The 144,179-nt window shown below is 46.2% G+C and overlaps 1 protein-coding gene across 4 annotated transcripts; it reads right to left on the bottom strand.

Moving 5' to 3' along the window:
- Positions 1 to 27,160: 27,160 nt before the first annotated feature.
- LOC139263176 (bcl-2-modifying factor-like) lies at positions 27,161 to 141,051 on the bottom strand. Of its 4 annotated transcripts, none has more exons than XR_011593056.1 (5): positions 140,957 to 141,051; positions 76,898 to 77,284; positions 64,644 to 64,828; positions 57,846 to 58,081; positions 31,436 to 31,513 (listed from the first exon to the last, which is right to left on the bottom strand). XR_011593056.1 is itself a non-coding variant. In XM_070878849.1 (4 exons), the coding sequence occupies exons 1-4, from the start codon at positions 141,012 to 141,014 to the stop codon at positions 31,400 to 31,402; spliced, it is 744 nt and encodes a 247-aa protein (XP_070734950.1). In that variant the 5' UTR covers positions 141,015 to 141,051; the 3' UTR covers positions 27,161 to 31,399. The 4 variants fall into 4 exon arrangements, 2 of the variants coding, with proteins under 2 accessions (XP_070734950.1, XP_070734951.1); XR_011593057.1 differs by having other exon boundaries at positions 57,846 to 58,054; XM_070878849.1 differs by lacking the exon at positions 57,846 to 58,081 and having other exon boundaries at positions 27,161 to 31,513.
- Positions 141,052 to 144,179: the final 3,128 nt, after the last annotated feature.

The following is a 144,179-nucleotide window of genomic DNA, read 5'->3' as shown; positions in this document are numbered from 1 at the left end:
TGGTATAGGGAATAATTGTCCCGTGCAATGCCGGTATAGTGAATAATTGTCCCATGTAATGTCGGTATGGTGAATACTTGTCCTGTGTAATGTCAGTATAGTGAACACTTGTCCTGTGTAATGCCGGTATACAGAATAATTGTCCTGTGTAATGCCGGAATAGTGAATAGTTGTCCAGTGTAATGTCGGTATAGTGAATAATTGTCATGTGTAATGCCGGTTTAGTGAATAATTGTCCTGTGTAATGTCGGTATAGTGAATAATTCTCTTGTGTAATGTCGGTATAGTGAATAATTGTCCCCTGCAATGCTGGTATAGTGAACAATTATCCTGTGTAATGCCGGCATTGTGAATAATTGTCCTGTGTAATGCCGGTATGGTGAATAATTATCCTGTGTAATGTCGGTATAGTGAATAATTGTCCTGTGTAATGCCGGTATAGTGAATACTTGTCCTGTGTAATGTCGGTATCGTGAATATTTGTCCTGTGTAATGCCGGTATAGTGAATCAATTGTCCTGTGCAATGCAGGTATAGTGAATAATTGTCCTACTTAATGCCGGTATGGTGAATAATTCTCCTATGTAATGCCGGTATAGTGAATACTTGTCCTGTGTAATGCCGGAAAAGTCAATACTTGTCCTGTGTAATGTCGGTATAGTGAATAACTGTCCTGTGTAATGTCGGTAAAGTGAATAATTGTTCCGTGTAATGTCGGTGTAGTGAATACTTGTCCTGTGTAATGCCGGTATAGTGAATAATTGTCCCGTGTAATGCCGGTATATTGAATACTTCTGCTGTGTAATGACGGTGTAGTGAATACTTGTCCTGTGCAATGTCGGTATAGTGAATAATTGTCCTGTGTAATGCCGGTATAGTGAATACTTGTCCTGTGTAATGTCGGTATCGTGAACACTTGTCCTGTGTAATGCCGGTATAGTGAATAATTGTTCTGTGTAATGACGGTATAGTGAATAATTGTCCTGTGTAATGCCGGTATACTGAATAATTGTCCCGTGTAATGCCGGTATAGTGAATAAGTGTCCAGTGTAATGCCGGTGTAGTGAATACTTGTCCTGTGTAATGTCGGTATAGTGAATACTTGTCCTGTGCAATGTCGGTATAGTGAATAATTGTCCTGTGTAATGCCGGTATATTGAATAATTGTCCTGTGTAATGTCGGTATAGTGAATAGTTGTCCAGTGTAATGTCGGTATAGTGAATAATTCTCCTATGTAATGCCGGTATAGTGAATACTTGTGCTATGTAATGCCGGAAAAGTCAATACTTGTCCTGTGTAATGCCGGTATAGTGAATAACTGTCCTGTGTAATGTCGGAGAAGTGAATAATTGTTCCGTGTAATGTCGGTAAAGTGAATAATTGTCCCCTGCAATGCTGGTATAGTGAACAATTATCCTGTGTAATGCCGGCATTGTGAATAATTGTCCTACTTAATGCCGGTATGGTGAATAATTCTCCTATGTAATGTCGGTATATTGAATACTTGTCCTGTGTAATGCCGGAAAAGTCAATACTTGTCCTGTGTAATGCCGGTATAGTGAATAACTGTCCTGTGTAATGTCGGTAAAGTGAATAATTGTTCCGTGTAATGTCGGTGTAGTGAATACTTGTCCTGTGTAATGCCGGTATAGTGAATAATTGTCATGTGCAATGCCGGTATACTGAATACTTGTCCTGTGTAATGTCAGTATAGTGAATACTTGTCCTGTGTAATGTCAGTATAGTGAACACTTGTCCTGTGTAATGCCGGTATACAGAATAATTGTCCTGTGTAATGCCGGAATAGTGAATAGTTGTCCAGTGTAATGTCGGTATAGTGAATAATTGTCATGTGTAATGCCGGTTTAGTGAATAATTGTCCTGTGTAATGTCGGTATAGTGAATAATTCTCTTGTGTAATGTCGGTATAGTGAATAATTGTCCCCTGCAATGCTGGTATAGTGAACAATTATCCTGTGTAATGCCGGCATTGTGAATAATTGTCCTGTGTAATGCCGGTATGGTGAATAATTGTCCTGTGTAATGTCGGTATAGTGAATAATTGTCCTGTGTAATGCCGGTATAGTGAATACTTGTCCCGTGTAATGTCGGTATGGTGAATTATTGTCCTGTGTAATGCCGGCATAGTGAATAATTGTTTTGTGTAATGCTGGCATAGTGAATAGTTGTCCTGTGTAATGCGGTATAGTGAATCATTGTCCTGTGTAATGCCGGTATAGTGAATAATTGTCCCATGTAATGCCGGTATAGTGAATACTTCTCCTGTGTAATGTCAGTCGAGTGAATACTTGTTCCGTGCAATGTCGGTATAGTGAATAATTTTCCAGTGTAATGCCATTATATTGAATAATTATCCACTGTAATGCAGGTATAGTGAATAATTGTCCCGTGTAATGCCTGTATAGTGAATAATTGTCCTGTGTAATGCCGGTATAGTGAATATTTGTCCTGTGTAATGCCGGTATATTGAATAATTGTCCCGTGTAATGCCGGTATAGTGAATAACTGTCCAGTGTAATGCCAGTGTAGTGAATACTTGTCCTGTGTAATGTCGGTATAGTGAATAATTATCTTGTGTAATGTCGGTATAGTGAATAATTGTCCCCTGCAATGCTGGTATAGTGAACAATTATCCTGTGTAATGCCGGCATTGTGAATAATTGTCCTGTGTTATGTCGGTATAGTGAATACTTGTTCTGTGTAATGCCGGTATTGTGAATAATTGTCCAGAGTCATGTCGGTATCGTGCATAATTGTCCCGTGTCATGCCGGTATAGTGAATAATTGTCCTGTGTAATGCCGGTATACTGAATAATTGTCCCGTGTAATGCCGGTATGGTGAATAATTGTCCAGTGTAATGCCGGTGTAGTGAATACTTGTCCTGTGTAATGTCGGTATAGTGAATACTTGTCCTGTGCAATGTCGGTATAGTGAATAATTGTCCTGTGTAATGCCGGTATATTGAATAATTGTCCTGTGTAATGTCGGTATAGTGAATAGTTGTCCAGTGTAATGTCGGTATAGTGAATAATTCTCCTATGTAATGCCGGTATAGTGAATACTTGTGCTATGTAATGCCGGAAAAGTCAATACTTGTCCTGTGTAATGCCAGTATAGTGAATAACTGTCCTGTGTAATGTCGGAGAAGTGAATAATTGTTCCGTGTAATGTCGGTAAAGTGAATAATTGTCCCCTGCAATGCTGGTATAGTGAACAATTATCCTGTGTAATACCGGCATTGTGAATAATTGTCCTACTTAATGCCGGTATGGTGAATAATTCTCCTATGTAATGCCGGTATATTGAATACTTGTCCTGTGTAATGCCGGAAAAGTCAATACTTGTCCTGTGTAATGCCGGTATAGTGAATAATTGTTCCGTGTAATGTCGGTGTAGTGAATACTTGTCCTGTGTAATGCCGGTATAGTGAATAATTGTCATGTGCAATGCCGGTATACTGAATACTTGTCCTGTGTAATGTCAGTATAGTGAATACTTGTCCTGTGTAATGTCAGTATAGTGAACACTTGTCCTGTGTAATGCCGGTATACAGAATAATTGTCCTGTGTAATGCCGGAATAGTGAATAGTTGTCCAGTGTAATGTCGGTATAGCGAATAATTGTCATGTGTAATGCCGGTTTAGTGAATAATTGTCCTGTGTAATGTCGGTATAGTGAATAATTCTCTTGTGTAATGTCGGTATAGTGAATAATTGTCCCCTGCAATGCTGGTATAGTGAACAATTATCCTGTGTAATGCCGGCATTGTGAATAATTGTCCTGTGTAATGCCGGTATGGTGAATAATTGTCCTGTGTAATGTCGGTATAGTGAATAATTGTCCTGTGTAATGCCGGTATAGTGAATACTTGTCCTGTGTAATGTCGGTATCGTGAATATTTGTCCTGTGTAATGCCGGTATAGTGAATCAATTGTCCTGTGCAATGCAGGTATAGTGAATAATTGTCCTACTTAATGCCGGTATGGTGAATAATTCTCCTATGTAATGCCGGTATAGTGAATACTTGTCCTGTGTAATGCCGGAAAAGTCAATACTTGTCCTGTGTAATGTCGGTATAGTGAATAACTGTCCTGTGTAATGTCGGTAAAGTGAATAATTGTTCCGTGTAATGTCGGTGTAGTGAATACTTGTCCTGTGTAATGCCGGTATAGTGAATAATTGTCCCGTGTAATGCCGGTATATTGAATACTTCTGCTGTGTAATGTCGGTGTAGTGAATACTTCTCCTGTGCAATGTCGGTATCGTGAACACTTGTCCTGTGTAATGCCGGTATAGTGAATAATTGTTCTGTGTAATGACGGTATAGTGAATAATTGTCCAGTGTAATGTCGGTATAGTGAATAATTGTCCTGGGTAATGCTGGTATAGTGAATAATTGTCCTGTGTAATGTCGGTATAATGAATAATTGTCCTGTGTAATGTTGGTATAGGGAATAATTGTCCCGTGCAATGCCGGTATAGTGAATAATTGTCCCATGTAATGTCGGTATGGTGAATACTTGTCCTGTGTAATGTCAGTATAGTGAACACTTGTCCTGTGTAATGCCGGTATACAGAATAATTGTCCTGTGTAATGCCGGAATAGTGAATAGTTGTCCAGTGTAATGTCGGTATAGTGAATAATTGTCATGTGTAATGCCGGTTTAGTGTATAATTGTCCTGTGTAATGTCGGTACAGTGAATAATTCTCTTGCGTAATGTCGGTATAGTGAATAATTGTCTCCTGCAATGCTGGTATAGTGAACAATTATCCTGTGTAATGCCGACATTGTGAATAATTGTCCTGTGTAATGCCGGTATAGTGAATAATTGTCCTGTGTTATGTCGGTATAGTGAATATTTCTTCTGCGTAATGCCGGTATAGTGAATAATTGTCCAGTGTCATGTCTGTATCGTGCATAATTGTCCCGTGTACTGCCGGTATAGTCAATACTTGTCCTGTGTAATGTCGGTATAGTGAATAATTGTCCTGTGTAATGTCGGTATCGTGAATATCTGTCCAGTGTAATGCCGGTGTAGTGAATCAATTGTCCTGTGCAATGCAGGTATAGTGAATAATTGTCCTACTTAATGCCGGTATAGTGAATAAGTGTCCTATGTAATGTCGGTGAAGTGAATAATTGTTCCGTGTAATGTCGGTATAGTGAATACTTGTGCTGTGTAATGCCGGTATAGTGAATAATTGTCCCGTGTAATGCCGGTATATTGAATACTTCTGCTGTGTAATGTCGGTATAGTGAATACTTGTCCTGTGCAATGTCGGTATAGTGAATAACTGTCCTGTGTAATGCCGGTATAGTGAATACTTGTCCTGTGTAATGTCGGTATAGTGAACACTTGTCCTGTGCAATGACGGTACAGTGAATAATTTTCCTACGTAATGCCGGTATAGTGAATAATTGTCCTGTGTAATGCCAGTATAGTGAATAATTGTCCCGTGTAATGCCGGTATAGTGAATAATTGTCCTGTGTAATGTCGGTATAGTGAATAATTGTCCTGTGTAATGCCGGTATAGTGAATACTTGTCCTGTGTAATGTCGGTATAGTGAATACTTGTCCTGTGTAATGCCGGTATAGTGAATAATTGTCCTGTGTAATGCAGGTATACTGACTAATTGTCCCGTGTAATGCCGGAATAGTGAATAATGGTCCTGTGTAATGCCAGTATAGTGAATAATTGTCCTGTGTAATGCCGGTATACTGAATAATTGTCCTGTGTAATGCCGGTATAGTGAATAATTGTCCTGTGTAATGCTGGTATATTGAATAATTGTCATGTGTAATGCCGGTGTAGTGAATATTTGTCCTGTGCAATGTCGGTGTAGTGAATGATTGTCCTGTGTAATGTCGGTATAGTGAATACTTGTCCTGTGTAATGTCAGTATTGTGAACACTTGTCCTGTGTATTGCCAGTATAGTGAATAATTGCCCTGTGTAATGCCAGTATCATGAATAGTTGTCCTGTGTAATGTCGGTATAGTGAATACTTGTCCTGTGTAATGCCGGTATAGTGGATAATTGTCCTGTGTAATGCCAGTATACTGAATAATTGTCCCGTGTAATGTCGGTATAGTGAATAATTGTTCTGTGTAATGTCGGTATAGTGAACAATTGTCCTGTGTAATGTCGGCATAGTGAATAATTGTCCCGTGTAATGCCGGTGTAGTGAATAATTGTCCTGTGTAATGCCGGTATAGTGAATACTTGTCCTGTGTAATGTCGGCATAGTGAATACTTGTCCTGTGTAATGCCGGTATAGTGAATTATTGTCCTGTGTAATTCCGGTATCGTGAATAATTGCCCAGTGTAATGTCGGTGTAGTGAAGAATTGTCCTGTGTAATACTGGTAGAATGAATAATTGTCCTGTGTAATGCTGCTATCGTGAATAATTGTCCCGTGTCATGTCGGTATAGTGAATAATTGTTCCGTGCAATGTCGGTATAGTGAATAATTTTCCCGTGTAATGCCGGTATAGTGAATAATTTTCCCGTGTAATGCCAGTATAGTGAATAATTGTCCTGTATAATATCGGCATCGTGAATAATTGTCCTGTGTAATGCCAGTATAGTGAATAATTGTCCTGTGTAATGCCAGTATAGTGAATAATTGTCCCGTGTAATGTCGGTATAGTGAATAATTGTCCAGTGTAATGCCAGTATAGTGAATAATTGTCCAGTGTAATGCCAGTATAGTGAATAATTGTCCCGTGTAATGCTGGTATAGTGAATAATTGACCTGTGTAATGCCGGTATAGTGAATAATTGTCCTGTGTAATGCCGGTATCGTGAATAATTGTCCCATGTAATGCTGGTGAAATGAATAATTGTCCTGTGTAATCCCGGTATGGTGAATAATTGTTCCGTGCAATCATCATCATCTTAGATGAGATCAGCCATGATATTGAATGGCAGAGCCGGCTCGAGGTCCCTTATGGCCTACTCCTGCTCCTATTTCTTATGTTCTTCTGTTCTTATCGGCAGTCCGTCGGAATCGAGGAAGACTTGCTTCCATTCTAAAAATGAGTTCTCAGGTGGCTGTACCGTCCAATACGAGAACCACAATCCCAGTCACAGGTGGGACAGATAGTCGTTGAGGGAAGGGGTGGGTGGGACTGGTTTGCCGCACGCTCTTTTCGCTGCCTGCGCTTGATTTCTGCATGCTCTCGGCGATGAGCCTCGAGGTGCTCAGAGCTCTCCCGGATGCACTTCCTCCACTTAGGGTGGTCTTTGGCCAGGGACTCCCAGGTGTCGGTGGTGATGTTGCGCTTTGAGGGTATCCTTGTTACGTTTCCTCTGTCCACCTTTGGTTCGTTTGTCATGAAGGAGTTCCGAGTAGAGCGCTTGCTTTGGGAGTCTCATGTCTGGCATGCTAGCAAAATGCCAGTATAGTGAATAGTCCCCTAGTGTAATGCCAGCATTGTGAATAATTGCCCAGTGTAATGCCAGTGCAATCAATAATTGTCCAGTGAAATGCCGGTATAGTGAATAGTCCCCTAGTGTAATGCCGGTATTGTGAATAATTGCCCAGTGTAATGCCAGTGCAATCAATAATTGTCCAGTGAAATGCCGGTATAGTGAATAATTGTCCAGCTCAATGTCAGAGGATCTAGGCCGTTACCAATATCAAACCCTTAGCTCCTGGGCTTAGATTTGGGCTCAGTTGCCTACAGAAAAGGCAACCTTTTTAGAAGCGTTTAAATCACATTCTTTATTCCCAGCAGTATAATTCTCAGGTACAGGTCCTGACAGCTTAGTGGGTAAATGTGCAGTGCGGATTGACACTACGAAGCCCCACAAAGCTGGAAGGCCCGAGATTTCACCTAGGCTGGGCTGAGTTAACTGAACTCTGCAGGGGTGCTAGAATTGGCCTCATTGCCATCATGTTTATTTAGAGAAAATAAGAACTGGATGTCCCTGATCCAAGTGACTCGAATGGCCTTCAAAGGCTCAATATATAGGCCCATCTGTGAAGAATGTGAAAGTTGTCACATGCCTGTTGAACCTTGAGGTAGTGTCTTCAGGGGAAGAAGAATAAAGTTAACCCACTGACAGTATTATTTTAATAGGAAATACAGTAATAATGAGGTTAGTGGGTTCATGATGAGGTTTCAGTGGTTTTTAGTGCTTTTCTGCAGAACACTGTGAAGGAAAGAAGATTGCTTTGTACATTTACTTTTATTGGTTCATGTGATGTGGCAAGGTCGGTATTTATTGTCCATCCCTAATTGCTCTTGAGAAGGTGGTGGTGAGCTGCCTTCTTCAACTGCTGCAGTCCGTGTGGTGAAGGTTCTTCCACAGTGCTGTTCGGGAGGGAGTTCCAGGATTTTGACCCAGTGATGATGAAGGAACGGCGATATATTTCCAAGTCAGGATGGTGTGTAACTTGGGAGGGAAACTTGCAGGTGATGGTGCTTCCATGCTTCTGCTGCACTTGCCCATCTAGGTGGTAGAGGTCGCAGGTTTAGGAGGTGCTGCCGAAGAAGCCTTGGTGAGCTGCTGCAGTGCATCTTGTAGATGGTACACACTGCAGCCACGGTGCGCCAGTGGTGGAGGGAGTGAATGTTGAAGGTGGTGGATGGGGTGCCAATCAAGTGGGCTGCTTTGTCCTGGATGGTGTCGAGCTTCTTGAGTGTTGTTGGAGCCGCACTAATCCAGGCAAGTGGAAAGTATTCAATCACACTCCTGACTTGTGCCTTGTAGATGGTGAAAAGGCTTTGGGGAGTCAGGAGGGGAGACACTCGCCACAGAATACCCAGCCTCTGACCTGCTGTTGTAGCCACAGTATTTATGCGGCTGGTCCAGTTAAGTTTCTGGTCAATGGTGACCCCCAGGATGTTGATGGTGGGGGATTTGCTGATGGTAATGCCATTGAATGTCAAGGGATGGTGATTAGACTCTCGCTTGTTGGAGATAGTCATTGCCTGGCACTTGTGTGGCGCGAATGTTACTTGTCACTTATCAGCTCAAGCCTGAATGTCGTCCAGGTCTTGCTGCATGTGGGCATGGACTGCTTCATTATCTGAGGAGTTACAAATGGAAGTGAACACTGTGCAGTGATCAGCGAACATCCCCACTTCTGACCTTATGATGGAGGGAAGGTCATTGATGAAGCAGCTGAAGATGCCTACTGCCCTGAGGAAATCCTGCAGCGATGTCCTGGGGCTGTGGTGATTGACCTCCAACAACCACAACCATCTTCCTTTCTGCTAAGTATGACTCCAGCCAAATTAACATTTGTCAATTTTAATTCAGCTTTTCTACAGTAGAAACAAGCATACGATGCCCCTGCAGTGGAATATTCTGCCTGTCGACACTTGTGTGCAGTACAGGAGGGTGATTGCGACCTGGGCAATTGATGCAAACAGGATGGAATAGGCAAGGAGGAGTGAAATCTAGCAAAGGAAAAATTGGTTGGAAAAGGGAAATGTTGACAAAGGAGAGTGATAGGCTAACTAAGGAAATAAGGGAGGATGTCATATTGAAAACAAAGGCATACAATGTGGCCAAGTCTAGTGGGAGGCCAGAGGATTGGGAAACTTTTAAAAGCCAGCAAAGAACGACCAAAAAAAATGATAAAGAGAGGGAAGATAAATTATTTAAAGTAAACTAGCACAAAATATAAAAACAGATAGTAAGAGTTTCTACGGGTACTTAAAAAGGAAGAGTGCTAAATTAAATTTTGGTCCCCCAGAGGATGAAACTGGGGAATCAATAATGGAAAACAGGGAAATGGCAAAGATGTTGAATAAATATTTTGTATCGGCCTTCATGGTAGAACACACTAAAAATATCCCAATAATGGATAATCAAGGGGCTATATTGAGGGAGGAACTTAATACAATCACTATCACTAATGAAGTAGTACTTGGTAAAATAAAGGGACTAAAGGCAGGCAAGTCCCTGGACCTGATGACTTACATCCTAGGGTCTTAAACGAAGTGGCTTAGAGATAGTGGATGCATTGGTTGTAATCTACCAAAATTTCCTGGATTCTGAGGTGGAGTTCTTTGAAGATGTAATGAGCAGGGTGGATAAGGGGGAACCAGTGGATGTGAGGGAGGGAGCAATGTGCGGTGGCCCGGTGCGGAAATCGGTGCGGTCCCAGCCTGCAAGACCATCAGCAGGCCGGGGCCATTAGAGGGAGCAACGTGTGGCGGCATGCCACTGCAGGGAGCAGCGCGTGCAGGAGGGCGACGGCTGCAAAGAGGGCAACTGGATTTGACTTCACCCAAATCCAGGTCGCTGATTGCAGTGAGGGCGGGTACAGCAGAAGCAGCGAGGTCGGGGCGAAGGAGCAGCACGAGTTCATAGAGGGATGTGATCGGGGCCCAGGAGAGGCGAGAGTTCGGGGCACAGCCCACACTGCGATAGGTGTGCGCACTAGGTCCGTGCAGTAGAGCTGGTCTCCAGTCGTCTTGGTTACTTCTTGCCATTCGACCAAGACCGTCAAGCCCGTGTGGTGTGCAACGGCCACCACACGTTAAAAAAAATCCATGCACAGGCTTCTTCTCCACCCTTCAAGATGTAGTTTGGGATCTGGAATATTAGGTCCTTCATTCAAACACCTGTGAACTCATCCCTTTTTGGCATGGAAGCAGGTCATCCTCATTTCGAGGGACTGCCTATGATGATGATGAATGGATGTGATATGTTTGGTATACCAGAAGGCATTCGATAAGGTGCCACATAAAAGGTTACTGCACAAGATAAAAGTTCATGGGGTTGGGGGTAATAGAGGATTGGCTAACTCACAGAAAACAGAGAGTCAGGATAAATGGGTCATTTTCCGGTTGGCAAACAGTGACTAGTGGGGTGCCGCAGGGATCAGTGCTGGGTCCTCAACTATTTACAATTTATATTAATGACTTGGATGAAGGGACCGAGTGTAATGTAGCCAAGTTTGCTGCTGATACAAAGATGGCTGAGAAAGCAAATTGTGAGGAGGACACAAAAAATCTGCAAAGGCTAAGTGAGTGGGCAAAAATTTGGTAGATTGAGTATAATGTGGGAAATGTGAGATTATCCACACTGGCAGAAAAAGTAGAAAAGCAAAATATAATTTAAATGGAGAAAAATTGCAAAGTGCTGCAGTACAGAGGAACCTGGGGGTCCTTGTGCATGAAACACAAAAAGTTAGTATGCCGGTACAGCAAATAATCAGGAAGGCAAATGGAATGTTGGCCTTTATTGCAAAGGGGATAGAGTATAAAAGCAGAGAAGTCCTGCTACAAGTGTACAGGGTATTGGTGAGGCCATACATAGAGTACTGTGTACAGTTTTGATCTCCATATTTAAGGAAGGATATATTTGAATTGGAGGCTGTTCATAGAAGCTTCACTAGGTTGATTCCGGAGATGAGGGGGTTGACTTATGAAGATACGTTGAGTAGGTTGGGCCTATACACATTGGAGTTCAGAAGAATGAGAGGTGATATTGAAACACGCAAGATAATGAGGGGGCTCGACAAGGTGGATGCAGAGAGGATATTTCCACTCATAGGGGAAACTAAAACTAGGGGGACACAGTCTCAGAATAAGGGACCGCCCATTTAAAACTGAGAAGAGGAGGAATTTCTTCTCGCAGTGGGTTGTAAATCTATGGAATTTTCTGCCCCAGAGAGCTGTGGAGGCTGGGTCATTGAATATATTTAAGGTGGAAATAAACAGATTTTTGAGGGATAAGGGAATAAAGGGTTATGGGGAGCAGGTGGGGAAGTGGAGCTGAGTCCATGATCAGATCAGCCATGATATTAACTGGCAGAGCAGGCTCGAGTGGCCAGGTGGCCTACTCCTGCTCCTATTTCTTATGTTCTTATGCTATATTTATTGGCACTCAATACTGGTAGGTGGGCTGCCACACTGGAGAAGAGAGGGGTATGAGGGAGTCCTATGGTGCAAATACATATAATTTTATATCTCTTTTTGCACACAGGGTGTCAGCAATGGCTCAGTGGGAACACTCTCGCCCCTGAGTCCGAAGGTCGTAATATCAAGTCCCACTCCAGTACATAATTCAGGCTGAGGGAGGGCTGCGCTGTTGGAGCTGTCGACTTTCGGATGAGACGTTAAACCGAGGCACCATCTGCTCTTTCATGTGGGCGTGAAATATTCGACAGCACTATCTTGAAGAAGAACAGGGAAATTCTTGCCGGTGTCCTGCACAATATTTATCACTCAACCAACACCTAAAACAAATTATCAGGACACCCCAAAGCACTCCACAACCAATGAAGTGTTTTTGAAATATAGTCATTGCCAATTTTCACACAGCAAGGTCCCACGAACAGCAATTAGATAGATGACCAGATCTGGGGCTGAAATTTAGTCCCGCCAGAAAGCTGGCGCTCCTACCTTTTTTTAAAAAGAGTTTTTAACCGCCGTTTCGGAAGAGGTCCCCTCTTTCGCGAAATTCACCTCTTTGTTTTTTTTTTAATTGGCCAGGAAGTCGGTCATAACTGTTTAAACTAATATGGCAGGGGGATGGGAATCTATGCAATGAAACAGGGCGAAGTAATATGGAGTCAGAAACAGAAGGTAGAAAGGTAAAAAGCAATAGTGGAAGGCTGAGTAAACAAAGGCAAGAAACAAAAAGGGCCACACATCATAATTCTAAAAGGACAAAGGGTGTTAAAAAAACAAACCTGAAGGCTTTATGTCTTAATGCAAGGAGTATCCGTAATAAGGTGGATGAATTAACTGTGCAAATAAATGTTAACCGATATGATGTGATTGGGATTACAGAGACATGGCTCCAGGATGATCAGGGCTGGGCACTCAACATCCAAGGGTATTCAATATTCAGGAAGGATAGAATAAAAGGAAAAGGAGGTGGGGTAGCATTGCTGGTTAAAGAGGAGATTAATGCAATAGTTCGGAAGGACATTAGCTTGGATGATGTGGAATCTATATGGGTAGAGCTGCAGAACACAAAAGGGCAAAAAACGTTAGTGGGAGTTGTGTACAGACCTCCAAACAGTAGTAGTGATGTTGGGGAGGGCATCAAACAGGAAATTAGGGGTGTATGCAATAAAGGTGCAGCAGTTATCATGGGTGACTTTAATATGCATATAGATTGGGCTAACCAAACTGGAAGCAATACGGTGGAGGAGAATTTCCTGGAGTGCATAAGGGATGGTTTTCTAGACCAATATGTCGAGGAACCAACTAGGGGGGAGGCCATCTTAGACTGGGTGTTGTGTAATGAGAGAGGATTAATTAGCAATCTCGTTGTGCGAGGCCCCTTGGAGAAGAGTGACCATAATATGGTGGAATTCTACATTAGGATGGAGAATGAAACAGTTAATTCAGAGACCATGGTCCAGAACTTAAAGAAGGGTAACTTTGAAGGACTGAGGCGTGAATTGGCTAGGATAGATTGGCGAATGATACTTAAGGGGTTGACAGTGGATGGGCAATGGCAGACATTTAGAGATCGCATGGATGAACTACAACAATTGTACATCCCTGTCTGGTGTAAAAATAAAAAAGGGAAGGTGGCTCAACCGTGACTATCAAGGGAAATCAGGGATAGTATTAAAGCCAAGGAAGTGGCATACAAATTGGCCAGAAATAACAGCGAACCCGGGAACTGGGAGAAATTTAGAACTCCGCAGAGGAGGACAAAGGGTTTGATTAGGGCAGGGAAAATAGAGTACGAGAGGAAGCTTGCAGGGAACATTAAGACAGACTGCAAAAGCTTCTATAGATATGTAAAGACGAAAAGGTTAGTAAAGACAAACGTAGGTCCCCTGCAGTCAGAATCAGGGGAAGTCATAACGGGGAACAAAGAAATGGCAGACCAATTGAACAAGTACTTTGGTTCGGTATTCACTAAGGAGGACATAAACAACCTTCCGGATATAAAAGGGCTCAGAGGGTCTAGTAAGAAGGAGGAACTGAGGGAAATCCTTATTAGTCGGGAAATTGTGTTGGGGAAATTGATGAGATTGAAGGCCGATAAATCCTCAGGGCCTGATGGACTGCATCCCAGAGTACTTAAGGAGGTGGCCTTGGAAATAGCGGATGCATTGATAGTCATTTACCAACATTCCATAGACTCTGGGTCAGTTCCTATGGAGTGGAGGGTAGCCAATGTAATCCCACTTTTTAAAAAAAGGAGGGAGAAAAAACAGGGAATTATAGACCGGTCAGCCTGACATCGGTAGTGGGTAAAATGATGGAATCAATTATTAAGGATGTCATAGCAGCGCATTTGGAAAATGGTGACATGATAGGTCCAAGTCAGCATGGATTTGTGAAAGGGAAATCATGCTTGACAAATCTTCTGGAATTTTTTGAGGATGTTTCCAATAGAGTGGACAAGGGAGAACCAGTTGATGTGGTGTATTTGGACTTTCAGAAGGCTTTCGACAAGGTCCCACACAAGAGATTAATATGCAAAATTAAAGCACATGGGATTGGGGGTAGTGTGCTGATGTGGATTGAGAACTGGTTGGCAGACAGGAAGCAAAGAATAAGAGTAAATGGATACTTTTCAGAATGGCAGGCAGTGACTAGTGGGATACCGCAAGGTTCAGTGCTGGTGCCCAGCTGTTTACATTGTACATTAATGATTTAGAAGAGGGGATTAAATATAGTATCTCCAAATTTGCGGATGGCACTAAGTTGGGTGGCAGTGTGAGCTGCGAGGAGGATGCTATGAGGCTGCAGAATGGCTTGGCTAGGTTAGGTGAGTGGGCAAATGCATGGCAGATGAAGTATAATGTGGATAAATGTGAGGTTATCCACTTTGGTGGTAAAAAGAGACAGACTATTATCTGAATGGTGGCAGATTAGGAAAATGGGAGGTGCAACGAGACCTGGGTGTCATGGTACATCAGTCATTGAAGATTGGCATGCAGGTACAGCAGGCGGTTAAGAAAGTAAATGGCATGTTGGCCTTCATAGCGAGGGGATTTGATTACAGGGGCAGGGAAGTGTTACTACAGTTGTACAGGGCCTTGGTGAGGACACACCTGGAGTATTGTTTACAGTTTTGGTCTCCTAACTTGAGGAAGGACATTCTTGCTATTGAGGGAGTGCAGCGAAGATTCACCAGACTGATTCCCGGGATGGTGGGACTGACATATCAAGAAAGATTGGATCAACTGGGCTTGTATTTACTGGAGTTCAGAAGAATGAGAGGGGATCTCATAGAAACGTTTAAAATTCTGACGGGTTTAGACAGGTTAGATGCAGGAAGAATGTTCCCAATGTTGGGGAAGTCCAGAACCAGGGGTCACAGTCTAAGGATAAGGGGTAAGCCATTTAGGACCGAGATGAGGAGAAACTTCTTCACCCAGAGAGTGGTGAACCTGTGGAATTCTCTACCACAGAAAGTTGTTGAGGCCAATTCACTAAATATATTCAAAAAGGAGTTAGATGTAGTCCTTACCACTAGAGGGATCAAGGGGTATGGCGAGAAAGCAGGAGTGGGGTACTGAAGTTGCATGTTCAACCATGAACTCATTGAATGGTGGCGTAGTCTCGAAGGGCCGAATGGCCTACTCCTGCACCTATTTTCTATGTTTCTATGGTTCTATAATGGGGGCGAAAGTGCGGCAGTAAGTGCTGGTGAGGGGCGGAAGTGGAGGTGGGACGGATTCTCCGCCGCTGTCACTCAGCAGCGGAACAGTGGTGACATCATTGCGCATCACCACGTCTCTCCCCTCTGTTAAAGGGAAGAGAATCGGCCGTCAGTCGCGATCAGACCCTGGGCCACCGGGGAGGGTTTCGGCCGTGCCAGTGGCCTAGCACCCAAGCAGGGGTGCCAGGCTGCATGTTGGCGGTCCTGCCGAACCCGTGGGAACAATAGTCCAGCCGACATGGAAGTCAGCCCGCAAAAAAAAAATGGCGGCTGGGGCATTGGGCCCTCACCTTTAATGGCTGCCGCGCAGCCAGGGCAGAGAGAGAGCATACAAGGTGCACCAACAGAAAAAGCTGTCAGGGGCACCGTTTGGCAGCAATAAGATTTTGCTCGCTAAATTTTGTGGGAGGTGGGGAGTCCCGGCGGTGCGCACACTGATGATGCATTCACGGCCGGTCAGCAGCAGCGGGACATAAGTGGGGACCGCTGGGAAACTCCTCTCGAGCTGAAGTTAGCTTGCGGCGGCCATTCGACCAGAAATCGGTGGCCGCTCGACTTTGCCGCATGGCCGCCCAAATGTACAGTGACGGACCTTATCGGGGAGCTGAATTTTGGCCCCCATCTGTTTTAGTGATGTTGGTTGAGGGATAAATATTGTCCAGAACTCTGGGCAGCACTCCCTTCTTCTTCTTCGAATAGTGCAATGGGATCTTTTACATTTATCTGAGAGGGCAGACGGGGCCTCGGTTTAATGCTCTTCTGAAAGATGGCACCTTCAACAGTGCACCGCTCCCTCAGCACTGCACTGAAGTGACAGCCTAGATTATGTGCTCAAGTTTCTTTAGTAAGACTTGAACCTACAACCTTCTGAAACATTGAACCAACTGGACTAGCAGGGTGCCCAGCAAAATAAACTATGAAACAACAACAACTTATATATATATAGCGTCTTTAACATCGTAAAATATCCCAAGTGCTTCACAGAACTGTTAACAAACAAAAATTTGACACTAAGCCACATAGAGAGATATTAGGGCAGATGACCAAAAGCTTGGTCGGAGATAGGTTTTAAGGAGCAACCTAAAAGGAGAGAGATGTATAGAGGTTTAGGGAGGGAACTCTGGAGCTTTGGGTCTGGACAGCTAAAGGCAGGCCACCAATGGTGGAGCAAAGGAAATCGGGGATGCACAAGAGGCCAGAATTGGAGGAGCGCAGAGATCTTATAGGGTTGTAGGGCTGGAGATGGTTACAGAGATAGGGAAGGGCGAGGCCATGGAGAGATTTGAACGCGAGAATTAAGAATTTAAATTAGGTAGAGGAGCAAAGGGATCTAGAACAAATACACAAATCACTAAAAGTATCGACACAGGTTAACAAGGCCATTAAAAAGCAAACCAAGCACTAGGGTTTATTTCTAGAGGGATAGAATTGAAAAGTAGTGAAGTTATGTTAAACTTGTACCGGATCTTGATTGGACCACATTTGGAGTACTGTGTGCAATTCTGGTCGTCATATTATAAAAAGGATATAGAGGCACTGGAGAGGGTGCAGAGAAGATTTACAAGGACGATACCAGAAATGAGAGGGTACACCTATCAGGAGGATGAACTAGCTGGGTCTGTTTTTTCTTGAAAAGAGAAGGCTGACCGAATAAAGATTTTTAAAATTATGACATTTGATAAAGAGTAGATAGTGAGAGTGTTTCTACTTGTGGGGAAGAGCATAACTGGAGGCCAACAATATAAGATAGTCACCAAGAAATCAAATAGGGAATTCAGAAGAAACTTCTTTACCCAGAAAGTGGTGAGAATATGGAACTCGTTACCACAAGGATTGGTTGAAGTGAATAGATGCATTTAAGAGGAGCTTAGATAAGCCTATGAGGGAGAAGGGAATAGAGGGTTACGCTGATGGGGTTAGATGGGGATAGACGGCAGGAGGCTTGATTAGAGCATAAGCACCAGCATGGACTGGTTGGGCCGAATGGTCTGTTCCTGAGCTGTATATCCTATGTAATCGTATGTAAATCGTCAAGAATTTAAACACTGAAGAAAGCACAAGGAGATCTTAAAGAGCCAAAGCATCCTCATCATTTATGGTCATTGGGAAAATAACAATGGGACAAAAGGACAACATCAAACATTATACTTCAATCGGTTTTATTAGAAATAAAAGTTTACAAATACTTTACAAACATAAAACTGAACCCATAAGCGTATAAAGGAGAGGAGACAAGCTTCAATATACAGCCATATTGCACGAGTAGAAAATCAGCTCCCATTTTCAGCTATTTACAGTTACTGAGTGCACTTCCCCGAGTCTCAATAACACACACAATACCCAATGTCTTTGTTCTAAACCGTGCTACATAATCACTGGGTCTCTTGTCTGTCGTGACTGGGATTGTGCAGTTTTCAAGACTTCGGTTTTACTTTTTGGGGAAAAATAGATATGTACAAAAAAACAAAAGGACAAGTTTCAAGCAGTTCCAGCAATGAATGGATTGTTAGCTGGGAAACTAGAGAATCAAATTAAAATAAGCACACATACACGAAGCCCATTTGCCAGTTATAGCTGAGTAGGTCATGTGGTGTGTTGTGTCCTATTAACATACGTTTCCCACTGTGTGGAGGCAGGAGTCTGCCATGTGCCTTATTTGCTAGATTGTTATTCATTAACATCCATTTACTACCCTGAATAGCATGCAACAAGATCAGTCATAACTTCATGTATCTGCTTCTGTTCCACATCTCTAACTCTGAGAAACAACTCTTGAATTTTAACTTCAGGTAAAGGACTATAACCATTTCTGTCAAAGCTGTTGAGGCTGGGGAGAGGGGGGGGGGGCGTTGAATTGAAAATTTTAAAACTGAGACTGATAATTTTTTGCTAGGTAAGAGTATTAAGGGTTGGGGAACCAAGGCGGGTAGATAAGAGTTTTGATACAGATCAGTCATGATCTCATTGAATGCGGAACAGGCTCGAGGGGCCTACTCCAGTTACTATGTTCCTAACCCCGATGTGTTTATCAGTTGTCAGTCATTCTGAAACTGGAGAATGAGAAAACAATCAGTGGCTTGTCTACAATCCTGTGCAGTGGGAAGAGGGAAGGGGTGGACAGACACTGTTGTGAGCAACCAGATCATTTGTCTGTATTAGTTTTGTTTATCAGTTATAACATTATAGGAGATGGGAAAGGTGGCTGTTTGACTGACTGTTAAGAACCATCCAATCGGGTAATGATTTGGTGCAGAGAGGCAATGCGCCACAAATATGGAGGTGTCAAGTGACCAGTGGCAGAATTGTGGGGGTGGGGCTGTTGGAGGCAGGAGGTCACGTGTTGAAACCTCCTGGAATACATCCAATCCGAATTGCCAACCATCCTTCAGCACAACACAGACTGAAGCTGTGTAATTAAAAGAAAATCTACATTGGCCGAAAGTAGAGGCTCAGTGTTTAAGGCACTTGCTTCACACAGTTACTGAGGCCAGTCAAGCTCAACGACACACAAGTGGTTGATTGTGATTAATTCTCTGCCATTCCTAGTTTCTATAAGAACGCAGGATATGCACCCCATATTCACTCAGGTCACCCTGAGGTTCACGGCAGGGCCCTGAGATACACTACTATAGTCATATAGCGGAGGTCTTTCTGCCAGGATGCTGGAGTTGGAGCTGTGTGATACCACCGGACCACATGCATCTCGGTGGGTAGCAAGTACAGTGTCCCTGGCTGTAACACACAAGCAAGAGGCATAAATACAAAAGGATCTCATACACAAAGCCCTCAACAAATCTTGCAGGTTGGCGGGGGGGGGGCGGGTTGGGCATAAAATAGCTGACATTGTAAGGGGGACCCTGCTACCAAGATGGGGAGATCGGTTATTTTAACCCTGTGCTGCTTATTAACCATCTGTGCGGAAATCTGCTGTGGAGAAGCAGTCCACCTAGAGTTTCCCTCTTCCACTTTCCACTTTGTCTTCTACAACTCAAGCAAGCAGAGTGTGGAATGTTTTTAAGGGAGAATTGGACAGATAGTTGAGGCAGTGGGCAATTGAGGGGTGGTCTTTTCCTGGCTGTTAGCTTCCTGTGCTCCTATAGCACAGAGTTCCCAACCTCCCAGGCTGCCTATCAAGTGACCCAGCTCAAAACTGAGCGCAAGATACTTTTGGCCCCATGAAGCGTTAGGCGGATTTAAAATTCCCAAGCCCATATCTGAAAATCGTGAAGCAAATGCCCATGGAATGAGCCTCTCAGCCCTGGGCCTAACCACAAACCCTCTTATTGTTAGGGGGGGCTTCAATAGCCCCAGATCTTTACTGTGGTTGGATGAGTCCATACAGTATCGCAGGAGCCTGGTGACGGCGATCTGCTGGTACAGGAGTTGTGGGGACGTTTACCTCTGGAGAACATCTCCTCAGTAGTCATAGATTTCATTGGACACAGAAGCAGACAAGCGAGAAACCCACAAAGCACAAAATCACACTGTACAACTGCATTTCTTTTGAAAGGCCAAGGGGGTAAAAAGCCTTTCAGTGAACAGGAAAGATAAAATTAATTATACAAGAATACAAAAATGACATTCCAGTGCGTGTTTGTATATTCCTGACCCTCCTTCTGTCCCCAAACTAACATTACAGTCTGAAGCCTTCTCAAGTGTGATGAGGAGAGCTGTGCCCAATCATAAAACCAACCACTTCGAGAGAACCCATGTGGTGGAAAGAGTCAGCACCCTTGTCACTTAAAGATCACATACAAAGATCCCTATCGTACTGGGGGTCTTCCTGTGGGTTGTACATACTACCATGGTCATTAGCTGTGTACAACAGGTCTATCCTTCATGCAAGTCCTATTGTTCCATGACAACTGCCAAGCTGGAGCTCCCTGCCCCGCCCCGCCCCACCGTTACTTCGACAAGGGGTAGATGCACGGCCTAAAACAGAGCCGAGTCATGCTGATCACCAAAAGTGAGGTTTTGACCTCCTGACTGTGTCGCTGATCGAAGATAGAAAGGCAATATTACTGGTGGGAGAACAAAGCAGCCATGGCTCCAGTTGATCAGGATCAGTTTCCCCCTCATACTCCAATAGCCTACGCTCAAGGTTCATGCCTGAAAAATGTCCACTTTTATGATGAGCCAGAGGGGTGGTCATGCCCTAAGGAACCCTGTCCAAACATGGGCTAGCACCTTAAAAGGAGGGAAAGAAAATCCTAAAACAAGATTGCCAAGCTAAACAACAAAGGGCAAGATCCCACGTCAATGTGGTTGACTCTTAACAGCCCTCTAGAGTAATTTAGCAAGCCGCTGTTATGTCAAACCGCTACAAACGGTTCAAGAAAGTGGCCCACCACCACCTCTCGGGGCAACTAAGGACATCCTGAGAATGAATTTTTACAATGCTCTGTTAATCAAGCCCCTCACTGCAAAGGCACAGCATATGAGAGGGCTACTTGATCACAAGGTGATGCCACCCTTTCCATGTTTGAACAAAAGCAACCAAAACTCATGTGACATAATAGTCTTGATGGGAGTGGAAATAGGAGACTGAAGTCTCGTTGTATAACCCTCTGTTTATCTTAATCCAACCACTTCAAGATGGTGTCCCTATCCTCATGTAACTACTGTTCCACCATCGTCCTTAACCAATATCTTGCTCCCTCTCTGTCCATTTCATTGGATACTTGGAATACAGGCTATCCAGTTCGGCTGTTGTATTCACAACCCAGCTAGTTCTGATGTTCCGATTATGCAATTAGCGGGTCTGAGGAGACATGGGCCATATTCTTTGTATGTGACCTTTAAACTCACCCCATTTGTTTTATATGGAATGATTTTTTTTAGCCTATGTACATTATCAGTCAACTATCTAAACACTGTCAAGTAGGTGCAGAAACTGTGAACCTTCCCCAACCGTTCCCCCCTCCCCCCCCACCCGTCCCCCCTCCCCCCCCACCCCCCCAAGCAAGACTTATTACAATTCCCCTGAGAGAGGTCTGAATAAGGTGCACTTTCGTGCTGAGGACTTACAGACGATGTGAGAGGGCCTGTTTCAGCGACAGCCTGGCCTGCATTAGCCGTCCCTGGGCTAACTTTTGACCAACAGCCTTTAAGTAGTCGACATGTAAGTAGTTTGATTGAGAAACTCCCACATGGAAGAGAAGTGGATTTCCAAAGATATACAAAAAAAAAATGGCACCCAGGAACTCGCAATGCAGCGGATCTCCTATGCACAAACTGAGGTGTCCACCCGCCCATCTAAGTTCATCCTAAAACTATGCTCACTTGGAGACGTGATGGTGACGATTATAATGTCATAGCTCTGGAGATGGTCCTGGTGGGACTTCCACATCTAGCTCCGGTGACTGCTGGGCAAACTGCCAATTGTAAGATCACCGTGCAAGTTCGAATCTGCCGATCGGTACGAAAGTTTGGGGAGCAGAGAGGCTCCTTCGGGAGAGACTTGGTATCAGGAAAGTTGGGTTTGATTTCTGCTGATTGGAGAGTGGATAACATAAGTAGCTGCTCCAAGTGTGGAACCATGTACCCTTGGCCTCTCACTTCCGTTCTGTCTTAACCCGATCCAAGCAGAGTCCTGAGGAAAGTTAGTCACCGAGATCCTACTTCACTCTTCTGTGACCATATTAACTAAACTCCCAAAGGCCCGGGGAAGAGGGAATGCTACAAAGTATGAAACGTAGCTCTTCCCGCCCTCCTGTCCCCCTCTCGACTTTCTGAAACCAGCAGTAAAAGCTCACTTCCCACCACGAGGCCATGTGAGACCCAAAGCTTCTCCTCTGAAGTCAGTCCTGATTCGTACAAACATTCATAGGGAAAGGGCTCAGATGTCCTTTCCCAAACTGGACTCCACAGGTGAAGAGGTTTGTGAAGACTTGGATAGTGACATCTCAGCACTCGATGAAGGCAGTTCCATTTCTTTAAGATGTCACAGCGAGCAGTTACAATATTGGAGTTATGACAGTGACATCAGAGAGAAAGCATTCCTTGTCCAGCATATAATCACATCTGCATTACGAACGTGGCTGGTCACGATGGTACCGGTCCCATGGCACTCCTCCCCCTCTGCCAGCTCCCAAGGTGCCAGTTTCAGTATGTGATCAAATCGGCCTGTTCCATTTGAGCTGGCACAGCCGCCCCAATGAAACGCAAAGAAATTGCACACAAGAAAAACTAGACAAGACCAGTAATACACAAAATAAATTATACAGAATAAATTACAGAAACAAACGGGAGTTCCCTTGCACCTCTCACAAGGCTGACGTGGGCAGTCAGCGACGAGCATCTGTGCAGTTCCTTCTCAGTTGTCCATTCCCAAGGCAGTCGTTCTGTGTTAGCTGGCTCAGCGTTCAAAGATTGCAGGAAACATTTCTTCGTTTTTGTAAAAAGGCTGCACCCACAAAAACGCGCCCCAACAAGTGTTTGTTTCGCTTCCCATTCCTCCCGACCAAACGTTGCAACTCTTCGCGCAGAGTCGCAGAAGGGTCAAGTGTCAAGGGGTCACTTAAAAATTGCTTTCTTCCCTTGACAGGGTATTTTCTGAGATGAAACCATAAAACAATTCACTAAAAGGATGGCCCCATTAACCGGTACGAATGTATGTACATGTGTGTGTACACATGTGTATATATACACACATGTCTGTCTATCTGTCTGGAGCATTGAGACACAATAATTGGGCTAGTTATTACATTCTACATATTGCACAGTCTTAGTCATTCTATCACAGGACCATAAACTGTGGAACTCCTAGTCTCCCTAGCGTCTTCACTTCCTCCTTAACTTTCAAAACCAAGCATAGCAGCATCTAATCATGACTCAATTTACCTGCTCTTCTTAGGGTTGCAACCCTCCAGGGTTCTCCTGGAGTTCCGAGGGATTAAATACTAATCTCAGGGACAGACACCCCACTGAGAGAAAACCAGGAGAAAATTCATATGAGCATTAAAAATTGAAATGTGTATTTTTTTCATTTTCTTTGTACACTTTCATTTATGAGTTACAAAATAAACTGGGGTGGGGGGGGGGGAGGCTGTTTGAGTGACAGCCAAGTATTGTTCAATTGGGTAATGAAGAGCCTGTTTGCTTTCTAATTGGCTGTGGGATGGAGAGGATAGATGTGTCTGCTGGCCAATGGCAGGAGTCTGGGGGTGAGGCTGTTGGAAGCGGAAGGTCATGTGACGAAACCTCCTCAGAACACGTCCAACCAGAATTGGTAAATCCAAGGTCTTCCCTTTGATAATCTTTTCAGCCTAGCTCTATGTTGGCCTTAGGCTTGCCCCTGGGTGTCTCAATTTAAGAAAAACTCCCACCTACGTTGACACACTTTGCTAAATTCATAGGACGAGTTAAAATTTATATTTCAAGGATAGTCCAAACAAAATGTTTTGTATCTGGACACCAGTGTTGCTAACGCTCGATATTTTACTAGCGATTTGACTGGTTTTGCACTATTGTGATAACTTGCACGAAACGCAGATTAAAACAATAGTGTAAAACAAGAAATTGTTAACAAAATCGTGAATGTTTGCAACAGGGGCGCCTCCTTTCTACACGGGTGCTAAAACGCAGCGAATTCAAAGAAGGGTTGACTTGTCATCGGCTTGGTGACAGTGCAGACAATTGGCAGCTCATTGCATCATCACTGCGTCTGCTTCCCCTTGCAGCCCATTATCTCCAGGCTACTTCCTTTTAGCCAGAAGGAAGATAGCATCGCAAGGCATTGCACACAGCAAGACCAAGGGGAAATGCATCAAAATAATCTCAAGGGTTTTGGCCAAATCTGAATGAAAGGTAATATAAAAACATTAGGAACAGGAGTAGGCCATTCAGCCTCTTGGGCTGCTCCATTGTTCAATTAGATCAGTGCTGATCTGCAACTCAACCAGTGAGCAGTTTTTGCTATTCGAACTCCCCTAAACCTGCTGCACCACCAATGCAGCAACTGTGAGCCCTTGAGCATCAACTTGTTCAATAGGCAGCAGCTACCTTGCTGCTCCAAGAATCAATATCAATAACCAACACATTCAACTGCAGTCGTCAAGTGATGACTTTAAGGGTGGGGGGAATAGAGAAAAAGTAAGATAGAGAAAGAAGAATGAGAGAGATAGAGAAAGAGCAGAGAGAGTAAGAATGAAAGAAAGGCAGGAGAGAAAAAGGTGGTGAAAAGTGCACAGAATGAGAAAGAACAAATGGAAGAGAGAAAGGGAGAACTGGAGAGAGAAGGAATGGGAGAGGGGAAGGCAGAGAGAGAATGAACGGGAGACAGAAAGGTAGAGTGTGAGGAAGAACAGGAGAGACAGAACAAATGAGAGAAAGGTATAGTGTGAGGCAGAACATAGAGAAAAATAGGAGCGAACGGGTAGAGTGAGAGAGAGAAACAGAACAAAAGGGAGAGAGAAAGATAGAGTGAGAGAGAAACAGTACAAAAGGGAGAGAAAGGTAGAGCGAGAGAGAGAAACAGAACAAAAGGGAGAGAATGAATGAGACACACAGACACAAATACGCAGGACAGGGCGGCAAAAAAAGAGAATGAGAGAGCAAGAAAGAGATCTGATGAGAGATGAGAACTGGAAAAGGAAAGCGGGGGCGGGGGAAAGAGAAGGAGAAAACAGGCGACAAATGATGGAGAAAGTGCATGTGAGAGGTGGTGTGAGTTGAAACATTTAGTGTGTAGCATTAATTACAGCTGGCAGGCTTCAATGACAAGGAAGCAACTCAGAGTTACTGCTTCCTGCCACACCAGCCCACGGCCTACTCATTAAAATATCTAGAGTCTTTCATTAGATCTTTCCTACTCTTGCTTCACTAATAAAACCTTTTGATTTACTCGAACAACAATTGAAGACATTGTTGCAAATATAAAAGAGAGTGGAGCATTACCACAGTGGGATCTGCCTACACCTGAACTGAGGGCAGGATAAATTACACCCAAGTTTAGCTCTCATGATCCAATAACCAGCTATACGTCACCGAATAAGCAGCTAGCAGATAATTAATAGCTAATTCAAGGCTCTTTAATCTCTTGCTGGTGTGCCAATCCGCCAAATATGACATACTGGCACACTGCTCAGTTGGGTTACAGGTCAAGGGTTAGAGGTCACTTATCAGCAGACCAAACGTGTGGAAGTTCTAGGAACTGATAAAGCTGGCCGGGTGGGGGGAGACGGGGGACCCATCTCAGGTGAGTCTGCAGCTAATGCCCAATTAACACTGGCAACAGCTACCCACCCTGCTTCCCCCATCTATTCTCCCAATTAGCCAAGTGGGGTGGAGGATCTAAAGTGAGCCAACAAAAGAAAAGGTAAACAAAGCGACTTTGATGGGGCGGTAGATGGGATGTTATAATTGATCTCAGTGACCATTTGCCAGGGAGCAGAAGAATTTGGACATTAACAGAAAAGGGATGGGCAGAGCAGTGATGCCTTCCATGGTTGGATAGTCCATTCACATTCACTGGCCAGGCTTGCACATGGAGTGGGATAAAATTGACCACTTGTATAGAGCCACTTCAAAAACAGCAATTCAATGGTGGCAAACAAGACCACTCTCATCCTGCAGCAAAGCCTTTTCTCTTTAAGAGCAGGGAAGTCTTTCAAGAGAAGCTTGTGGATGAAAAGTGTTGACTTTGAGCACCAGATCTGGGAGCGTTGGCTTCCAAGCCCCTGCTCTGCATTCCTGATTGCCTAAGCCCCTTTTATGAGAAAAGAGTTGCATTTATATAGCACCTTTCACGACCTCAGGATATCCCAAAGCGTTTCACATCCATAGAAGTACTTTTGGAGTTTAGTCACTGTTGTAATGTAGACATTGACTAGACTTCAAAAAGTACTTAATTGCACTGTAAAGTGCTTTGGGATGTCCTGAGGCATAAAAGGCACTGTATAAAAGCAAATTCTTTCTTTACACTAACATAAAAAGAGATGCTGGAAGAAGGAAAGATCTGGAAGGAGAAAAGACGGATTAATGTGTCGGAGCGAGGCTCTTCATTAGAGCCAATAAAGGCTCAAAACCCGATTGTTAACTTGTCCTATTGTGGCTATGAGAGGCACTGCTTTATATTTACTGCCTTTCCTGAATTTATTTAGCAGCATAGGAACAGGAAAAGGCCATTCAGACCCTCAGGCCTGCTCTGCCATTCTCTACACAAGAAAAGGCTGAGGGGTGACCGGATAGAGGGATTTAAAATTATGAAGGGGTTTGATAGGGTAGATGTAGAGAAAATATTTCCCCTTGTGGGGAGTTCAAAGCTGGGGGCCATAAATATAAGATACAGGTTGAACCTCTCCCATCCGGCACCCTCAGTTCCTGACCGGTGCCGGACCATAGAATTTTCCGGACCACGGGAGGTCATGCCGGCCCCCAGACTTATCGGGTACTGCTGACCTGGGGCTGGCTGCTCCTCCTCTCCCCGCCGCCTCCGGGGTCGGGCCAGCACACCGTGTCCTGAGGCCGGCCACTCCCCCCCCCCCCCCGCTGTCCCCAGCGCGGCCCCCCCGCCCCCCCCTCCAGTGGGGTCGGTGCGGGGAGGGAGTGAGGCACGGTGACCGACCGAGGTGCCAAAGTTGGGCCAGAAATGCTGCGGAACAACCCCTGCGCAGAAGCCTACTGCGCGAATGATGCCAGACCTGGGAGATTGCCGGACCAAAGAGTCCCGGACTAGAGAGGTTCAACCTGTAGTCACAAATAAATCCAATGAGGAATTCTGGAGAAAATCTTTTACTCAGAGAGTGGAACTGGCTATCACATGGAGTAGTTGAGGCAAATAGCACAGATACATTTAAGGGGAAGCTACAGAAGTACGTGAGGGAGAAAGGAATAGAAGATATGTAGATAGGGTGAGATGAAGTAAATAAGAGTGGGAGGGGGTTTGTGTGGAGCATAAACACAGGCCAAATGGCTGTACATTCAGTGTAATTCTATGTAATTCAATTAGATCATGGCTGATCTGCACCTCAACCCCAATTTGCTCCAAATCCTTTGATACCATTACTTAACAAAACTCTTATCGGTCTCACAGTTTTGAAAGCTTCATATGTCCCCCTCCACCCACAGCCTTTTGGGAGGGAGAGTTCCACGTTTGTACTGTCCTTTGTGTGAACAAGTGCTTCCTGATTTCATTCCTGAATGGCCTGGCTCGAAGGGGGAAGTTGGGGGCCAATAGGAGAGGGCACAGGACTGACAAAGTCTCTCACATTTTAGCCAATCAGCATGATGCACCGGGGACTGTGTACAATGTAGAATCCAATGTACATTGGACTATGTACAATCCAATCAAGCCTTGTGTATGTTCAAACTAACGTTACGGTGTGTGTGTGCAAGGCTGAAATCAAACTCTTTCACAGAAAACTAGACTGGCAGATTAGTGAAAGGACTGCCCCAGCTTTATACCAAGAGAGGAGAATATATCCATTGTGTAGTGTGTGTTGCTAAGTGTGGTTGCCATGGCCAGTCTCCTGCGGCAATGGCAATGTTACAGTCAAATAACTGTTTGGGCAATATGTTCCCGCGTCCCACACTCCTACGAGAGGAGATACTGAGAAAATACGGAACCTCATGGGGCCACCTTTAGTAATATATTTTCACTACCAATTTTTCCCCTCCCCCCTCACAAAAAAATGCCAACCTTGTCACTTGACCGTTACCCTCCTGGGAGTCAACTGGTCCCACAGGGAAGCTGTAATCAAATCCTCACATTTCTATAGGTTACCTCTGGTAACATGTAACACAAAGTGTAGACACATACTATAGGAGTCACCACATGAAGACTGTTGTTTCTATAGTTAAGCATTCTGTTCTACAATGGGATGCAGAGAGAGTCAGAGTGGGGAGCATCTATAGTAGTGACTGGGCACTACCAAACACACCAGACCAATTGGCACATTGTACATGTCTATTACCACCAGCCAGCTCCAGGAGTATGGTATTGGTATGATACTGGCAACACCACATTGTGAGTGATGGATTGCTGGAATTTACAGGGCTGGAATTCGAACTGCAACAGGGTGTGCAACACCATCTGAATTACAGCCTTTTACACCCTGCAAATCTGGTCCCAGATTTTGAGAACTATATATACTGTTCTACTATTTTGATGCAGTTGGGCTCAGCAGGGCGGGTCATGGTGACACAGAATTGAGAAGCTGAAGAACGTTGTCATGTGACCAGTTGCATCAAAGGGTCTCGTTTAGGAATTGGCCCATCGCTGCCAGTATAATTCCAGTACCACTCCCTCACTGGATCTAGTGCTTGCATCAGCCAACTGCTCACTGAGTTCAGTTGTAAACTGTCAGGACTCCTTCAGCAAGAATATGTTCATGGTCCCAGAAATGTCCCTGTGGAAAGGGACTTCACAGCACCACTTCGGGTAGACTTCAGTGGCTTGCTGTCGGAGAGATGGGATGCTCAAGGTCGGCGGTCCGTTAGTAACACGGGCCCGTTTACAGGAGTGGTCACACGTGGGGTTGGGGGCGTCAGGACACCTATGATGTATCTCCTCAAACCAACAGGGACCAAGAGCACAGGCCAAGCCTGGAGATTCTGACCATTCCACCAGCGATGGGCAGACTCCGGGCCTGTACACTGGGGCTCTCTCCCAGCACCATATATAAGACAGCCAGTGGCACAATGGGCACAGCTTGGCATCAGTAACCAGCCTCATTGGAGATGGAGAGGGCTTTGCAGTGACCTGAGGATTAGGTTTAGGCTCCAAGAATCTAAGATGACCGTCAGTGCACAGATATCGTAGAAAGAGCAGCCCTTTACCATGTTGGAGTGGGGGGGGGAATGAGAAATGGGTGTCTTAGTGGTTCTGTAGGTATAAGTGCTCTAGAGTTCTCTCAATAGCTCAGTGAATTAATCCAGTCAATAGTAAAGCCCCATACAGTCCCAGGTTCAATTCATGTCTATGCTGTGTTAGCTGATCTCAGCTTTAGGGCCCCTTAGCTAGGGACGGGGAATTTATCCAGGGTTGCAGCTTCTGGCTGCTATAAAGCAATGCCTGCTGAAAGGGATTGTTGGGTGAGGGCAGAATCCGGCTTGCCTATGGCGCCATGGATGACTAACCCGAGAACACTCACGTGAACCATGAACGTTGAGGTGAAGTACAGGCCAATGCCTGTGGAACGGTACCCCTTCCAATCGGTCAAGGTTTTCAGCAACGGAGGGAAAACTGGCACGGAGAAATATATTTTTAAAAAAAGCTCTTGAAGAATCTGAATGGGGAGCGATTATGTCCAAAGCTAGATTGAATCGTGATATCAGAATCTCCCTGGAAGCTATGGTTGCCTCCAGAGATTGGCGACACCAGTTAGCTAGGGCTTGACTGAGCCTGCAGCAGACATAGCTGGTTCTGGTGAAACTCAAGTGCCGACCTATGGCATCTCGCTCCAATTCTCTAAAGGTTTCAAAGCTGACAGATTCATCCTCTTAACTGGCACTCAATCCCAGAGTATGTTCACCATGACCATCAAACCCACTGCTGCAAATGCATCGGAAGTTCCCTCTATATTAACCCAAAAATGCACTTTGGCTTCCGTCCTTACGAGGTGCACCCCAATAATGTGCCGTTTCGTTTTCCCACACTCATTATTCCTGTGGTACCTTTGTGAGGTTGCCGATTTGGTGCCAATTGGTGTCAAGAACTGAGAGAAGTGTCTGTACTGTGGCCTACTGCCCAATACAACCTGCAACTATGAATTAAAGCCCAGAAGGTCAGCAATCTTTGAAATGGTGAATAAGGGGTTATTTAAAAGAGGTGTTCAAAACTGTGAAAAGTTTTGAGAGAGTAAATAGAGGTAACGAACTTTTAAAGTGAAGGGAAATGGAAACTCCCAGGAATGGAGCCTGCACCTCCGTTTGGGCCCATGTGGCCTAGCTCGGACTGTTGGCCTGCTGGAGAGAGGATACTTTGGGTTTGAGTGCCTACACTTACTCAACAAAGCTCTAATCCCAAATGCGATCACAACATAGGATCCTAATTAAAACCATTGATAAACAAAGCTTTCAGCAGGACTGTAGGAGCTCGACAGTGGTCTCTGTGCATGAGTGGGCAGAACAATTCAAGGCATCTGAATCTTAGCTTTTCCGGGAGGAATCATCCAGTTCCCAGAGAGGTCACTTGGTTACGTTCTACAGCTTGGAGAGAGGTGCGGAGGGGAGGGGGGGGGGTAGGGGATGGGGGAAGAGGAAATAAAACACAGGTTAAACCTCCAAGGGATTGAATTGCACGTAACCAGCGTTGAGAATCCAGTGAAACTTGCTTCGCTCAGGTACTAAAGACTCTTTGGTATGATTTTGATGGATCGGTGAGTGGCAAGATGTCTCCATTTTGTTTTTTTTCCTCTTCTTTTTCTTCTTACCGCTGTATTTGTCCGTTTTTTTGTTGTTGACATAATAAGACGTGGAAGGAACAGAGGGAAAGAAGTAGAACACATTCTTTGCAGAGGTGAGAGGCATTTCAGGAGTCCAGCCTTTGGAGGAAGAGGCACTGCTGGCAGATGGAGAGCACATGATAGTGAACAGGAACAGTTTCTACTGGAGGTCTGTGGAAAGCACTGCTACATTTCCACTGTATATATATATATATATATATTTATATATATATATATATATAAAAAAGGTAACACCATCCGACCAGCGGTGTGTATGTCTTCAAACCCGTGGTTTTGTTCTCTTGTTTAGTGCCATTTGCAGTACACTCTAACGTATAGTTGCACAGTGGACGGGGGGGGGGGGGTGAAGGGGGAGGTTGGGCCTCACCTTTGACCTGCCGCCTCCACATTCTCTTCCGGGTCAAAGATTAAAGTAAAGAGGAGGATAAGAAGCCGCCACCAGAAGGGCTGGTCTGCGCGGTTTTCATCCCTGTTATGCTGTGGAAGAAGAATAAAGTCCTTTTTGAGAAATCGTAACGTTTTGAACCCATCACCTTGACATATCACAGAACAGAGAACTGGTCGCATAGCACATAAGCAGCTTTTGAACTACATTTGCTTCAATAGCAACACGACATGGTGAAATAGTGAAATAATTTTTGGGGGGGAAACCTCCAACTTTCACAGTTTGGGTGTGGTATCTTGGTGGGGGCTGGGGCGGGTGGGAGTGGAGTATCGACAGTCATTATACATACTGAGTGTTGCAATTCAGTCGCAAGGGTATCATGGCTGAGTCTGATTCTGTCCTTACCTCTGGGTGCACAAAAAGACCATATACCCACTCCCTCACATATCCCCCCCCCCCACGGACACACACACCCCCCACATCCCTCACACTCCCATATCACCTTCAAACACACCCCCACATACACACCAACCCCCCAAACACCCCCCCCATGTCCTCTATCCCACCCCACATCCACACCCCCTCATCCCCTACACACACGCACCTCCACCCGCTCTAACACACCCACCCATACCCCACACCCGCACACAAACCCCCACCCACTACACACACAAACCCCCACCCACTACACACACAAACCCCCACCCACTACACACACGCACCCCCACCCACTACACACACGCACCCCCACCCGCACTAACACACCCACCCATACCCCACACCCGCACACAAACCCCCACCCACTACACACACAAACCCCTACCCACTACACACACAAACCCCCACCCACTACACACACACCCCCACCCACTACACACACGCACCCCCACCCGCACCACACACGCACCCCCACCCGCACTAACACACCCACCCATACCCCACACCCGCACACAAACCCCCACCCACTACACACACAAACCCCCACCCACTACACACACACCCCCACCCACTACACACACAAACCCCCACCCACTACACACACACCCCCACCCACTACACACACACACCCCCACCCACTACACATACACACCCCCACCCACTACACATACACACCCCCACCCACTACACACACACCCCCACCCACTACACACACAAACCCCCACCCACTACACACACACACACCCCCACCCACTACACACACACACACCCCCACCCACTACACACACACACACCCCCACCCACTACACACACACACACCCCCACCCACTACACACATACACACCCCCACCCACTACACACACACACCCCCACCCACTACACACACAAACCCCCACCCACTACACACACACACACCCCCACCCACTACACACACACACACCCCCACCCACTACACACACACACACACCCCCACCCACTACACACACAAACCCCCACCCACTACACACACACACCCCCACCCACTACACACACACACCCCCACCCACTACACACACACACCCCCACCCACTACACACACACACCCCCACCCACTACACACACAAACCCCCACCCACTACACACACACACCCCCACCCACTACACACACACACCCCCACTACACACACAAACCCCCACCCACTACACACACACACCCCCACCCACTACACACACACACCCCCACCCACTACACACACAAACCCCCACCCACTACACACACAAACCCCCACCCACTACACACACAAACCCCCACCCACTACACACACACACCCCCACCCACTACACACACACACCCCACCGATGTTCCTGCTAAGGTTCACTTGCGGCCGTGCAGTAATGGGAAAGGTCCCGCCAAGGCCGCTCACCAGCTTTTACACTGTGACTATCACGAGCGCACAGAAATTTAAGGGGACTGCACATTAAAAGAATGAGGCCGCGCAGAGGGGGATATGGGGGTGTGAGGGATATGGGTGGGTGGGGCAGGCTGTGTTTATGGGGAGGGGGATGTGTGAGGGGGTGGGTATGTGGTCTTTTTGTGCACCCAGAGGTAAGGACAGAATCAGGCTCAGCTGTGATACCCTTGCGACTGAAAGGCCATCAACACTCAGTATGTGTAATGACTGTCCCCACCCCAAACAAACACCCCCCCCCACCACACATAAACATACTCCCCTCCCACACACACCCTACCCACCCACACAACCCCCACCCCCCCCCCCACACACACACACCTGCCCACTCCCCACACACAATCACCACTCCACCCACATAATCCCCACCCACACACACATTACCCACACACACCCCACCTACACACACACATTACCCACACACACCCCATGCACCTCCCACCCACACAACCCCCGCCTCACACACACACCTATACACACCCACCCCCACACACTCAACCCCCAACCCTCACACACACCCACCCCCCCACACACAACCCCACACATACACACATCCTGCAGCACATATAAGCACCCCCACTGTGTATGTACTGTGAAAAATAGTTACAACAGTGTAATGTATGCAACTGTGATGCTCACAGGTTTGTAGAGTTGTTGCATTGTGAGTGGCTTAGCCAGTCATGTGATGTTCACAAGATTCAATAAATCCCCAGTCAGTTGGGTCTAGATTATCCACAATGAGGTATGCAGTTGTGAGCCAGTGGATGAATTGGTAATGTTTAGTGTGACTGTTAAACCTTTGTTAATAAACCAAATAGTTCTTAATAGCAATGTGTTGCTATGAATTCTTAAGCAAAGAACCCATGAAGCAAATACATTATAAACATAATTGTGCATCCCTTTAGCAAAGTATTTTGCAACAGTTGAGTTACATGGAGAGACTAGAGAAGCTGGGATTCTCCTTAGAGCAGTGAAGTTTAAGGGGATATTTAATACAGGTGTTCAAAATGAGGTAGAGTTTTGATAAGAGTAGATAGGAAGAAACTGTTCCCACTGGCAAGAGGGTCAGTAATCAGAGGACAGAGATTTAAAATAATTGACAAAAGAACCAGGGGGGAGATGAGGAGACTGTTTTCACACAGCGAGTTGTTATGATCTGGAATGCACGGCCTGAAAGGGTGGTGGAAGCAGATTCAATAGAAACTTTAAAAAGGGAATTGGATATATACTTGAAAAGGAAAATTTTACAGGGCTTTGGGGAAAGAGCTGGGGAGTGGACTATTCAGGTAGCTCTTTCAAAGAGCCGTCACAGGCACGATGGGTCGAGTGACCTCCTTCTGTGCTGTATGATTCTATGATAATTCTGAAGGAAATGATCAGCTCAGCCAGAAACCTGACTCTTCCCACACTTGGCCTGTGGCCAAGCATTCCCCTGAGCTAATCTGTGATAGTGTTACAAAACATTTAGCAGTCAAAACAAACCTCAATGTTATTCATCTCAACACCTCAATAGGAATCATTTCTGGGCAGCTCTCTCCTCTGAATCATAAGTCCCTGCTAACGTCAAACCGTAGCTTGACTGATGTTGGGTTTGGGGTTCAAAGGCCGTTAGAGGCTTGGGGCGTGAAATTGCCCTGCGCCTGATTGGGGTGGTAACCAGCCGGGACTGGGACTTCCTGCAATTTCTCCCCCAGCCGCTGAATTGGGCTTACCGCCCCTCAAAGGAAGTTGAGCACAATCTTGCGCGTTCCACTTCCTTTAGGGACGGTTTCCGAGGCGCCACTGGGGCGGTGAGTCGAGCGCTACCAGGGTACTCCGCATAGTGCTGACTCACTTCAATGTCTCCCCCCTTCAATTAAAGCGGAGGGTCACAGCGCACTCTGCAAGGCCTCTGATGGCCTCCACAGAGCCACCAGGGCAACGTGGGACCGGGGCCTGCAGCCCCGCACCCGAAATGGAATGCAAGGCTGCACACCGGCGGCCCGGACCACGATAGGGCCGCCATTCTGGAGCCGACCCAAGAGTCGGCAATCCAGAAATGATGGCGGCCTGGGCGACTGACGCCCTCCACTTTAAGTAGAGCCCCGAGATCGGGGTCGGCGCGGGACGATGAGGGGTCGGCGCGGGGTGGTGAGGGGTCGCTGCGCACGGCGATGACGTCATCGCTCCGCGCGGTGGCCCGGGGCACTAACTGTGGCCGTAATGCTGCCATGGCAGTTCATCCGCAAACTCCCAGCCAATTTCCCGGGAGCCGGTGGCGCCCCATTATGGGGCGGAGGTAAAAAGTCACCTCCGCCCCATTAGCAACTGCAGGGGGCGCTAAAGGGCCTCTAAAAAAGGGGCAATTTCGTCCCCTTAGTATTTTAACTCTGAGTCTATTCCTGGAGGTTTCATCACATAACCTCCTGCCTCAAAGGGTAGCTGTCAAACAGGATGGTGATAGCTCAGCCAGTTGCCCAGATCTGTATAGACCAGAAGGCCCTGAGTTCAATCCCAAGTCTGTGCTTAGTCAGCCGGTCTCAGCACAAGGTGGACCCTGCTGATTCTGGGAGTAAATATTTCACCCGGGTATGCAGCCACACGAAGCGGGAAGAACCAATCCCTACTCTGTCCCGAGGTAGCTGGGGCAATGGCAGGAAGTGCTATGATTTGCCTCAGGCCTGTCAAGTAGGAAATGGAAAGCTCCTCTAGTGACTCATATCTATCCAGACCTGAGAGCACCAGGGTAAATCACAAGCCTGTGCTCGTGAGCTGATCTCAGCCCAGCAGCCTCTGGTCTGGGCACAGGACAAGTCAGTTACTCCAACGTCCCTGTGTCAGCTATAGCTCAGTGGGTAGCACTCTTGCCTCAGAGTCAGAAGGTTGTGGGTTCAAGTCCCACTCCAGGAACTAGAGCACAAGGCTGACACTCCAGTTCAGTGCTGAGGGAGTGCTGCACTGTCGGAGGTGCTGTCATCTTGGATGAGACGTTAAACCAAGGCCTCATTTATTCTCTCAGGTGGACATAAGATATCGCATGGCATTATTTCAAATAAGAGCAGTGGAGTTATCCATGGTGTCCTGGTCAATATTTATCCCTCAATTAACATAACCAAAAAAACAGATTATCTGGTCATTTTCACATGTTTGCTTGTGTGCAAGTTGGCTGCCGCGATTCCTAAATTACAAAAGTATTTCAATGGCTGTAAAGTGCTTTGAGACATCCGGTGGTCGTGAAAGACGCTATAGAAATCCAAGTCTTTCTTTCTTTCACAGCTATGCAGAGCAGAAGGCCCCAGATTCGGGTTACCAACTCTGGTTGGACATATTCCTGGAGGTTTCATCACATGATCTCCTGCTTCCTGCATAGTCAAGCAGCCTGTTTATTTCCCATTTCCAATATTTTTATAACTAATAAGAACATAAGAAATAGGAGCAGGAGGTTAGGCCATTTAATACGATCGTGGCTGATCCGATCATGGACTCAGCTCCACTTCCCTGCCCGCTCCCCATAACCCCTTATTCCCTTATCAGTTAAGAAACTGTCTATCTCTGTCTTAAATTTATTCAATGTCCCAGCTTCCACAGCTCTCTGAGGCAGTGAATTCCATAGATTTACAACACTCAGAGAAGAAATTTCTCCTCATCTCTGTTTTAAATGGGTGGCCCCTTATTCTAAGATTATGCCCTCTAGTTCTAGTCTCCCCCATCAGTGGAAATATCCTCTCTGCATCCACCTTGTCAAGCCCCCTCATAATCTTATACGTTTCAATCATCCTTCTGAATTCCAATGTGTATAGGCCCAACCTACTCAACCGATCCTCATAAGTCAGCCCTCTCATCTCCGGAATCAATTTAAAGTATTCAAAGAAAATGAAAAAAAAACAATTTAATGCCCCAATGATTTTCCTCAAGGGTTGCTCACAGCAGCGTCTGAGATTAATTCCTGGAGACTTCAGGGCATTTCTGGAAGGTTGGCAACCCTACCCCAGTTTCAATCCAAAGCCTGTGCTCATTTAGCTGATCTCAGCCAAGGTGCCCCTGGGCTAGGCACAGGACAAGCCAGTCAGATTATCACAAACACAAAAGCAAAATACTGCGGATGCTGGAATCTGAAATAAAAACAGAAAATGCTGGAAATCTCAGCAAGTCAGACAGCATCTATGGAGAGAAACAGAGTTAACGTTTCAGGTCGATGACCCTTTGTCAGACCTGGTGATTCATCAGTTCTGACGAAAGGTCATAGACCTGAAACGTTAACTCTGTTTCTCTCTCCACAGATGCTGCCTGACCTGCTGAGATTTCCAGCATTTTAAGTCAGATTATCACATCTGATTACTCTCCAGTGCCCTCTGCTGGAACGCACTTGCTTGTGGGCATCGGGGGGATGGGGAGACGGGTGAACAAAGTGTGGGTTCATCTGGGACATTGCCAACCGTTGTACTGTCTCCTGCCACTCACTACCTGGGTGAGCATGCAAGGAATAGCTTTTTGTCGGTATAAGGGAATGGTACACTGCCCTGGTACATCGAGGGGTGGGCAAAACTGGAATTAGGTTTGAGAGCTCAGACCGAGTCACCAACGAAATGAAGCTGGGATCTGATCTCCAGGAACTGGGAATGCTGGGATAGGAGGAAATGGAGCTCAGAGAGTGGGGATCTGATCTCCAGGAACTGGGAATGCTGGGATAGGAGGAAATGGAGCCCAGAGAGTGAGGATCTGATTTGGTTGGTTGTTTTTGTGATGCTTACTGGTTCAAAAAGTGCCACACATCATAATTCTAAAAGGACAAAGGGTGTTAAAAAAACAAGCCTGAAGGCTTTGTGTCTTAATGCAAGGAGTATCCATAATAAGGTGGATGAATTAACTGTGCAAATAGATGTTAACAGATATGATGTGATTGGGATTACAGAGATGTGGCTCCAGGATGATCAGGGCTGGGAACTCAACATCCAAGGGTATTCAACATTCAGGAAGGATAGAATAAAAGGAAAAGGAGGTGGGGTAGCATTGCTGGTTAAAGAGGAGATTAATGCAATACTTAGGAAGGACATTAGCTTGGATGATGTGGAATCGATATGGGTAGAGCTGCAGAACACCAAAGGGCAAAAAACGTTAGTGGGAGTTATGTACAGTAGTAGTGATGTTGGGGAGGGCATCAAACAGGAAATTATGGGTGCATGCAATAAAGGTGCAGCAGTTATCATGGGTGACTTTAATTATGCATATAGATTGGGTTAACCAAACTGGAAGCAATATGATGGAGCAAGATTTCCTGGAGTGCAGAAGGGATGGTTTTCTAGACCAATATGTCGAGGAACCAACTAGGGGGGTGGCCATCTTAGATTGGGTGTTGTATAATGAGAGAGGATTAATTAGCAATCTCGTTGTGCGAGGCCATTTGGGGAAGAGTGACCATAATATGGTGGAATTCTACATTAGGATGGAGAAGGAAACAGTTAATTCAGAGACCATGTTTTTTGCCCTTTGGTGTTCTGCAGCTCTACCCATATCGATTCCACATCATCCAAGCTAATGTCCTTCCTAAGTATTGCATTAAAGAAGGGTAACTTTGAAGGACTGAGGCGTGAATTGGCTAGGATAGATTGGCGAATGATACTTAAGGGGTTGACAGTGGATGGGCAATGGCAGACATTTAGAGATCGCATGGATGAACTACAACAATTGTACATCCCTGTCTGGCGTAAAAATAAAAAAGGGAAGGTGGCTCAACCGTGGCTATCAAGGGAAATCAGGGATAGTATTAAAGCCAATGAAGTAGCATACAAATTGGCCAGAAATAGCAGCGAACCCGGGGACTGGGAGAAATTTAGAACTCAGCAGAGGAGGACAAAGGTTTTGATTAGGGCAGTGAAAATAGAGTACGAGAGGAAGCTTGCAGGGAACATTAAGACGGACTGCAAAAGCTTCTATAGATATGTAAAGAGAAAAAGGTTAGTAAAGACAAATGTAGGTCTCTTGCAGTCAGAATCAGGGGAAGTCATAACGGGGAACAAAGAAATGGCAGACCAATTGAACAAGTACTTTGGTTCAGTATTCACTAAGGAGGACATAAACAACCTTCCGGATATAAAAGGGCTCAGAGGGTCTAGTAAGAAGGAGGAACTGAGGGAAATCCTTATTAGTCGGGAAATTGTGTTGGGGAAATTGATGGGATTGGAGACTGATAAATCCTCAGGGCCTGATGGAGTGCATCCGAGAGTGCTTAAGGAGGTGGCCTTGGAAATAGCAGATGCATTGACAGTCATTTACCAACATTCCATAGACTCTGGATCAGTTCCTATGGAGTGGAGGATAGCCAATGTAACCCCACTTTTTAAAAAAGGAGGGAGAAAAAACAGCGAATTATAGACCGGTCAGTCTGACCTCAGTAGTGGGTAAAATGATGAAATCAATTATTAAGGATGTCATAGCAGCGCATTTGGAAAGAGGTGACATGATAGGTTCAAGTCAGCATGGATTTGTGAAAGGGAAATCATGCTTGACAAATCTTCTGGAATTTTTTGAGGATGTTTCCAGTAGAGTGGACAAGGGAGAACCAGTTGATGTGGTGTATTTGGACTTTCAGAATGCTTTCGACAAGGTTCCACACAAGAGATTAATGTGCAAAGTTAAAGCACATGGGATTGGGGGTAGTGTGCTGACGTGGATTGAGAACTGGTTGGTAGACAGGAAGCAAAGAGTAGGAGTAAATGGATACTTTTCAGAATGGCAGACAGTGACTAGTGGGGTACCGCAAGGTTCTGTGCTGGGGCCCCAGCTGTTTACATTGTACATTAATGATTTAGACAAATGTAGTATCTCCAAATTTGCGGATGACACTAAGTTGGGTGGCAGTGTGAGCTGCGAGGAGGATGCTATGAACTTGGCTAGGTTAGGTGAGTGGGCAAATGCATGGCAGATGAAGTATAATGTGGATAAATGTGAGGTTATCAACTTTGGTGGTAAAAACAGAGAGACAGACTATTATCTGAATGGTGGCAGATTTGGAAAAGGGGAGGTGCAACGAGACCTGGGTGTCATGGTACATCAGCCATTGAAGGTTGGCATGCAGGTACAGCAGACGGTTAAGAAAGCAAATTGCATGTTGGCCTTCATAGCGAGGGGATTTGAGTACAGGGGCAGGGAGGTGTTACTACAGTTGTACAGGGCCTTAGTGAGGCCACACCTGGAGTATTGTGTACAGTTTTGGTCTCCTAACTTGAGGAAGGACATTCTTGCTATTGAGGGAGTGCAGCGAAGGTTCACCAGACTGATTCCCGGGATGGCAGGACTGACATATCAAGAAAGACTGGATCAACTTGGTTTGTATTCATTGGAGTTCAGAAGAATGAGAGGGAATCTCATAGAAACATTTAAAATTCTGACGGGTTTAGACAGGTTAAATGCAGGAAGAATGTTCCCAATGTTGGGGAAGTCCAGAACCAGGAGTCACAGTCTAAGGATAAGGGGTAAGCCATTTAGGACCGAGATGAGGAGAAACTTCTTCACCCAGAGAGTGGTGAACCTGTGGAATTCTCTACCACAGAAAGTTGTTGAGGCCAATTCACTAAATATATTCAAAAGGGAGTTACTAGGGGGATCAAGGGGTATGGCGAGAAAGCAGGAATGGGGTACTGAAGTTGCAAATTCAGCCATGAACTCACTGAATGGTGGTGCAGGCTCGAAGGGCCGAATGGCCTACTCCTGCTCCTATTTTCTATGTTTCTATGTTTTCTACTTTTTAAATGTGGCGAGTTTTTCTGCTTCTACCACCCTTTCAGGTAGCGAGTTCAGACCCCCCACCATCCTCTTGGTGATAAAATTCCCCTCAAATCCCCTCTAAACCTCCTACCAATTACTTTAAATCTATGGCCCCTGATTGTTGACCCCTCTGCTAAGGGAAACAGGTCCTTCCTATCCACTCTATCTGGGCCCCTCATCATTTTATACACCTCAATAAGGTCTCCCCTCAGCCTTTCTTTTGGGCACAAGGACACTGATAGGCATGTTTTAAAAGCGTTTGAATGTAAAATTACTAAGAAACTGACTACTGGACAGCAATATAACCAGGAAATGGTTCTGAATAGTTATTTTTTAAAGTCTTATTCAATGACAAAATCAGGTTACTCACAGGTGGTGGATTAACACTAATTTAAAATGCTTATTTTTTTGAGAAAACCAGTTTCAAACTGCACCAAGTTACCACACTTAAATATATCAAGGAATATATTTAAAGCAAATTTTTAAAAAACAATCACATTATAAAACACAGCCCAAATGCGCTGGTTCATGGCAGATTTTGCGCTCAGCGATATGCAAATGAGTTTGAGCGGAACCTCAAGGAGAAAGACACTTTTCAAAAAAGGTGCAATTATGGCCATAATTTGCACCGGAATCGCCCAAAGCGGAAACTCTAGCCCGCCGACTTTAGCATCAGCTCACTAGTGGATACAGCCAATCGGGTTTCACAACAACTGGCGCTTCACAGGACTGCTGGAGGCTACAGAGATAGGGAAGGGCGAGGACAGGGAGGGATTTGAGCATAAGTTAAAATTGAGGTGTTGCCGGACCGGGAGCCAATGCAAGGCAGAGAGCGAGGAGTGATCGGGACGGTGCGGGTGAGGATACGGGCAGCCAAGTTTTGGATGAGCTAAAACTTGCTGCTCCATAATGAATGATCTTCAGGAAAGAAAGGGTTAACAGGCCTGCAGATGCTGAGCCAGCATGTGCCAGCTACGTGAGAGGGCAATGAGTCACCGGTTGCCCTCCAGCAGAGCCCGGCGGCCAAAAAAAACAACAGGCTTTGCACTGCGGAGATAAAGCTCAGAGTGAAGCTTTTTACGTGCACTCAACTTTCAGGCTGGCAACACTATTACAGGTGTTACGCACCACTGACAACTAACCCTTCCCCTTGCCACCCCCCCACCCCCCTCCCCTCCCTTCCCACAGCCCAGACACAATAGAGCAATGAGATCATTTCCAGCAGCAAGCAGACTTTGATTAAAAAACAACAAACACTTCCTTTCAAGTGGGACCTAGAGTGCTTGCAGAATTCGCGTGCACAGATTTAATATCGACAAATGTCTCATTGCCTTTGCTGTATATTTCATTAAAGGATGGGTTCATTGTACTTCTACTGCTGTCACACTAGCCCCAGTCACAGCACTAGTCACTATGTGTGTCACACTAGCCCCAGTCACAGCACTAGTCACTATGTGTGTCACACTAGCCCCAGTCACAGCACTAGTCACTATGTGTGTTACACTAGCCCCAGTCACAGCACTAGTCACTATGTGTGTCACACTAGCCCCAGTCACAGCACTAGTCACTATGTGTGTCACACTAGCCCCAGTCACAGCACTAGTCACTATGTGTGTCACACTAGCCCCAGTCACAGCACTAGTCACTATCTGTGTCACACTAGCCCCAGTCACAGCACTAGTCACTATGTGTGTCACACTAGCCCCAGTCACAGCACTAGTCACTATGTGTGTCACACTAGCCCCAGTCACAGCACTAGTCACTATCTGTGTCACACTAGCCCCAGTCACAGCACTAGTCACTATGGGCCCAAGTTTCCACATGATTCGCGCCTGATTTTTAGGAGCAACTGGTGGAGAACGGACTATTTTAGAAATTGCAATTCTCCACATTTTTTTTTTCTGCAGTTCTAGTCAGGTAGAACAGTTCTAGTTTAGAACAGAATTTTTTCTTCAAAAGGGGGCGTGTCCGGCCACTGACGCCTGATTTGAAAGTTTCCACAGTGAAAATGTACTCCAAACTAAAGTAGAATGGAGCCAGTGAAGATTTTTGTAGAACTGAAAAAACCTGTTCTACACATTAAAAAATCAGGCGCAGGTTACAAATTAGGCGTCCAGAACGAGGTGGGGGTGAGGGAAGGGAAGTCATTAAATTCGACAATAAATCCTTATTTATACTTCTACAAATATTATACAAATAAATCCAACCTGAATAAACATTTATAAGCCACGAAAAGATTAAATAAACCATCTTCCTACCTGTGTGAAAGTGCTTCAGCCAGGGAGAATTCTGCAGCCGTTCGTGCCGCTGAGCGGGAGGGGGAGAGGGAGAGAGAGGGAGGGAGGGAGAGAGGGAGAGAGAGAGGGGGGGTAGGGAGAGAGAGAGAGAGAGAGAGAGAAAGAGAGAGAGAGAGGGAGGGAGGGAGAGAGGGAGAGAGAGAGAGAGAGGGGGAGGGAGATGGAGGGAGGGGAGGGGAGCGTCGGGTCGGGGAACAGGAGCGCGGGTCGGGTCAGTCGGGGGGGGGGGGGGGAGCGGGTGTCGGGTCTGGTCAGGTGGGGAGCAGGAGCTGGCCGTGGGAGGAGCCCCAGTGAGGCCATTGGGCCAGGGCTAGGGGCTGCGTGCTTCGGGCCCCTCCCACACAGTTCGGCGCCTGGAGCTACTGCACTTGCGTGCCGACTGTAGCGCGCATGTGCAGAGGTCACGGCACTTTTTTCAGCGCCGGGACCTGGCTCTGCCCCCCCACAGCTCGTGCTGTCTGCGCCAAGGGCCAGAGGACCTGTAAGTAGGTGCAGACTACCGAGGATTTTTTTAGGCGCCGTTTTAGGAGCGAAAAACGGGCGCCCAGCTCGGAGGGGCGCCCGTTTTTTTTCTTGTGGAAACTTGGGCCCTATGTGTGTCACACTAGCCCCAGTCACAGCACTAGTCACTATGTGTGTTACACTAGCCCCAGTCACAGCACTAGTCACTATGTGTGTCACACTAGCCCCAGTCACAGCACTAGTCACTATGTGTGTCACACTAGCCCCAGTCACAGCACTAGTCACTATGTGTGTCACACTAGCCCCAGTCACAGCACTAGTCACTATGTGTGTTACACTAGCCCCAGTCACAGCACTAGTCACTATGTGTGTCACACTAGCCCCAGTCACAGCACTAGTCACTATGTGTGTTACACTAGCCCCAGTCACAGCACTAGTCACTATGTGTGTCACACTAGCCCCAGTCACAGCACTAGTCACTATGTGTGTCACACTAGCCCCAGTCACAGCACTAGTCACTATGTGTGTCACACTAGCCCCAGTCACAGCACTAGTCACTATGTGTGTCACACTAGCCCCAGTCACAGCACTAGTCACTATGTGTGTCACACTAGCCCCAGTCACAGCACTAGTCACTATGTGTGTTACACTAGCCCCAGTCACAGCACTAGTCACTATGTGTGTCACACTAGCCCCAGTCACAGCACTAGTCACTATGTGTGTCACACTAGCCCCAGTCACAGCACTAGTCACTATGTGTGTCACACTAGCCCCAGTCACAGCACTAATCACCACATGTGTCACACTGTCCATGTAAAATACTTTTTGATTAGTAGTCACTGTTGTAATGTAGGGAACACAGCAGAAAATTTGCACACAGCAAACCCCCAAAAAGAACAATGAAGCCCTGACTAGATAAGCTGTGAAGTTGACTGAGGGATATGTATTTTGACTCCCCATTCCATCTCCTTCTATCTCCTGATCCCACCTCCTCCCCCCACCTCCTCCCTCCCCCATCCCACCGCCTCCCTCCCCGTCCCACCTCATCCCCCCCCCCCGCCCCATCCCACCTTCTTCCCCCCCCCGCCCCATCTCACCTCCTTCCCCCCCGCCCCATCCCACCTCCTTCCCCCCCGCCCCATCTCACCTCCTTCCCCCCCGCCCCATCTCACCTCCTTCCCCCCCCTGCCCCATCTCACCTCCTTCCACCTTCTTCCCCCCCCCGCCCCATCTCACCTCCTTCCCCCCCGCCCCATCCCACCTCCTTCCCCCCTGCCCCATCTCACCTCCTTCCCCCCCGACCCATCTCACCTCCTTCCCCCCCCTGCCCCATCTCACCTCCTTCCCCCCCGCCCCATCCCACCTCCTTCCCCCCCGCCCCATCTCACCTCCTTCCCCCCCGCCCCATCCCACCTCCTTCCCCCCCGCCCCATCTCACCTCCTTCCCCCCTGCCCCATCTCACCTCCTTCCCCCCTGCCCCATCTCACCTCCTTCCCCCCCGCCCCATCCCACCTCCTTCCCCCCCGCCCCATCCCACCTCCTTCCCCCCCGCCCCATCCCACCTCCTTCCCCCCCGCCCCATCTCACCTCCTTTCCCCCCGTCCCATCCCACCTCCTTCCCCCCCACCCCATCTCACCTCCTTCCCCCCCGCCCCATCCCACCTCCTTCCCCCCCCGCCCCATCTCACCTCCTTTCCCCCCCGCCCCATCCCACCTCCTTCCCCCCCGCCCCATCTCACCTCCTTTCCCCCCGCCCCATCCCACCTCCTTCCCCCCCCGCCCCATCTCACCTCCTTTCCCCCCGCCCCATCCCACCTCCTTCCCCCCCGCCCCATCTCACCTCCTTCCCCCCTGCCCCATCCCGCCTCCTTCCCCCCCTCCCCCGTCCCACCTCCTTCCCCCATCCCGCCTCCTTCCTCCCCCCCCGCCCCATCTCACCTCCTTCCCCCCCCGCCCCATCCCACCTCCTTCCCCCCCCGCCCCATCCCACCTCCTTCCCCCCCTCCCCCGTCCCACCTCCTTCCCCCATCCCACCTCCTTCCCCCCCGCCCCATCTCACCTCCTTCCCCCCCGCCCCATCCCACCTCCTTCCCCCCCCGCCCCATCCCACCTCCTTCCCCCCCCGCCCCATCCCACCTCCTTCCCCCCCTCCCCCGTCCCACCTCCTTCCCCCATCCCACCTCCTTCCCCCCCGCCCCATCTCACCTCCTTCCCCCCCGCCCCATCCCACCTCCTTCCCCCCCCGCCCCATCTCACCTCCTTTCCCCCCGTCCCATCCCACCTCCTTCCCCCCCACCCCATCTCACCTCCTTCCCCCCCGCCCCATCTCACCTCCTTTCCCCCCCGCCCCATCCCACCTCCTTCCCCCCCGCCCCATCTCACCTCCTTCCCCCCCACCCCATCTCACCTCCTTCCCCCCCGCCCCATCTCACCTCCTTTCCCCCCCGCCCCATCCCACCTCCTTCCCCCCCGCCCCATCTCACCTCCTTCCCCCCCACCCCATCCCACCTCCTTCCCCCCCGCCCCATCCCACCTCCTTCCCCCCCACCCCATCTCACCTCCTTCCCCCCCACCCCATCTCACCTCCTTCCCCCCCGCCCCATCTCACCTCCTTTCCCCCCCTGCCCCATCTCACCTCCTTCCCCCCCGCCCCATCTCACCTCCTTTCCCCCCCGCCCCATCTCACCTCCTTCCCCCCCCTGCCCCATCTCACCTCCTTTCCCCCCGCCCCATCCCACCTCCTTCCCCCCCCGCCCCATCTCACCTCCTTTCCCCCTGCCCCATCCCACTTCCTTCCCCCCCCACCCCATCTCACCTCCTTCCCCCCCGCCCCATCTCACCTCCTTCCCCCCTGCCCCATCCCGCCTCCTTCCCCCCTCCCCCGTCCCACCTCCTTCCCCCATCCCGCCTCCTTCCTCCCCCCCGCCCCATCTCACCTCCTTCCCCCCCCGCCCCATCCCACCTCCTTCCCCCCTCTGCCCCATCTCACCTCCTTCTCCCCCCGCCCCATCCCACCTCCTTCCTCCCCCATCCCGCCTCCTTCCCTCCCCCATCCCACCTCCTTCCCCCTCCCCAGACCTAGCACCTCAGCCCATCTCCTTTCCTTCCCCATCCGCCTCACCCCGCCCCTCTCTCCCTGCGCACTTTTCCCCCTCCCCATCACATTCCTGTCTGCCACCGCTCTCCCTTCTCCACCTCTCCCTAGCGTTTATCTCTACCCCAATCAATGTCCACGTGCGCACACCAATGGGGAAGCAGGTTGACGTGGGTAGACTGGGTGAGTCACGCCAGCAGCTGGAGCGATGACTCAGTCTCTAAATTTAGAGCAGTACATAAACACAGACAAGACATGCAGACAGGAGCAGTCACCACAGGGCTAATCTGTCGCACGCAACATTTACAAAGGCATCATTGTGTAAGAGCAGTCATCGAGACCCATTGCTGATAAGAATAGCCGTCGATTAAACAAAGCAGGTTGAAGTACAGCAGAAAGCTTCTCTGCCCCCACGGAACATGGGTGTTCGCCTCATGGTACTGGGCTATCCTCTCGAGAAAAATCTACCAGGAGTCACATCACCTCACCCTAAAAGAGCCGATGCCACAGTCAGCTCACTGCCACTGTACCTGTGCCTTGTCCTGCCCTCAGTCAGGGTCAGATATTGTGGCTGGTACATTTTTTGTCTCATAATACTCTGGAGAAGCATTCTGGGCCGTTGCACTAAGTTAAAGGCATTATATAAATAGAAGTTGTTGTTGTTGTTGCTGCAGATTTACAGGAAATCTAGCCCCAATAACTCTTGGCTCGCTTCATGCTCCAGATAGTCCCAATACACTGCTGATTAAGGCTTCGGGAGGGTGGGGAAGGGGTATACTTTTCCTCTCAGTACTCTTCGACTGTCCATTAGACAATGATGTCTCTTGTTATTGGGTGGGAGAATGACAGTCATGATCCCCAAGCCGAATTTGGATGTGCTTTGAGTACCCTGCGGCCTTTCACGGCCCCTGTCTATGCTATCTGGGATCACACACGAAGAATAGGCACCTGGAAAATATTACTGAATGGGTACAGGTGCCTGTGGAACTGTAGCCCCAAATTGATCCGCACATTCAGGTAGGGAAGGGAAAAAAATGGAGAGAAGTGTGGGTGAACAGGATTATATCAGACCATATTGGCCCAGAAATTGCGGTTGGAGGCTTCCTTCGTACGGACACCTCCGACCCGAAAAACACCTACAAAAGTACCTGGTGGTCCCGGGGGAATATAGGATTGCGGTCGGAGGCCGAGATTCACCGCACAGCACATGGGGAGATGTCTTCCCCGTACGTACATGCTGGAGTCATGTGGGCCTGGACCACCAATCACGATGCAGTATTCTCATTGATTAAAATGGGAGCTCTGTTTGTACGGGCTCCCATTACTATCAATGAGAATAACCTCCTAAAACACCCAAACGCAGCATAATAAATAAAACACCGCACATATTTAAAATTAATTGAAATTAAATGTTTTATAAAAAAATATATATTTTTGGATTTTTTAAAAATGTATTTTAATAGGGTATTTTAAAATTAAAAACCCTGTCCATTAAAGTATGTGTTAAAATTTAATTTTTATATGTTTTTAAAGTGTTAAGCTGGTAAAAGTGAGCTATGTTCCAGGCCTAAATGTATGAAGGACATTCTGGCCATGAGTTGGGCAAATAGCCCAATCTCTCCCACGCGGATGTCCTTCTCCTGGGGATGCGTAGGATCTGTACGAAGAAATCTTGACAGATCGGAAAACCGGCTTTTGCAAGGCCTCGCCGGGTCCGTGCGCACTTCGCACGGACCTGGCGAGGCCGCAATTTTCAAACCATTGTGTGTGTAATTCCATTCATTGGGAAAATAAAAAGCTCTCCAGCACCAGGGTTTGCCTCGCCTCATGTCTGGGTCTGTAGTAGACTCTTTGATAGAGACTGATTGTCGATTAGTCAACAACTCCATTATTGTCATATCATGTGACTACCAGGATGGTAGAAAGCGAACTAGATAGACCTCAGTCTTTTTTCATCCAGCAATTCCTATGCTCCTATGACAGGCCCTTGTAGTCTGTGTATACAGACTATGATTGGATTACATGGAGAATAACAAGCGGTTGGCAGTCTGTTTCAGGCAGCAACCCTCAAGGTTTATGTAAGGATGCACAAGGGGGCTCGATGGTTTACCAAAATTAAACCACCAACTTATGCTCCTGATTCTCTCGTGGTTTTATTTTTCCATCAGTCACCGGGTCCCTTAACGTAGCAGATAATTCTGCAACTTTATTCAAGTGCACTCCTCGAGGAGGCGAGAGTCCTGGGTCAGAGGCCTATAAAAAGGCCGCGAGTTCAGCAGTCGGGAGTTCGTGGTCGAGGAGGCGAGAGTCCGGGGTCGGAGGCCTATTAAAATGCCGCGAGTTCATGATCAAGGAGGTGGGAGTCCGGGGTCGGAGGCCTGTAAAAAGGCCACTAGTTCGTGAGCAAGGAGGCAGGAGTCCGGCGTCGGAGGCCTATAAAAAGGCCACGAGTTCAGCAGTCGGGAGTTCGTGGTCGAGGAGGCGAGAGTCCGGGGTCGGAGGCCTATAAAAAGGCCACGAGTTCGTGATCAAGGAGGCGGGAGTCCGGGGTGGGAGGCCTATAAAAAGGCCACGAGTTCGTGATCAAGGAGGCGAGAGTCCGGGGTCGGAGGCCTATAAAAAGGCCAAGAGTTCAGCAGTCGGGAGTTCGTGGTCGAGGAGGCGAGAGTCCGGGGTCGGCTGCAGGGAGAAGGCAAAAAAGAAGTAGAAAGAAAGCGAAAGGTGACATCACAGCCAAGGGGGTAAGTGATTGACTGGTGATTGGCAAGTAACTTTTCGTTTTCTTTTCTTTATCAGTCGGTAACCTTTAGCATTGTTCTTGCCAAATTAAGTTAATCTAAGGGTTAAGTCATAGCAGGAGAGCTAGACACGTGTTATGCTCCTCTTGTATTATGTGGGAAGCCAGGGACGCTTCCGGTGTCCCCAACAACCAAGTGTGCAGGAAGTGCATCCGCCTCCAGCTCCTGATAGACCACACTGCGGCACTGGAGCTGTGGGTGGATTCACTCTGGAGCATGCACGATGCTGAGAATGACGTGAATAGCATATTTAGTGAGTTGGTCTCATCATAGATAAAGGGTACACAGCCAGATAGTAAATGGGTGACCAACAGGAAGAGCAGTGCAAGGAAGGTAGTGCAGGGGTCCCCTGCGGTCATCCCCCTGCAAAACAGATACACCGCTTTGGGTACTGTTGAGGGAAATGACTCATCAGGGGAGGGCAGCAGCAGCCAAGTTCATGGCACCGTGGCTGGCTCTGTTGCACAGGAGGGCAGGAAAAAGTGTGGGAGAGCGATAGTGATTGGGGATTCAATTGTAAGGGGAATAGATAGGCATTTCTGCGGCCGCAACCGAGACTCCAGGATGGTATGTTGCTTCCCTGGTGCAAGGGTCAAGGATGTCTCGGAGCGGGTGCAGGACATTCTGAAAGGGAGGGTGAACAGCCAGTTGTCGTAGTGCACATAGGTACCAACGATAGAGGTAAAAAACGGGATGAGGTCCTACGAGATGAATTTAGGGAGCTAGGAGCTAAATTAAAAAGTAGGACCTCAAAAGTAGTAATCTCTGGATTGCTACCAGTGCCACGGGAGGTGGGACCAGTACAAACCGGACGGTCTGCACCTGGGCAGGACCGGAACCAATGTCCTGGGAGGAGTGTTTGCTAGTGCTGTTGGGAGGAGTTAAACTAATATGGCAGGGGGATGGGAACCTATGCAGGGAGACAGAGGGAAATAAAATGGAGGCAGAAGCAAAAGATAGAAAGGAGAATAGTAAAAGTGGAGGGCAGAGAAACCCAAGGCAAAAAACAAAAAGGGCCACATTACAGCAAAATTCTAAAGGGGCAAAGTGTGTTAAAAAGACAAGCCTGAAGGCTCTGTGCCTCAATGCAGTGGAGTATTCAGAATAAGGTGGACAAATTAACTGCACAGACAGCAGTTAACAGGTATGATGTAATTGGCATCACGGAGACATGGCTCCAAGGCTGGGAACTCAACATTTAGGAAGGATAGGCAGAGAGGAAAAGGAGGCGGGGTGGCATTGCTGGTTAAAGAGGAAATTAATACAATAGTAAGGAGGGACTTTAGCCTGGATGATGTGGAATCGGTATGGGTGGAGCTGCGGAATACCAAAGGACAGAAAACACTAGTGGGAGTTGTGTACAGACCACCAAACAGTAGTAGTGAGGTTGGGGACAGCATCAAACATGAAATAAGGGATGTGTGCAATAAAGGTACAGCAGTTATCATGGATGACTTTTATCTACATATTGATTGGGCTAACATAACTGGTAGCAATACAGTGCAGGAGAATTTCCTGGAGTGTATTAGGGATGATTTTCTCGACCAATATGTTGAGGAACCAACTAGACAGCTGGCCATCCTAGACTGGGTGATGTGTAATGAGAAGGGATTAATTAGCAATCTTGTTGTGCGAGGCCCCTTGGGGAAGAGTGACCATAATATGGTAGAATTCTTTATTAAGATGGAGAGTGACACAGTTAATTCAGAAACTAGGGTCCTGAACTTAAGGATCGGTAACTTCGACGGTATGAGGCGTGAATTGGCGAGAATAGACTGGCAAATGATACTTAAAGGGTTGACGGTGGATAAGCAATGGCAAACATTTAAAGATCACATGGATGAACTTCAGCAATTGTACATCCCTGTCTAGAGTAAAAACAAAAACAGGGAAGGTGGCTCAACCGTGGCTAACAAGGGAAATTAAGGATAGTGTTAAAACCAAGGAAGAGGCATATAAATTGGCTAGAAAAAGTAGCAAACCTGAGGATTGGGAGAAATTTAGAATTCAACAGAGGAGGACTAAGGGTTTAATTAAGAGGGGGAAAATAGAGTACGAGAGGAAGCTTGGAGGGAACATAAAAACTGACTGCAAAAGCTTCTATAAATATGTGAAGAGAAAAAGGTTAGTGAAGACAAATGTAGGTCCCTTGCAGTCGGATTCTGGTGAATTTATAATGGGGAACAAAGAAATGGCAGACCAACTGAATAAATATTTCGATTCTGTCTTCACGAAGGAAGACACAAATAACCTTCTGAATATACTAGAGGACAGTGGGTCTAGTGAGAAGGAGGAACTGAAGGATATCCTTATTAGGCAGGAAATTGTGTTCGGGAAATTGATGGGATTGAAGGCTGATAAATCCCCAGGGCCCGATAGTCTGCATTCCAGAGTACTTAAGGAAGTGGCCCTAGAAATAGTGGATGCATTGGTGATCATTTTCCAACAGTCTATCGACTCTGGAACAGTTCCTATGGACTGGAGGGTAGCTAATGTAACACTACTTTTTTTAAAAAGGAGGGAGAGAAAACAGGTAATTATAGACCAGTTAGCCTGACATCAGTATTGGGGGAAATGTTGGAATTAATCATTAAGGATGAAATAGTAGCGCATTTGGAAAGCAGTGACAGGATCAGTCCAAGTCAGCATGGATTTATGAAAGGGAAATCATGTTTGACGAATCTTCTTGAATTTTTTTGAGGATGTAACTGGCAGAGTGGACAAGGGAGAACCAGTGGATGTGGTGTATTTGGATTTCAAAAGGCTTTTGACAAGGTCCCGCACAAGAGATTAGTGTGCAAAATCAAAGCGCATGGTATTGGGGGTAATGTACTGACGTGGATAGAGAACTGATTGGCAGACAGGAAGCAGAGAGTCGGCATAAACAGGTCCTTTTCAGAATGGCAGGCAGTGACTAGTGGGAGTTCCGCAGGGCTCAGTGCTGGGACCCCAGCTCTTTACAATATACATGAACGATTTGGATGAAGGAATTGAGTGTAATATCTCCACGTTTGTAGATTACACTAAACTGGGTGGCGGTGTGAGCTGTGAGGGGGACGCTAAGAGGCTGCAGAGTGACTTGGACAGGTTAGGTGAGTGGGTAAATGCATGGCAGATGCAGTATAATGTGGATAAATGTGAGGTTATCCATTTTGGGGGCAAAAACACGAAGGCAGAATATCATCTGAATGGCGGCAGATTAGGAAAAGGGGAGGTGCAACAAGACTTGGGTGTCATGGTTCATCAGTCATTGAAGGTTGGCATGCAGAAACAGCAGGCGGTGAAGAAGGCAAATGGTTTGTTGGCCTTCATAGCTAGGGGATTTGAGTATAGGAGCAGGGAGGTCTTACTGCAGTTGTACAGGGCCTTAGTGAGGCATCACCTGGAATATTGTGTTCCGTTTTGGTCTCCTAATCTGAGGAAGGACGTTCTTGCTATTGAGGGAGTACAGCGAAGGTTCACCAGACTAGTTCCAGGGATGGCTGGACTGTCATATGAGGAGAGACTGGATCAACTGGGCCTTTATTAACTGGAGTTTAGAAGGATGAGAGGGGATCTCATAGAAACGTATAAGATTCTAATGGGATTGGACAGGTTAGATGCGTGAAGAATGTTCCCGATGTTGGGGAAGTCCAGAAGCAGCGGACATAGTCTTAGGATAAGGGGTAGGCCATTTAGGACTGAGATGAGGAGAAACTTATTCACTCAGAGAGTTGTTAACCTGTGGAATTCCCTGCCGCAGAGAGTTGTTGATGCCAGTTCATTGGATATATTCAAGAGGGAGTTAGATATGGCTCTTACGGCTAAGGGGATCAAGGGGTATGGAGAAAGCAGGAAAGAGGTACAGAGGGAATGATCAACCATGATCTTACTGAATGGCGGTGCAGGCTCGAAGGGCCAAATGGCCTACTCCTGCACCTATTTTCTATGTTTCTATGTTTCCAATTCTGGCTTTTCGTGTGTCCCAGATTTCCTTTGTTACACCATCGGCGGCCATGCCTTCAGCTGCCTAGGCCCTGAGCTCTGGAGTTCCCTCCCTAAACCTCTCCGCCTCTCTACCCCTCTCCTTAAAACCTACCTCTTTGACTAAGCTTTTGCTCACCTGCCCTAATTTCTCTTTATGCAGCAAGATGTCACATTTTGGTCAATTACGCTCCTGTGAAGCGCCTTCGGATGTTTTACTATGTTAAAGGTGCTATATAAATACAAGATGTTGTTGTTCCTTCATAATCGCACTGTTTTCTCAATCCTGACACACAGCGGCTTTATGGGGATTCAGCCAATGGAAGGCTTCGCTGTGATACAATGATAATGGGAAGGTGCCCCTTGCTTGCGGGGAGCCTGAGTTGCCCGTTGCTTGTGGGGAGGCCCATGGGTGCGATCAGCTCTCCGGCAATTGCGGTCTTCTTTCATGTGTTTGTCTGTGCAGAGTGTCGGGCATGCTATTCAGTCACAGGAGGCATCACAGCTGAGCCCAATCTCAGCTAGTTTCTACAGGGGTCACTGGCTGTTTTCCCCACCCCACTTCAGAGGTCCTGAGGCCAACTGCAGCACCCTTAATGCGGAGATCAGCTGAGCAGGAATTGATGCATTGAAGCAGAGACCCACAGTGTTTATTTGTTCCTGGGATGTGGGCAAGGCCAGTCCTTCTGGTGGAGTTTCAGGACTTGGATCCAGTGAAGGACCTCTTTTGAAGTGGAGTCACTGCCAATTTGGTCCGCGAAATAGACACGCACGCGCACGCACCTCTTGATTATCCCGGTCCCAGGTAAAAGAAAATGAAAGACAAGACTTGCATTTCCATAACGTCTTTCATGACCACTGGACATCCCAAAGCGCTTTACAGCCGATGAAGTAATTTTTTTAGGTGTAGTCACTGTTATAATGTAGGAAACGCGGCGGCCAATTTGCGCACAGCAAGCTCCCACAATGGCAATGTGATAATGACCAGGTAATCTGCTTTAGGAATGTTATCTGAGCGATAAATATTGACCAGGACACCGGGGTGAACTCCCCTGCTCTTATTTGAAATAGTGCCATAGGATATTTTATGTCCACCTGAGAGGGAAGACTGGGCCTCGGTTTAACCTCTCATCTGAAAGGCAGCACCTCAGACAGTGGAGCGCTCCCTCAGCACTGAGCCCAGATTTATGTGCTCAAGTCCCTGGAATGGGACAACCTTCTGACTCACGAAGATAGGGTGCTACCAACTGAGCCACTGGCTAACATTACCCATTATTACATATATAAATATGACAGACAGACAAGCCATTAAGATAGACAGATAGATAAGCCATTAAAGCACATAGTTGAGGCAGTGTGGAGATAGCTTTAATCTGTAACTGATCAGGGAATGCTTGATGCTAAAACTGCAATACATATTGACTTATGAGGAAAGGTTGAGTAGGTTGGGCCTCTACTCATTGGAATTCAGAAGAATGAGAGGTGATCTTATCGAAACGTATAAGATTATGAGGGAGCTTGACAAGGTGGATGCAGAGAGGATGTTTCCACTGATGGGGGAGACTAGAACTAGAGGGCATGATCTCAGAATAAGGGACTGCCCTTTTAAAACAGAGATGAGGAGAAATTTCTTCTCTCAGAGGGTTGCAAATCTGTGGAATTCGCTGCCTCAGAGAGCTGTGGAAGCTGGGACTTTGAATATATTTAAGACAGAAATAGACAGTTTCTTAAATGATAAGAGGATAAGGGGTTATGGGGAGCAGGCAGGGAAGTGGAGCTGAGTCCATGATCAGATCAGCCATGATCTTACTGAATGGCAGAGCAGGATCGAGGGGCCATATGGCCTACTCCTGCTCCTATTTCTTATGTTCTTATGTTCTTATATGTTAGAATATGTTTTCTATTTCCAGCATTAGTTTCCTGACTGATAGTAATAAACATTAGCAGAGAATCGGACGTTGGCAATATTACATAGAATCCCACAGCACAGAAGTAAGCCTTGGCCTTTGTGCCTGCTCCAGCTCTCTGAAAAGCCTAATCTAATCAGCCCCACTTCACCTGCTCTTTCCCATCGCCCCATCTCACAGGGCAGTGTAAAACTCAGGATGCTTAATGCCGTAGCGATTGAAATCTTGCATTTAAATAAGCTATATAGATTTTTTAAATTAGAAACAAGAATCTACTATTACTAAAAATCTTTTGGGGATTTTATATTATAAAAAGCACAAAGAAATCACAAACTATAGGCTTCATTGTGCCTATTGTAGGTAATAAAGATCGGAGAATAAAAATGGTCTCTGTGGGTTCTTTGTTTACACGCACAGAACAGGCTCTACTCTGACCATCCAGTTTTAATCAAGTGTTTCTCTTTGTGCGCCAAGTGTCTCTGACTGGCACACTGCCACGTGCCCTGGCATGGAGCTGGGGCTATTAATACTAGTTGCTAACCGTTGACACAGACTGCGCGAGTGCTCTCTGCGCTATCATGCAAGAGGAGTTACCCGCACCTCCCACCAGTACACACATACTTCAGGCCAAACTGGAGCATCCAATTACACTCGATGGGTCAATGAGATATTAAGCACGGTAATTAGTAACTGTTTCTAAGCCTTAACGTGAAAGCAGACTCATTTAGGCAAAAGGTATCAGAGAGCTAGTCACACTTTCTCTTGTGTAAATGTTTGGAGCCTCCTTTTAATTCAGCACAGTAAAGGCTATTTACCGTGTAGCTTTTTGGAGAAAGGATCAACCCACTTTCCCTTTACTCCCACTGAATAGTATTCGAATAGAATGACATAGAATTTACAGCACAGACAAGCCATTCAGACCAACTGGTCCATGTCAGTATTTATACTCAACACAAGCATCCTCCCAGCTTATTTCATCTCACCCCATCAACATGTCCTTCTATTCCTTTCTCCCTCATGTACTTATCTAGCTTGCCCTTAAATACATCTATGCTATTTGCTTCAACTACTCCATGTGGTAGAGAGTTCCATATTTTAACCACAATCTGGATAAAGAAGTTTCTCCTGAATTCCTTATTGGATTTATTCATGACTATCTTATATTTATGGCCCCTAGTTTTGTACTCCCCACATGTGGAAACATTTTCTCTATGTCTACCCTGTTAAACCCCTTCATAACTTTAAAGACCTCTATTAATTCACCCCTCAGACTTCGCTTTTGTGGAGAACAGAGCCTCAGCCTGTTTAGGTGTAATCTCTCATTTTTGGTATCATTCTTTTAAATCTTTATTTGCGCCTCTATATCCTTTTTATAATATGGGGACCAGAACTGTACAAAGTACTCCAAGCGTGGTCTAACCAACGTTCGATACAAGTTTAACATAACTTCTCTGCTTTTCAATTCTATTCCTTTAGAAATTAACCCCAGTGACTTGTTTATATTTGTTGTGGCCTTGTTAATTTGCATTGCTACTTTTAATGATTTGTGAAAGTGTACCCCTAGATCCCTTTTCTTCTCTGCCCCAATCAGACTCTGATTTTCCAAGCAGTATATGGCCTCAAGTCCAAGGACTTGAGCACAAAAAAAATCTAGGCTGACACTCCAGTGCAGTGCTGAGGGAGAGCTGCACCATTGGAGGTGCCGTCTTTCGGATGAGATGTTAAATCAAAGGCCCGTCTGCCCTCTCAAGTGGATGTAAAAGATGCCATGGCACCATTTTGAAGAAGAGCAGGAGAGTTATCCCCGGTGTCCTGGCCAATATTTATCCCTCAATCAGCATAACAAAAACAGATTATCTGATCATTATCACATTGCTGTTTGTGGGAGCTTGCTATGCGCAAATTGGCTGCCGCGTTTCCTACATTCCAAAAGAACTTCATTGGCTGTAAAGCGCTTTGAGACGTCCGGTGGTCATGAAAGGCACCATATAAATCCAAGACTTTATTTTTTTCTCTTTAATCCTTTTACCAAAATGCACCACCCTCACACTTGTCTGCATTGAAATTCATTTGCCAATTACATGCCCATTCTGTAAGTTTATTAATGTCTTCTTGTAATTTATCACAGTCTTCATTAGTGATAACTATATCCTCAATTTGGTGCTGTCTGCAAATTTTGAAATTGTACTTCCAATTCCCGAGTTCAATTCGTTTATGTAAATATTGAACACCAGTAGTCCCAGCATTGATCCCTGTGGAACACCACTTCTCACCTTCCGTCAGAGCAAACCCCTTCCCATTTCAGAATGAAATGCTCCCTGTTTTTGGATTTTGCACATTATGCAGAACAGCAGCAGGTACAGATGGAAAGAACTGTGGTAAGGATAGATTGCTCATGAGGTTAGACTTGGTAGATGTTGCGAATGCATCAGTGCCAGAAAACGTATGCTGGGGTGTCAGGGCCAAGTCTCGGGCCGGATTCCTGGTGCACAGAAGAGGAGAGAGCTTGCTTCAGAAAAGAAAAGAAAAAGAAGAAAACAGAAAGAATGACAGAAAAAAATGAAAGAAATATTTGCATTTATATAGCACCTTTCAAGATCGCAGAACACCCCAAAACATTTCACAGCCAGTGTAGTCACTGTTTTAATATACACAACGCAACAGCCACACTGCACACAGCAAGCTCCTATAAACAGTAATGTGATAATGACCAAATAATCTGTTTATTAGTGATATGAACATAAGAACATAAGAAATAGGAACAGGGGTAGGCCATACGGCCCCTCGAGCCTGCACTGCCATTCAATAAGATCATGGCTGATCCGATCATGGACTCAGCTCCACTTCCCCGCCCACTCCCCATAACCTCTTATCATTTAAGAAACTGTCTATTTCTGTCTTAAATTTATTCAATGTCCCAGCTTCCACAGCTCTCTGAGGCAGCGAATTCCACAGATTTACAACCCACTGAGAGAAGAAATTTCTCCTCATCTGTGTTTTAAATGGGCGGCCCCTCTAGTTTTAATCTCCCTCATCAGTGGAAACATCCTCTCTGCATCCACCTTGTCAAGCCCCCTCATAATCTTATACGTTGCGATAAGATCACCTCTCATTCTTCTGAATTCCAATGAGTCGAGGCCCAACCTACCCAACCTTTCCTCTTAAGTCAACCCCCTCATCCCCGGAATCAACCTAGTGGTGTTGGTAGAAGGATAAAAGTTGGCCAGGACACCAGGAGAACTCTCCTGCATTTCTTCGAAATAGTGCCATGGGATCTTTTACAGCCACCAGAGAGGAAAGGTGGGGCCTCGCTTTAGCGTCTCATCTGAAAGACAGCACCTCCAACACTGCAACACTCCCTCAGTACTGCCTTCTCCTTATTCTTTGACTTTTAAAATTTTCGCTTACCTGAATCCTCCGCCCTCACTAATTAGTTTAAAGCCCTCTCTACAGCCATAGTTATTTGATTCGCCTGGAAACTAGTCCTAGCATGGTCTAAGTGGAGCCCGTCCCAACGGAACAGTTCCCTCTTACCCCAGTACTGGTGCCAGTGTCCCACGAACCAAAACCCATTTCTCCCACACCAGTCTTTGAGCCACGTGATTAACTCTCTGATCTTGTTTGCCCGATGCAAATTTGCTTGTGGCTCAGATAATAATCCAGAGATTATTACCTTTGTGGTTCTGCTTTTTAATTTGGCCCCTAGCTGTTCATAATCCCTCAGCAGAACCTCTTTCTTTGTCCTATCTATATTGTTGGTACCCACATGGACCACGACAACTGGATCTTCCCACTCCCACTCCAAGTTCCTCTCCAGCCCCGAGGAGATGTTTTTAACCCTGGCACTGGGCAGGCAACACAGCCTTTGGGACTTATGCTCACAGCTGCAGAGAACTGTATCTATTCCCCTAATGATACTGTCCCCTACATCTACAATGTTTTTTTTTTTTACTCCCCCCACTTGAATCAACGGCTTGCCAAATATCACCAAGAAGGAACACCATGGCCCCAGGCATTACCAATAGTGCTATGTAGTATTAGGGCAACCCCGAACAGAACTACAGGTCTAAGCCCATTTGAAATTATAACAGGAAGACCCATGTCGCTGCCAGGAACTATTGATTTACAGAAAGCTGATGTTCACTTAATGAGTGACACTTTGTTATCATACTGTCAGAACCTAACCAATGTTATGAGTTCCGTTTCCCGACAGGTATGGGCAGCTTGGGGTAATCCACCCGACATCATCCCGGGAGTCTGGGTGTATGTGAAAAAGTTGCATAAAGAACCTTTAGGTGCCAAGTGGGAGGGACCTTATCAAGTGTTATTGACCACCCAGGCAGCTGTTAAAGTCCAAGGAAAGAAAGTCTAGATCCACGCTTCATATGTTAAACGAGCACCCGTAACTGAAGCTGAAATCTAATAAGGACAATTACTTTTTGCCAAAATGTATAAATTTACTGTATTACTGATTGTAGGTATTCTAGGCATAGGCCTACTTCTTACTAGCCGACCCTCTGCACCAAAGGGAAATAGTAGGGTAGCAAGGGAATTATAGTAACTGCTCCCGGAATTCTGAAAAGGGAGGTACTTGCGCCCTACTCGGAACTGAGTGTTGCACATATAAGCAACCCCCATCTTTCACTTTGTGGAGCGGAGCCACTGAATGGCTAGGTTCAATAGGAACTTCATTGGTGGAAGGTTTAATTCTATTTGGTGTAATTGTTTTACTTTTATATTGTTTGTTTATGTTGATTAAATGTTGTTGCGACCAGGCAGCTGTAGCTGCTGTTCCGTAGGTGAGACACCTTGCAGGTCCCAGCAGACCGTCTGTAAGTGGCACAGGGGTATGTTATGCTTAAGGGAAGGTTGTTTACTGGTTGAATTAAGATACTGATTTGGATTAAATTGGAATAAGGTTAATCAACTTACTAAAACCAGACTTCCATTGTGGCCACGATGGAACTCGGGTTGATGTAAATTTGTGTGGAAGTTACTAGTCCGGACATGTGGCGAAACACATCAACAAATTTTAGAAGGAAACTCTATTAACATGAATGAAATTATTTTGTAGATTGTTTAACCAGTGATAGCTGATGTTTTATGATTCAGTTTGTGAAAGAATCAAAGGGGGGATTGATAGAGAATTCAAACAGCCTGCATTAAGACAGGCTGTGAAAATTCACAGACCCAAAGTCAAAGCTGCTACGTGCAACTCAGTATGTTGCATTAAGTCATCAATCAACTTGACATTTTAGGACCTTTGGGTAGCGAGTCAATTAAAGGTTAACAGACTATTAATTGAGCCAATAAGGTCAAAGGCGGAGAGTTCTTTTCTGTAAACTGATCAGGTATATAAACAGCCATTTTGGCCATGTGGTCTCAGAAGGACAAAGGCCTGGCTTAACGCCAAGAGCTTGTTGCTGCTGCAAGAATAAAGTTACATTAAAACTACAATTGGAGTTCGCATTTCATTGGAAATTAAGAGATCTAACAGGACTAATTAGCAATCTTGTTGTGCGAGGCCCCTTGGGGAAGAGTGACCATAATATGGTAGAATTCTTTATTAAGATGGAGAGTGACACAGTTAATTCGGAAACTAGGGTCCTGAACTTAAGGATCGGTAACTTCGACGGTATGAGACGTGAATTGGCTAATTAGATTGGTAAAGGATACTTAAAGGGTTGGCGGTGGATAAGCAATGGCAAACATTTAAAGATCACATGGATGAACTTCAGCAATTGTACATCCCTGTCTAGAGTAAAAACAAAACGGGGAAGGTGGCTCAACCGTGGCTAACAAGGGAAATTAAGGATAGTGTTAAAACCAAGGAAGAGGCATATAAATTGGCTAGAAAAAGTAACAAACCTGAGGATTGGGAGAAATTTAGAATTCAACAGAGGAGGACTAAGGGTTTAATTAAGAGGGAGAAAATAAGAGTACGAGAGGAAGCTTGCAGGGAACATAAAAACTGACTGCGAAAGCTTCTATAAATATGTGAAGAGAAAAACGTTAGTGAAGACAAATGTAGGTCCCTTGCAGTCGGATTCTGGTGAATTTATAATGGGGAACAAAGAAATGGCAGACCAACTGAATAAATACTTCGATTCTGTCTTCACGAAGGAAGACACAAATAACCTTCTGAATGTACTAGAGGACAGTGGGTCTAGTGAGAAGGAGGAACTGAAGGATATCCTTATTAGGTGGGAAATTGTGTTCGGGAAATTGATGGGATTGAAGGCTGATAAATCTCCGGGGCCTAATAGTCTGCATTCCAGAGTACTTAAGGAAGTGGCCCTAGAAATAGTGGATGCATTGGTGATCATTTTCCAACAGTCTATCGACTCTGGAACAGTTCCTATGGACTGGAGGGTAGCTAATGTAACACCACTTTTTTTAAAAAGGAGGGAGAGAAAACAGGTAATTATAGACCGGTTAGCCTGACATCAGTATTGGGGAAAATAATCATTAAGGATGAAATAGTAGCGCATTTGGAATGCAGTGACAGGATCAGTCCAAGTCAGCATGGATTTATGAAAGGGAAATCATGCCTGACGAATCTTCTGGAATTTTTTGAGGATGTAACTAGCAGAGTGGACAAGAGAGAACCATTGGATGTGGTGTATTTGGACTTTCAAAAGGCTTTTGACAAGGTCCCGCGCAAGAGATTAGTGTGCAAAATCAAAGCGCATGGTATTGGGGGTAATGTACTGACGTGGATAGAGAACTGGTTGGCAGACAGGAAGCAGAGAGTCGGCATAAACGGGTCCTTTTCAGAATGGCAGGCAGTGACCAGTGGAGTGCCACAGGGCTCAGTGCTGGGACCCCAGCTCTTTACAATATACATGAACGAGTTGGATGAAGGAATTGAGTGTAATATCTCCACGTTTGCAGATTACACTAAACTGGGTGGCGGTGTGAGCTGTGAGGGGGATGCTAAGAGGCTGCAGAGTGACTTGGACAGGTTAGGTGAGTGGGCAAATGCATGGCAGATGCAGTATAATGTGGATAAATGTGAGGTTATCCATTTTGGGGGCAAAAACACGAAGGCAGAATATCATCTGAATGGCGGCAGATTAAAAAAAGGGGAGGTGCAACGAGACCTAGGTGTCATGGTTCATCAGTCATTGAAGGTTGGCATGCAGGTACAGCAGGCGGTGAAGAAGGCAAATGGTATGTTGGCCTTCATGGCCAGGGGATTTGAGTATAGGAGCAGGGAGGTCTTACTGTAGTTGTACAAGGCCTTAGTGAGGCATCACCTGGAATATTGTGTTCCGTTTTGGTCTCCTAATCTGAGGAAGGATGTCCCTGCCACAGAGAGTTGTTGATGCCAGTTCATTGGATATATTCAAGAGGGAGTTAGATTTGACTCTTACGGCTAAAGGGATCAAGGGGTATGGAGAGAAAGCAGGAAAGAGGTACTGAGGGAATGATCAGCCATGATCTTATTGAATGGCGGTGCAGGCTCGAAGGGCCAAATGGCCTACTCCTGCACCTATTTTCTATGTTTTTATGTTTCCAATTCTGGCTTCTCGTGTGTCCCAGATTTCCTTTGTTACACCATCGGCGGCCATGCCTTCAGCTGCCTAGGCCCTGAGCTCTGGAGTTCCCTCCCTAAACCTCTCCGCCTCTCCTTAAAACCTACCTCTTTGACTAAGCTTTTGCTCACCTGCCCTAATTTCTCTTTATGCAGCAAGATGTCACATTTTGGCCAATTACGCTCCTGTGAAGCGCCTTCGGATGTTTTACTATGTTAAAGGTGCTATATAAATACAAGATGTTGTTGTTCCTTCATAATCGCACTGTTTTCTCAATCCTGACACACAGCGGCTTTATGGGGATTCAGCCAATGGAAGGCTTCGCTGTGATGTGATACAATGATAATGGGGAGGTGCCCCTTGCTTGCGGGGAGCCTGAGTTGCCCGTTGTTTGTGGGGAGGCCCATGGGTGCGATCAACTCTCCGGCACTTGCGGTCTTCTTTCATGTGTTTGTCTGTGCAGAGTGTCGGGCATGCTATTCAGTCACAGGAGGCATCACAGCTGAGCCCAATCTCAGCTAGTTTCTACAGGGGTCACTGGCTGTTTTCCCCACCCCACTTCAGAGGTCCTGAGGCCAACTGCAGCACCCTTAATGCGGAGATCAGCTGAGCAGGAATTGATGCATTGAAGCAGAGACCCACAGTGTTTATTTGTTCTTGGGATATGGGCAAGGCCAGTCCTTCTGGTGGAGTTTCAGGATTTGGATCTAGTGAAGGACCTCTTTTGAAGTGGAGTCACTGCCAATTTGGTCCGCGAAATAGACACGCCTTCCGACTCTGAGGCGATGTTCACGATATTAATCCAGCTCCCTCACACTGTCACCCAGTAACTCCTCCCCCAGCACCCTGTGTTACTGACTATATCCCTACTGATGTTAATCCAGCTCCCTCACACTGTCACTCAGTAGCCCCTCCCCCAGGACCATGTGTTACTGACTATATGCCTACTGATGTTAATCCAGCTCCCTCACACTGTCACTCAGTAACCCCTCCCCCAGCACCTTGTGTTGCTGACTGTATCTCTACTGATGTTAATCCAGCTCCCTCACACTGTCACTCAGTAACCCCTCCCCCAGCACCCTGTGTTACTGACTGTATCTCTACTGATGTTAAACCAGTTGTGTTACTTGATCAGGTTTAATGATGCAGTACTTTGCTGGTCCGGGGGTTCTGAGGAAAACTACCTCCTCCGATGGGTCGCAGCTGCTTCAGGGAGCTGCAGCAATGCAAGGGCAATGCAGCATGAGGTTGCATTCCAACTTCTACACGTACAAAAGAGATGTCTCAGTGATGAGGGGGTGCCTGGAGGAGGCAGAATAAGCAACTGAGTATCAACGTTCCTGCTAAGCCGCGCAGCTGTCTGGAAGTCCCGCACAGGCCGTTCACCGGCTTTTCAATGCGATATTTCGCACATGCGCAAATTTCAAAAAATGAGAACATTGCTGAGCAACCGCTGCAACTGCAGTGTCTCAAACCTAGATAGGTATTATTCCGATGTGTCACCCCCTCCCCATTTTGCAGTTTGCAACCTACCCTCTCCATGTAGGAGCTGTGGAACTGGTCCCCAATCTGCTGCAGTTTCTGCCCAATCCGAATCTCCACTCTCTCCTCCAACTGCAAATCCATCGGGTGCCCATCCGCTCGATCGCGATGGGATGCTCTGCTGGCCCGCGGCACTTCAAACACCTCCGGAAAATGCAGCCGATACCCTGCATTCCCTGGGAGAAGATAAAACAAATGGTGAACCAACACAGTTAAGTCTCTTTCCTCCACAACCCGCTGCTTTCTCGACCTCGCGTTCTGAGGGACCGTCTCATGGGAAAACACTTTAAATCTGCTTTGCCGACGGGTCGTTAAAGGGATAGTTACACCACAAAATTTCCATGTGACCCCCAAGTGATATAAATGGAGACTTCTGTTCATTCACCAACATCGTTCAAGTATCTCTTATCCTGAGTCGGACTCGGCTGAGAGAGCGGATATTATGGTGCGAGGGCTCAACACTTGCCACTGCCTTCGTCATGACATCACCGGGCTAGACCAAACTGGAGTCTCTCTTCCATAATAAAACAAATTGTTTAATCACTCCCCCTTTACAATGGTCTCCTCCACACCACACACATATACATGCACATACGCATATACATGCATACATTTATACACATATGTACACACAAAACCACATGTGTATATACATACATACAGGCATATTCACAAACACACACACAGATCACAATAAAAGAGTGCTTTGAAGTTGTGAGCTTGCTGTAAAATGAGATTTTAAAGTCTGCTTTTTAGTCTTTTTCTTTTCCGTCTAGTTTCAGTGCAATGGGGCAGGGAGAGAGATCAGTTAATGGGAGTCATTTTGACTTTGGGCATAGGTGTAAAAGGGGTGATATCAGATCCGCCGCCTGTTATACATCTCTCCCGTTGACTTCGATGGAAATGAAAATGGGGAGAGAAAGGACACCCACTGATCTGATTGAGTTGGGCTTCAGGCAGCCTACAGACAGGGCGATCATTTCTCTGCAGATTGAGGGATCGCAGTCAGCACACAGTTCAATGAGAACTAGGAAAAGGAATGAGCGATCCCAACCCCTCACCGCCACTGCCCCCACCCGCCCCCCCCCCCCCCTCCCCCAACCTCCTCCCCTTCTTCCCTGCTTATGAAAATAGCCTTGATAGTTTGATGGGGAGGTTATTTTCTCCCCATCTCTCTCTCGAAAGTACAGACTCATGTTTGGGTACGGATCCATTGGTGCTATTCACCACCCTCCCCCCTTCAGTACCTAGCTCGTGCGGCCACTCTTCCTGCGTGAAGTGGAACAATAAGTACCATGGAGGGCATCGTACCCAGGTATTACCCGGTATCCACAACTGCCCGCTTTCCAGCAAGCTAGCTGGTTTGCCTTCTCCTTAGAATAAGGGGAACTTAACATAGCCTGACCCGCTCCTGCACTGCCATGCTGGAACAGACCAATAAACTCAACACATCCCTTCCCCCGGGATCGAACTTGGGCAGGTCTGGTCTTATAGCTCAGCACTACACTTATTTGGTCACTGGGGGAGCTCAGGAGCCATGCAAAGAGCCAAATTGTAGGCAAATACACAGACAGCATTCAAAGCACATGCAGAACACACTCACCACAGATTAAGTAGACTGAATACCGATACATTTTGTTATCACCGAGGCAACATTCCACAAGAGGTTTTCCCCTCATACTATGAGTTTTAAAATTTGCATTCTATTTTTCAAATTCCTCTCTGGCCTCGTCCCTCCTCCAGCCCTACAACCCACCGAGATCTCTGTGCTCCTCCAATTCTGGCCTCTTTTCTGATTTTCATCCTTCATCAACGGTGGCCGTGCCTTCAGCCATCTAGGTGCCAAGCTCTGGAAATCCCTCCCCAAACCTCGCTATCTCTCCCTCCTCCTTTAAGTTGGTCCTTAAAACCTACCTCTTTGACCACTTTTTTGGTCATCTGTCCTAATGTCTCCTCATGTGGCTTAAATTCTGTTTGATAACACTCCTGTGAAGCTGTTTGACTACGTTGTTGTTCATGGTTTATTTAATTACCATGCAACATATCAAAATCAGATGCAATGTAGAAAATATACCAGAATATTATACACTTTTAGATTAATGAGTGGATTTGGAGTCCAACTGCTTGTGTAAATATATCGCTCTGCCAACAGGCTGTTTTGGGATGGTGTTATCATAAATCTCATCGCAAGGTCAGCGTGCCTCTGGCAATTAGCAGGATCATTTACCACAAGTTTACACGATGTAAGAGTAGGAATAGACTGGATGCTAGGCGATTTTTCCCCCGAGAGGGTAGTGGAATTCTTTTACATCCACCTAAGAGCGCAGCTGGAACCTCAATTTAACATCTCAACCGAAAGATGTCACCTCTGACAGTGCAGCACTCCCGGGATCTGCACTCTGCAGTGTCAGCCTAGATTTTATGCTCTGGTCCCTGGTGTGGGACTAGAACCCACAGCCTTCTGACTCAGAGGCGAGAGTGCGAGCCACTCAGCCGTGGCTGAAGGAGAGTCAGCTAGGTTTTGGGAAAGGGAGTTCAGGTCTCTGGTAGAAATTTCGCATCTCATTTTTTGCAAATTTGCTTCCTTATCGAACCCGTTTTTCAGGTAAAACAAGTTTGGCTGGAAGGCAGCAGCTGCCAGCAGCAAAGGAGAGGATGGAAACCGGGTGAGATGTAGTGATCTCCCATCCTAATTGGCCTTCGTCTAGCTATTTTGTTGCCTCTCCCAGGAGATTACATGTTAGGTGGGGAGTGTGTGTATTGTGCTACACAAGATTTCACGACAGTATGGGACAGGCTGATGGATAAATAGACCTACACCTCTCCCCCCTCTCTACCTCTCTTTTCTCCTTTAAGACGCTCCAATAAACCTACTTCTTTGACCAAGCTTTTGGTCATCTGCTCTAATTTCTTCTTATGTGGCTCAGTGTAAAATGTATTTATTTTTTGTCATAACACTCCTGTGAAGCGCACTGGGGCGTTTTACTGAGTTAAAGGCGATATATAAATGCAAGTTGTTGTTGTCTATGCTCGTATGTTTTACAGAGCTGATTGCTCTACCCCAGTGAAAAATGGGCCTTTCACATTTTAAAGCAATCATTGCACTTATAAATGCTCAATAGAAATAAGTTGGCAAATACAATAGGAACAGAAGGCCATTCAGCCCCTCAAGCCCGTTGGGCGGGGGGAGAGAGAGGGCGAGGGGAGAGAGAGAGAGAGAGGACGAGGGGAGAGAGAGAGGGCGGGGGAGAGAGAGAGAGAGAGAGGGCGGTGGAGAGAGAGAGAGAGAGAGAGAGAGGGCGGGGGGGAGAGAGAGAGAGAGAGAGGGCGGGGGGGAGAGAGAGAGAGAGAGAGAGAGGGCGGGGGGGGAGAGAGAGAAAGAGAGGGCGGGGGGAGAGAGAGAGAGAGAGAGAGGGCGAGGGGGAGAGAGAGCGAGAGGGCGAGGGGGAGAGAGAGAGAGGGCGGGGGCAGAGAGAGAGAGAGGGCGGGGGGGAGAGAGAGAGAGGGCGGGGGGGAGAGAGAGAGAGGGCGGGGGGGAGAGAGAGAGAGGGCGGGGGGGAGAGAGAGAGAGGGCGGGGGGGAGAGAGAGAGAGGGCGGGGGGGAGAGAGAGAGAGGGCGGGGGGAGAGAGAGAGAGGGCGGGGGGGGAGAGAGAGAGAGGGAGAGAGAAAGAGGGCGGGGGGAGAGAGAGAGAGAGGGCGGGGGGAAGAGAGAGAGAGGGCGGGGGGGAAGAGAGAGAGAGGGCGGGCAGAGAGGGCGGGAGGAGAAGGAGGAGAGGGGGAGAGAGAGAGAGGGCGGGGGGAGAGAGAGAGGGCGGGCGGAGAGAGAGGGGGAGAGAGGGGGGGCGGGGGGAGGGGGGGGGGAGAGAGAGACGGTGGGGGGGGGAAAGAGAGAGGGTGAGGGGAGGGGGGGAAAGAGAGACGGTGGGGGGGGAAGAGGGGGGAGAGAGAGAGGGCGGGAGGCAGGTTGAGAGAGACAGCGGGGGGGGGGGAGGGCGAGAAGTGGGGGGAGTTTCTGGAAATCATGGGGAAGGAGGCAGATCACAGAATGTTTGATAGGCGAGGGGATGCACTGCTGCTCCTCCGAGCCCACAAGCAATGCTGGAAGAACGCACTCTGCCAACCCCAAAGTCCCTCCTGGCTAAACCGGATATAGCAGGTTAGGGTCGGGTTTCCCATTTTTCACTATATTAGCCTCCCCCCCACCCACCCCGACCCTCTCCCACCTGTCCTGGGAGGGGGGGGGCGGAGGGGGAAGAGGAGGAGCTTACTGTTAAGCCAGTAACTCAGTTTCTCTCTATAGATGCTGCCTGACTAGCTGAGTGCTTCCAGCATTTCCTTTTATTTACATTTTAACTGTCTGTTCTTCCATTAAATCTGTATTGTCAGCTGTGGCTCAGTGGGTAGCTCCCTCACCTCTGAAGTCAGAAAATTGAGAGTTCAAATCCCACTCCAGGGACTTGAGCACAGAATCTAGGCTGACACTCCAGTGCAGTGCTGAGGGAGCGCTGCATGTTGGCAGTGCTGTCGTTCAGATGAGACCCAGTCTGCCCTCACAGGTGAACATATGCCATGGTGCTATTTCTTGGAGGAATAGGGGAGTTATCCCCGGTGTCCTGGCCAATATTTGTTCCTCGACCAACATCACTAAAACTAATTATCTGGTCATTATCACATTGCGGTTTGTGGGAGCTTGCTGTGCATAAATTGACTGCCACGTTTCCTAGTGACCACGTCAAAAATTACTTCCTTTAAATTGCTTTGGGATGTCCTGCGGTCATGAAAGGGGTGGTACAAAAGCAAGTGCTTTCTTTTTGTTACAAATCGCACTGGTTGCAACCCGCAGTAGTGCAAGGGAAGTACATCAGATGGTCTAATGATGGAATATGGGAGGGACTAGAAACTGCAGCTGTAAAAACTCCAAAGAGTTGACGTAACCGTGGGTATGTGAGTTAGAAAGGAGATGGAAGCTGAACACTCCCCTCTCCATCGATCTCACAGTACATGACACAACAGAGCACTCCGATTGCATCAGTCTGGTCATCTGGATGTTAAGATCCTTCGCAGAGTTTCCAAGGAAGTTCTTGCCCAGCAGCCACCAAAAACCTTGGGCTGAGCAACTGAATCCAAACTAAACTCTTCTCTGGTCAGTGAGGCCATTCGCTCTCCACTCCCATCCACCTGAAAATGAAACGTTCCTTTCCTAACTGTCTAACCTTCGCTACTGGACGTGGGGAGTCGAGCTGGTGGTTGATTCCAGGAGTGCTGCTAGCCCTTCAGTACCTTGTGCCGGAGTGGGTAGCACTCCCACCTCGGAGTCAGAAAGTTGTGGGTTCAAAAATTCCACTCAGGGCACTGGGCTGACACTCCAGTGCAGTGCTAAGGGAGTGCTGCATTGTCAGAGGTGCCATCTTTCCTACATTACAACAGTGACTGCACTCTAAAAGTACTTCATTGGCTGTAAAGCGCTTTGAGACGTCCGGTGATCGTGAAAGGCGCTATATAAATCCAAGTCTTTCTCTTCTTTTTCTTTCGGGTTAGACATTAAACCGAGGCCCTGTCTGCTCTCTGAAGTGGATGTAAAAGATCCCATGGCGCTATTTCGAAGAAGGGCAGGGGAGTTATCTACAGTTTACTGGCCAATATTTATCCCTCAATCAATTTTTGTGGGAATTTGCTTGTGCGCAAATTGGCTGCCACGTTTCCCACATTATAACAGTGACTACTTTCCATAGACTTAATTGTCTGTAAAGCTCTTTGAGACGTTCAGTGATCATGAAAGGCGCTATATAAATCCAAGTCTTTCTTTCTTTCTTTCACTCAGCTGGCCTTTCTTCAGCAGCAAGTTTAGAGAGGTGGCTGTTAGACCAAGGGAGAGATCACAGCTGGGATTGGCTGTCCTCACCCAGTGCCCTCTCACATACGCTCGTACAAGCAGGAGTTCCGGATAGTTTCATTTCCTTCCTCCTTCATTCGTACAGCAACACTGTTCTCTGATCACTTAACTCAGAGCAAATAAATAAAACCCAGTGCCTTCCTGGCTGTACGGGTGAGTGCCAAACTGAGCGTGGCAGCAGCTGATTTTAAACATCATTGGGAATGTTCATATCAACCCACTGCCGCAGGACTCAAACCACGAGCTCTTAAAAGGAGATAAAAAGGTAGGAACAGGAAGTAGGCCATTCAGCCCCTCGGGCTTGCACCACCATTCAATTAGATTATGGCAGATATGCACCTCAACTTCATTCACTCACCTTAGCTCCAGATACCTAGAGGCCCTTACCCAATAAAGATCTATTGATCTCAGTATGGAGAGCTCCAACTGTCCCCCAGCATCCATAGCCTTGTGGGAGAGAGAGTTAGTTCCATATTGCTACAAAATGCAACAAAAATATTAATTTTCTTGAGAGGAAAATGATGACCATCCCTTTCATGGCCTTCTCCCTGCTCCCCCACCCCATACGCCCCCCTCAAACTTTGCTAAGTGCTTTTCTTTTTAACATGCCTATGTTGTCCCCATTTGCAATTTGGACAGTGAGCAATGGCGGGCTATTCAACATGGGGGTCATCACTGCCAAGCCAATCCAATGTCCACAAATGCTAATGTATCACCAGGAATCAGCACACAAAGTGAGGGCAGGTGAACCTTGAAACTGCCAGGGAGGATACTGAGTCCCATTTTAGCAGCAATGCTGCTACCTCCGTTACGATCAGCTAGCTCTGCATAGACTGGGGTTTCTATATGGCTTTACCAATTGACCAATCTGCTTTTTGTGTCGTCAGTGCTCTGTTAAAGGTGCCTAACATCGCCAGTCTCGGCCCCTGCCTCAGTAGATCTGCTGTTGAAACTCTCATCCGTGCTTTTGTTACCTCCAGACTCAACTATTCCAATGCTCCCTTGGCCTGCCTCCCACCTTGTGCTCTCCATAAACTTGAGCTCACCCAAAGCTCTGCTGGCCTCATCCTATCTCGCACCAAGTCCCGTTCACCCATCACCCCTACATTGGCTCCCGGTCCAGCAACGCCTTGATTTTAAAATTCTCATTTGTGTTCAAATCTCTCCAAGGCTTCACCCCTCCCCATCTCTGCAACCTTCTCCAGCCCCACAGACCCCCCCCCTCCAACTCTGGCCTCTTGTCTATCCCGCACTTCCTTCACCCCACCATTGGTGGCTGTGCCTTCAGTCGACTAGGCCCTAAGTTCTGGAATTCTCTCCTTAATACCTTCCACCTCTCTACCTCTCCTTCCTCCTTTAAGACCCTCCTTAAAACCTACCTCTTTGACCAAGCTTTTGGTCACCTGTCCTAATGTCTCCTTCTTTCGCTTAGTGTCAAATTTCACACCTGTGGAGCAACTTGGGATGTTTTACTACATTAAAGGCGCTATATAAATGCAAGTTATTGTTGCAATATATCCCCAATATATCTTTGAGCGGTTTCCAATGGGGGGTGGGGGGGATTCACACATGGAATCAATCCTAATGGGCCATGATTATTGGGAAGGCCAAATCCACTCCTGTAAACTCTTGACCCCCTTCACGGTTTCCTAGGACACCTGCATAAGGTTCCATTGGATCCCAGATGGGTCAGCTGACTGGCATTCTACTCTGTATCGCAATATCCCAGTCATGTGCTGCCAAAGCTAATCGCCATCACCACGCTTCCAAATTCCAGACACCCTGGGGAATTTTTCCAACAGTTTTTTTCTTCCTTTCTAAGGTTGTTGGCTGGACATGATAGGATGAAACAGTTTCAGTGACTGTGCAGGGAGGGGAGATTTTAACCCCCGCTCAGTGGAAATCAGGCAGGAGATAGTTAAAATAAGGGCAGTGAATTACCCCCCTGGAAGCCTACTGCCTTCCTACAAGACTAGATTTTAGCCTGCTGTTTTCAGCAGGCACACGCAGGACACCCCCAGAAGACAGTGGGGTCCAGCTTTTAATATGTAGATTGGGCCCTAATTATGTCATTTGGGCCCAACTGCAACTTTAAACTGCTAGCCTGGAGGCCCAAGCCGCCCCAACAGGCTACTCCTGCTGGGAACTGTATTGAGGCCCAGAAGAGAGATGCTTTCGATTTTTTCAGCTTACCTTGTGGGCCAAGAGTTGGAGTCAGAGTGCTCCCCCAAGCCCCACAAGGAAACCTTGGGCTTCCCCTGGGCTTCCCCCACACCTCCCCACATTGACTGCCAACCCTCATAACCTCGCCCCCCTCCCCAATCAACCTACCTTAATGCTGAGGGCCGTTCCCATTCCCACCCACTAGTCAGGTAATGAGATTGGCTGGGAAGCTGACACGCTACATGTAAAGGAGGCCCAATGGTTAGAATCAGCCAGGCCTCTCACCAATAGAGTCGGTCGCCTGCTTTAAACCCTACCATACCAATCCCCCCTTCCTGAGTTATGGAGCGCTATGCATTAGTGGTGTGGGGGTGACACAATGGGCTTCACTGAATGCTGGGGAGCACTGCTCAAGTGTCCTTTCTTCACGGGCTTTTGGTGCAGAGGGATCTTGCGCATGCATAATGATTCTGCACCATTTAAATCAGACTCCACATCTCATGAACTCCCTGCCTAAATCTCTCCCCCTCACTACCTCCCTTTCCTCCTTCAAGACGCTCCTTAAAACCTACGTCTTTGACCAAGCTTTTGGGCATCTGCACTAACTTCTCTTTATGTGGCTCGGTGTCAATTTTCTTTTGTCTCATAACACTCCTGTGACGTGCCTTGTGACCTTTCACTACATGAAAGGTGCTATAATAATACAAGTTGTTGTTGTTGGTATGCAGGTACAGCAAGTGATCAGGAAGGCCAATGGAATCTTGGCCTTTATTGCAAAGGGAATGGAGTATAAAAGCAGGGAAGTCTTGCTACAGCTTTATAAGGTATTGGTGAGGCCACACCTGGAGTACTGCGTGCAGTTTTGTTTTCCATATTTATAAAAGGATATACTTGCTTTGGAGGCAGTTCAGAGAAGGTTCACTATGTTGATTCCGGGGATGAGGGGGTTGACTTATGAGGAAAGGTTGAGTAGGTTGGGCCTCTACTCATTGGAATTCAGAAGAATGAGAGGTGATCTTATCGAAACGTGTAACATTATGAGGGGGCTTGACAAGGGGGATGCAGAGAGGATGTTTCCACTGATGGGGGAGACTAGAGCTAGAGGGCATGATCTTAGAATAAGGGGCCACCCATTTAAAACTGAGATGAGGAGACATTTCCTCTCTGAGTTGTAAATCTGTGGACTTCGCTGCCTCAGAGAGCTGTGGAAGTTGGGACATTGAATAAATTTAAGACAAAAATAGACAGTTTCTTAAAAGATAAGGGGATAAGGGGTTATGGAGAGCGGGCGGGGAAGTGGAGCTGAGTCCATGACCAGATCAGCTATGATCTTATTGAATGGTGGAGCAGGCACGAGGGGCTGTATGGCCTACTCCTGCTTCTATTTCTTATGTTCTTATGTATTGTCAATACTGGAGGTTGTGTAATCGCAGTTGCTATCACTATTGCGGCATTATTTCTCCCGCCATTTATTCTACTTTCCATGGTCTCCACTTTACTGCAATGAAAATCCTTAAATACATTTTTTTTTGTCAAGTTACTAATGACTGGTGGGCCCCATAATACAGTATGGTTACTCTCACTTGTGTACACCTTGATTGTACATATAGGCTTAAAAATTGGGCTGTATAGCACCCGTATTTCAGGCGCTATGTGGACACCTAATGCCCCAAAATGGCACACATTTCTATCTGGAAGTATGCCGCTTGCCATATTGGATAAGCTCAAACGGGAGGCATCCTTACTCACGGCTGGAATAGGAACTAGGCACTTTGCATATGCAAATAAGGAGCCCAATGCTCAATTGAGACCGTGCCACAACATCCGTTTGCCCTGAGGCAGCAGCTCCTCCCACAAATCTGGCCTCAAGGCAATGAGGTCTGAGGCCCAATATCCGGGGTTCCTCAGACCTCTTCATTCTGGCACAGGGTATTCACCCTGTGCTTAGTGGCGGTGGTGCGGTGAGTGTTTTGTGGCGGAGGAGTGCCGAGAGATCGTGGCAGAGGTGCAGCGAATGTTTGTGGCAGAGGAACAGTGAGAGATCATGGTGGAGGTGTGGCAAATGAGAGTACGGGGCCCAGAAGAGCTGAGGGCCCAGGGGCAGCACAGGCCAGCCCACATTGTATATGTGTGCGCACTAGGTCCATGCAGCAGAGCAGGTCTCCAGTCGTCCTGGTTAACCCTTGCCACTGGATAAAGGCCTAGCTCTGTCAAGCCCGTGTGGTGGCTGATGTGCAACGGTCACCACACGTTAAAAAAAATCCATGCATAGGCATCTTCCACCCCCTCAATTGGAGTTCAGGACTGGAACACCAGGTCCTTCACTGAAACATCTGTGAACTCGTGGAAGCAAGTCATCCTCGTTCGAGGGACCGCCTATGATGATGAGTGAGCTTCCAAAAGGTAGCCACTCCTGAATTTCCAGGCAATACTAGTTCTTCCCCTTCCAATTGCTTGGCCTGCCATTGGTTGGATATATCAGCAGAGAAGTAGAAGAGGCATGGGAGGCAAATGTTTATGCTCGTTCATCCTCTGCCAATGCACAACCATTTAAAAAAAAATATTCAATCCCTCCCCCACTCCAGTTTTCTTCCCTCCTCTCATTGCTAGGGAACAGTGCCTTCCCCGGTGGACATTCTCCTCTTTTGATTCTAGTGTCAGCAAGCTATTTCGACCATGGGGGGGCGTCAAACCCAAGCCTATTCCAAGCCCTCATCTAACATGTGCACATCTCAGCTTGGGGGTCACTGGTTACTTCCGAAACATCGGAAAGCCGAGCTGTTTTTAGTTTTGGGTGGAAGTTCGCTGAGCTTCACTTTGTTTTCACTTGCCCTTGGCATTGTTTCCACGTCAGGTTTGTAAGAATGAAGGAACATCAACGATTGACGTTTCCTCTCAATCCTTTGCTCCGAATCCCTCGGGGGCACTGCTCCAACAAACAGTCTCAGGCCAATGTAGGGGAAAGTTCGTGGGCCTGCTGCTGGGACTGGGACAGGTCCAGGTTGGGGGTGGCCCGTGGGGAGGGTCGCTCTGCCTGCCTGCCTGCCTCTCTTGCACGTAATGCACAAAACAGATTTGGGATCTTTTGCATGATACTTTCCCTTTCCAATCGTGGTTTGGTATATCTATTTAATTTTGTGGTTTGGTGCATCTATTTAATGTTGTTCCAACAAAGAGCTTCATAGCTTCAATTAAAGGAGTTATGGGCCGGGGGCTGAGTCATGCCCGCACCCGGGTGCACCTGGGGAGTGAGCGCACGGTGTCTGCCGGTATGCTGGAGGTCGTCCGCGACTGGTGAGCAACGCAAGGACTGCAGCGTGTAATGGATGGTGTAAATAATATTATTATTTAATTTCAGAAGTTTGATGATTTTGTTTTCCATTAGTTGTGCCCTTTAAAAGGAGGCCCTTTTGTTTGATGACACAGGGGCAACCCAGAGTCTCTTCATCATTCAAATTAGAAGAGTAGACGGGAATCATGCTAGACCAGCAGACCATTCCCAGGCCCCATCCCCTTTTGCTGCTAATAACTCACTGTTAGATTCTCTGTAACTTTGTGGGCACCGCCCCAAACTCATTTTATATAGGACCCTGACAGCTAAGGGAAAGGTGCGGGACAGGGGGAGAAACACAAAGGGAGAGCAAGGGAAAAACAATAGGGAGAAAGAAGAATTAAGTGAGAAAAAGGGGAGAAAGAGAAGAGGGTGAGAAAGGCAGAGAGGAAGGGGAAGGGAGAGAGAAAAGGGAAGGGAAGTAGAGAGACAGAGACAAGGGGAATGAGGGAGAGAGAAAGGGGAGAGAAGACGGGGAAGGAGAGAGGAGGAAGAGGGGGAGCAGAGGAAGAGGGAGGAGAGGGAAAGAGGAAAGGGAAAGAGGAGAGGGGGAGGGAGAAAGAAGAGGGGTCGACAAAGAGAGAGAGAGAGAGAAAAGGGATGCAGGATAGACAGAGAGAGGGGGGAGTCAGAGAAAAAAAAGCGGACTTTATTCCACTGGCCTGCGTTTGATTTAAAACCAGGTCCCAGACGTGAAAGGACAATGTTTGAACCTACCGTGCTATTCAGTCATACAGAACATCGATCTTAAAGGCTAAACATGCAAGTATTCCATTATGTAACACTATGTTATCAATCCAACCCAAACAAAGGAAAGAAATGAACTGAGAATGCATCAGATGGCAGAAGAGGATTACCATAGAACAGTCTTTGAGGCTCACTCCCAACTTCGCTTGGTAACATGGGATTGGCTGACTGTTGGTGGGTAGGCGGGGGAGTGGAGCTGGAGGTTTGAGTCCCTCTGTCACACTGCTCCTCCTGGCCACATCCTGCTCTGCAGAAGTGTACGGACGATGCTGGTGAGAACAGCCGGGAGCGGGCGGAGGTCCAGGTCGGAGAGGCGCACGGTGCGCACGTCCCACTGGTGTCGCTGTAACCGCTGTCGGGGGCTGTCAAGTCTTGGGGAAACACTTCATCATCGCTGTCGAGCTCCTCGCTCTCGCACAGATCCATGTCATCCAACCCCGGCTTCGGACTTGGCTTTTTGGGGGCGCTTTCTCGGGAGGGGAAGTGGAGGAAGCTTCCTAAGAGGAGAAAGAAGAAAAAAGACCTGATAAAAATAACAGGTAAATGCATCCTGTTTCGATTTGCAGTTTGTTGACTTTTATGTTTCCCATGGTCTTCAACACCCGTCCCCCCGACCATTCGCTACATTCAGGGGCCCAGCTCCACAAGACAAAGCTGTAGCTCCCTATGGCTTAAAGAGACACAATTCAAATCACTGGGGGGAAATCTTCAGATTTTTTCCCACAGGAGGGAATAGGAAGAGGAAGAAGAGGGATGGAGAGAGGCTGGAGAGGAGAGGGCGGACAGAGAGGAAAAAAGAAGAGAGGAAATAGGAAGAGGAGATGAGAAAAAAAAGACTTGGATTTATATAGCGCCTTTCACAACCACCAGAGGTCTCAAAGTGCTTTACAGCCAATGAAGTACTTTTGGAGTGTTGTCATTGTTGTAATGCAAGAACTGCAGCAGCCAATTTGCGCACAGCAAGCTCCCACAAACAGCAATGTGATAATGACCAGATAATCTGGCTTTTTTTGTGATGTTGATTGAGGGATAAATATTGGCCAGGATATTGGGGATAACTCCCCTGCTCTTCTTCAAAATAATGTCATTGGATCTTTTACATCCACTTGAGAGAGCAGACGGGACCTCGGTTTTAATGTCTCATCTGAAAGACAGCGCCTCCGACAGTGCAGCACTTCCTCAGCTCTGCATTGGAGTGTCAGCTTAGATTTTTTGTACTCAAGTCCCTGGAGTGGGACCTGAATCCACAACCTTCGGACTCAAGAGGCGAGTGTGTTACCCACTGAGCCACAGCTTACACTGCAAGGAGAGGAGAAAGAAAGAAGACAGGAGCAGGAGAGGAAAGGAGGAGAGAAGAAGGCAGGAAGTGGAGGAGAGAAGTTGCAAAGAGCTTGCAGATGATACTTAAGAAGTTTGTAGATAATACTAAAATCGTCTGGTGTGGTTGATAATGAAGAAGAAAGCTGTAGATTGCAGGAAGATATCAATCAACTGGTCAGGTGGGCAGAACAGTGGCAAATGGAATTCAATCTGGAGAAGTGCGAGGTAATGCATTTGGGGAGGGCTAATGAGGAAAGGGAATACACATTAAATGGTAGGACACTGAGACGTGTAGAGGAACAAAGGGACCTTGGAGTGTATGTCCACAGATCCCTGAAGGTTGCAGGCCAGGTAGATAAGGTGGTTAAGAAGGCATACTGAATACTTATATTCTATGCCTCGGATAATAAAGACAAGAGCAGGAGGGTTATGCTTGTATAAAACACTAGATAGTCCACTGCTGGAGTACTGCGTGCAGTTCTGGACACAGCATTATAGGAAGGATGTGATTACACTGGAGAGGATACAGAGGAGATTTACGAGGATGTTGCCGGGAATGGAGAAGCTTAGCTATGAGGAAAGATTGGATAGGCTGGGTTTGTTTTCATTGGAACAGAGGAGGCTGAGGGGAGACCTCACTGAGGTGTATAAAATTATGAGGGGTCTAGATATAAATGGATAGAAAGGGCCTATTTCCCTTAGCAGAGGGGTCAACAACCAGGGGGGATAGATTTAAAGTAATGGGGGGAGGTTTAGAGGGGGTGTGAGGGGAAATTTCTTCACCCAGAGGGTTGTGGGGGTCTGGAACTCGCTGCCTGAAAGGGTAGTAGAGGCAGAAACCCTCACCACATTTAAAAGTACTTGGATGTGCACTTAAAGTGCTATAACCTGCAGGGCTACAGACCTAGAGCTGGAAAGTCAGATTAGGCTGGATAGCCTCTTGTTGGTTGGCATGGACACGATGGACCGAAACGGCCTCCTTCCCTGCTGTAAACTTCTATGATTCTATGAACCATTTCCCCATAGCCTGCCTCCACTTCTCCAGCTGCTCTCCCACACTCCTGAGTGGTGCCAGGAAGCAGCACTGGTATAAGGCCGAGAATATATTGCTTGGCCAGAGAATGCAAACGTCACTGTTACACAATGGAAAGCATTCACTTTATGAGCAATGTGTGGCTCGGAAAGGTGACTGTGAGAAGTTTTTGTGAACCGAAGCTCTTCTGCTGCTCACTATTGGACCATAGCGATGGGTCTCGTGCTAATCAGGCACAGTGACAGTCCTGCTCAGGGAGAGCGCCGGTGCAGGGCAAGAAAAAGATAACTTGTATTTATATAGAGCCTTTCACACATCTGAACGTCCCAAAGTGCTTCAAGGTCAATGAAGTAATTTTGAATTGTAGTCACTGTTGCAATGTGGGAAACACGGCAGCCAATTTGCGCACAAGGTCCCACAAACAGCAATGAGATAAATGGTCACATCTGTTTTTGTTATGTTGATTGAGGTAGATATTGGCCAGGACACCAGGAATAACTCACATGCTTTTCTTCAAATAATATAGCCACCCGAGAGGGCAGACGGGGCCTCAGTTTAACGTGTCATCTGAAAGACTCCGACAGTGCAACACTCCCTCAGTACTGCACTGGAGTGTCAGCCTAGATTTATGGGCTCAAGTATATGGTACTTGAATCCACAACCTTCTGACTCGGGGCGAGAGTGTTACCGACTGAAACAAGGCTGACAGCGAGGTTAACACTGGTCAGCAACATTCAGATAGATATCTGGGGTTCCTACAAATGGTTTGTAGAATGACGGGCACCATTCAGAGATGAAGGCCGCTTTCCTGCTGCAAATCTGCACAATACAGATTTCTTCAAAACATCAGCTAAAAACAACTACAAGGGAGGCAGGACATCTGTGAGACGCCAACACTTTACTATAAGTGGTGTCAGTCACTTCACAGCGACGTCACTGTGCGCTGTTGAGCAAGCGTGGCCTTATTTACGGAGTCACAGGTGGATGTAGCTAGCGAAAGAGAGAGAGAGAGAGAGAGAGACATACAAACAGAGAGAGAGAGACAACCCCTCAGAGACAGAACAAGAGGAACACAAACATATAGAGTCACGAACAGAAACAGGCCCACATGCAGAGACAAACCCACACAAGGAGACACAAAGAAAGATGAAACAAAAATAGAGACACACACACACAGAAAGCAGACACAACAACTTCAATCAATACCGTGCATTTAAGATAGAAAAAAATATCCCAAGCAGCTTCACCGGGACCTAATGAGAAAAAATGGACATATACAAGGCGAGGAACAGATAGAGAAAGAGAGAGAGACACAGAGACACAGATAGAGGGAGAGAGAAACAGGAACACAGATACAAAGAGAGAGAGAGAGAAACAGTCACAGAAACAGATACAGAGAGACACAGATACAGAGGGAGAGAAACAGGGACACAGATACAGAGAGACACAGGAACAGATACAGAGAGAGAGAAAGAAACAGAGACACAGATAGAAAGAGAAACAGGGATACAGATACAGAGAGAGATAGAAACAGGGAAACAGATACAGTGAGAGAGAGAGAAACAGGGACACAGATACAGTGAGAAACAGGGACACAGATAGGGAGAGAGAGAGAAACAGGGACACAGATAGGGAGAGAGAGAAACAGGGACACAGATAGAGAGAGAGAGAAACAGGGACACAGATGGAGAGAGAGAGAGAAATAGGGATACAGATATAGAGAGAAACAGGGATACAGGTATAGAGAGAAACAGAGACAGAGAGAGAGGGAGAGAGGGAGAGAGAGAGAGAGAAGCAGGGACACAAATACAGAGAGAAACAGGGATAGAGAGAGAGAGAAAGAAACAGGGACACAGATACAGAGAGAAACAGGGACACAGATAGATAGAGAGAGAAACAGGGACACAGATAGAGAAAGAGAGAGAGAGAGAAACAGGGACACAGATAGAGAAAGAGAGAGAGAAACAGGGACACAAATACAGAGAGAAACAGGGACACAGATAGAGAAAGAGAGTGAGAGAGAGAGAGAGATACAGAGAGAGAGAAGCAGGGACACAAATACAGAGAGAGAGAAACAGGGACACAGATAGAGAGAGAAAGAGAGAAACAGGGACACAGATAGAGAGAAACAGGGACACAGATAGAGAGAGAGAAACAGGGACACAGATAGAGAGAGAGAGAAACAGGGACACAGATAGAGAGAGAGAGAGAGAGAGAGAGAGATACAGAGAGAGAGAAGCAGGAACACAAATACAGAGAGAGAGAAACAGGGACACAGATAGAGAGAGAAACAGGGACACAGACAGAGAGAGAAACAGGGACACAGATAGAGAAAGAGAAACAGGGACACAGATAGATAGAGAGAGAAACAGGGACACAGATAGAGAAAGAGAGAGAGAGAGAAACAGGGACACAGATAGAGAAAGAGAGAGAGAGAGAAACAGGGACACAGATAGAAAGAGAGAGAGAGAGAGAGAGAGAGAGAGAGAGAGAAAGAAACAGGGACACAAATACAGAGAGAAACAGGGACACAGATAGAGAAAGAGAGTGAGAGAGAGAGAGAGAGATACAGAGAGAGAGAAGCAGGGACACAAATACAGAGAGAGAGAAACAGGGACACAGATAGAGAGAGAAAGAGAGAAACAGGGACACAGATAGAGAGAAACAGGGACACAGATAGAGAGAGAGAAACAGGGACACAGATAGAGAGAGAGAAACAGGGACACAGATAGAGAGAGAGAGAGAGAGAGAGAGAGATACAGAGAGAGAGAAGCAGGAACACAAATACAGAGAGAGAGAAACAGGGACACAGATAGAGAGAGAAACAGGGACACAGACAGAGAGAGAAACAGGGACACAGATAGAGAGAGAGAGAGAGAGAGAGAGAGATACAGAGAGAGAGAAGCAGGAACACAAATACAGAGAGAGAGAAACAGGGACACAGATAGAGAGAGAAACAGGGACACAGACAGAGAGAGAAACAGGGACACAGATAGAGAAAGAGAAACAGGGACACAGATAGATAGAGAGAGAAACAGGGACACAGATAGAGAAAGAGAGAGAGAGAGAAACAGGGACACAGATAGAGAAAGAGAGAGAGAGAGAAACAGGGACACAGATAGAAAGAGAGAGAGAGAGAGAGAGAGAGAGAGAGAGAGAGAAAGAAACAGGGACACAAATACAGAGAGAAACAGGGACACAGATAGAGAAAGAGAGTGAGAGAGAGAGAGAGAGATACAGAGAGAGAGAAGCAGGGACACAAATACAGAGAGAGAGAAACAGGGACACAGATAGAGAGAGAAAGAGAGAAACAGGGACACAGAGAGAGAGAGAGAGAGAAAGAAACAGGGACACAAATACAGAGAGAAACAGGGACACAGATAGAGAAAGAGAGTGAGAGAGAGATACAGAGAGAGAGAAGCAGGGACACAAATACAGAGAGAGAGAAACAGGGACACAGATAGAGAGAGAGAGAGAGAAACAGGGACACAGATACAAACAGGGACACAGATACAGAGAGAAACAGAGACAAAGATACAGAGAGAGAGAAACAGGGACACAGATAGAGAGAGAGAGAGAGAGAGACAAAGATAGAGAGAGAGAAACAAGGACACAGATACAGAGAGAGAGAGAGAGACAAAGATAGAGAGAAACAGGGACACAGATACAGAGAGAGAGAGAGACAAAGATGGAGAGAGCGAAACAGGGACACAGATAGAGAGAAACAGGGACACAGATACAGAGAGAAACAGAGACACAGATAGAGAGAGAGAGAAACAGGGACACAGATACAGAGAGAAACAGAGACAAAGATACAGAGAGAGAGAAACAGGGACACAGATACAAAGAGAGAGAAACAGAGACACAGATAGAGAGAGAAACAGAGACACAGATAGAGAGAGAAACAGAGACACAGATAGAGAGAGAAACAGGGACACAGATACAAAGAGAGAAAAACAGGGACACAGATAGAGAGAAACAGAGACACAGATAGAGAGAGAAACAGGGACACAGATACAAAGAGAGAGAAACAGGGACACAGATAGAGAGAAACAGAGACACAGATAGAGAGAGAAACAGGGGCACAGATACAGAGAGAAACAGAGACACAGATAGAGAGAGAAACAGGGACACAGATACAAAGAGAGAGAAACAGGGACACAGATAGAGAGAGAAACAGAGACACAGATAGAGAGAGAAACAGAGACACAGATAGAGAGAAACAGGGACACAGATACAGAGAGAAACAGAGACACAGATAGAGAGAGAAACAGAGACACAGATACAGAGAGAGAGAAACAGGGACACAGATAGAGAGAGAGAGAAACAGGGACACAGATACAGAGAGAGAGAGAAACAGGGACATAGATACAGAGAGAGAGAGAGAAACAGATAGAGAAAGAGAAACAGGGACACAGATACAGAGAGAAACAGAGACAAAGATACAGATAGAGAGAAACAGGGACACAGATAGAGAGAGAGAGCGAGAGAGAGAGAAACAGATAGAGAAAGAGAAACAGGGACACAGATACAGAGAGAAACAGGGACACAGATAAAAAGAGAGAGAAACAGGGACACAGATAGAGAGAGCAACAGAGACACAGATAGAGAGAGAAACAGGGACACAAATACAGAGAAATACAGGGACACAGATAGAGAAACAGGGACACAGATACAGAGAGAGAAACAGGGACACATAAACAGAGAGAGAGAAACAGGGACACAGATACAGAGAGAGAAACAGGGACACAGATAGAGAGAGAGACAGGGATACAGATAGAGAGAGAGAGAGAGACAAAGATAGAGAGAGAGAGAAACAGGGACACAGATAGAGAGAGAATCTGGGATACAGATAGAGAGAGAGAGAGGCAAAGATAGAGAGAGAGAAACAGGGACACAGATACAGAGAGAAACAGGGATACAGATAGAGAGAGAAACAGGGACACAGATAGAGAGAAACAGGGACACAGATAGAGCGAGAGAGAGAGACAAAGATAGAGAGAGAGAAAAAGGGACACAGATACAGAGAGAAACAGGGATACAGATACAGAGGGAAACAGGGACAAAGATACAGAGAGAAACAGGGACACAGATAGAGAGAGAGTGAGAGACAAAGATAGAGAGAGAGAGAAACAGGGACACAGCTACAGAGAGAAACAGGGACACAGCTACAGAGAGAGAGAGAGAGACAAAGATAGAGAGAGAAACAGAGACACAGATAGAGAGAAACAGGGATACAGATAGAGAGAGAGAGACAAAGATAGAGAGAGAGAAACAGGGACACAGATAGAGAGAAACAGGGACACAGATAGAGAGAGAAACAGGGACACAGATAGAGAGAGAAACAGGGACACAGATAGAGAGAGAGTGAGAGACAAAGATAGAGAGAGAGAGAAACAGGGACACAGATACAGAGAGAAATAGGGATACAGATAGAGAGAGAAACAGGGACACAGATAGAGAGAAACAGGGACACAGATAGAGAGAGAAACAGAGACACAGAGAGAGAGAGAAACAGAGACACAGATACAGAGAGAGAGAGAAACAGAGACACAGATACAGAGAGAGAGAGAAACAGAGACACATACAGAGAGAGAAACAGGGACACAGATAGAGAGAGAAACAGGGACACAGATACAAAGAGAGAAAAACAGGGACACAGATAGAGAGAAACAGAGACACAGATAGAGAGAGAAACAGGGACACAGATAGAGAGAGAAACAGAGACACATATACAGAGAGAGAAACAGGGACACAGATAGAGAGAGAGAAACAGAGACAAAGATACAGAGAGAGAGAAACAGGGACACAGATACAAAAAGAGAGAAACAGGGACACAGATAGAGAAAAACAGAGACACAGATAGAGAGAGAAACAGGGACACAGATAGAGAGAGAAACAGAGAGACAGATACAGAGAGAGAAACAGGGACACAGATAGAGAGAAACAGGGACACAGATACAGAGAGAAACAGAGACACAGATAAAGAGAGAAACAGGGACACAGATACAAAGAGAGAGAAACAGGGACACAGATAGAGAGAGAAACAGAGACACAGATAGAGAGAGAAACAGAGACACAGATACATAGAGAGAAACAGGGACACAGATAGAGAGAAACAGGGACACAGATACAGAGAGAAACAGAGACACAGATAGAGAGAGAAACAGAGACACAGATACAGAGAGAGAGAAACAGGGACACAGATACAGAGAGAGAGAGAAACAGGGACACAGATACAGAGAGAGAGAGAAACAGGGACACAGATAGAGAGAGAAACAGGGAGACAGATACAGAGAGAGAGAAACAGGGACACAGATACAGAGAGAGAGAGAGAAACAGATAGAGAAAGAGAAACAGGGACACAAATACAGAGAGAAACAGAGACAAAGATACAGATAGAGAAAAACAGGGACACAGATAGAGAGAGAGAGAGAGAGAGAGAAACAGATAGAGAAAGAGAAACAGGGACACAGATACAGAGAGAAACAGGGACACAGATAAAAAGAGAGAGAAACAGGGACACAGATAGAGAGAGAGAGAAACAGGGACACAGATACAAAGAGAAACAGGGATACAGATAGAGAGAGAAACAGGGACACAGATAGAGAGAAACAGGGACACAGATACAGAGAGAAACAGGGATACAGATACAGAGTGAAACAGGGACAAAGATACAGAGAGAAACAGGGATACAGATAGAGAGAGAAACAGGGATACAGATAGAGAGAGAAACAGGGACACAGCTACAGATTGAAACAGGGACACAGATACAGAGAGAGAGAGAGAGAGACAAAGATAGAGAGAGAAACAGAGACACAGATAGAGAGAAACAGGGATACAGATAGAGAGAGAGAGACAAAGATAGAGAGAGAGAAACAGGGACACAGCTACAGATTGAAACAGGGACACAGATACAGAGAGAGAGAGAGAGAGACAAAGATAGAGAGAGAAACAGAGACACAGATAGAGAGAAACAGGGATACAGATAGAGAGAGAGAGACAAAGATAGAGAGAGAGAAACAGGGACACAGATAGAGAGAAACAGGGACACAGATAGAGAGAGAAACAGGGACACAGATAGAGAGAGAGTGAGAGACAAAGATAGAGAGAGAGAGAAACAGGGACACAGATACAGAGAGAAATAGGGATACAGATAGAGAGAGAAACAGGGACACAGATAGAGAGAAACAGGGATACAGATAGAGAGAGAAACAGGGACACAGATACAGAGAGAAACAGGGATACAGATAGAGAGAAACAGGGACACAGATACAGAGAGAAACAGGGACGCAGATAGAGAGAGAAACAGGGACACAGATAGAGAGAGAAACAGGGACGCAGATAGAGAGAGAAACAGGGACACAGATAGAGAGAGAAACAGGGACACAGATACAGAGAGGTGACTGTGAGAAGTTTTTGTGAACCGAAGCTCTTCTGCTGCTCACTATTGGACCATAGCGATGGGTCTCGTGCTAATCAGGCACAGTGACAGTCCTGCTCAGGGAGAGCGCCGGTGCAGGGCAAGAAAAAGATAACTTGTATTTATATAGAGCCTTTCACACATCTGAACGTCCCAAAGTGCTTCAAGGTCAATGAAGTAATTTTGAATGGTAGGACACTGAGACGTGTAGAGGAACAAAGGGACCTTGGAGTGTATGTCCACAGATCCCTGAAGGTTGCAGGCCAGGTAGATAAGGTGGTTAAGAAGGCATACTGAATACTTATATTCTATGCCTCGGATAATAAAGACAAGAGCAGGAGGGTTATGCTTGTATAAAACACTAGATAGTCCACTGCTGGAGTACTGCGTGCAGTTCTGGACACAGCATTATAGGAAGGATGTGATTACACTGGAGAGGATACAGAGGAGATTTACGAGGATGTTGCCGGGAATGGAGAAGCTTAGCTATGAGGAAAGATTGGATAGGCTGGGTTTGTTTTCATTGGAACAGAGGAGGCTGAGGGGAGACCTCACTGAGGTGTATAAAATTATGAGGGGTCTAGATATAAATGGATAGAAAGGGCCTATTTCCCTTAGCAGAGGGGTCAACAACCAGGGGGGATAGATTTAAAGTAATGGGGGGAGGTTTAGAGGGGGTGTGAGGGGAAATTTCTTCACCCAGAGGGTTGTGGGGGTCTGGAACTCGCTGCCTGAAAGGGTAGTAGAGGCAGAAACCCTCACCACATTTAAAAGTACTTGGATGTGCACTTAAAGTGCTATAACCTGCAGGGCTACAGACCTAGAGCTGGAAAGTCAGATTAGGCTGGATAGCCTCTTGTTGGTTGGCATGGACACGATGGACCGAAACGGCCTCCTTCCCTGCTGTAAACTTCTATGATTCTATGAACCATTTCCCCATAGCCTGCCTCCACTTCTCCAGCTGCTCTCCCACACTCCTGAGTGGTGCCAGGAAGCAGCACTGGTATAAGGCCGAGAATATATTGCTTGGCCAGAGAATGCAAACGTCACTGTTACACAATGGAAAGCATTCACTTTATGAGCAATGTGTGGCTCGGAAAGGTGACTGTGAGAAGTTTTTGTGAACCGAAGCTCTTCTGCTGCTCACTATTGGACCATAGCGATGGGTCTCGTGCTAATCAGGCACAGTGACAGTCCTGCTCAGGGAGAGCGCCGGTGCAGGGCAAGAAAAAGATAACTTGTATTTATATAGAGCCTTTCACACATCTGAACGTCCCAAAGTGCTTCAAGGTCAATGAAGTAATTTTGAATTGTAGTCACTGTTGCAATGTGGGAAACACGGCAGCCAATTTGCGCACAAGGTCCCACAAACAGCAATGAGATAAATGGTCACATCTGTTTTTGTTATGTTGATTGAGGTAGATATTGGCCAGGACACCAGGAATAACTCACATGCTTTTCTTCAAATAATATAGCCACCCGAGAGGGCAGACGGGGCCTCAGTTTAACGTGTCATCTGAAAGACTCCGACAGTGCAACACTCCCTCAGTACTGCACTGGAGTGTCAGCCTAGATTTATGGGCTCAAGTATATGGTACTTGAATCCACAACCTTCTGACTCGGGGCGAGAGTGTTACCGACTGAAACAAGGCTGACAGCGAGGTTAACACTGGTCAGCAACATTCAGATAGATATCTGGGGTTCCTACAAATGGTTTGTAGAATGACGGGCACCATTCAGAGATGAAGGCCGCTTTCCTGCTGCAAATCTGCACAATACAGATTTCTTCAAAACATCAGCTAAAAACAACTACAAGGGAGGCAGGACATCTGTGAGACGCCAACACTTTACTATAAGTGGTGTCAGTCACTTCACAGCGACGTCACTGTGCGCTGTTGAGCAAGCGTGGCCTTATTTACGGAGTCACAGGTGGATGTAGCTAGCGAAAGAGAGAGAGAGAGAGAGAGAGACATACAAACAGAGAGAGAGAGACAACCCCTCAGAGACAGAACAAGAGGAACACAAACATATAGAGTCACGAACAGAAACAGGCCCACATGCAGAGACAAACCCACACAAGGAGACACAAAGAAAGATGAAACAAAAATAGAGACACACACACACAGAAAGCAGACACAACAACTTCAATCAATACCGTGCATTTAAGATAGAAAAAAATATCCCAAGCAGCTTCACCGGGACCTAATGAGAAAAAATGGACATATACAAGGCGAGGAACAGATAGAGAAAGAGAGAGAGACACAGAGACACAGATAGAGGGAGAGAGAAACAGGAACACAGATACAAAGAGAGAGAGAGAGAAACAGTCACAGAAACAGATACAGAGAGACACAGATACAGAGGGAGAGAAACAGGGACACAGATACAGAGAGACACAGGAACAGATACAGAGAGAGAGAAAGAAACAGAGACACAGATAGAAAGAGAAACAGGGATACAGATACAGAGAGAGATAGAAACAGGGAAACAGATACAGTGAGAGAGAGAGAAACAGGGACACAGATACAGTGAGAAACAGGGACACAGATAGGGAGAGAGAGAGAAACAGGGACACAGATAGGGAGAGAGAGAAACAGGGACACAGATAGAGAGAGAGAGAAACAGGGACACAGATGGAGAGAGAGAGAGAAATAGGGATACAGATATAGAGAGAAACAGGGATACAGGTATAGAGAGAAACAGAGACAGAGAGAGAGGGAGAGAGGGAGAGAGAGAGAGAGAAGCAGGGACACAAATACAGAGAGAAACAGGGATAGAGAGAGAGAGAAAGAAACAGGGACACAGATACAGAGAGAAACAGGGACACAGATAGATAGAGAGAGAAACAGGGACACAGATAGAGAAAGAGAGAGAGAGAGAAACAGGGACACAGATAGAGAAAGAGAGAGAGAAACAGGGACACAAATACAGAGAGAAACAGGGACACAGATAGAGAAAGAGAGTGAGAGAGAGAGAGAGATACAGAGAGAGAGAAGCAGGGACACAAATACAGAGAGAGAGAAACAGGGACACAGATAGAGAGAGAAAGAGAGAAACAGGGACACAGATAGAGAGAAACAGGGACACAGATAGAGAGAGAGAAACAGGGACACAGATAGAGAGAGAGAGAAACAGGGACACAGATAGAGAGAGAGAGAGAGAGAGAGAGAGATACAGAGAGAGAGAAGCAGGAACACAAATACAGAGAGAGAGAAACAGGGACACAGATAGAGAGAGAAACAGGGACACAGACAGAGAGAGAAACAGGGACACAGATAGAGAAAGAGAAACAGGGACACAGATAGATAGAGAGAGAAACAGGGACACAGATAGAGAAAGAGAGAGAGAGAGAAACAGGGACACAGATAGAGAAAGAGAGAGAGAGAGAAACAGGGACACAGATAGAAAGAGAGAGAGAGAGAGAGAGAGAGAGAGAGAGAGAGAAAGAAACAGGGACACAAATACAGAGAGAAACAGGGACACAGATAGAGAAAGAGAGTGAGAGAGAGAGAGAGAGATACAGAGAGAGAGAAGCAGGGACACAAATACAGAGAGAGAGAAACAGGGACACAGATAGAGAGAGAAAGAGAGAAACAGGGACACAGATAGAGAGAAACAGGGACACAGATAGAGAGAGAGAAACAGGGACACAGATAGAGAGAGAGAAACAGGGACACAGATAGAGAGAGAGAGAGAGAGAGAGAGAGATACAGAGAGAGAGAAGCAGGAACACAAATACAGAGAGAGAGAAACAGGGACACAGATAGAGAGAGAAACAGGGACACAGACAGAGAGAGAAACAGGGACACAGATAGAGAGAGAGAGAGAGAGAGAGAGAGATACAGAGAGAGAGAAGCAGGAACACAAATACAGAGAGAGAGAAACAGGGACACAGATAGAGAGAGAAACAGGGACACAGACAGAGAGAGAAACAGGGACACAGATAGAGAAAGAGAAACAGGGACACAGATAGATAGAGAGAGAAACAGGGACACAGATAGAGAAAGAGAGAGAGAGAGAAACAGGGACACAGATAGAGAAAGAGAGAGAGAGAGAAACAGGGACACAGATAGAAAGAGAGAGAGAGAGAGAGAGAGAGAGAGAGAGAGAGAGAGAAAGAAACAGGGACACAAATACAGAGAGAAACAGGGACACAGATAGAGAAAGAGAGTGAGAGAGAGAGAGAGAGATACAGAGAGAGAGAAGCAGGGACACAAATACAGAGAGAGAGAAACAGGGACACAGATAGAGAGAGAAAGAGAGAAACAGGGACACAGAGAGAGAGAGAGAGAGAAAGAAACAGGGACACAAATACAGAGAGAAACAGGGACACAGATAGAGAAAGAGAGTGAGAGAGAGATACAGAGAGAGAGAAGCAGGGACACAAATACAGAGAGAGAGAAACAGGGACACAGATAGAGAGAGAGAGAGAGAAACAGGGACACAGATACAAACAGGGACACAGATACAGAGAGAAACAGAGACAAAGATACAGAGAGAGAGAAACAGGGACACAGATAGAGAGAGAGAGAGAGAGAGACAAAGATAGAGAGAGAGAAACAAGGACACAGATACAGAGAGAGAGAGAGAGACAAAGATAGAGAGAAACAGGGACACAGATACAGAGAGAGAGAGAGACAAAGATGGAGAGAGCGAAACAGGGACACAGATAGAGAGAAACAGGGACACAGATACAGAGAGAAACAGAGACACAGATAGAGAGAGAGAGAAACAGGGACACAGATACAGAGAGAAACAGAGACAAAGATACAGAGAGAGAGAAACAGGGACACAGATACAAAGAGAGAGAAACAGAGACACAGATAGAGAGAGAAACAGAGACACAGATAGAGAGAGAAACAGAGACACAGATAGAGAGAGAAACAGGGACACAGATACAAAGAGAGAAAAACAGGGACACAGATAGAGAGAAACAGAGACACAGATAGAGAGAGAAACAGGGACACAGATACAAAGAGAGAGAAACAGGGACACAGATAGAGAGAAACAGAGACACAGATAGAGAGAGAAACAGGGGCACAGATACAGAGAGAAACAGAGACACAGATAGAGAGAGAAACAGGGACACAGATACAAAGAGAGAGAAACAGGGACACAGATAGAGAGAGAAACAGAGACACAGATAGAGAGAGAAACAGAGACACAGATAGAGAGAAACAGGGACACAGATACAGAGAGAAACAGAGACACAGATAGAGAGAGAAACAGAGACACAGATACAGAGAGAGAGAAACAGGGACACAGATAGAGAGAGAGAGAAACAGGGACACAGATACAGAGAGAGAGAGAAACAGGGACATAGATACAGAGAGAGAGAGAGAAACAGATAGAGAAAGAGAAACAGGGACACAGATACAGAGAGAAACAGAGACAAAGATACAGATAGAGAGAAACAGGGACACAGATAGAGAGAGAGAGCGAGAGAGAGAGAAACAGATAGAGAAAGAGAAACAGGGACACAGATACAGAGAGAAACAGGGACACAGATAAAAAGAGAGAGAAACAGGGACACAGATAGAGAGAGCAACAGAGACACAGATAGAGAGAGAAACAGGGACACAAATACAGAGAAATACAGGGACACAGATAGAGAAACAGGGACACAGATACAGAGAGAGAAACAGGGACACATAAACAGAGAGAGAGAAACAGGGACACAGATACAGAGAGAGAAACAGGGACACAGATAGAGAGAGAGACAGGGATACAGATAGAGAGAGAGAGAGAGACAAAGATAGAGAGAGAGAGAAACAGGGACACAGATAGAGAGAGAATCTGGGATACAGATAGAGAGAGAGAGAGGCAAAGATAGAGAGAGAGAAACAGGGACACAGATACAGAGAGAAACAGGGATACAGATAGAGAGAGAAACAGGGACACAGATAGAGAGAAACAGGGACACAGATAGAGCGAGAGAAAAAGGGACACAGATACAGAGAGAAACAGGGATACAGATACAGAGGGAAACAGGGACAAAGATACAGAGAGAAACAGGGACACAGATAGAGAGAGAGTGAGAGACAAAGATAGAGAGAGAGAGAAACAGGGACACAGCTACAGAGAGAAACAGGGACACAGCTACAGAGAGAGAGAGAGAGACAAAGATAGAGAGAGAAACAGAGACACAGATAGAGAGAAACAGGGATACAGATAGAGAGAGAGAGACAAAGATAGAGAGAGAGAAACAGGGACACAGATAGAGAGAAACAGGGACACAGATAGAGAGAGAAACAGGGACACAGATAGAGAGAGAAACAGGGACACAGATAGAGAGAGAGTGAGAGACAAAGATAGAGAGAGAGAGAAACAGGGACACAGATACAGAGAGAAATAGGGATACAGATAGAGAGAGAAACAGGGACACAGATAGAGAGAAACAGGGACACAGATAGAGAGAGAAACAGAGACACAGAGAGAGAGAGAAACAGAGACACAGATACAGAGAGAGAGAGAAACAGAGACACAGATACAGAGAGAGAGAGAAACAGAGACACATACAGAGAGAGAAACAGGGACACAGATAGAGAGAGAAACAGGGACACAGATACAAAGAGAGAAAAACAGGGACACAGATAGAGAGAAACAGAGACACAGATAGAGAGAGAAACAGGGACACAGATAGAGAGAGAAACAGAGACACATATACAGAGAGAGAAACAGGGACACAGATAGAGAGAGAGAAACAGAGACAAAGATACAGAGAGAGAGAAACAGGGACACAGATACAAAAAGAGAGAAACAGGGACACAGATAGAGAAAAACAGAGACACAGATAGAGAGAGAAACAGGGACACAGATAGAGAGAGAAACAGAGAGACAGATACAGAGAGAGAAACAGGGACACAGATAGAGAGAAACAGGGACACAGATACAGAGAGAAACAGAGACACAGATAAAGAGAGAAACAGGGACACAGATACAAAGAGAGAGAAACAGGGACACAGATAGAGAGAGAAACAGAGACACAGATAGAGAGAGAAACAGAGACACAGATACATAGAGAGAAACAGGGACACAGATAGAGAGAAACAGGGACACAGATACAGAGAGAAACAGAGACACAGATAGAGAGAGAAACAGAGACACAGATACAGAGAGAGAGAAACAGGGACACAGATACAGAGAGAGAGAGAAACAGGGACACAGATACAGAGAGAGAGAGAAACAGGGACACAGATAGAGAGAGAAACAGGGAGACAGATACAGAGAGAGAGAAACAGGGACACAGATACAGAGAGAGAGAGAGAAACAGATAGAGAAAGAGAAACAGGGACACAAATACAGAGAGAAACAGAGACAAAGATACAGATAGAGAAAAACAGGGACACAGATAGAGAGAGAGAGAGAGAGAGAGAAACAGATAGAGAAAGAGAAACAGGGACACAGATACAGAGAGAAACAGGGACACAGATAAAAAGAGAGAGAAACAGGGACACAGATAGAGAGAGAGAGAAACAGGGACACAGATACAAAGAGAAACAGGGATACAGATAGAGAGAGAAACAGGGACACAGATAGAGAGAAACAGGGACACAGATACAGAGAGAAACAGGGATACAGATACAGAGTGAAACAGGGACAAAGATACAGAGAGAAACAGGGATACAGATAGAGAGAGAAACAGGGATACAGATAGAGAGAGAAACAGGGACACAGCTACAGATTGAAACAGGGACACAGATACAGAGAGAGAGAGAGAGAGACAAAGATAGAGAGAGAAACAGAGACACAGATAGAGAGAAACAGGGATACAGATAGAGAGAGAGAGACAAAGATAGAGAGAGAGAAACAGGGACACAGCTACAGATTGAAACAGGGACACAGATACAGAGAGAGAGAGAGAGAGACAAAGATAGAGAGAGAAACAGAGACACAGATAGAGAGAAACAGGGATACAGATAGAGAGAGAGAGACAAAGATAGAGAGAGAGAAACAGGGACACAGATAGAGAGAAACAGGGACACAGATAGAGAGAGAAACAGGGACACAGATAGAGAGAGAGTGAGAGACAAAGATAGAGAGAGAGAGAAACAGGGACACAGATACAGAGAGAAATAGGGATACAGATAGAGAGAGAAACAGGGACACAGATAGAGAGAAACAGGGATACAGATAGAGAGAGAAACAGGGACACAGATACAGAGAGAAACAGGGATACAGATAGAGAGAAACAGGGACACAGATACAGAGAGAAACAGGGACGCAGATAGAGAGAGAAACAGGGACACAGATAGAGAGAGAAACAGGGACGCAGATAGAGAGAGAAACAGGGACACAGATAGAGAGAGAAACAGGGACACAGATACAGAGAGAGAGAAACAGGGACACATATACAGAGAGAGAGAAACAGGGACACAGATACAGAGAGAGAAACAGGGATACAGATAGAGAGAGAGAGAGACAAAGATAGAGAGAAACAGGGACACAGATAGAGAGGAAACAGGGACACAGATAGAGAGAGAAACAGGGATACAGATAGAGAGAGAAACAGGGATACAGATAGAGAGAGAAACAGGGATACAGATAGAGAGAAACAGGGACACAGATACAGAGAGAAACAGGGATACAGATAGAGAGAGAGAGAGAGAGAGAGAGAGAGAGAGAGAGAGAGAGAAACAGATAGAGAAAGAGAAACAGGGACACAGATACAGAGAGAGAGAAACAGGGACACAGATAGAGAGAGAGAGAGAGAGAGACAGATAGAGAAAGAGAAACAGGGACACAGATACAGAGAGAGAGAAACAGGGACACAGATAGAGAGAGAGAGAGAGAGAGAGAAACAGGGATACAGATAGAGAGAGAAACAGGGATACAGAGAGAAACAGGGATACAGATAGAGAGAAACAGGGACACAGATACAGAGAGAAACAGGGATACAGATAGAGAGAGAGAGAGAGACAAAGATAGAGAGAGAAACAGGGACACAGATACAGAGAGAAACAGGCACACAGATACAGAGAGAAACAGGGATACAGATACAGAGAGAAACAGGGACACAGATACAGAGAGAAACAGGGATACAGATAGAGAGAGAGAAACAGGGACACAGATAGAGAGAGAGAGAAACGGATAGAGAAAGAGAAACAGGGACACAGATACAGAGAGAGAGAAACAGGGACGCAGATACAGAGAGAAACAGGGACACAGATACAGAGAGAAACAGGGAAAACAAAAGAGAGAAACAGGGACACAGATACAGAGAGAAACAGGGATACAGATAGAGAGAGAGAGAGAGAGAGACAAAGATAGAGAGAGAGAAACAGGGACGCAGATACAGAGAGAAACAGGGATACAGATACAGAGAGAAACAGGGACACAGATACAGAGAGAAACAGGGATACAGATAGAGAGAGAGAAACAGGGACACAGATAGAGAGAGAGAGAGAGACAGAGACACAGATACATAGAGAGAAACAGAGACACAGATAGAGAGAAACAGGGACACAGATACAGAGAGAAACAGAGACACAGATAGAGAGAGAAACAGAGACACAGATACAGAGAGAGAGAAACAGGGACACAGATACAGAGAGAGAGAGAAACGGGGACACAGATACAGCGAGAGAGAGAAACAGGGACACAGATAGAGAGAGAAACAGGGACACAGATACAGAGAGAGAGAGAAACAGGGACACAGATACAGAGAGAGAGAGAAACAGATAGAGAAAGAGAAACAGGGACACAGATACAGAGAGAAACAGAGACAAAGATACAGATAGAGAGAAACAGGGACACAGATAGAGAGAGAGAGAGAGAGAGAGAGAGAGAAACAGATAGAGAAAGAGAAACAGGGACACAGATACAGAGAGAAACAGGGACACAGATAAAAAGAGAGAGAAACAGGGACACAGATACAAAGAGAAACAGGGATACAGATAGAGAGAGAAACAGGGACACAGATAGAGAGAAACAGGGACACAGATACAGAGAGAAACAGGGATACAGATACAGAGTGAAACAGGGACAAAGATACAGAGAGAAACAGGGATACAGATAGAGAGAGAAACAGGGATACAGATAGAGAGAGAAACAGGGACACAGCTACAGAGAGAAACAGGGACACAGATACAGAGAGAGAGAGAGAGACAAAGATAGAGAGAGAAACAGAGACACAGATAGAGAGAAACAGGGATACAGATAGAGAGAGAGAGACAAAGATAGAGAGAGAGAAACAGGGACACAGATACAGAGAAAAACAGGGACACAGATAGAGAGAGAGAGAGAGACAAAGATAGAGAGAGAGAAACAGGGACACAGATAGAGAGAAACAGGGATACAGATAGAGAGAGAGTGAGAGACAAAGATAGAGAGAGAGAAACAGGGACACAGATACAGAGAGAAATAGGGATACAGATAGAGAGAGAAACAGGGACACAGATAGAGAGAAACAGGGACACAGATACAGAGAGAAACAGGGACACAGATAGAGAGAGAGAGAGACAGACAAAGATAGAGAGAGAGAAACAGGGACACAGATACAGAGAGAAACAGGGATACAGATACAGAGAGAAACAGGGACACAGATACAGAGAGAAACAGGGACACAGATAGAGAGAGAGCGAGAGAGACAAAGATAGAGAGAGAGAAACAGGGACACAGATAGAGAGAGAAACAGGGACACAGATAGAGAGAGAGAAACAGGGACACAGATACAGAGAGAAACAGGGACGCAGATAGAGAGAGAAACAGGGACACAGATAGAGAGAGAAACAGGGACGCAGATAGAGAGAGAAACAGGGACACAGATAGAGAGAGAAACAGGGACACAGATAGAGAGAGAAACAGGGACACAGATAGAGAGAGAAACAGGGACACAGATACAGAGAGAGAGAAACAGGGACACATATACAGAGAGAGAGAAACAGGGACACAGATACAGAGAGAGACAAAGATAGAGAGAAACAGGGACACAGATAGAGAGGAAACAGGGACACAGATAGAGAGAGAAACAGGGACACAGATACAGAGAGAAACAGGGATACAGATAGAGAGAGAGAGAGAGAGAGAGAGAAACAGATAGAGAAAGAGAAACAGGGACACAGATACAGAGAGAGAGAAACAGGGACACAGATAGAGAGAGAGAGAGAGAGAGACAGATAGAGAAAGAGAAACAGGGACACAGATACAGAGAGAGAGAAACAGGGACACATATACAGAGAGAGAGAAACAGGGACACAGATACAGAGAGAGACAAAGATAGAGAGAAACAGGGACACAGATAGAGAGGAAACAGGGACACAGATAGAGAGAGAAACAGGGACACAGATACAGAGAGAAACAGGGATACAGATAGAGAGAGAGAGAGAGAGAGAGAGAAACAGATAGAGAAAGAGAAACAGGGACACAGATACAGAGAGAGAGAAACAGGGACACAGATAGAGAGAGAGAGAGAGAGAGACAGATAGAGAAAGAGAAACAGGGACACAGATACAGAGAGAGAGAAACAGGGACACAGATAGAGAGAGAGAGAGAAACAGGGATACAGATAGAGAGAGAAACAGGGATACAGATAGAGAGAGAAACAGGGACACAGATACAGAGAGAAACAGGGATACAGATAGAGAGAAACAGGGACACAGATACAGAGAGAAACAGGGATACAGATAGAGAGAGAGAGAGAGACAAAGATAGAGAGAGAAACAGGGACACAGATACAGAGAGAGAGAGAAACAGGGACACAGATACAGAGAGAGAGAGAAACAGGGACACAGATACAGAGAGAAACAGGGATACAGAGAGAGAGAGAGAGAGAGAGAGAGAGAAACAGATAGAGAAAGAGAAACAGGGACACAGATACAGAGAGAGAGAGACAGATAGAGAAAGAGAAACAGGGACACAGATACAGAGAGAGAGAAACAGGGACACAGATAGAGAGAGAGAGAGAGAGAGAAACAGGGATACAGATAGAGAGAGAAACAGGGACACATACAGAGAGAAACAGGGATACAGATAGAGAGAAACAGGGACACAGATACAGAGAGAAACAGGGATACAGATAGAGAGAGAGAGAGAGAGACAAAGATATAGAGAGAAACAGGGACACAGATACAGAGAGAAACAGGCACACAGATACAGAGAGAAACAGGGATACAGATACAGAGAGAAACAGGGACACAGATACAGAGAGAAACAGGGATACAGATAGAGAGAGAGAAACAGGGACACAGATAGAGAGAGAGAGAAACGGATAGAGAAAGAGAAACAGGGACACAGATACAGAGAGAGAGAAACAGGGACGCAGATACAGAGAGAAACAGGGATACAGATAGAGAGAGAGAGAGAGAGAGACAAAGATAGAGAGAGAGAAACAGGGACGCAGATACAGAGAGAAACAGGGATACAGATACAGAGAGAAACAGGGACACAGATACAGAGAGAAACAGGGATACAGATAGAGAGAGAGAAACAGGGACACAGATAGAGAGAGAGAGAGAAACAGATAGAGAAAGAGAAACAGGGACGCAGATACAGAGAGAGAGAAACAGGGACGCAGATAGAGAGAGAAACAGGGACACAGATAGAGAAAGAGAGAGAGAGAGAAACAGTGACACAGATACAGAGAGAAACAGGGACACAGATAGAGAGAGAGAGAGAGACAAAGATAGAGAGAGAGAAACAGGGACACAGATAGAGAGAGAGAAACAGGGACACAGATAGAGAGAGAGAGAGAGACAAAGGTAGAGAGAGAGAAACAGGGACACAGATAAAAAGAGAGAGAAACAGGGACACAGATACAAAGAGAAACAGGGATACAGATAGAGAGAGAAACAGGGACACAGATAGAGAGAAACAGGGACACAGATACAGAGAGAAACAGGGATACAGATACAGAGTGAAACAGGGACAAAGATACAGAGAGAAACAGGGATACAGATAGAGAGAGAAACAGGGATACAGATAGAGAGAGAAACAGGGACACAGCTACAGAGAGAAACAGGGACACAGATACAGAGAGAGAGAGAGAGACAAAGATAGAGAGAGAAACAGAGACACAGATAGAGAGAAACAGGGATACAGATAGAGAGAGAGAGACAAAGATAGAGAGAGAGAAACAGGGACACAGATACAGAGAAAAACAGGGACACAGATAGAGAGAGAGAGAGAGACAAAGATAGAGAGAGAGAAACAGGGACACAGATAGAGAGAAACAGGGATACAGATAGAGAGAGAGTGAGAGACAAAGATAGAGAGAGAGAAACAGGGACACAGATACAGAGAGAAATAGGGATACAGATAGAGAGAGAAACAGGGACACAGATAGAGAGAAACAGGGACACAGATACAGAGAGAAACAGGGACACAGATAGAGAGAGAGAGAGACAGACAAAGATAGAGAGAGAGAAACAGGGACACAGATACAGAGAGAAACAGGGATACAGATACAGAGAGAAACAGGGACACAGATACAGAGAGAAACAGGGACACAGATAGAGAGAGAGCGAGAGAAACAAAGATAGAGAGAGAGAAACAGGGACACAGATAGAGAGAGAAACAGGGACACAGATAGAGAGAGAGAAACAGGGACACAGATACAGAGAGAAACAGGGACGCAGATAGAGAGAGAAACAGGGACACAGATAGAGAGAGAAACAGGGACGCAGATAGAGAGAGAAACAGGGACACAGATAGAGAGAGAAACAGGGACACAGATAGAGAGAGAAACAGGGACACAGATAGAGAGAGAAACAGGGACACAGATACAGAGAGAGAGAAACAGGGACACATATACAGAGAGAGAGAAACAGGGACACAGATACAGAGAGAGACAAAGATAGAGAGAAACAGGGACACAGATAGAGAGGAAACAGGGACACAGATAGAGAGAGAAACAGGGACACAGATACAGAGAGAAACAGGGATACAGATAGAGAGAGAGAGAGAGAGAGAGAGAAACAGATAGAGAAAGAGAAACAGGGACACAGATACAGAGAGAGAGAAACAGGGACACAGATAGAGAGAGAGAGAGAGAGAGACAGATAGAGAAAGAGAAACAGGGACACAGATACAGAGAGAGAGAAACAGGGACACATATACAGAGAGATAGAAACAGGGACACAGATACAGAGAGAGACAAAGATAGAGAGAAACAGGGACACAGATAGAGAGGAAACAGGGACACAGATAGAGAGAGAAACAGGGACACAGATACAGAGAGAAACAGGGATACAGATAGAGAGAGAGAGAGAGAGAGAGAGAAACAGATAGAGAAAGAGAAACAGGGACACAGATAGAGAGAGAGAGAAACAGGGACACAGATAGAGAGAGAGAGAGAGAGAGAGAGATAGAGAAAGAGAAACAGGGACACAGATACAGAGAGAGAGAAACAGGGACACAGATAGAGAGAGAGAGAGAAACAGGGATACAGATAGAGAGAGAAACAGGGATACAGATACAGAGAGAAACAGGGATACAGATAGAGAGAAACAGGGACACAGATACAGAGAGAAACAGGGATACAGATAGAGAGAGAGAGAGAGACAAAGATAGAGAGAGAAACAGGGACACAGATACAGAGAGAGAGAGAAACAGGGACACAGATACAGAGAGAGAGAGAAACAGGGACACAGATACAGAGAGAAACAGGGATACAGAGAGAGAGAGAGAGAGAGAGAAACAGATAGAGAAAGAGAAACAGGGACACAGATACAGAGAGAGAGAGACAGATAGAGAAAGAGAAACAGGGACACAGATACAGAGAGAGAGAAACAGGGACACAGATAGAGAGAGAGAGAGAGAGAGAAACAGGGATACAGATAGAGAGAGAAACAGGGACACATACAGAGAGAAACAGGGATACAGATAGAGAGAAACAGGGACACAGATACAGAGAGAAACAGGGATACAGATAGAGAGAGAGAGAGAGAGACAAAGATATAGAGAGAAACAGGGACACAGATACAGAGAGAAACAGGCACACAGATACAGAGAGAAACAGGGATACAGATACAGAGAGAAACAGGGACACAGATACAGAGAGAAACAGGGATACAGATAGAGAGAGAGAAACAGGGACACAGATAGAGAGAGAGAGAAACGGATAGAGAAAGAGAAACAGGGACACAGATACAGAGAGAGAGAAACAGGGACGCAGATACAGAGAGAAACAGGGATACAGATAGAGAGAGAGAGAGAGAGAGACAAAGATAGAGAGAGAGAAACAGGGACGCAGATACAGAGAGAAACAGGGATACAGATACAGAGAGAAACAGGGACACAGATACAGAGAGAAACAGGGATACAGATAGAGAGAGAGAAACAGGGACACAGATAGAGAGAGAGAGAGAAACAGATAGAGAAAGAGAAACAGGGACGCAGATACAGAGAGAGAGAAACAGGGACGCAGATAGAGAGAGAAACAGGGACACAGATAGAGAAAGAGAGAGAGAGAGAAACAGTGACACAGATACAGAGAGAAACAGGGACACAGATAGAGAGAGAGAGAGAGACAAAGATAGAGAGAGAGAAACAGGGACACAGATAGAGAGAGAGAAACAGGGACACAGATAGAGAGAGAGAGAGAGACAAAGGTAGAGAGAGAGAAACAGGGACACAGATAGAGAGAGAGAAACAGGGACGCAGATACAGAGAGAAACAGGGACACAGATAGAGAGAGAGAGAGAGACAAAGATAGAGAGAGAAACAGGGACACAGATAGAGAGAGAGAGACAAAGATAGAGAGAGAGAGAAACAGGGACACAGATACAGAGAGAAACAGGGACACAGATAGAGAGAGAGAGAGAGACAAAGGTAGAGAGAGAGAAACAGGGACACAGATACAGAGAGAAACAGGGATATAAATACAGAGAGAAACAGGGACACAGATAGAGAGAGAAACAGGGACACAGATAGAGAGAGAAAAAGGGACACAGATAGAGAGAGAGAGAGAGAGAGAGAGAGAAACAGATAGAGAAAGAGAAACAGGGACACAGATACAGAGAGAGAGAAACAGGGACACAGATAGAGAGAGAAACAGGGACACAGATAGAGAGAGAGAGAGAGAGAGAGAAACATGGATACAGATAGAGAGGAAACAGGGACACAGATAGAGAGAGAAACAGGGACGCAGATACAGAGAGAAACAGGGATACAGATACAGAGAGAAACAGGGACACAGATACAGAGAGAAACAGGGATACAGATAGAGAGAGAGAAACAGGGACACAGATAGAGAGAGAGAGAAACAGATAGAGAAAGAGAAACAGGGACACAGATACAGAGAGAGAGAAACAGGGATGCAGATACAGAGAGAAACAGGGACACAGATAGAGAGAGAAACAGGGATACAGATAGAGAGAGAAACAGGGACACAGATAGAGAAAGAGAGAGAGAGAGAGAGAGAGAGAGAGAAACAGGGACACAGATACAGAGAGAAACAGGGACACAGATAGAGAGAGAGAGAGAGAGACAAAGATAGAGAGAGAGAAACAGGGACACAGATAGAGAGAGAGAAACAGGGACACAGATAGAGAGAGAGAGAGAGACAAAGATAGAGAGAGAGAAACAGGGACACAGATAGAGAGAGAGAAACAGGGACGCAGATACAGAGAGAAACAGGGACACAGATAGAGAGAGAGAGAGAGACAAAGATAGAGAGAGAAACAGGGACACAGATAGAGAGAGAGAGACAAAGATAGAGAGAGAGAGAAACAGGGACACAGATAGAGAGAGAAACAGGGACACAGATAGAGAGAGAAAAAGGGACACAGATAGAGAGAGAAACAGGGACGCAGATACAGAGAGAAACAGGGACACAGATAGAGAGAGAGAGAGAGACAAAGATAGAGAGAGAAACAGGGACACAGATAGAGAGAGAGAGACAAAGATAGAGAGAGAGAGAAACAGGGACACAGATAGAGAGAGAAACAGGGACACAGATAGAGAGAGAAAAAGGGACACAGATAGAGAGAGAAACAGGGACACAGATAGAGAGAGAGAGAGAGAGAGAGAGAGAGAAACAGATAGAGAAAGAGAAACAGGGACACAGATACAGAGAGAGAGAAACAGGGACACAGATAGAGAGAGAAACAGGGACACAGATAGAGAGAGAGAGAGAGAGAGAGAGAGAAACATGGATACAGATAGAGAGGAAACAGGGACACAGATAGAGAGAGAAACAGGGACGCAGATACAGAGAGAAACAGGGATACAGATAGAGAGAGAGAAACAGGGACACAGATAGAGAGAGAGAGAAACAGATAGAGAAAGAGAAACAGGGACACAGATAGAGAGAGAGAGAAACAGGGACGCAGATACAGAGAGAAACAGGGACACAGATAGAGAGAGAAACAGGGATACAGATAGAGAGAGAAACAGGGACACAGATAAAGAGAGAGAGAGAGAGAGAAACAGGGACACAGATACAGAGAGAAACAGGGACACAGATAGAGAGAGAGAGAGAGACAAAGATAGAGAGAGAGAAACAGGGACACAGATACAGAGAGAAACAGGGATATAAATACAGAGAGAAACAGGGACACAGATAGAGAGAGAAACAGGGGCACAGATAGACAGAGAAACAGGGACACAGATAGAGATAGAGATAGAGATAGAGAGAAACAGATAGAGAAAGAGAAACAGGGACACAGATACAGAGAGAAACAGGGACACAGATACAGAGAGAAACAGGGACACAGATAGAGAGAGAGAGAGAGAGAGAGAGAAACAGGGATACAGATAGAGAGAGAAACAGGGATACAGATAGAGAGAGAAACAGGGATATAGATAGAGAGAGAAACAGGGATACAGATAGAGAGAAACAGGGACACAGATACAGAGAGAAACAGGGATACAGATAGAGAGAGAGAGAGAGAGAGACAAAGATAGAGAGAGAAACAGGGACACAGATACAGAGAGAAACAGGCACACAGATACAGAGAGAAACAGGGACACAGATACAGAGAGAAACAGGGATACAGATAGAGAGAGAGAAACAGGGACACAGATAGAGAGAGAGAGAAACAGATAGAGAAAGAGAAACAGGGACACAAATACAGAGAGAGAGAAACAGGGACGCAGATAGAGAGAGAAACAGGGACACAGATAGAGAGAGAAACAGGGATACAGATAGAGAGAGAAACAGGGACACAGATAGAGAGAGAAACAGGGACACAGATAGAGAGAGAAACAGGGACACAGATACAGAGAGAGAGAGAGAGAGAGAGAGAGAGAGAGAGAAACAGATAGAGAAAGAGAAACAGGGACACAGATACAGAGAGAGAGAAACAGGGACACAGATAGAGAGAGAAACAGAGACACAGATAGAGAAAGAGAGAGATAGAGAGAGAGAGAGAAACAGGGACACAGATAGAGAAAGAGAGAGAGAGAGAAACAGGGACCCAGATAGAAAGAGAGAGAGAGAGAGAGAGAGAGAGAAAGAAACAGGGACACAAATACAGAGAGAAACAGGGACACAGATAGAGAAAGAGAGTGAGAGAGAGAGAGAGAGATACAGAGAGAGAGAAGCTGGGACACAAATACAGAGAGAGAGAAACAGGGACACAGATAGAGAGAGAAAGAGAGAAACAGGGGCACAGATAGAGAGAAACAGGGACACAGATAGAGAGAGAGAAACAGGGACACAGATAGAGAGAGAGAGAAACAGGGACACAGATAGAGAGAGAGAGAGAGAGAGAGAGAGAGAGAGAGAGAAAGAAACAGGGACACAAATACAGAGAGAAACAGGGACACAGATAGAGAAAGAGAGTGAGAGAGAGATACAGAGAGAGAGAAGCAGGAACACAAATACAGAGAGAGAGAAACAGGGACACAGATAGAGAGAGAAACAGGGACACAGACAGAGAGAGAAACAGGGACACAGACAGAGAAAGAGAAACAGGGACACAGATAGATAGAGAGAGAAACAGGGACACAGATAGAGAAAGAGAGAGAGAGAGAAACAGGGACACAGATAGAAAGAGAGAGAGAGAGAGAGAGAAAGAAACAGGGACACAAATACAGAGAGAAACAGGGACACAGATAGAGAAAGAGAGTGAGAGAGAGAGAGAGAGAGAGATACAGAGAGAGAGAAGCAGGGACACAAATACAGAGAGAGAGAAACAGGGACACAGATAGAGAGAGAAAGAGAGAAACAGGGACACAGATAGAGAGAGAAACAGGGACACAGATAGAGAGAGAGAAACAGGGACACAGATAGAGAGAGAGAGAAACAGGGACACAGATAGAGAGAGAGAGAGAGAGAGAGAGAGAAAGAAACAGGGACACAAATACAGAGAGAAACAGGGACACAGATAGAGAAAGAGAGTGAGAGAAAGATACAGAGAGAGAGAAGCAGGGACACAAATACAGAGAGAGAGAAACAGGGACACAGATAGAGAGAGAAACAGGGACACAGATAGAGAAAGAGAAACAGGGACACAGATAGAGAGAGAAAGAGAGAAACAGGGACACAGATACAAACAGGGACACAGATACAGAGAGAAACAGAGACAAAGATACAGAGAGAGAGAAACAGGGACACATATAGAGAGAGAGAGAGAGAGAGACAAAGATAGAGAGAGAGAAACAAGGACACAGATACAGAGAGAGAGAGAGACAAAGATAGAGAGAAACAGGGACACAGATACAGAGAGAAACAGAGACACAAATAGAGAGAGAAACAGGGACACAGATACAAAGAGAGAAAAACAGGGACACAGATAGAGAGAAACAGAGACACAGATAGAGAGAGAAACAGGGACACAGATAGAGAGAGAAACAGAGACACAGATACAGAGAGAAACAGAGACACAGATAGAGAGAGAGAGAAACAGGGACACAGATACAGAGAGAAACAGAGACAAAGATACAGAGAGAGAGAAACAGGGACACAGATACAAAGAGAGAAACAGAGACACAGATAGAGAGAGAAACAGAGACACAGATACAGAGAGAGAAACAGGGACACAGATAGAGAGAAACAGGGACACAAATACAGAGAGAAACAGAGACACAAATAGAGAGAGAAACAGGGACACAGATACAAAGAGAGAAAAACAGGGACACAGATAGAGAGAAACAGAGACACAGATAGAGAGAGAAACAGGGACACAGATAGAGAGAGAAACAGAGACACAGATACAGAGAGAGAAACAGGGACACAGATAGAGAGAGAAACAGGGACACAGATAGAGAGAGAAACAGAGACACAGATAGAGAGAGAGAAACAGAGACACAGATAGAGAGAGAGAAACAGGGACACAGATACAGAGAGAAACAGAGACACAGATAGAGAGAGAAACAGGGACACAGATACAAAGAGAGAGAAACAGGGACACAGATAGAGAGAGAAACAGAGACACAGATAGAGAGAGAAACAGAGACACAGATACATAGAGAGAAACAGGGACACAGATAGAGAGAAACAGGGACACAGATACAGAGAGAAACAGAGACACAGATAGAGAGAGAAACAGAGACACAGATACAGAGAGAGAGAAACAGGGACACAGATAGAGAGAGAGAGAAACAGGGACACAGATACAGAGAGAGAGAGAAACAGGGACACAGATACAGAGAGAGAGAGAAACAGGGACACAGATACAGAGGGAGAGAAACAGGGACACAGATACAGAGAGAGAGAGAGAGAGAGAGAGAGAAACAGATAGAGAAAGAGAAACAGGGACACAGATACAGAGAGATACAGAGACAAAGATACAGATAGAGAGAAACAGGGACACAGATAGAGAGAGAGAGAGAGAGAGAGAGAGAAACAGATAGAGAAAGAGAAACAGGGACACAGATAGAGAGAGAAACAGGGACACAGATACAGAGAGAAACAGGGACACAGATAAAAAGAGAGAGAAACAGGGACACAGATAGACAGAGTAACAGAGACACAGATAGAGAGAGAAACAGGGACACAGATAGAGAGAAACAGGGACACAGATTCAGAGAGAAACAGAGACACAGATAGATAGATATAGAGAGAAACATAGAGAGAGAGAAACAGATAGAGAGAGAGAAACAGGGACACAGATAGAGAGAGAAACAGGAACACAAATACAGAGAGAAACAGGGACACAGATAGAGAAACAGGGACACAGATACAGAGAGAGAGAAACAGGGACACATATACAGAGAGAGAGAAACAGGGACACAGACACAGAGAGAGAAACAGGGACACAGATAGAGAGAGAGACAGGGATACAGATAGAGAGAGAGAGAGACAAAGATAGAGAGAGAGAGAAACAGGGACACAGATAGAGAGAGAATCCGGGATACAGATAGAGAGAGAGAGAGAGGCAAAGATAGAGAGAGAGAAACAGGGACACAGATACAGAGAGAAACAGGGACACAGATAGAGAGAAACAGGGACACAGATAGAGAGAGAAACAGGGACACAGATAGAGCGAGAGAGAGAGACAAAGATAGAGCGAGAGAGAGAGACAAAGATAGAGAGAGAGAAAAAGGGACACAGATACAGAGAGAAACAGGGATACAGATACAGAGGGAAACAGGGACAAAGATACAGAGAGAAACAGGGATACAGATAGAGAGAGAAACAGGGACACAGCTACAGAGAGAAACAGGGACACAGCTACAGAGAGAGAGAGAGAGAGAGAAAGATAGAGAGAGAAACAGAGACACAGATAGAGAGAGAATCCGGGATACAGATAGAGAGAGAGAGAGAGGCAAAGATAGAGAGAGAGAAACAGGGACACAGATACAGAGAGAAACAGGGACACAGATAGAGAGAGAAACAGGGACACAGATAGAGAGAGAGAGAGAGACAAAGATAGAGAGAGAAACAGAGACACAGATAGAGAGAAACAGGGATACAGATAGAGAGAGAGAGACAAAGATAGAGAGAGAGAAACAGGGACACAGATAGAGAGAAACAGGGACACAGATAGAGAGAGAAACAGGGACACAGATAGAGAGAGAAACAGGGACACAGATAGAGAGAGAGTGAGAGACAAAGATAGAGAGAGAGAGAAACAGGGACACAGATACAGAGAGAAACAGGGACACAGATAGAGAGAGAAACAGGGACACAGATAGAGAGAGAAACAGAGACACAGATACAGAGAGAGAGAGAAACAGAGACACAGATACAGAGAGAGAAACAGGGACACAGATAGAGAGAAACAGGGACACAGATAGAGAGAGAAACAGTTACACAGATAGAGAGAGAAAAACAGGGACACAGATAGAGAGAAACAGAGACACAGATAGAGAGAGAAACAGGGACACAGATACAAAGAGAGAGAAACAGGGACACAGATAGAGAGAGAGAAACAGAGACAAAGATACAGAGAGAGAGAAACAGGGACACAGATACAAAGAGAGAGAAACAGGGACACAGATAGAGAAAAACAGAGACACAGATAGAGAGAGAAACAGGGACACAGATAGAGAGAGAAACAGAGACACAGATACAGAGAGAGAAACAGGGACACAGATAGAGAGAAACAGGGACACAGATACAGAGAGAAACAGAGACACAGATAGAGAGAGAAACAGGGACACAGATACAAAGAGAGAAACAGGGACACAGATAGAGAGAGAAACAGAGACACAGATAGAGAGAGAAACAGAGACACAGATACATAGAGAGAAACAGGGACACAGATAGAGAGAAACAGGGACACAGATACAGAGAGAAACAGAGACACAGATAGAGAGAGAAACAGAGACACAGATACAGAGAGAGAGAAACAGGGACACAGATACAGAGAGAGAGAAACAGGGACACAGATACAGAGAGAGAGAGAAACAGGGACACAGATAGAGAGAGAAACAGGGACACAGATACAGAGAGAGAGAAACAGGGACACAGATACAGAGAGAGAGAGCAACAGATAGAGAAAGAGAAACAGGGACACAGATACAGAGAGAAACAGAGACAAAGATACAGATAGAGAGAAACAGGGACACAGATAGAGAGAGAGAGAGAGAGAGAGAGAGAGAGAGAGAGAGAGAGAGAGAGAGAGAGAGAACAGATAGAGAAAGAGAAACAGGGACACAGATACAGAGAGAAACAGGGACGCAGATAAAAAGAGAGAGAAACAGGGACACAGATAGAGAGAGAGAGAAACAGGGACACAGATACAGAGAGAGAAACAGGGACACAGATAGAGAGAGAGACAGGGATACAGATAGAGAGAGAGAGAGACAAAGATAGAGAGAGAGAAACAGGGACACAGATAGAGAGAGAATCCGGGATACAGATAGAGAGAGAGAGAGAGGCAAAGATCGAGAGAGAGAAACAGGGACACAGATACAGAGAGAAACAGGGACACAGATACAGAGAGAAACAGGGACACAGATACAGAGAGAAACAGGGACACAGATACAGAGAGAAACAGGGACACAGATAGAGAGAGAGAGAGAGAGACAGATAGAGAGAGAGAAACAGGGACACAGATAGAGAGAGAATCCGGGATACAGATAGAGAGAGAAACAGGGACACAGATAGAGAGAGAAACAGGGACACAGATAGAGAAAGAGAAACAGGGACACAGATAGAGAGAGAAAGAGAGAAACAGGGACACAGATAGAGAGAGAGAGAGAGAAACAGGGACACAGATACAAACAGGGACACAGATACAGAGAGAAACAGAGACAAAGATACAGAGAGAGAGAAACAGGGACACAGATAGAGAGAGAGAGAGAGAGAGAGAGAGAGAGACAAAGATAGAGAGAGAGAAACAAGGACACAGATACAGAGAGAGAGAGAGACAAAGATAGAGAGAAACAGGGACACAGATACAGAGAGAGAGAGAGAGACAAAGATGGAGAGAGCGAAACACGGACACAGATAGAGAGAAACAGGGACACAGATACAGAGAGAAACAGAGACACAGATAGAGAGAGATAGAAACAGGGACACAGATACAGAGAGAAACAGCGACAAAGATACAGAGAGAGAGAAACAGGGACACAGATACAAAGAGAGAAACAGAGACACAGATAGAGAGAGAAACAGAGACACAGATACAGAGAGAGAAACAGGGACACAGATAGAGAGAAACAGGGACACAGATACAGAGAGAAACAGAGACACAGATAGAGAGAGAAACAGGGACACAGATACAAAGAGAGAAAAACAGGGACACAGATAGAGAGAAACAGAGACACAGATAGAGAGAGAAACAGGGACACAGATAGAGAGAGAAACAGAGACACAGATAGAGAGAGAGAAACAGGGACACAGATGGAGAGAGAAACAGAGACAAAGATACAGAGAGAAACAGGGACACAGATACAAAGAGAGAGAAACAGGGACACAGATAGAGAGAAACAGAGACACAGATAGAGAGAGAAACAGGGACACAGATAGAGAGAGAAACAGAGACACAGATACAGAGAGAGAAACAGGGACACAGATAGAGAGAAACAGAGACACAGATAGAGAGAGAAACAGAGACACAGATACAGAGAGAGAGAAACAGAGACACAGATACAGAGAGAGAGAAACAGGGACACAGATAGAGAGAGAGAGAAACAGGGACACAGATACAGAGAGAGAGAGAAACAGGGACACAGATACAGAGAGAGAAACAGGGACACAGATACAGAGAGCGAGAAACAGGGACACAGATACAGAGAGAGAGAGAGAGAGAGAGAGGAAAACAGATAGAGAAAGCGAAACAGGGACACAGATACAGAGAGAAACAGAGACAAAGATACAGATAGAGAGAAACAGGGACACAGATAGAGAGAGAGAGAGAGAGAGAGAGAGAGAGAGAGAAACAGATAGAGAAAGAGAAACAGGGACACAGATACAGAGAGAAACAGGGACACAGATAAAAAGAGAGAGAAACAGGGACACAGATAGAGAGAGTAACAGAGACACAGATAGAGAGAGAAACAGGGACACAGATAGAGAGAAACAGGGACACAGATACAGAGAGAAACAGAGACACAGATAGATAGAGATAGAGAGAAACATAGAGAGAGAGAAACAGATAGAGAGAGAGAAACAGGGACACAGATAGAGAGAGAAACAGGGACACAGATACAGAGAGAAACAGGGATACAGATAGAGAGAGAGAGAGAAACAGATAGAGAAAGAGAAACAGGGACACAGATACAGAGAGAGAGAAACAGGGACGCAGATACAGAGAGAAACAGGGACACAGATACAGAGAGAGAGAAACAGGGACGCAGATACAGAGAGAAACAGGGACACAGATAGAGAGAGAAACAGGGACACAGATAGAGAAAGAGAGAGAGAGAGAGAGAGAGAGAGAGAAACAGGGACACAGATACAGAGAGAAACAGGGACACAGATAGAGAGAGAGAGAGAGACAAAGATAGAGAGAGAGAAACAGGGACACAGATAGAGAGAGAGAAACAGGGACGCAGATACAGAGAGAAACAGGGACACAGATAGAGAGAGAGAGAGAGACAAAGATAGAGAGAGAAACAGGGACACAGATAGAGAGAGAGAGAGAGAGAGAGAGAAACAGATAGAGAGAGAGAAACAGGGACACAGATAGAGAGAGAGAGAGAGAGAGAGAGAGAGAGAGAGAAACAGGGATACAGATAGAGAGAGAAACAGGGATACAGATAGAGAGAGAAACAGGGACGCAGATACAGAGAGAAACAGGGATACAGATACAGAGAGAAACAGGGACACAGATACAGAGAGAAACAGGGACACAGATAGAGAGAGAGAAACAGGGACACAGATAGAGAGAGAGAAACAGGGACACAGATAGAGAGAGAGAGAAACAGGGACACAGATAGAGAGAGAGAGAAACAGATAGAGAAAGAGAAACAGGGACACAGATACAGAGAGAGAGAAACAGGGACACAGATACAGAGAGAAACAGGGACACAGATAGAGAGAGAGAGAGAGACAAAGATAGAGAGAGAGAAACAGGGACACAGATACAGAGAGAAACAGGGATATAAATACAGAGAGAGAAACAGGGACACAGATAGAGAGAGAAACAGGGACACAGATAGAGAGAGAGAGAGAGAGAGAGAGAGAGAGAGAGAGAGAGAGAGAGAGAGAAACAGGGATACAGATAGAGAGAGAAACAGGGATACAGATAGAGAGAGAAACAGGGATACAGATAGAGAGAGAAACAGGGATACAGATAGAGAGAAACAGGGACACAGATACAGAGAGAAACAGGGATACAGATAGAGAGAGAGAGAGACAAAATAGAGAGAGAAACAGGGACACAGATACAGAGAGAAACAGGCACACAGATACAGAGAGAAACAGGGATACAGATACAGAGAGAAACAGGGATACAGATAGAGAGAGAGAAACAGGGACACAGATAGAGAGAGAGAAACAGGGACACAGATAGAGAGAGAAACAGAGACACAAATAGAGATAGAGATAGAGAGAGAGAGAGAGAAACAGATAGAGAAAGAGAAACAGGGACACAGATACAGAGAGAGAGAAACAGGGACACAGATAGAGAGAGAAACAGGGACACAGATAGAGAGAGAAACAGAGACACACATAGAGATAGAGATAGAGAGAGAGAGAGAGAAACAGATAGAGAAAGAGAAACAGGGACACAGATAGAGAGAGAGAAACAGGGACGCAGATAGAGAGAGAAACGGGGACACAGATACAGAGAGAAACAGGGACACAGATAGAGAGAGAAACAGGGACACAGATACAGAGAGAGAGAAACAGGGACACAGATAGAGAGAGAAACAGGGACACAGATAGAGAGAGAGAGAGAGAGAGTGAGAGAGAGAAACAGATAGAGAAAGAGAAACAGGGACACAGATACAGAGAGAGAGAAACACGGACGCAGATAGAGAGAGAAACGGGGACACAGATACAGAGAGAAACAGGGACACAGATAGAGAGAGAAACAGGGACACAGATACAGAGAAACAGGGACACAGATACAGAGAGAGAGAAACAGGGACGCAGATAGAGAGAGAAACAGGGACACAGATAGAGAGAGAAACAGGGACACAGATAGAGAGAGAAACAGGGATACAGAGAGAGAGAGAAACAGGGACACAGATAGAGAGAGAAACAGGGACACAGATAGAGAGAGAGAGAGAGAGAGAAACAGATAGAGAAAGAGAAACAGGGACACAGATACAGAGAGTGAGAAACAGAGACACAGATAGAGAGAAACAGGGACACAGATAGAGAGAAACAGGGACACAGATAGAGAGAGAAACAGGGACACAGATAGAGAGAGAAACAGGGACACAGATAGAGAGACAGATAGAGAAAGAGAAACAGGGACACAGATACAGAGAGAGAGAAACAGGGACGCAGATAGAGAGAGAAACAGGGACACAGATAGAGAGAGAAACAGGGACACAGATAGAGAGAAAAACAGGGACACAGATAGAGAGAGAGAGAGAAACAGATAGAGAAAGAGAAACAGGGACACAGATACAGAGAGAGAGAAACAGGGATACAGATAGAGAGAGAAACAGGGATACAGATAGAGAGAGAAACAGAGACACAGATAGAGAGAGAAACAGATAGAGAGAGAGAGAGAGAGAGAGAGAAACAGATAGAGAGAAACAGGGACACAGATACAGGGAGAGAGAAACAGGGATACAGATAGAGAGAGAAACAGGGATACAGATAGAGAGAGAAACAGAGACACAGATAGAGAGAAACAGGTACACAGATAGAGAGAAACAGCGATACAGATAGAGAGAGAGAGAGAGAGAGAAACAGATACAGAAAGAGAAACAGGGATACAGATAGAGAGAGAGAGAGAGAGAGAGAGAGAGAGAAACAGGGACACAGATAGATAGAGAGAGAGAAACAGATAGAGAGAGGGAGAAACAGATAGAGAGAGAGAAACAGGGACACAGATACAGAGAGAGAGAAACAGGGACACAGATAGAGAGAGAAACAGGGACACAGATACAGAGAGAAAGAGAGAGAGAGAGAGAGAGAGAGAGAAACAGATAGAGAAAGAGAAACAGGGACACAAATACAGAGAGAGAGAGACAGGGACACAGATAGAGAGAGAGAGAGAGAGAGACAGAGAAACAGGTAGAGAAAGAGAAACAGGGACACAGATACAGAGAGAAACAGGGACACAGATAGAGAGAGAAACAGAGACACAGATACAAAGAGAAAGAGAGAGAGAGAGAAACAGGGACACAGATAGAGAGAGAAACAGAGACACAGATAGAGAGAGAAACAGGGACACAGATACAGAGAGAAACAGGGATACAGATAGAGAGAGAAACAGGGACACAGATAGAGAGAGAAACAGGGACATAGATAGAGAGAGAAACAGGGACACAGATAGAGAGAGAAACAGGGACACAGATAGAGAGAAACAGGGACACAGATAGAGAGAGAAACAGGGACATAGATAGAGAGAGAGAGAGAGAGAGAGAGAAACAGATAGAGAAAGAGAAACAGGGACACAGATACAGAGAGAGAAAAACAGGGACGCAGATAGAGAGAGAGAGAAACAGGGACACAGATAGAGAGAGAAACAGAGACACAGGTAGACAGAGAAAGAGAAACAGGGACACAGATACAGAGAGAAAGAGAGAGAGAGAGAGAGAGAAACAGGGACACAGATAGAGAGAGAGAGAGAGAAACAGGGACACAGATCGATAGAGAGAGAGAGAAACAGATAGAGAGAGGGAGAAACAGATAGAGAGAGAGAAACAGGGACACAGATAGAGAGAGAGAGAGAAACAGATAGAGAGAGGGAGAAACAGATAGAGAGAAACAGTGACACAGATACAGAGAGAAACAGGGACACAGATACAGAGAGAGAGAGAGAGAAACAGGGACACAGATACAGAGAGAGAGAGAAACAGGGACACAGATACAGAGAGAAATAGGGACACACAAATACAGATAAAAAGAGGAACAGAGATACACACAAACACGCACAGGGAGAGAGAAACAGAGACTTCAGTACTTCAGATGAGTTAAAAGAGGAGCTTCCAACCAGCAAGGCCATAATGCAGAAGATGACCTCTGCATCGCCATGAGGACTATGCTTTAGTGCGGATAGGTGGCCTACTTGCCAAATATCAAAACCTGTGTCAAACATCCATACTGGACCACCTTGCCCCACGCTCACAGAGGAGCAACGATTCCCCGCCCCCCCCCACCCCCGGCAGAAAAAGATCTCACATCTAACTGGAAGAATCGCTCGCAAAGTTACTCTGTAGTGTGGCCCACTCGCCTCCAGTCAGCGCCCTAACCCTCTGGCATGCTGCTGCCTGATTGTGCCTTGCACCAAGGTGTGCCAAGGTTTTGTGCTGATCAGTGCTGGTAATTGGAGTGTAGATGTTCATAACATACATGATACTCTCATTGTAGTGTATACACCTGTGATTATGCTCACAGGATAGCAGAGCTGTTGAATTGTGAGTGGCTTAGCCAGTCACGTGATGTTCACAAGACTCAATAAACCCCAGCCAGTTGGGTTTAGAGTATCCACGATGAGGCAGGTGGTTGCGAGCCTGGTGGGTGAACTGGTAATGTGTAGTGTGATTGCTAAAGCTTTGCTAATAAACCAACTAGTTCTTAATAGCAATGTGATGCTATGAATTCTTAAGCAAAGAGCCCATGAAGCAAATACATCACACTCACCATTTCCCCATGCGTTTCATGTAACTGATTTCATAGTTAAGGAAAGCCTGATCTTCTCTTCCCCCATCCACTGCACAGGCTCTGTTGACCAATTCACCAGCTGCTATGTCACTGAGCTATACCGATCAGGAAGAATACAAGCTTAGCTGATCTCACCCGTAACAATTATACCGATTCCACAAATTACCCTGGGATGCCAATTGCCAAAGCAGGGCCAGTGAGCCGCCTCCTCCGCGGACAGTGTGGACATTGGACAAACACAGGATGCTCACCCCCTCGTAACTAGAAGGCTAACAACTCACTCTCCAAGCTCATTCATGTAGCTAGGTCTGCTCAGTGAGACATCGGATAGCAGCTGGAAACGGGGCAACTGTGCCCTCACCAGGAGAAAGAATGAAAGGAAGAAAAGACTTGCATTTAGATAGCGCCTTTCATCAGCCACAGTGTCCTTCAGATGAATTAATCCTGCACCAAACAATATGGTGCAACAGCTAATGATGTCTGACTCGGCTGCAAAAGGACACTTTTATCTTGTTATGCAAGAAAGTTTTGTCATTTTGTTTTAAATAATTAAAACATATACAAAAATATTCAACAACCTACAGCAATCTTGTGTGCTGCAGCTACACTCAAGATCATTTTTTGATTGATTAATCAAAGAGTGCTCGCATAATCTCAGGCTAAACAGAGTGAATCAGTGCAAAGGTGAGTGACAGTGTGAGGGAGCTGGATTATCATCAGTAGAGATATAGTCAGTTACACAGGGTGCTGGGGGAGGGGTTACTGAGTGATAGTGTGAGGGAGCTGGATTAACATCATATGATATATTCACTGAGCACAAAGCACACACAGCTTTCTACATGGCAGGCAGCTCTCTCTCAGAAGCCTCTGGAATCTGCCTGGTTCTGTTTATTATTAACTATGCAGTTGCAGTACACAATATGTCCACATCCACAGTGTGGAGCTACAAACATTACAAGCTTACAGACATTACACTTCTCCCTCCTTAAAGAAGAAGTTATTATAACAAACATCATACATAACTTTCATGTTTATACATAACACAGGATATAAACTTATTTTTTTTCATATTTACAAATTTAATTTTACCACTTGTTTTCTGTTTCGAAGAGGATACCTTCGCTCTCGAACAGAACCTTCCAAACCTGGTGTCGATTTCACATTCATTCAAGGCTCATCCTGAGGAACATTTTCCTCCACGGAATTTCCTTGATTTTCATTTGAACTCACTCTAACTTCAGGCTCTTTGTTTTCCTGACTCGGACTCAGACTTTCATTCTGATTCTCTCCTGGATTTGTTTCCAGTACATTGGATTTAGGATTTGCTACTGGTATATCAAAACTATCTGATGAGTCAGAAATAATTGAATCATTCCCACCTTCAACTCCTTCCATGTCTGTAGGTAAAATATGATCAATATGAACAAACCTAACCTGTCCATTATCAAACATCTTTACCAAATATGTGCGAGGACCACGTATCTTCACCGCTCTTCCTGGTAACCATTTTAACCATTTATGGTGATGGTTCTTCACTCTCACCTTCTGGTTTAATTTCACACTTCTCTCTTTTACTCTACCTCTATCATGATTCTCTTTCTGTCATAATTGTGTCTCTTCTACGGACTGTGCCAAATTTGGCTTTAAAAATGAGAATCTGGTTCGTGGCTGTTGTTTGAGAAACAACTCTGCTGGTGTTCTATCAGTAGTTGTATGAGGAGTATTTCGATATGTAATCAAAAAATTAGCCAATTTGTGATCCAATGACAACTGTCGTTTCCTTGGATTTGAATCTAACATTTGTTTTATGAGGGCACGTTTTACAATTTGTACAGTGCGCTCTGCTGCACCATTCGAAGCAGGATGGTATGGTGGAACCTTGGTATGTTTCACACCATTTTTGCTCGTGAATTGTGCAAATTCTTCTGAACGAAATTGTGGTCCATTATCCGAAACAATTTCTTCAGGGAGGTCAAATGAAGAAAATAATTTTCGTAAAATGCCCAATGTTTTACTTGTTGTTATTTTCCACATTGGAAACACCTCAACCCACTTCGAATGGCTATCAATCACAATAAACAATTGTTGTCCTTCTAACTCAGCAAAATCAATATGTAGCCTTTGCCACACCCTGGGAGGCCATTTCCATGGCTGTAATGATACTGGTGGTGGTTGCTTGCTTACCGATTGACACGTCGTACACTGACTCATGATGTACTCTATATCTTTATCAAGACCTGGCCACCATAAATAACTGCGTGCAAAACTCTTGGTCAAGCACATTCCCAGGTGCTGGTCATGGAGGTCTCCTAATAATTTGGACCTGAATTTATTTGGTATAACCACTCTTGCACCCCATATGATACAATCTTGATCGACTGATAATTCATTCCTACGAATGAAGAATGGATGTGTATCTTTGTCTGTTACCTGGTTTGGCCATCCATTTGCAATATATTTATACACCTTTGACATCACTGGGTCACGTTTGGTTACTCTACCAATCTCTTTAGCAGTGACTGGCAGTTCATCAATGTATGAAAAATAAAAAATTTCTTCCCTATCAGGTGTAACTTGTGATGGGAAAGGCAATCTAGACATTGCATCAGCATTACTGTGATCAGCTGATCGTCTGCATTCAATATCATATGTATATGCTGACAAAATCAAAGCCCATCTCTGCATTCGGGCTGCAGCTAATATTGGAACTGGGGATTTTGGATGGAGGATTGCTGTTCGGGGCTTATGGTCCGTAACAATGGTAAATTTACGACCATACAAGTATTTGTGAAACTTCTTGACCCCAAAAATTAATGCCAAAGCTTCCCTTTCAATTTTTGCATAATTACTCTCACTGGCACTGAGAGTGCGTGAAGCAAAAGCAATTGGTCTCTCCTCCCCACTACGTGATACATGAGAGATCACTGTCCCAACGCCATACAGAGAGGCATCACATGCTAGCTTAATTTCCTTAGATATGTCATAGTGAACTAACATGGTGCTCTCTACCAATTTGCTTTTACACTCCTTGAATGCTATATCGCATTCTTTTGACCACTTCCAATGGACTTGTTTTTTCAAAAGTTCATTCAGTGGATGTAATACTGTAGCTAAATTTGGTAGGAACTTCCGATAATAGTTCAAAAGACCCAAGAATGAACGAAGTTCAGTGACATTCCTGGGAGTGGGTGCATTTCTAGTTGCATCCAATTTTTCCATGGTTGGATGTAAACCATCTTTGTCTACTCTGTATCCTAAGTACTCCACAGAGTTTTTAAATAACTCACACTTATGAGCAGACACACGTACTCTGCTTCTCTAGCCGTTTGAGGACTTCATTCAACATGTTATTATGAATTTGCCTATTCGGTCCTGAAATTAGTATGTCATCCAAATAACATACTACCCCTTCAATACCTTGCAAAATCTGGTTCATCACCCCTTGGAATATGGCAGGGGCGGAAGACACTCTAAACGGTAGCCTATTAAATTGATATAGGCCTAGATGAGTATTTATAGTCAAACATGACTTGGACTCCTCATCTAGTTCAAGCTGTAAGTAGGCATTAGTAAGATCCAGTATTGAGACAATCTGACCACCTGTCAGTGTTGTGAACAAATCTTCTATATTCGGCAATGTATTGGGGACATTACCCTCTGGAACCTGGTTTATGGTGACTTTATAATCACTTTATAAACCTTATCTTACCATCGGACTTAGGTACAATAACAATGGGTGTAGCCCAATTACATCGATCTATCTTACAAATAATGCTCTCAGTCTCTAGTCTTTTGAGTTCTTGCTCAACTTTCTCCTTGAGTGCATAAGATACAGAACATGGCTTGTAGTAAACTGATCTAGCGTCCTTCTGTACCCTGACACTCGCCGTGAAGCCTTGGATCGGACTGCCTGATTCGCAGAACACCTTCGGATACTTCTTGATATTTTCATCAACGGATGAGGTTCTCGCTTCAACACAGAAAATCTTAATCCAATCCAGCTTCAGTGAGCTCAATCAATTTCTTCCTAGTAAGGCAGGCTTGTCTCCTTTCACTACTATTAGAGGCAAGTTCTGAAATTGATCTTTATATTTCACCGGTACGGTGATACGACCTACCACAGGAATTTTCTCTCCCGAGTAGCCTCGCAGCTCTATCTTGGATTTCTCCAGTTGGAAATCACGCAATTTGTCGCGATATAGTGACTCCGGTACTACGCTCACGGATGCACCCATGTCAATTTCCATTGATATCTTGAATCCCGCAACATCTATGTGGATTTTGATGCTTTCCGAATCACTGTCCATTAACCTCGTGCTCCTGATGACGTGTAACTCTAATATCTCCTCGTCCTGTTGTTGTTCTTCCATGCTATGTAGTCTCTTGGGATTTCTACTCATAGCTTTGAACGCTGGACTCATAGCTTTGAAAGCTGGTTTACCCTTCAGTCGGCATGCCTTCGCAAGATGCCCAGTCTTCCTGCAGAAGAAACACTCTGCCTTCACGCATGGACAATTTGAGCATTGTGTTTTCCAAGGCACCTATAGCACGACTTCGACGCTCTGTTAGAATTTCCAGTCTGAGACTTTGGGCCCCCACCATCTTTTACTTTGAACCTGCAGGTGATTTACCTTGGTTGACTAATGACCGTAATTATTATTTAATTCTCGGGAATATTGTTCGGCCATGCCCATCGACCTCGCTGTCTGACAAGCAATCTCAAAAGTCAAGTCATCCGTCGTCAATAACTTCCTTCTGATCGCATCATTTTTCACCCCACAAACAAAACAATCCCGTAATGCTCGTTTTGAAAGTTTCCAAAATTACAGTGCATCGATAGCTTTTTTAATGTTACGATGTAATCACTGATACGTTCATTAGTCTTTTGATTCAGAATCCCGAAACGATAGCTTTCAGCAATTTCTAACGGTTTGGGGTTATAATGCTGCTCCAACTTCGTTAAAATCTCTTTAAGCATTGTGTCCTTTGGCTCGTCAGGCACAAGCAGATTTACAAGGGTTTCGTATAATGTCGGACCCGCCTCCGATAAGAAGATCGCTTTCTTACGTTCCAACACAGCCCGGTTCTGGACTGCATTGTCTGGAACTTCAATTATGTTATTTGCAGTGAAATACATTTCTAGTCGATCCACATATGCTTTAAAACATTCCCGGTGTCTATATTCCCCCAAATGTCCGATTACACCTGCCATTTTAATCTCTAGCTGTTCACACAGTGTGCTGTATTTTACCTCGGACTTTTGTAGCTTTTTCCAAAGACAGAAACTTCCAAAGTCTCTCTGTCGGCTGGCTGAATCCTTCACCAACAAAATTTAAGCTTTAAATCATCTGAAAAATCCCATCTCACCGCCAAATGTGATATATTCACAGAGCACAAAGCACACACAGCTTCCTACATGGCAGGCAGCTCTCTCTCGGAAGCCTCCGGAATCTGCCTGGTTCGGTTTATTATTAACTATGCAGTTGCAGTACACAATACGTCCACATCCACAGTGTGGAGCTACAAACATTACAAGCTTACAGACATTACACATCAGTACAGATACAGTCAGTAACACAGGGTGCTGGGGGAGGGGTTGCTGAGTGACAGTGTAAGGGAGCTGGATTAACATCAGTAGAGATACAGTCAGTAACACAGGGTGCTGGGGGAGGGGTTGCTGAGTGACTGTGTGAGGGAGCTGGATTAACATCAGTAGAGATACAGTCAGTAACACAGGGTGCTGGGGGAGGGGTTACTGAGTGACTGTGTGAGGGAGCTGGATTAACATCAGTAGAGATAGTCAGTAACACAGGGTACTAGGGGAGGGGTTACTGCGGCCGACAGGTTGATTTTTAAATTGAGATCCTCATTGTGAAACTGCTTCCCGAAGATCTGCTTTCACTCGAACATCCTCCTGGATTGGAAGGAATGGGGGATGGGTATGGGGAGCAATTGAATGTGGAGCTACTTGCTTTTAAACCACAGATACTTAACCTCGCCACACCCACCCGCTGCGCGCCAAACCCCGACCCCTGACCCTAGCGATCTGGTGCAACTTCAGGTCCCTACAGGCCTTGTGGAGACAGAAGCCTTCCTGCATTTGATGAAGCTAGAGGTAAACTGCTTAGTCATCTGAGTCCAAATGCGCAGCACGGGTGCCGTGCAGCACTCTCACTTCCGTCCTTTGGCCACTGGCTGATATATTTAGCGAACACGCGCCCTGGCTCAGCCACTATGTGGTTTTTTTCAGATCTATAAGAAAGTATTGTTTACCTCCACATCCAAGCGCAACGAGCCTTGCTTTAGAGGAGATGGGGGGGGGGGGGGGGGGGCGGGGAGAGGGGAAGCGACCTACCCAATGTGAGCCCAGGAAGCTCTGGCCTCTGATTGTTTGCCACGCTTCACAACAGGAAGGAACTTGGCTTTGAGTAGGCCTGACTGATGTGAAATGATTTATATATTTCCTCTCCCCGCCACACCCTCCCAAGACAAAATAAACTACAGGCCTCAACAGAATCTTGCTTGTCTCTGAACTACAGAAAAAACAAAGGGTTCGGCTGCAAATTATAACAACATGTTCAGAATTATTTTTATATTAAATAAAAAGTTCCTTGCGGCATTGCAGATAGTGGAGGTGATCTACCCGCTCCATCTCGCCATCATCTACATTACAACAGAGACTACGCTCCAATAGTACTTCATTGGTTGTAAAGTGCGTTGAAACATCCGGTGGGCGTGAAAGGCCTTAAATAAATCCAAGTCTTTCTTTCATCTGACCTCCAAAGGATAGGCCTCGTTTCATTAGCAACCAGCATCTCAGTGTCGTCAAATGGCCATGTCCTGTCATTCATAGGTACCGTTTGTGTTTGCCCCATATGGGGCCCAAGTTTCCACATGATTTGCGCCTGATTTTTAGGAGCAACTGGTGGAGAATGGACTATCTTAGAAATCGCAATTCTCCACATTTTTTTTTCTGCAGTTCTAGTCAGTTAGAACAGTTTTACTTTGGAACAGAATTTTTTCTTCAAAAGGGGGCGTGTCCGGCCACTGACGCCTGATTTCAAAGTTTCCACAGTGAAAACGTACTCCAAACAAACTTAGAATGGAGCAAGTGAAGATTTTTGTGGAACTGAAAAAACCTTGTCTACACATTAAAGAATCAGGCGCAGGTTACAAATTAGGTGTCCAGAACGAGGTGGGGGGGGGGGGGGGGTGGAGGGGAGGGGAAGAGAAGTCATTAAATTCTATAATAAATCCTTATTTATACTTATACAAATATTATACAAATAAATCCAACCTGAATAAAAATTTATAAGCGAAGAAAGTGCTTCACCCAGGGAGAATGCTGCAGGAAGCCTCACAAGTTGAGGCAGCCGTTCGTTCCCGCGGAGGGAAGGAGGCAGCCGTTCGTTCCTGCGGGGGGGGGAAGGAGGCAGCCATTCGTTCCCGCTGGGGGGGGAAGCAGCCGTTCGCTCCCGCCGGGGGGGGGGGGGGGGAGCCGTTCCCGATGGCGGGCGGGGGGGGAGGGAAACGGCTGCCTCAACTTTCTGAGGCTTCCTGCAGCCTTCTCACTGCTGATGTGTTGATGGCAATGTGCTTTTATTAAAAAATGTTCAAAAATTAAACAACTACAAAGAACTACAAAAATGGCCGAGTGCCAATGTTTCCTTCACACTGCGCGTGCGCGGACGCTCCAACGCGCATGCGCAGCGTTGCCGGCAAGAAAAAAACTAATTTAAATGGTACCCGCCCCCTCTCACTTACAAAATCGGCGTGAGTGTCGGCTCCGTCCCCCTGGGCGCCGCACCAAGAAGACATGGAGCTGCAAAGCGCTCCAGAATCGCGCATTTTTTTTCCGCCGCCATTTTCGGCGCGAAAAACGGGCGCCCAGCTCGGAGGGGCGCCCGTTTTTTATCGTATGGAAACTTGGGCCCATGGAGTGCAGACTTTCTCCCTGGCTGTAACCCACTCACCTAAACCCATAGAGGTTAGACATAAGTTGGGAATTAGGAGGAACCAAGATTTGCAGACTATGCCTCCCTCCACCTCCACGCAACCCCCCCCCCCACAGGAATTCATCATGGTACAGTCCACTCGTGATTCAAAATTGCTTTCTTCAAAATTATCTGATGGTTCAAATTTATTTTTGGCATTAAACTCCTACTTTACTATTATTAAATTATTGGATAATTTAATATGTTTAGCACCAACAGTTTTGAATTATAGGAGCAGCTAAGATCATCGAAGGACAAACATCAGCTGTGATACTGTACCCAGGAAGAGGACCGGTTCCATGGGTGGCTCAGGAGAGGAAAGACAGGTGGTGCTAAAACAAAACAACAACTTGAATTTATATAGCGCCTTTAACATAGTGAAACATCCCAAGGCGCACAACAGGAGTATTATGCGATAAAAATTTGAGACCGAGTCGCATAAGTATAAATTAGCGCAAGTGACCAAAAGCTTGGTCAAAGAGTTATGTTTTAAGGAGCATCTTGAAGGAGGAAAGTGAGGTAGAGAGGCAGAGAGGTTTAGGGAGGGAGTTCTAGAACTTGGGGCCTAGGCAACAGAAGACATGGCCACCAACGCTTGAGCGATTACAGTCAGGGAGGCTGAGGAGGGCAGAATTTGAGGAACACAGATATCTCGGGGGGTGCTGTGGGGCTGGAGGAGATTACAGAGCTAGGGAGGAGCGAGGCCATGGAGGGATTTGAAAATAAGGACGGGAATTCTGAAATCGAGGCATTGCTTAATCAGAAGCCAATATAGGTTAGTGAGCACAGGGGTGATGGGTGAGCGGGACTTGGCGCTGGTTAGGACATGGGCAGCCGAGTTTTGGATCATCTCTAGTTTACGTAGCCAGGAGTGCATTGGAATAGTCAAGTCTAGAGGTAACAATGGCATGGATGAGGGCTTCAGCAGTGGATGAGCTGAGGGAAGGGCAGAGACGGGCGATGTTACGGAGGTGGAAACAGGTGGTCTTAGTTATGCTGCGGATATGTGGTCAAAAGCTAATTTCAGGGTCAAATATGACACCAAGGTTGCGAACAGTCTGGTTCAGCCTCAGACAGGAGTTGGGGAGAGGGATGAAGTCAGTGTCAAGGGAAAGGAGTTTGTGGTGGGGACTGAAAATAATGGCTTCGGTCTTTGTAATATTCAATTGGAGAAAATTTCTGCTCATCCAGAACTGGATGTTGGATAAGCAGTCTGATAATTTAGAGTCCGTGGAGGGGTCGAGAGAAGTGATAGTAAGGTACGCGGTCCCTTGTATCGAGGATGACTTGCTTCCACACCAAAAAGGGATGAGGTCACACGTGTTTCAATGACAGATCTGATATTCCAGGTCCCGAACTGCATATTGAAGGGTGGAAGATGCCTGTGCGTGGATTTTTTTAACGTGTGGTGGCTGTTGCACACCAGCCACCATACGGGCTTGACAGAGCTAGGTCTTGGTCCAGTGGCGAGGATTAACCAAGACGATTGGAGACCTGCTCTGCTGCACGGACCTAGTGCGCACACATATCGCAGTGTGGGCTGGTCCGTGCTGACCCGGGCCCACGCCTCTTCTGGGCCCCGAACTCATGCCTCTCCTGGGCCCCGATCACATCGCTCCACGATCACTCGCCGCTCCTGTGCCTCAACTGCACCGCTCCTGCTGTACCTGCCCACACTCCAATCAGCGACCTGGACCTTGGCGACGTCCAATCCAGTCGCCCTCCTCCAAGACGTCGTTCTCCTGCACCAGCTCGCGCTGCTTCCTGAAATGATATGCCGCCACACTGTTTCCAGGGTCGCTCACCTTTTATGGCCTCGACCTACCGCTGGTGTTTCCTCGCAGGTCGGGGCCGCCACGCTGGTTCAGAGTTGGGTGTCATCAGCGTAAATGTAGAAACTGACGTTGTCGCCAAGGGGCAGCATATAAATGAAAAATAGGATAGATCCTTGGGGGACACCAGAGGCAACAATGCGGGGATGGGAAGAGAAGCTGTTGCAGGTGATTCTCTGACTACGATTAGATAGATAAGAATGGAACTAGACGAATGCAGTCCCACCCAGCTGGAAAACATGTCCGGGAAAATGGATACTCAGGCATCATTTGGTCAGGTCTGTGCATAACCAACATAAAACCTCCAATTGAATTATTTGTGTGCTGGCCTAGTGGTTATGGTATTGGAACAGCAATCCCATCATAGCAAATTGGGAAATTTGTAGGCTGGCCCATTGGGGAAATTGACCATGAAAGCTGCCAGATTGTTGTTTAAAAAAAAAACTGGTTCACTAATGTCTACCTCTACCCAGCTGGGCCTATATGTAACTTCAATCCCACACTATGTTGATTCTTAATACTCTCAGGGCAACTAAAGATGTCGCCCACTTCCTGATTTTATATATATATATATATTATATATATATATATAGAGGATGACTCATCAGGGGAGAGCAGCAGCAGCCAAGTTCATGGCACCGTAGGTGGCTCTGCTGCAAAGGAGGGCAGGAAAAAGAGTGGGAGAGCGATAGTGATAGGGGATTCGATGGTGAGGGGAATAGATAGGCGTTTCTGCGGACGCAACCGAGACTCCAGGATGGTATGTTGCCTCCCTGGTGCAAGGGTCAAGGATGTCTCGGAGCGGGTGCAGGACATTCTGAAATGGGAGGGAGAACAGTCAGTTGTCGTGGTGCACATTGGTACCAACGACATAGGTAAAAAAAGGGATGAGGTCCTACGAAAAGAATTTAAGGAGCTAGGAGCTAAATTAAAAAGTAGGACCTCAAAAGTAGTAATCTCGGGATTGCTACCAGTGCCACGTGCTAGTCAGAGTAGGAATCGCAGGATAGCGCAGATGAATACATGGCTTGAGCAGTGGTGCAGCAGGGAGGGATTCAAATTCTTGGGGCATTGGAACCGGTTCTGGGGGAGGTGGGACCAGTACAAACCGGACGGTCTGCACCTGGGCAGGTCCAGAACCAATGTCCTAGGGGGAGTGTTTGCTAGTGCTGTTGGGGAGGAGTTAAACTAATATTGCAGGGGGATGGGAACCTATACAGGGAGACAGAGGGAGACAAAAATGAGGCAAAAGCAAAAGACAGAAAGGAGATGAGGAAAAGTGGAGGGCAGAGAAACCCAAGGCAAAGAACAAAAAGGGCCACTGTACAGCAAAATTCTAGAAGGACAAAGGGTGTTAAAAAAGCAAGCCTGAAGGCTTTGTGTCTTAATGCAAGGAGTATCCGCAATAAGGTGGATCAATTAACTGTGCAAATAGATGTTAACAAATATGATGTGATTGGGATTACGGAGACGTGGCTCCAGGATGATCAGGGCTGGGAACTCAACATCCAGGGGTATTCAACATTCAGGAAGGATAGAATAAAAGGAAAAGGAGGTGGGGTAGCATTGCTGGTTAAAGAGGAGATTAATGCAATAGTTAGGAAAGACATTAGCTTGGATGATGTGGAATCTATATGGGTAGAGCTGCAGAACACTAAAGGGCAAAAATCGTTAGTGGGAGTTGTGTACAGACCTCCAAACAGTAGTAGTGATGTTGGGGAGGGCATCAAACAGGAAATTAGGAGTGCATGCAATAAAGGTGCAGCGGTTATAATGGGTGACTTTAATATGCACATAGATTGGGTTAGCCAAACTGGAAGCAATACGGTGGAGGAGGATTTCCTGGAATGCATAAGGGATGGTTTTCTAGACCAATATGTCGAGGAACCAACTAGGGGGGAGGCCATCTTAGACTGGGTGTTGTGTAATGAGAGAGGATTAATTAGCAATCTCATTGTGCGAGGCCCCTTGGGGAAGAGTGACCATAATATGGTGGAATTCTGCATTAGGATGGAGAATGAAACAGTTAATTCAGAGACCATGGTCCAGAACTTAAAGAAGGGTAACTTTGAAGGTATGAGGCATGAATTGGCTAAGATAGATTGGCTAATGATACTTAAGGGGTTGACTGTGGATGGGCAATGGCAGACATTTAGAGACCGCATGGATGAATTACAACAATTGTACATTCCTGTCTGGCGTAAAAATAAAAAAGGGAAGGTGGCTCAACCGTGGCTATCTAGGGAAATCAGGGATAGTATTAAAGCCAAGGAAATGGCATACAAATTGGCCAGAAATAGCAGCGAACCTGGGGACTGGGAGAAATTTAGAACTCAGCAGAGGAGGACAAAGGGTTTGATTAGGGCAGGGAAAATGGAGTACGAGAAGAAGCTTGCAGGGAACATTAAGGCGGATTGCAAAAGTTTCTATAGGTATGTAAAGAGAAAAAGGTTAGTAAAGACAAACGTAGGTCCCCTGCAGTCAGAATCAGGGGAAGTCATAACGGGGAACAAAGAAATGGCAGACCAATTGAACAAGTACTTTGGTTCAGTATTCACTAAGGAGGACACAAACAACCTTCCGGATATAAAAGTGGTCAGAGGGTCTATTAAGGAGGAGGAACTGAGGGAAATCTTTATTAGTCGGGAAATTGTGTTGGGGAAATTGATGGGATTGAAGGCCGATAAATCCCCAGGGCCTGATGGACTGCATCCCAGAGTACTTAAGGAGGTGGCCTTGGAAATAGCGGATGCATTGACAGTCATTTTCCAACATTCCATTGACTCTGGATCAGTTCCTATCGAGTGGAGGGTAGCCAATGTAACCCCACTTTTTAAAAAAGGAGGGAGAGAGAAAGCAGGGAATTATAGACCGGTCAGCCTGACCTCAGTAGTGGGTAAAATGATGGAATCAATTATTAAGGATGTCATAGCAGCGCATTTGGAAAATGGTGACATGATAGGTCCAAGTCAGCATGGATTTGTGAAAGGGAGATCATGCTTGACAAATCTTCTGGAATTTTTTGAGGATGTTTCCAATAAAGTGGACAAAGGAGTACCAGTTGATGTGGTATATTTGGACTTTCAGAAGGCTTTCGACAAGGTCCCACACAGGAGATTAATGTGCAAAGTTAAAGCACATGGGATTGGGGGTAGTGTGCTGACGTGGATTGAGAACTGGTTGTCAGACAGGAAGCAAAGAGTAGGAGTAAATGGGTACTTTTCAGAATGGCAGGTAGTGACTAGTGGGGTACCGCAGGGTTCTGTGCTGGGGCCCCAGCTGTTTACATTGTACATTAATGATTTAGACGAGGGGATTAAATGTAGTATCTCCAAATTTGCGGATGACACTAAGTTGGGTGGCAGTGTGAGCTGCGAGGAGGATGCTATGAGGCTACAGAGTGACTTGGATAGGTTAGGTGAGTGGGCAAATGCGTGGCAGATGAAGTATAATGTGGATAAATGTGAGGTTATCCACTTTGGTGGTAAAAACAGAGAGACAGACTATTATCTGAATGGTGACAGATTAGGAAAAGGGAAGGTGCAACGAGACCTGGGTGTCATGGTACATCAGTCATTGAAGGTTGGCATGCAGGTACAGCAGGCGGTTAAGAAAGCAAATGGCATGTTGGCCTTCATAGCGAGGGGATTTGAGTACAGGGGCAGGGAGGTGTTGCTACAGTTGTACAGGGCCTTGGTGAGGCCACACCTGGAGTATTGTGTACAGTTTTGGTCTCCTAACTTGAGGAAGGACATTCTTGCTATTGAGGGAGTGCAGCGAAGATTCACCAGACTGATTCCCGGGATGGTGGGACTGACCTATCAAGAAAGACTGGATCAACTGGGCTTGTATTCACTGGAGTTCAGAAGAGTGAGAGGGGACCTCATAGAAACGTTTAAAATTCTGACGGGTTTGGACAGGTTGGATGCAGGAAGAATGTTCCCAATGTTGGGGAAGTCCAGAACCAGGGGTCACAGTCTCAGGATAAGGGGTAAGCCATTTAGGACCGAGATAAGGAGAAACTTCTTCACCCAGAGAGTGGTGAACCTGTGGAATTCTCTACTACAGGAAGTAGTTGAGGCCAATTCGCTAAATATATTCAAAAGGGAGTTAGATGAAGTCCTTACTACTCGGGGGATCAAGGGGTATGGCGTGAAAGCAGGAAGTGGGTACTGAAGTTTCATGTTCAGCCATGAACTCATTGAATGGCGGTGCAGGCTAGAAGGGCTGAATGGCCTGCTCCTGCACCTATTTTCTATGTTTCTATATAGATATTATAGATATAGATAGATATATATATATATTAAAAAAAAAGAGACCTTAATGGTTGTAGGCCGATTGTGTGCAGAGGTTATTCATGCTAGTCACTGCCCATGGAAAGGATCTACAGGCCTCATTAATCTTGCTCACGAGTCCAGAATAACCTTCCGCAGGACACAAATCTTTTCTACTGGGCACAGTTAATCTGTGCTGATAGAAGGCCAGAAAGCTCATTGAAGTTCTGCAATTTTTTTTAAGTTATAGGTAGTATATTTTATAAAGTGTCACCCAGATACTCCCTCCTAAATCAACTGGTCTACACCTCAATATAGGGATAAACTACTAAGATTGGAATGGCAATGGAACACTTAAGAGCTAACCAAGCAGTAAAAGGAATCGTTTAGCTACAAAAAATGCTCTTCACCCTTCTCTCTTCTCCCTGGTCCTAGTCCTTGCCTTTTATTGACCCAAAGGTCTCTGTCAGTGAAGAATAATCACATTTCCTCTGGAGAGAATCAGCAGCAATAATAATGGGCAGAAAATGCTGTAAATCTCAGCGGATCACGCAGCATCTGTGGAGAGAAACAGAGTTAATGTTTCGGATCGACCTGAAACGTTAACTCTGGTCCTCTCCACAGATGCTGTCTGACCTGATGAAAACTCCAGCATTTTCTGTTTTTATTTCAGATTCCAGCATCTGCAGTATTTTGCTTTTGCAATAATAATGAGATTGATCTCCTTGGAACAGAGAAGGTCCTGAGGAAATTTAACAAAGGTGTTCAGATTATGAGGGGTTTTTGATCAAATAAATAAGAAACTGTTTCACGCCAACTATAATTTCTAACCATGCCTCTGTGATCTCTCACACAGTCGCTGTCTACAAAGAGCCAAGTTAATTGTCACGGCCTCAACCCGCACTGCTCTCAAAGATGGTCAGTTGCCTCTCCCCACTCTGCCTCGCAGCATCACTAAACACATAGGCACCATTACATTCTGGCCATTCACGGAGGTCGTCCTGAGCACCCGGCGCCATTAGTTTGGTAAGTACAAGTGTGCTGATTGAACGCTTTGCAATGTTGGCACCGCGATATCCATAAATCAGTTCAATCAGGAGTGAGTGCACTTCCACCGTACGCTGCTGAGATCATAAATCCCAGCTGTGTAGGCAAGCCAGCACCCTGTGGCTGCAACCACTGCATTAAACACCCAATACTGCCTTTCCCGTTAACCCTGCATGGACTGGTGTGTTTTGGCATTGTCTTTCGGATGAGGCGTGGCCCAGTGTTCTGGCCAATATTTATCACTCAACCAACATCACTAAAAACAGATGACCTGGTCATTTATCTCATTGCTGTTTATGGGACCCTGCTGTGCGCAAACTGGATGTCACGTTTCCCTCTAGTGCAACAGTGACTACACTTCGAAAAGCTGTAAAGAGTTTTGGGATGCCCTGAGGTCATGAAAGATGCTGTATCAATCAATGCAAGTCTATCAAATACAATGCAATGAAATGAAGCTTTAAACTAAACACCAGCTCTGCAGGATGCCAGAAGGGAGGGGGGGGGGGATTACGATAATCTCTGGTGGTGCATTGGTAATGGGTTTATTTTATAAAATGGACCTACGTAAACAAAACGCATATGCAACAAATTTCCAATTAGAGGTGACCTTCGAAGATCACATCAGCTCATTCCTCAATGCACCACATGATGAAGTACACAGCAGTGCTGCACACTACAGAGGTCTCCTTTCTAGCTCTGGTCTGTGCTGAATTAGCTGATCCCATGCTCACATCGGGGCCCTTTAAAGGGGGCTTAAGAGCCTCTGGACAGGCCAGGGCTCACACTCTTGATCACGATCTACTGCTGAAAAGGGGATGTGCACAGAGATCACTGAGAGCTGGCTGTGATGCCTCCCATGGTAAAATAGCCTGAATTCATTGTCTGGGGCCCACCATGGAGAATGGGTGCTTAGGCACAGTACGAGGGGCTGCTCTTTCGCAGGAAGAAGCAATGCCTTCAGTAGAGGAAGGAAGAAAATGGTGGTACAATAGAGAAGGGCACCAAACTGGATTTCAAAAGCACTGATAGCCCTAATAAAGCAGAATTAACCTCTTCACGGAGTCTTTCAGTTGCTACTACAGGTCCTGGTGGAAGATTGCATTTTCTCCTACGCACTCCAGTAAAAGTGCTGCTTCGGGCATATAAGTTGTTGGTAATCTAGGGTTTTAGCTGTGATCAAGATTCAGTTGCACTGCACATCTATCGATCGCTATCAAATTCCCTGCCACCTTTCCAAATCAAAGTCTGCACAGCACTGAGCTACACTGCCCCCTCCAGCTGTCTGTGGTACTGCAGCCTCGACTCCCTCACGCTCAGCACCCTACTTGGCCTTGCCCACAGGGAGCACTGAAGCCCCGCGGGCGCAGCTGCTGATCAGCAAAGGCTTACCACCCCTCATACCTCTATCAGCTGGCTCTTGAACATTCTGTGCCTTTGCAACAATATCCTCGTCTACCATTGGTTTGGGGCAAAGTGTCTCTTAGACACTGCGTCCACAGTGCACAACTCACTTGTACATTTTATAAATAAATCCACCTGCAAACGTTTAACTTTAGTTATGTGTTGATATTTGCAGTGGGTTCCCAAGGAAGGTGTCAATATTCACGGGGTGAAAGGATCCCCAGGAATGTTTCAATATTTACAGGGGGGGATTGTCCCCAGGAATGTGTCAATATTTTTAGGGGCTCGCCCACACAGAAAAGTTTGAAAAGCACAGACCCAGGCTGATAGGGGACAGAACACTGAAGGTACCTCCCTTCAGTTGAGGCGTTAAACACATCTCTAATCTGCCTATTCAGGGAGCGGTCAACGGTCATGTGCCGTACAGAGAAGAGCGGGGAACTCTATGAAATGCATTTGTTTAGGGCCAGTGGCTCCAGCCTGGTGCCACTGTCCTTGAGCCAAAGGAAAAGCTACCCAGATTCACAAAGACCAGCGTCATTCTGGTAACTTATTGGCTTAAGGCCGACTGCACGTGACACACTCTTACTGCCGGCACTCTCTGGGGTCTCACACGGGATATAAACAACATCCCTACCTCAGCGAACACCGATTAACTGCTCATTCATCACACTGCTACAAAACAAATGTCAGCTGTGGCTCAATGGTTAGCACTCTCGCCTCTGAGTCAGAAGATTTGTGAATTCAAGTCCCACTCCAGAGACTAGAATATGAAATCTAGGCTGATACAATGTAGTACTGAGGGAGTGCTGCACTGTCAGAATTGTTGTATTTCAGATGAGACATTAAACTGAGGGCCCGTTTTCCCTCTCGGCATTACTTAGAAGAAGAGCAGGGGAGTTCTCCCTGGTGTCCTAGCCAATATTTATCCCTCAACCAACGTCACTAAAAGCAGATGATCTGTTCATTATCACATTGCTAGTTGTGGGAGCTTGCTGTGCTTAAATTGGATGCCACGTTTCCCACATAAACACATTGGCTGTAAAGTGCTTTGAGATGTCCTGGGATTGTGAAAGGTGCTATATAAATGCAAATATGTGCGGGAGACCAAAACAAAGGGCCATAAATATAAAATAATCACCAATAAATCCAATTGGGAATTCAGAAGAAATATCTTTACCCAAAGAGTGGTAAGAATGTGGAACTCATTACCACAAAGAGTAGTTGAGGTAAATAACATAGAAGCATTTAAGGGAAGTTTGTCAAATACATGAAGGAGAAAGGAATAGAGGGATATACTGATAAGATTTTTTTTTTTTTTATTCGTTCAAGGGATGTGGGCTTCGCCAGCAAGACCGGTATTTATTGCCCATCCCTAATTGCCCTCGAGAAGATGGTGAGTCACTTTATACAACTGAGTGGCTTGCGAGGCCATTTCAGAGGGCAGCTAAGAGTCAACTACATTGCTGGGGGTCTGGAGTCACAAATAGGCCAGAGTCAGAAGGTCGTGGGTTCAAGTCCCACTCCAGACACTCGAGCACAAAATCTAGGTTGACACTCCAGTGCAGTATTGAGGGAGTGCTGCACTGTCAGAAGTGCCGTCTTTCAGATGAGATGTTAAATCAAGGCCTTCAGGTGGATGTAAAATATCTCAACACTTTTCGAGGAAGACCAGTGCAATTCTCCCTGGTGTCCTGGCCAATATTTTTCCCTCAATCAACATCACTAAAAACATATGATCTGTGCATTATAAAATTACAGTCGGTGGGACCTTTCTGTGCGCAATTTGGTTGCCGTGTTTTCTACATTATAACAGTGACCACACTTCAATTTTTTTTTAAAGTACTTCATTGGCTTTTTATGTGGAGTTATGGGGAGCGGGCGGGGAAGTGGAGTTGAGGCCAAGATCAGATCAGCCATGAACTTGTTGAATGGCTGAGCAGGCTTGAGGGGCCAAATGGCCTACTCCTGCTCCTATTTCTTATGTTATGTTGGCTCTAAAGTGCTTTGGGACATCCGAGGTCATGAAAGGCACTGAATAAATACAAGTCTTTCTTTCTTGTGTCTGCCCATCTCCTCCCCACCAACACACACACAAAAAGATCCAACATAATAAAGAGAAGCAGAAACCTTACCTGCATCTGGTTGCCATTATATTATTAGACAAGTGGGGGAGCAGTAAATTTTGGATACTCCTCGATATTTCCTCTCTGCAGTGGGGGTTGCTGGCCATTTAGTAAAACTCTGGGAAGAGCTGTGATCAGATCAGTACAGTGTGGTCAGGCTGTGGCCACAGACTCGAGTGGAGAGATGTCCAGTTGACTATGTGGTGTGGGAACAAGCCCACTATGTGATTAATTATCTCACTGTGGGATACCACACTTAGAAAGGTCCGACTTTCATCCCAATGAATTATTTGATTGCATATTTCAGAGAAACCGCAGGCTTACATAATAGTTTATCTTTTGTGTTCCATTCTGCCCCTTTGTTCCTCTCTCCCTTCTTTTTTAAAGTATCCGTGTATCACACACCATTCTAGGAACTCCAGCAAGAGCTTCCCCCGATGGTAAAGGCAGTGTATAACTGGGTCACACAGACCGCAACGTCCCTGGGCAGAATACCTCAGCTTCAATCATTGCTCTCTTAGGCAATCAGCAACAGAGTAGCAGTGGGGGAGGGGGACACGACAATTGTCCCAAGGACCGTGGGCTAAGTAGGGTTTCCAACTCTGGTTGGATATATCCCAGGAGGTGTTGTCACTTGACCTACCGCCTCCCACTGCCCCCGTCCCCACGCTCCCACCACTGGTCGCCAGACACATCCATCCTGCCGGCAGACCATCTGCCCATGCCAGCGAGCAGACTCTTGGTTACCCGAATGGATGAATCTTGACTGTCAGTCAAACAGCCTTTCTTCCCATCTCCAATATGTTCATAACTAATAAACAAAACTGCCGCTTTGATTTTTCTCCTGGGTTGCTTGCAGCAGTGTTCTGGGGATGAATCCATAAATTCATGGAGACTCCAGAACAATGCTGGCGGGTTAGCGACCTCTCCTGTAGCGGCTCCATGACTCTTGCATACATGTGCGTGTCTAGCCATAAGGTGCGGGCAGGATTGGGCTTGGCTACATACTCTGTGGGCACAATCACAGGAGCAACTCATCCTCCTGGGAAGCATTTGTGCCAAGTTATTCCTCTCCTTCCCCTTCCTCCTTCCCACGTCAGACCTAGCAACTAGTCAGGAGGGGAAGGGAGTGCACTGTCCCAGCATTAAATACCGCTGAGAATAACAGCCGATCATAGCAGGCCATTGAGCCCCTCGAGCCTGTTCCGCTGTACTACTCGATAATGGCTGATCTGTATGTTAACTACATTGACCTGGCTTGATTCCATATCCCTTAATACACTTACCCAATAAAAAATCTATCAATCTCATTTTTAAGGTTTTCAACTAACCTCAACAGCTTTTTGGAGGAGATGGTTCTAGTTTTCCTTTGTCTGAAGAAGTGTTTTCTGACATCACCTCTGGCATAGCTCTAATTTTAAGATTATGTTCTTTGTTCTGGACTCCCCCACCAGAGGAAGTAGTTTCTCTCTATCTACTTTATCAAATCCTGTCATCATTTTAAACACTTCAATTAGATCACCCTTTAATCTTCTGTACTCAAGACAATACAAGCCTACTCTGTGCAGCCTGTCCACATAATTTAACCCTTTTAGCCCCAGTATCATTTTGGTGCTTTGCAGGGAAACGCAGTAGCCAATGGATGCACAGCAAGATCCCGCAAACAGCAAATGAGATAAAATGACCTGTTGATTTGTTTTGTCGGCATTGGCAAAAGGATAAATATTGGCCAGAACACCGGGGAGAACTCTCCTGCCCTTCTTCAAATCTTTTGCATCCACCTGAGAGGGCAGACGGGGCTTTAGTTTGACATCTCACCCAAAGGACAGCACCTCTAACAATATAGCACTTTCTTAGTACTGTCAGCCGAGATGATGTGCTCAAGTGCCGAGTGGAGCTTGATTCTGTCCTATCCTATGATGATTCACTGCTTTTGGAAGACCAGGGGGAAATGCGATAAGTCAATCACAAACAGAAATGACAGTCTTGCAGTAAATAAAACATATCTACATACCTACGACAAAATAGGAAAGAACTCTACTCATACAACTCTACCAATGTTCACTGTAATTATTTTTGGTGCCGTGCAGCCCCTTTAAGGGTTTTTGCATTGAAAAGCCGGCTGCGCGGGTTGCCTGGAGCGTTGCACAGTGGCGCATCTTAAAGAGACCATTGAACTCTATTAATGTGGCTCAGTGGGTAGCACTGTTGCCTCTGAGTCAGAAAGTTGTGGGTTCAATCCCACTCCAGAGACTTTAGCACATAGTCTAGGCTGACATTCCAGTGCAGTACTGAGGGAGTGGCGTGTGGCACTATTGGAAGTGCTGACTTTCAGATGAGACATTAAACCGAGGCAAAAGATCCCAGGGCACCATACTGAAGAAGAGCAGGAGAGTCCTCCCCAGTTTCCTGGCCAATATTTATCCCTCAACTAATATCACTCAAAAACAGATTATCTGGTCATTTATCTCAATGTTGTTTGTGGGAGCTTGCTGTGCTCAAATTGTCTGCCACGTTTCCCTACATTACAACAGTGACTACATTTCAAAAAGTGCTTCATTGATTGTAAAATGCTTTGGGAGGTTCTGAGGTTGTGAAAGGCGCTATATAACTGCAAGTGCTTTCTTACCATTCCCAAAGTGGAAAGAACTCTAATAATACAATAACTTGCATTTTGTTATAGCGGTAATCACAAAAAATGGATGCCAAAGGAAATATTAGGAGGGATAAAAATTTAGTCAAAGATTTTATGGACGGTCTTAATGGAGCAGAGGGAGGTAGAGTAGCAAGTGGTTTGGGGAGGGAATACCAGAGCTTAGGGCTCAGATGGTTGAAGGCACGACCTCCATGGTGAGGCAAAGGGAGAGATAGATGCACCGGAGGATTGAAAAGTTGGGGGCGGCTGAAGAAGATTAAAGAGATAGGGAGAGATAGGTGAGACTATGAAGAGATTTAAAAATGAGGTTGAGGAGTTTAAATGTGAGATATTGGGGGATTTGGAGCCAGTGTGGCCAGGGATGATGAAGAGCAGGACTTTTAGATGAGTTCAAGTTTATGGAGGGTGGAAGATGGAGACAGGCCAAGGCAGCATTGCAATAGTCGAGTCTGGAGGTAACAAAAGCTTGGATGAGGGTTTCAGCAGCAGATGGACTGAGGTAGAGGCGGATTACGGAGGTGGAAGCAGGTGGTTTTTGAGATGGAGAGAACATGAGGTCAGAAGTTCGGCTCAGGGTTGAATAGGATGCTGAATGTTCGAGCCATGCCTACTACCTTCTCAAAAGTAGAAAATAACTCTCATAATGTGGTGTTAATGGTGATAAAATATCCCGCGTTTACAACAATGTTAGGCCGTGAGTCAATTGTGATTGGTTTATAACTGGCTGCTGGTGACTGGAGTTGTAATTTCTATCCGACAGGCTCTAGGACCCAGGGGAAACCCGAGAGAAAATCAGAAGCAATTGTTTCACTTCACATCTCAGCACACGCAGAACTGGCAGTCACAAACATGCCCGCCCTCTGGCAAAGAAGCAGCGAATGTTGGGCCTAATTAAGGAGAGCCCAAGGCTGAAGTGTGAGGCAGCAAGATGCAGTGAGGTGATAAAGGTTGCCTTCTCTGGCTCCCCTTTTTGAAACCTAGAAACTAATCAGGAAAGTGCTGAATAAGGTGAGAACCAAATAATAAAATAACAGACAGTCCGAGGGTGAAAAGAGATTGAGTTAAATGAAAAGTTTAACACACAGAAGACTCATCAGGGGCGGATAGGGTAGCTGACAGGTCCGGTACTTGCACATTGATACCTGAACTGTTCAAGTTGGATACACTAGGGTTAACAGTAGAGCGTTAGTGAGTGAAGTACGACAAAACAATGAGTGACACAAAGAGATACATTAATGTAAAGAGTGTAGCATAGAGTTGCACTGGATGAGAGTTTAATTGGATATACAGAAAATTGCATCAGGTGATTTGTAACAGTTACACTAGATATACAGAGTATAGCACAGAGTTACATTTGATTAGAATTACACTGGATATACAGTTAGGCACATGGTTACACTGGATATACAGAGTGAGGCACAGAGTGGCACTGGATATACAGTGAGACACAGAGTGACACTGGATATACAGTGAGGCACAGAGTTGCACTGGATATACAAAACTAGGTACAGAGTGACACTGGATATACAGTGAGGCACAGAGTTACACTAGATATAGAGAGTGAGGCACAAAGTTACACTGGATATACAGAGTGAGGCACAGAGTTGCACTGGATGTACAAAATGAGGTACAGAGTTACACTGGATATACAGTGCGAGGTGCAGTGTGACACTGGATATACAGTGCGAGGCACAGAGTGACACTGGATGTACAGTGAGGCACAGAGTGACACTGGATGTACAGAATGAGACGCAGAGTTACACTGGATATACAGTGAGGCACAGAGTGACGGTGGATGTAGAGTGAGGCACAATTACACTGGATATACAGAGTGAGGCACAGTTACACTGGATATACAGAGTGAGACAGAGTTGCACTGGATATACGGAGTGAGACACAGAGTTGCACTGGATATACAAATGAGGCAGAGTTGCACTGGATATACAAATGAGGCACAGCAGGTACATCCGATCGTATATAAGTTACATTGATGATAAAGAGGCCACGTGAGACAGACAGGATACACTGAGTTACAGATCAACGTTATATACAAACAAGATTCCATTGCAGATACAGCGAGTGAGCGACAGAGAGCGTGCTGAGGAAGTTACACTGCATATAGTACACAGTGAGTCATAAGAGTGTATGAGGGCAGTTACACTGGAGAAAGAGATAGCGGCCCAGAGGGAGGGTGATGACGGCATCTCTCCCAGCGCCGCCTGCAGCTCTTCAAAATTCTCCTAGGTAAAGTGAATCGGAGATCTTTCCCTAACTCGGAGCTGTTCATAACCGTACCCCAGAAAGCTCAGAACTCAGACTTCCTCCCTCTGTACCTCAAACAACCCAGCAGTGAGTCCCTTCCTCCACATCTCCAGGTAACCGAGAGACAAACCCCCGACCTGAGTTCCCATCAGGTCAGTCTTGGACCCCGCCGGGTCAGTCTCAGATCCTTGGACTCCGTCTGGACAGTTTCAGACCCCTGGGACTCCGCTGGGTCAGTCTCTCAGACCCCTTGAATCTCCCCACCCCGGGTCAGTCTCAGACCCCTTGGACCTCCCTGGGTCAGTCTCTCAGACCCCTTGGACCTCCCCGGGTCAGTCTCTCAGACTCTTTGGATCTCTTTGGGTCAGTCTCTCAGACCTCTTGAATCTCTCCCCCCCCCCCCCGGGTCAGTCTCAGACCCCTTGGACCTCCCCGGGTCAGTCTCTCAGACCCCTTGGACCTCCCCGGGTCAGTCTCTCAGACCCCTTGGGACTCCGCTGGGTCAGTCTCTCAAACCCCTGGGACTCCGCTGGGTCAGTCTCTCAAACCCCTTGACACCCCCCCCCCCCCCCCCGGGTCAGTCTCAGACCCCTTGGACCTCCCCGGGTCAGTCTTAGGCCCCCTAGGTCAGACTCAGACCCAACTGGCAGCGGATCGGACCCGGGCTCGGTTGATGCACTCTGGCTCCAGGGGCACACGCTTCTTGCCAACACCAAAAGCTGAAGTCTGTATTTCCTCACCGAACCTCAGTTAATGAGCACAGGATCGCGGTGGAAGATAAACAATAAATACCAAGACAACGCAACAGCGACTAGTCAACTCTTAATTTGTAAAATAAATAAATCCCGCGCGTCCAAAACAAACCTTTGCCAACAACAAAGTTATCTTTGATGTATCTTTGCCTCCATCTGCTGCCCTGGCATGTCCCGGAAACCAGAACAAGTGAATTAAACGCACTGGGTGCATCAAAAAGCCTCCAAAACTTTTCGCATTGCAAACAGCAAAAGTACAACAACAATGCTGGCCCTTCCTCTGTTCTTTGGATCAGAAAAGTAAGGCAGCTCAGGATTGACAACGCGCTTTCCAGCCGGTCCGCTGGCAGTGGAGAAACATAGTGTTCACAGAGCCACAATTCACTGGCTTCGTACGGTCCCGGTTGGGCGGAACCAGGGGAGTCCGGTTGCACGGCACAGAGTTAAAGGCGATGCGGCACTGTGCCTGTTGCAAGGTTTACTTACCCGCAGGTAACTGCACCGTTTTATACCGGATTGTGCACACTGCTGACACCACTCGCATTCACCATCGCGGTCTGCGCGCCGACCTGCTGTTTACCTCCTGTCTCACCTGTCAATCACAGCTCGTCACAATCCAATCACCCCGGCGCCGCCAATCGGCAGCGAGCTCCCGCCCCGCCGCCCAGGCGGTCGCTGCAGCGGGTTCTGGCGCCGTCAATCATTTCCGCCACGCCAATCACATTCCAGCTCCCGCCCCCATGCGCCCCGCGCCTGCAATGTCGCACTCCCACCACCCGCGGTGCTGTTTCCGCCCCCTTCGCATCCCCGCACCTTGCCCCGCCACAGCGCCGCCTGTCGGACAGACGCCGCCGGCTCCACTCGCCGCCGCCGTTACCGGCATTTCTGCGCTGTGCCGCTCTCAGTGGCTGCCCGTTTCCCGTGGCAACGCAGTGGCGTCCAACCACCACCCGTGATGTCACGTCAGGCATCGTTTGAGACCCTCTGCCAATCAGAAAATAACAGCGGCTGGCACCAAGCGAAAGGGGGTCGTGCGGTCCAATCAAAAACAGCCATTTGTCGCCCACTCCCAATCTTCGCCAGCGCTGTCACATTCGGACACGGTGGCGGGGGATTCCCCCGAACAACCATCTCAAGGACATGTCACGGCACGTAATTCTCAGTGGCATGCACTGAAGACAAATTGTGCATGATAAATATCTTACCAACATGCATTGCTTTGTGGTTCAATGGCTTTGCCCAGGCTAAGCCAGCAAGCCCAGGAAGGTCCCAGGTTCTGCACAGAGTTCGCTGATCGCCCAGGGGGGTGGGAGGACAGTGGTTGTGAGGGAGGGTGCTGCAATTGGCCTTGAACACCACTCCCCCACACAGAGGGTCAAATCAGCTAGGCTGCTCGCTCAGCTGCAATGGCTCCAGCAGTGAGATAGCCTGTGCTCACAATCAACATCTAGGGACAAAGCACCAGCAGGCGCATGATGTAATGTGTGCACCTGTGAGATACTCAGGTTTGTTGTGGAGCTGTTGTCGCGTTCTCCTCTCTCCACTTTGCAATCCTTGTCTGCCATCCGGACACGCCATGGCGCACCATCTTGCCGTCCGGAGGAGGCGGGGGTCCCCAATGCAGTGCTCTCTACATGGGAGTCCTCCCACTATTTATTGGGGACTTGGCTTGGAGGGTGTTGTACGGAGCAGTCCCATGCAATAAATGTTTAAGTTGGTTCACGGGCTCCCAGGCCGCCTGCAATTTCTGCGCTCTGGAAGAGTCCGTGTTCCACGTTTTTATTGAATGTAGGAGGTTGCAGCCCCTGTTCCATTATTTAAAGGGGCTGCTCCTCAATTTCGGGTTGCACTTCAGTCCCGCACTCCTGATCTTTGGGCATCCTGTGCGGAGGGGAGCGGGTAGGTCCGAGGGCCTCCTCGTAGGACTGCTCCTGGCACGGCCAAGGGTGCCATCAGCCGGTCCAGGCAGCGGGCGGTCGAGGGGGTCGTTCAGCCTGAGTGCCTGCCTCTCTTCCACGCTTACATCCGAGCCAGGGTGTCCTTGGAGATGGAGCACGCGGTGTCCACCGGTACACTCGCGGCCTTCCGCGAGAGGTGGGTGCCGGAGGGACTGGAGTGCATCATCACCCCCGGCAACCAAATTTTAATTTGATTTTATGTTTTAAAGTTTAATTTATTTTAATTGCTGGGTTTTAGTGTCCCCCTCCCCTTTTATAGGGGCACTTGTAAATTATATGATTTTAATGCCCAAAAAAAACACAAAAAACCCCACACAAAAAACCACAAAAAACCCCCCAAAAAATTTTTAAAAAGAGGGCAGTTAAAAGTGTCTGGAGTGTCCCCCAGATCGGGGGGCACTTGATCTAATGTTTATTTGTTTACTCTAAAAGAGTTGTTGGAGAGCTGTTGTCGAGTTCTCCTCTCTCCACTTTACCATCCTTGTCTGCCGTCCGGACACGCCATGATGCACCATCTTGCCGTCCGGAGGAGGCGGAGGTTCCCAATGGTGTTCTCTCTACATGGGAGTCCTCCCTCTATTTATTGGGGACTTGGCTTGGAGGGTGTTGCACAGAGCAGTCCCGTGCAATACGTTTTTAAGTCAGTTCATGGGCTCCCAGGCCACCTGCAATTTCTGAAGCGTCTGTGTTCCACGTTTTTATCGAATGTGCGAGGTTGTAGCCCCTCTTCCAATATTTTAAGGGGCTGCTCCTCAGATTCTGGCTGCACTTCAGTCCAACACTTCTGATCTTTGGGCACATTGTGCGGTGGGGAGGGAGCAGGTCGGAAGGCCTCCTCGTAGGACTGCTCCTGGGCACGGCCAAGGGTGCCATCAGCCGGTCCAGGCAGCGGGTGGTCGAGGGGGTGGTTCAGCCTGACTGCCTGCCTCTGTTCCGTGCTTATATCTGAGCCAGGGTGTCCTTGGAGATGGAGCACGCGGTGTCCACCGGTACGCTCGCGGCCTTCCGCAAGAGGTGGGCGCCGGAGGGACTGGAGTGCATCATCACCCCCGGCAACCAAATTTAAATTTTAACCATTAGTGTCTAAAGTTTAGTTTGTTTAAGATGTCGGTTTTTGTGCCCCCCCCCACTTTTAGCCAGGGGGCACTTGTAGAATTTGAATCTCTGGTGCCCTCAAAAAAAACAAGGGGGTACTTGTTTTAATGATTATGTTTTTCAGATTACAGCAAAATAGTTGGAGAGCTGTTGTCGAGTTCTCCTCTCTCCACGTTGCCATCCTCATCTGCCATCCGTACACGGCATGGCGCACCATCTTGCCATCTGGAGGAGGCGGGGGTCCCCAATGGAGTGCTCTCTACGCAGGAGTCCTCCCTCTATTTATTGGGGACTTGGCCTGGAGGGTGGTGCACGGAGCAGTCCCGTGCAATACGTTTTTAAGTCGGTTCACGGGCTCCCAGGCCGCCCGTAATTTCTGCGGTCTGGAAGAGTCCGTGTTCCACTTTTTTATTGAATGTGCGAGGTTGCAGCTCCTGTTCCAATATCTGAAGGGGCTGCTCCTCAAATTCTGGTTGCACTTCAGTCCCACACTCCTGTGCGGAGGGGAGCGGGCAGGTCAGAAGTCCTCCTCGTAGGACTGCTCCTGGGCACAGCCAATGGGGCCATCACCCGGTTCAGGCAGCGGGAGGTCAAGGGGTCGTTCAGCCCGACTGCCTGCCTCTCTTCCACGGTTACATCCGGGCCAGGGTGCCCCT

Source organism: Pristiophorus japonicus, chromosome 4, assembly GCF_044704955.1.
Source record: "Pristiophorus japonicus isolate sPriJap1 chromosome 4, sPriJap1.hap1, whole genome shotgun sequence".
NCBI classification, from domain to species: Eukaryota; Metazoa; Chordata; class Chondrichthyes; family Pristiophoridae; genus Pristiophorus; species Pristiophorus japonicus.
This window is presented reverse-complemented; position numbering and strand designations above follow the sequence as displayed.

Bases quoted from the DNA above. Each gene is read 5' to 3' on its own strand.
- LOC139263176 (XM_070878849.1), bottom strand. From the start codon at position 141,014: ATGCGAGTGGTGTCAGCAGTGTGCACAATCCGGTATAAAACGGTGCAG. The intron at 77,285-140,956 runs GTAAGTAAACCT...TTCTCCTCTTAG, and splicing joins AACGGTGCAGTTACCTGCGG to GAAGCTTCCTCCACTTCCCC. The intron at 31,514-64,643 runs GTAGGTTGCAAA...CTTCTTCCACAG, and splicing joins ACAGCTCCTACATGGAGAGG to CATAACAGGGATGAAAACCG.